Consider the following 107,194-nt stretch of genomic DNA (forward strand, 5'->3'; position numbering starts at 1 on the left):
ACCCCCAATTCCAACCCTTGATGCTGAGTGCCAATTAAGCAGCTAGGGAAGAATGCTGGTATGAGCTTTTAAACATAACCCGTTAACTGCTGCCAATCAAATGGTGAATAAGATACTCTTTAGGGTTCATATGTTTGTAAATCTGACTGTGATGAAGTCCGTGCTTCACCAGTCATTAACTTCACCGCACGTCACTGGTACTGTGTAGTGGTTAGTTCAGATGAACATATAAAGAAAAAACGTATTGAAGTGATTGATTGATTTCGTACTCTAGTTGTATAAAAAAGAGAAAAACACTGGACAGTGCCCGAGGTTTGAACCCCGTCGGAAAGGAGAGCTGCATCGTTGTACTTAGTCAAGTGCGAAGTAACCACTGAGCTAGACCAGTGTCAGAGTTGCATGTCATTATTTTCCTTTTTGTAGACAACTCTAGCAGTGTCTCCAAAATGTGTTTTTGAATAGTAATTGGGGACATGGAATGCAGAGTACGTCAACTCAAGTTCTTTACAAAGTAGACCAGATAATACAATATATTTTGGGACATGATATAGTCGTAGTTGCGTCACAACACTAACATGACATAATTTCCGCTATGTAACGCAAAGCATTCTGGGAATTATCAACACAGGATATCCAGGAAGCAGAAGCATCGGTTGTTTTAATATTCGAAAAACTTACCATTACACAACTAAATAGCGAGGAGTTGCTGTGTCATCAATTGTCATAGTTGATGTCGCGACTGCAAATGTTAACAAAGGAATACGTGTTTTAATCGTTTTCCTAAATGGAGGAGAAACAACATTTTTACAAAGGTAAGTTGTGAATTACTCTAAGTAAATGTTGTGTGGTTGCAGCAAGTTACTCAACTGTTGTTACACAACGTTTGTTATTTAACCAAATTAGTTAACTAATATATTAGGGTTTCATATTTGTTTAAGACTGTTTAGCAGAGGAGAAACGGGCTTCAGCTCTATTCCAGCTTGACACTACGTTAACAACGTATGCCTTGTACGTAACGAATGCGTCACAAACGTTTACGTCATTTCCGTAAACAATTGATATTTCTTTGGTACATTTCTTGATATATTAGTATGGCACAATCTGGAACAGTCTCTATGAGTTTGACAGTAACGTAATTTAACCCTTTTTCACGCATATTTCCCCATTCAGTACTCTATATTTTTTATGGTAATAAACTTTGGTCCTCGCGGCTTGCCGTGACTGACTGATGTGACCAATCCCAACAGTCGTTTGAGCTGGAATCTAACCAATCATGAAAGCCACCAAGAAATATAAACGAATCAGAATCACCGTAAGGCGGGTCTTGCCTGATTTTTGGCCAGCCCTCGGCGGCCGAGACTGTTATTGCTACGACCCGTGAGCGTGTCGACTTGATTCTTTATGAAAACAAATAAATAAATAAAACAACTTGAATCTTTAGGCGGTAAGGTGTAATCTAATTTGTGACTGGATCGAGATGGAAGGAGATAGTTGCGGGATATCATCAAGTACTACTAAATTGCCAAGAGAAGGAAAATATTTGGATGGATATTTGGAGATGTATATAAAAAAAGATGGTAATATTTTACAAATTCTGCAAACTGTAGCGGATGTACGACATCACAGACATGGCTATGCAATTATTAAATGATATAAGTTTAAAGCATTATCAGATAGAAAACAAGACTGAGGTAAATTACTCAGAATATGTAAAAATATATACCAATGTATACAAATCTATACATAATAAAGTAGGAGCTTCAGCAGTTATGCCACAAAAAAACATAGTATTGAATAGAATAATTAATGCCAAATTACCTGTTTTTACAGGGTAATTATTGGCAATTTACATTAACATGACAGTTAATTGGACATAAGAAAATAAAGCAAGTAAAGTTGTGTGCTCGGTCGGCTGCAGGTCATACAATCAGCATAACAAATATAGCTTCAGAAATAAGACAGGATTTAATATATGAAATAGTTCCGAAAATCTTTAGAATTAATAAAACTGTGTGGTAAATGTGTGTTAAAGGCCTACTGAAATGAATTTTTTAAAATTTAAACGGGATAGCAGATCCATTCTATGTGTCATACTTGATCATTTCGCGATATTGCCATATTTTTGCTGAAAGGATTTAGTAGAGAACATTGACGATAAAGTTCGGAACTTTTGGTCGCTGATAAAAAAAGCCTTGCCTGTACCGGAAGTAGCGTGACGTCACAAGTTGAAAGGCTCCTCACATTTCCCCATTGTTTACACCAGCAGCTAGAGCGATTCGGACTGAGAAAGCGACAATTACCCCATTAATTTGAGCGAGGATGAAAGATTCGTGGATGAGGAACGTGAGAGTGAAGGACTAGAGTGCAGTGCAGGACGGATCTTTTTTCGCTCTGACCGTAACTTAGGTACAAGCTGGCTCATTGGATTCCACACTCTCTCCTTTTTCTATTGTGGATCACGGATTTGTATTTTAAACCACCTCGGATACTGTATCCTCTTGAAAATGAGAGTCGAGAACGCGAAATCGAAATCGACATTCACAGTGACTTATATCTCCACGACAATACATCGGCGAAGCTCTTTAGCTACGGAGCTAACGTGATAGCATCGGGCTTAAATGCAGATAGAAAGAGAAGAAATAAACCCCTGACTGGAAGGATAGACAGAAAATCAACAATACTATTAAACCATGGACCTGTAAATACACGATTAATGCTTTCCAGCTTGGCGAAGCTTAACAATGCTGTTGCTAACGACGCCATTGAAGCTAACTTTGCAACAGGACCTCACTGAGCTATGATAAAAACACTAGCGCTCCACCTACGCCAGCCAGCCCTCATCTGCTCATTAACACCCGTGCTCACCTGCGTTCCAGCGATCGACGGAAGGACGAAGGACTTCACCCGATCATCCGTGCGGTCGGCGGTTAGCGTCGGATAGCGCGTCTGCTAGCCAAGTCAAAGTCCTCCTGGTTGTGTTGCTACAGCCAGCCGCTAATACACCGATTCCACCTACAACTTTCTTCTTTGCAGTCTTAATTGTTCATTAAACAAATTGCAAAAGATTCACCAACACAGATGTCCAGAATACTGTGGAATTTTGCGATGAAAACAGAGCTTTTTGTATTGGATACAATGGTGTCCGAATACTTCCGTTTAACTATTGACGTCACGCGCATACGTCATCATACATAGACGTTTTCAACCGGAAGTTTTGCGGGAAATTTAAAATTGCACTTTATAAGTTAACCCGGCCGTATTGGCATGTGTTGCAATGTTAAGATTTCATCATTGATATATAAACTATCAGACTGCGTGGTCGGTAGTAGTGGCTTTCAGTAGGCCTTTAAAGTCAATAAAAAATGGTAGGGTAGTTGGAATAAAGAAAGAAAAGATAAGCAGTATTACAAAGTCCAGAGGAATGTAGGAGGAGGCTATACAACTAGGAAAGAGGAAGATATCATAACTAGAATTAGATTATGACATAAATAGCTCATTGAAATTAGTTGGGAAACATAACACAGGGCTGTGTGATTATTGTAATTAAATAGAAAATGTAGAGCATGTGGGAATCTTTGGGCACCTCCCGATTTGATTACGGTTACAATTCAGGAGCTAGGATTCGATTAAAAATCAATTAGATTCAAGATTCAAGATTGTTTATTGTCATATGCACAGTTAAACAGACAGTTTGCTGTACAATGAAAATCTTACTTTGCTAGTCACCCTTCAACAAGTCACATTGTACTTAGCTAAAATTAAAATTAAAATGTTTATGCACAGCATTCAACAGTATAAATATGAAGGTGACATTGGGTCACAGCAGCAGTTAAGTGTCTTTAGTTATCAAATTATTGGTGCATATTTAATTTGTTTATTGATGCAGTTTTATATTTATTTTCATTTCACTAAATAAGCATTCATCACTTGCAACTTTTAAAAACAGTGCATTTGTAATAAGAAACATTTGAATTCATTCCCATTGCATTTGTGTGAAAAACATAAGTGCCCTAAAATAAAGGAGTTGGTTGGATCACTTGGTGAGCTGGTTTGTTGCAGTCAGACAAATTTACAACTGTCTGCATTTTTTATTTACAGTAAATAAATAAGCGATTGTTGACGTTTACTAATAAATTTTACATGTGCTTATGTCCGAATTGCAATGCGTCTAAAAATCTTATTTCCTCCACCTATAATTAATACACTGTAGGAAATAAAATAGAAATAAGGAAATAATGAAAAATAAGTCAGTGAAAGACGCGGGAGGTGAGGACATCTGTCTAAAGGTATAAATCCACATTAAAGTACCAGTAGAGTGGAAAACAAGTTGAATTTATATGCTTAAATATAATTGTGTTTCATTGTATCTTTAAAACCATATCCAATTGTATCTACAATCCACAAAGTATGTGAAAATTCAGACCAAACATCACAAAATGCCACAAATTCCGTCAGCCATTTATAATATTCCGCTCCGAACGTCTTCGATAATTTCCCTAGATCGACGTCACTGGAGTAACACTTCTACTCTCTGACAATTTTATCAGATATAGTGAAAATACACACAAATATAGAGAGATGTGGTGTCTATTATTCACAATACCTATATAAGACATAAGCAAATATGTTTTTCTTTTTTTTATGCATTCTAAGTCGTAAATGAATATATACATAAATTGCCAGTCAACGGGGGCTCTCGAGTGCGCCCACAAAACCCTCTAAATGACCATCCAAAACCCGCCAACAATTCTCTATACACATATAGTGACCTGAATATTAACCAAACATTAGCGATGTTGTTATTATAAACGCTAACACAGACAAACTATTTATAACGACAGAATGATAACACGCAGCTAAGAACCCTTTTGTAGGGACGGGCGATACCACACTTTTAGGATTTGATACGATACCGATACTTTTTCTTGCATTTTCATCGATACCGATACCATTAATTTCTTATTGGCAATTTTTGTCAGTCAAAAATATTATTACTATTGTTATTATTTAAGACAAATCACAAGACAAATACAGACCATTTATACCACATGTATTATGGTCAATATATAATAAAAGTAAAATTAAAATAAATAACATAAATATGAAAAATAAATTAAATATAAACAAAAATATACACATTTTCACTTTTCTTATTTCTCAAAAAAAAAGTCTTGGCAGAAAAAGCTTAAAAAAACAATTATTCATAACAATGTTATGTTTCAAACCTCTTTGTGGAAGTAAACTTATAACACTTCTCTGAAGCAAAGTCAATAATTTCCTTATCACAATAAAGTAGGATTTCCTTGTCCTATAAACCTGCATACGAAAGACAGTTCCCTGAGAAAATGAACTTGGAAAAATTATCTACAAAAATGTCTGACACCATCACACCTTTAGTGTACTCGAGATATGTCGTCACACGTCACACTTTACTGAAGTCTCAGATTGCTGTTCAGGAAAAGTAACAACGCTGTCGGCTGGCTGTGTTTGTGTTGCACGTTGACGACGCTCATTCGCTGTCTCCTGTGACGTGACTGGGCCAGCTCTATACTCTGCCAGGTACAGGGGTGTCCCAGCACATAGTAAGTTAAGTAAGTAATCAAAAACATCTGAAAGTGATGCTTGCACCCCCCACACGCCCTTTTTTGGTTTATATCGATACTTTTTTCAGAAAAGTGATGCCAAATGAGTAGCGTGTGAGTATCGATATATCGATACCACAGGATCGATACGCACATCCCTACCCTTCTGCTGGTGTACTGTGAGATGGCCGCGATGTCCTGCTGCTCCCGCATCATCGCGACTCGGCAAAGTTGTTCTGGATTATAGATCATACCTCCCATAAGGATAATAGGAGCATTTAGCCATAAATGCAGAAGTTGTTCATCTGTGACATTCAGTTAATACACATAGATGGAGACAAACACACGCAACCGAAGACAGTGTTTGCAGAGAGACTTTTTCTTGTTAACCTTTCGTGTGCATTATTAATTCGTCATATACTGTAAATGGAAAGATATGGACATCTTATCAGTCCTCATCGCAGTAAGAGCAGACATTGTACAGTAAGGTATCGTTTTATTATGTTTGTAGTTTGTAGTTGCCCCCACCCCCCCATTGTTTATCACCCCCCATTGTTTACCTGTATCTCACCTTTTTTGTAAGGGGCGCCGGAAGTTGGCAGACCCATCAGCGATCCTGTTCTGTCTCCCTGTAATGTTTGTCTGACCTTTAATGGGTTTGTGCTGAAAATTTTAATTTCCCCTCGGGGATTAATAAAGTATTTCTGATTCTGATTCCGTATTCCTTGTTTGGCACTTAGCAATACTGCTAGATGATGCTTAGTGTTTCACTAAATCTGGATCTGTTTAGCAGAGCTTCTAAAACGTGTAGCTCATCCTCCTTATATTTAGGATTGACATCATGAGTTTCTGGATCAAAATTCTTCCCAAAGTAATCGTTGTTGGCTCTCACAAAGTCTGCATGATTTGCATTGTTGTTTGTGATGAAGGGATATGCGGTTCCTACCTCTACATCACGCAATGACATGTCTGGCTAGCTCATTATCTTTCAAAATGGCTCAGGAATCTCTGTGAGATCAATACTATTTTGATAATATCTGTTTACTCGCAAACTTTGTAAGTCTTTCAGTGTCATAAATAGCTTAAATAAAGAGGCGACTTGTTTTTCTACTTTACTGATACTTTAAAACAGGCCAAATCAATGTTAAAAAAGGCCCCCAAAAAATGTGAACGCATCATGACACGAAAGTTTCCCTCTGGTCATTTCCTGAAACTTGCCAGCCCTGAATTAATTAACTAATTAATTAATTAGTTGTGCTGGTAGCACAACTAGACACAGGTTAACCACTACACACTTAAATATGAGTAATTGAATGAGCAGTTGCACGTAACTTTGAATTTATGTTAGGTTCTTTGCATTTACAGGCGAACTAGCTTATGAAATACTAGATAGATGGATAGAGATGCAAACACAGAGGTTTATACGGTTACATGTGAGGATGAAGAGACCACAACAAGCTTGCACATGCAAAATAATGGCATATGTAGGACTAGAGAATGAACCAACAGCCCTGACAACAATGACTCAAGTATATGTGTTGCTTATTATTTCCTCCATCATTGATTCCTATTTTCAAGTAATGCTTTTTTGTTTATGCTACACAGGACTGTGTGTCTGACAGGCTGGTCAGCAACACCGGGGCCCCGCAGGGCACAGTCCTCTCCCCCTTCCTCTTCACCATCTACACCACCGATTTCCATTATCACTCAGAGTCCTGCCACCTTCAGAAGTTTTCTGATGACTTTGCGATAGTGGGGTGTGTTGAGGATGGTGATGATGAGGAGTACAGGGCACTGGTGGAGGACTTTGTCACATGGTGTGGAAAGAACCACCTCCAGCTTAATGTGACGAAGACCAAGGAGCTGGTTGTGGACCTGGGAAGGAGGAGGAGTACTCCGGCGACCCCTGTTTCCATCAGGGGGGTCGATGTGGACATGGTTGAGGATTATAAATACCTCGGTGTACACATGGACAACAAGCTGAATGGGTCAAAACACGCTGAGGCAATCTACAAGAAGGGACAGAGCCGCCTCTACTTCCTCAGGAGGCTAGGATCCTTCAACGTCTCCACAAAGATGTTGAAGATGTTCTACGAGTCGGTGGTGGCGGGCGCCTTCTTGTACGCCGTGGCCTGCTGGGGCAGCGGGCTGAGAGCGAGGGACGCAAACAGACTGGACAAGTTGGTAGAGAAGGCCAGTAACGTGGTGGGAGTGGAGCTAGACTCTCTGGCGGTGGTGTCAGAGAGGAGAAGTCTAGCAAAACTCCTAGCCATTATGGACAACACCTCCCACCCACTACACTCGGACCTTGCAGAGAGAATGAGTACGTTCAGTGGAAGGCTCAGACTCCCAAAATGCAACACGGAACGACACAGGAGGTCCTTCATACCGACAGCCATCAGACTGCATAATGCATATGTTCCTTCTTGACTGCACTTAAATGTAGAGTATATGTACAATATATTTATTTTATATATATATTATATTATATTATTTATTTATTTATATTTATTATTGTCTATTGTGAGCGAACTGTGGTGCTGAATTTCCCCCAGGGATCAATAAAGTACTTTCTATTCTATTCTATTCTATTCTATTCTATTCTATTCTATTCTATTCTCAAAATCATACTTGTCTTTTTTTTAATGATTTTTTAAAGCATGATTTTTTTTGTGTTCAACAATAATATAAATAAAATAAAACATCATTATTGCTCTTATTCTTATCAAACAACACTACATCTGCAGCTGCCATGAGAGCAGAATCATCAGATGGAGCAGCAGACCTGTCAGGAAGATGATGGTGACACAATGGACAACATGACCTGCTTGCAGGAGGAGAATAGAAAGTGAAAGGAAGAGCTGATAAGCAGATCACTGAAACATGTGGCTTGAAGACTGAAGACTTAGCATAGGCTGATGGGAAATTGGACATAAAAGAAAGTGTTGTCCTACTAGCTGTCACACTGAAAAGTTCTGCATTTAACAGGTGGTGCAGCCAACTCAATACAAAGGATGTGGAGAAACAAGGCAGCTATCTCACGTCATGATGCACGTCGAGCAAGTTGTTGGGTGTTTCCACTCCAACTACACTTTTTGTGTACTTGGTGTGGTCTATTTAAAGGCGAGGACATGACTTCACTAGATACGATTGTGGTGTATCCTGTGCTTTGACTATTGTGCCAGAGTCCTGTTTTGAAGCCATTATTAGAATGTACACGTCAATCAAATGTCATTAACTTGTAAATGGGTATACAGTACTAAGTTGTTTTCTCTTCATATTTCTAAAGATTGTTTCAGAAGTGAAGTGGTTTTTTTTCCATATATGAAAATGAAAAATAAAAAATACAAAATGACTTGTAAAGGTGCTATATAATGAAGTGTACAAAAGGTTGTAAAACCTTGCGAGATGAAATGAAGCACTAAATGCACCATCTCTAGAGGACCGGACTGAAATCCTGCAGGGTATGGAATGAGTAATAAGGCACATACAAAGTATCAATCAATCAAAGTTTATTAAATCATGAGTGTCTCAAAGGGCTGCACAAGCCACAATGACATCCTCGGCTCAGATCCCACATCAGGGCAAGAAAAAACTCAACCCAATGGGATACAATGAGAAAACTTAGAGGGGACCGCAAATGTGGTCCCCTACACACACCCCCTAATAGTGTGAGAATCCAGTCCATAGCGGGGCCAAACAACTGTAGACATCGGCAGACAAGTAGAAATCAACAGATACATTTTTATTTCCTGGCCGATAAAGGGACCAATTATTAGTAGTCAAAGAGGCACATATCCGATATTTGGAGCCGATATTCATTAGCATTAAAAGTTAACTAATCATGACTAGTATCGACAGTAATTAGCTTGACAAGGCTTTACGTTTTTGTTTTTTTTAATACTGGTTGTTAGGGCCATGAATGCAGGGCCAGTATTACAGATACCAATACTTCTTATTTGTATCACTTTACATATTTATGATCAAAATTTAATACAACAATATGAAACATGTAACAATATCAATATAACACAATTATTTGTTATTGTTTGGGCAAAATAAAGTCAGCAGTACAAAACAACTACACAAAAGCAAAAAGACAAATCCTTTGACAATAATAAATAATGAATAATTTTATTTACAATATATTTGAAGAGTGTGCACAGAAACTCAAACCCTACTCAGATGTTTGTGAAAATAAACATACAGAAAAATTATGATCTCGACGCGCTGGTATTAATTCGGTACCAACAATGCTCTGGTATCTTTAATATCTATTAATAATGCCATTCATATAATTCACTGTTGACTCAGTAATGAATGGAACAGAACTTCAGATTCCCACAAATTCCTCATATATATATATATATATATATTTTAAAGTTAAGGCTACCATGCAGCCATAGATCAAACTAATTGGTTTAATCAGAGATACAATTAACTTAAATTATGTTTTCTGTCAGAGACAACAGCTGGTTTGTCCACAGTATATTCCTACTATACGTTTTTATCAAATGCACAATAATGACTGAATTGTGTAAAAAAAAAAAAGAAGAAAAAAAGATTAATATAACGAAATGAAAAACACTGGACGGCGCCCGTGGCCTGATCTTTGTTCAGAGTCAGACAGCGTTGATGCAGGAAGTAACCACTGAGCTAAACCAGTGTAACAAACACGCCTTCAACTGGTTCTTATAACTACGCACTTGCATGACGTCAGAGGTCTCAAAAATAACAGTAAATAAAAGTATATTTATTGCAATAGTTAACATACGCTCTTCAGTAGATGAATATACAAACAAAATAAATATTAATTTGTATTATTTTTACTTCATCGATGCAGAAACACTTTTTGATAGTGTCTGTATTACTGTACATTCCCCAAATGTTTGGCCCTGCTTCCTGTACAAATGGATGTCCTGATCTTGCTGGCTGCAAAACAAGTTTCCATAAGGTAATAAAGTCGCTAAACCGAAGCTAACCTCACCCTACTTGGTATCAAATCATCAAGAGCTTTAGTGCAGTATCCTATTGCCCTTGTCTGACAAGTAAAGGTGGACATTGATGTAGGTCATATATCAACCGGTAGGAGTCACTGCTGAATCACCTTTATGTAAAGGCTTTAATGTCTTGTGGCTCACGAGGAATTTTGTGCTCTCTTTGTTCAATGGAAGAAACAAAGAAATAAGCAACAAACATTTGCCATCCAAATATTAAAAAAAAAAAAAACCTTTCTGAATAAAAAAAAAACACTGAACATCGCTCGTGGTTTGATTCCGGAGAGAGAAGCAGCCGTACCTCTTCCAGATTGCAGCCCTATTCGAAGTAACCACTGAACTATACCAATGCACCTTTTCAGAGCATATGCACTTTTATAGACAAATCCTACTAATGTTTTTAAGTACAGTTTGAAATATGCTATACAATAAGAAACAGGAAATGGAGATGATTTTGAAACAACCCTAAATACTTCAGAACAGAGTAGTGTTACTGTGTTTATAATACTGTGTATTGATTAGTTCAGGTTGTGTTTGTTATGGTTTAAACCAGGGGTCACCAACGCGGTGCCCGCGGGCACCAGGTAGCCCGTAAGGACCAGATGAGTAGCCCGCCGGCCTGTTCTAAAAATAGCTCAAATAGCAGCACTTACCCGTGAGCTGCCTCTATTTTGTAAATTGTATTTATTTACTAGCAAGCTGGTCTCGCTTTGCCCGACATTTTTAATTCTAAGAGAGACAAAACTCAAATTGAATTTGAAAATCCAAGAAAATATTTTAAAGACTTGGTCTTCACTTGTTTAAATAAATTCATTATTTTTTTTACTTTGCTTCCTATAACTTTCAGAAAGACAATTTTAGAGAGAAAAAAAACCATCAAAATTATTTTAGGCTTTTTAAACACATATACCTTTTTACCTTTTGAATTCCTTCCTCTTCTTTCCTGACAATTTAAATCAATGTTCAAGTAAATTTATTTTTTTATTGTAAAGAATAATAAATAAATTTTAATTTAATTCTTCATTTTAGCTTCTGTTTTTTCGACGAAGAATATTTGTGAAATATTTCTTCAAACTTATTATGATTAAAATTCAAAAAAATTATTCTGGCAAATCTAGAAAATCTGTAGAATCAAATTTAAATCTTATTTCAAGGTCTTTTGAATTTCTTTTAAAATTTTTGTTCTAGAAAATCTAGAAAAAATAATGATTTGTCTGTTAGAAATTTAGCTTGGTCCAATTTGTTATATATTCTAACAAAGTGTAGATTGGATTTTAACCTATTTAAAACATGTCATCAAAATTCTAAAATTAATCTTAATCAGGAAAAATTACTAATGATGTTCCATAAATTATTTTTTTAAGTTTTTCTCTTCTTTTTTTCGGTTGAATTTTGAATTTTAAAGAGTCGAAATTGAAGATAAACTATGTTTCAAAATTTAATTGTCATTTTTTTCGTGTTTTCTCCTCTTTTAAACCGTTCAATTAAGTGTAAATATCATTAATTATTAATAATAACATAGAGTTAAAGGTAAATTGAGCAAATTGGCTATTTCTATAAAATAGCCAATTTAAATAAATTAATTTAAATAAATTATTTATTTAAGTGTGTATCAAACTGGTAGCCCTTCGCATTAATAAGTACCCAAGAAGTAGCTCTTGGTTTCAAAAAGGTTGGTGACCCCTGGTTTAAACGTATTTTGAACATGCATACAGATACAATATGATACATCATATAATCTACATATGTTCATTTATCTTTACATCATGTTCGAAAAGGAGTAGGAAGAAGCACATATGGATTTTAAAAGTAAAAACGTTTGCCATCCAATCATTGAAGTGGACATTGTCGATCCCAGGAGAGATAGCAAATTAGCAAACTCAAACAAATGTTCCAAACTGAGAACACTGAACTAAACCGATGCATACAATCATGGGAATATTCTCTCTCTTACAGACAACTATGTGCTGTTAACGATTTTTTTTTAATAGTAAATGAGAAACAGGGAATGTTTTATACGTAGACTTAAGTAATTGATAACGTAGACCAGATATTCCAATTTATTTTGGGACATGTAGTCATATTTTTTATTTTATTTTATAAACCTTTATTTATAAATTGCAACATTTACAAATAGTTTAGAAATAATAATCAAAATAAGTACAAAAACAGTACAAAACAGCGCCAGGGGGTTGTAAACTCAAAGTAACTAAAGTAGAATGCAAATTTTTTTTTCATACAGTGTAAATCCAAATAGCACATCTTTAAAACAAAGCACAAATGTGTCATGAATATTGTCCAGGATGAAATGATAGATGCCCTGCCATAGTGATCAAGTGCTTTCACAAGTCCAAAAAACAGGTGGTAAGCAGTCTCTGGATGCATGTTACATAAGGTGCAGGTAACATCAGTGTCCTAGCTCGGTTGGTAGAGTGGCCGTGCCAGCAACTTGAGGGTTCCAGGTTCGATCCCCGCTTCCGCCATCCTAGTCACTGCCGTTGTGTCCTTGGGCAAGACACTTTACCCACCATCCTTGCCGAATCCCAAGGTTTAATTCGAACCTTGGAGATGTACCATAATTTTAGCTTTATCAAGCTATTACCATTGCAGTACAAAGTCTTGATTGTTTTGCGGAAACATTTTCCGAAGCCAAATTTGTCAAGTGTCTTGAAGATAAATTAATGTTCGATCGAGTCAAAAGCTTTGTAGAAGTCCAAGAAAAGAAGGAAGCCTTCATCATTAATGACCTCTGGGTAATCCAGTATGTCAAGTACAAGCCTGATATTATTCGATATGTGCCTCCCTCTCATAATCCTGACAGGTGTCTCATCAATTATGTCATTCAGAACCAATTTTAAACGTTTAGCAAAAATAATAGCTACAATCTTATAGTCATTGTTTAGAAGGCTAATTGGACGCCAATTATCAATGATTAGTACATCTTTGTTTGGTTTGGGTATAAGGGTAATGAGGCCTTGTGTTAAAGTTGGAGGAAGGGCACCTGTATCAATACTTTCACAAAGCACTTCTAGTAAGAAGGGAGCTAGCTCTTCTGAAAATATTTTATAGAATTCAGATGTAATACCATCCACTCCAGGAGATTTGTTATTTTTTTAAACTATTAATGGATTCCACTACTTCCTTGAGACAGATTGGACGGTCACAGAATACTTGGTCAGCTGTACTGATTGATTTAGTTTCAGTTAAGGCATCCATAAACGAAACAGCATCACTTTCACAGTATTGACTATTGTATAATTTTTTGTAAAATTGAGAACAATAATTTGCAATCTGTTTTGCATCATTGCAAACCAAATCGTTTATTTTCAGTTGATCAATAGTGTTGTTTTGAGCCTGTGATTTTTCTAAACATAAGAAATATGCAGAATTTTGTTCACCTTCCTCCAACCATTGTTTTGTAGATCTTACAAAGGCTCCTTTAATTGATTAACATGGACCCCGACTTAAACAGGTTGAAAAACGTATTTGGGTGTTAACATTTAGTGGTCAATTGTACGGAATATGTATTGTATTGTGCAATCTACTAATAAAAGTCTCAATCAATCAATCCTTCTGCTTTCGATGCATACATTTTGTCTAATTTATTTTGGCTTTCTAAGAGACTTTCTTTTTCTACTGCTGACATACAGTATTATCTGGACATATAGAAGATAATGCAGTAATGATGGAAATCACATTTTCTTCCTCCGGACGCTTATTCTTAGCTAGATTACTGCAATATTTTCTAATAAATTTACCTACCTCATATTTAAGGAGTTCTCAATTATTACAATAATTGTTTTGGGTTTTGGCTTTATTCCAAAAAAATTGTATTAGATCTTTAATCCTCATTTTAACTGCTTCATGACATAACACCAAACTATTGAGTTTCCAGTATGAGCTCTTTGAACGATTGTGAGAGGGATGTAGAGAGATGTGAATCTGTATAGCCTTATGATCAGTCAAAGGAGTGGAGAGAATTTTAACGGTAACATTGTTTTGCAGTGAGTTAGACATTAACCACATGTCTATTCTAGATGTTCTTGAGTCTGACTTATTAGACCAGGTGAAGGATGTCTTATCAGGATTTTGTCATGTCTGTTGATCATGTTTTTGTTTGGCCATGTGCTGTTTATTTTTTGGACTCTTTTTAGTTCCTGGTTGTGCACTTCCTTGTTTGTTTGTTACCTTGCCAACCCATTAGTTTTCACCTGTCATGTCACGCACCTGTTTCACATTTTGAGTCACGCACCTGTTTTCACTGATCATGTCACTATTTAAATATGTCTGTTTCTGCTGTTCGTCCTGGCGACATCACACTTTTTCATCACTCTGCTTCATGTCATGTTCACAGTTCCTTGCCAAGTAAGTTTTGTTTATTAATGCCACAATTAGTGTTTTTGTTTCATTGTTCATAGTTTCTACCTTTTTGTGCAAGTTTTATTTTCATAGCCAAGTTTTTGTACTTCCGCCTTGTGCGCGCTTTTTGTTTATTCCTTTTTTTTTTAGTGTTAAAATTAAATGATGTACCCACCATCACGCGACGTATGGTCCAAATCATTTGCACCACGGGAGAACAAATCACGCCAAAGTCCCAGTTTTGACAGATTTTTATATCTCCAGGCGTCAATTAAATCAAGCCTTTGCATTAGTAACTTCAGATTTGAGCTGACACTATTTTGAGAGCCTGGTGGCCATCTATCAAGTGAATTGTCAATGACAGTATTGAAGTCACCTCCTACAAGTATATAAGCATTTGGAAATTTGGCAAGCCAGTGTAGAATTGTATTTTCCACCTCATTAAATAAAATAGTATTGTCAGGCACCGAGTTATATCCATAAATGTTAGCAACTATAAAGTTAGTTTTCTGAATCTCAAAAACCTGACAAATATAATGGCCGTTTTTATCATAGTCACTATGATGCAATAAGACTCCTGTAATATTGTTTTTGAGTGTGCCAACTCCACCAGAGCGCTGTGATGCATGAGAGCAATAAGTTAAGTTAAAGTACCAATGATTGTCACACACACACACACACTAGGTGTGGCGAAATTATTCTCTGCATTTGACCCATCACCCTCGATCAATCACCCCCTGGAGGTGAGGGGAGCAGTGGGCCACAGCGGTGGCTGCGCCCGGAAATCATTTTTGGCGATTTAACCCCCAATTCCAACCCTTGATGCTGAGTGCCAAGCAGGGAGGTAATGGGTCCCATTTTAATAGTCTTTGGTATGACTCGGCCGGGGTTTGTACTCACAACCTACCAATCTCAGGGCGGGCACTCTAACCACTAGGCCACTGAGTATATGTCATTACCCCACTGAGATCTCCAAAACTTTACATCATCATTCATACTGTGTATCTCCTGTAAAAAATATAAATCTGTTTTACATTGTTTAACAAATAAAAATAAAGCTTTGCGCTTCAAGTTCTGCCTTAACCCCCTGGCGTTGAGAGAAACTATAGATAAAGACAAGGTTAAACAAAAATGAATTAGAATTAGAAAATGCTTTGAGTTAGAAACAAAGCAACTAGACGCTGCGTGAACAACATCATATTAATATTCAGAAAAGGGCAAAAAACTGGCTCGTGCGTAAGTTGTAACTCCAACCATCCATCCATCCACCTCTTTTGACAAAATAAAGACAAGATTAAGTTAATGTCTGAAAGGTGTATCTTCAGACTGGAAGAGGGATTTCTTTTTTCCCGATAAATGCCCGACCGCCTATAAAGTAGGCAATTTTCCCTGCCTTGCGAGCTTCATCCACCAGTGGTCATAACTTCATTCTTGCTTCTCTGTCGACTTTACAGAGATCCTCGGCGAAGCGCAGCCCGTTGCCTCGCAGGTAAGAGGAATTCTTTGCAGCGGCCCAGACTGCAGCTCTGTGCACCCGGGAGGAAAACTGCAGTAAAACACACCTGTTACCTTTCGATTTCTTCACTCCAACGCGGTGCACGGTGTCGATAACCTTCGGGAGCTGTTCAGCATCAGACGGCAGCAGAGCCTAGCAAACTCGGATAACCTCTTCACGTACATCTCTGTCCTCCACACGCTCGGCCACACCATGCAGTCTCAGGTTCCATTGTCTTGAATATCTCTCCATCTCAGTGATGTGTTCTTCAAGTACATTGATTAGCTTCTTGTCCCCCTCCACAGCCAGTTCCAGCCCAGAAACTCTCCCCATAATCTCGCTTACTTGTTTGCAAACTTGTTCCACTTTAGCATTTCCGCTGGCAATTTGAATGGCATTGGCCTGGATCAACTTCCTCAGCTCGTCTGAGCGGGCGTTCAACTCGTCTGAGCGGGCGTTCAACGCAGATAGCGTAGCAACAATGTCGCTATTGCCCATTTCATCTTTACCTTTCTTGGTGGGAGGCTTCTCCGATGTTACTGGCAGGGAAGGAAAAATCTTCTTCATTCATGAGATGCATTTTCATGCTGTCCCCACTGATGAAATAGTCATGGCAGTTCTCAAATAGCAGGTTTGAAGCTGTGGTTGTAGCGTTATCCGCCATTTTCCTCGCCACACCTTTCCTTTTCAAGCCAGAAGACGTCGACACAGTTCAAAGGAGCAGCTGTCAAAGGAAATGAAACACAAAAATGAACTAAATACTATAGGGAAACTATTAAGTCTCTTTTCAATCATACACAAGCCGTTTTCGCAGGATTATATTCTTTTTTTAGATGCTGCTCCCGCAAGTAAGACCGTTCACGGCGCCATCTTGGATCTTCCCCCCCATGTAGTCGTAGTTGTTCTGTGTGAAACTCACCAACGTGACCTAATTTCCTTTATGTGACGCAAAGCAATGTGGGAACTATCAAACACCAGGAATAAGAAGAAAGCATCACTGTTGTTTTAAACATACCATTACACAACACAATGGCGAGGAGGAGCTGTGTCATCAATTGTCATAGCCATTGTTGCGACCACAAATGTAAGCAAATCAACAAAGGAAGAAGTATTTTTTGAATCCGTTTACAACATGGATGAGAAACAACATTTTCACAGGGGTATGTTTAAGTTATGAATTCCTCTCAGTAAATAGTGTGTGGTTCCACTTGCTTGGTGGAACAGATACAGTACTAGTTTTGGCTTGCAGCAAGTTCTACAACATTGGCTACTTTAATGTTATGATTAGATGTTATCACATGTGTGACCGCTAGGGGGCAGTACTGGTTAGTAGTCAATTTACCATGCCATATAACGTGGTAAAGCAAGACTGCATTGAGTCACATGCATAGACATCTTATAAGTAGACGCAGCATCGACCGCTACTGCCTACTGGCGCTGACGAGACGCAGGGCCGCCATCTTGGAGCGGTGATCCGCTCCACTCAGTGCAATTCATTTGGCAGGAGCAATGAACTGTCAGCGCATTTAATTAATCTTACCTCACTGAATACCACTGATTTTCACACGTTTTTTTGTAATACGTGTAGCTATGATAAAGGACACATGTTTTGGCGTGTTTTATTATTCGTAGTTTGCTTAAAGGCCTACTGAAACCCACTACTACCGACCACGCAGTCTGATAGTTTATATATCAATGATGAAATCTTAACATTGCAACACATGCCAATACGGCCGGGTTAACTTATAAAGTGCAATTTTAAATTTCCCGCTAAACTTCCGGTTGAAAACTCCTTTGGATATGATGTATGCGCGTGACGTAGCCAGTAGAACAGAGGTATGGCTCCCCCATTGAGGCCAATACAAAAAGCTCTGTTTTTATATTTCATAATTCCACAGTATTCTGGACATCTGTGTTGGTGAATCTTTTGCAATTTGTTTAATGAACAATGGAGATTGCAAAGAAGAAAGTTGTAGGTGGGATCGGTGTATTAGCGGCTGGCTGTAGCAACACAACAAAGAGGACTTACTTGGATAGCAGACGCGCTAGCCGATGCTAGCCGCCAACCGATGCTAGCCACCAACCGCATCTGTGATCGGGTGAAGTCCTTCGTCGTGCCGTCGATCGCTGGAATGCAGGTGAGCACGGGTGTTGATGAGCAGATGAGGGCTGGCTGGCGTAGGTGGAGCGCTAATGTTTTTATCATAGCTCTGTGAGGTCCGGTTGCTAAGTTAGCTTCAGCGTCGTTAGCAACAGCATTGTTAAGCTTTGCCAGGCTGAGAATTATTAACCGTGTAGTTACATGTACATGGTTTAATAGTATTGTTGATCTTCTGTCTATCCTTCCAGTCAGGGATTTATTTAGTTTGTTTCTATCTGCATTTGAGCCAGATGCTATCACGTTAGCTCAGTAGCTAAAGAGCTTCGCCGATCTATTGTCGTGGAGATAAAAGTCACTGTGAATGTCCATTTCGCGTTCTTGACTCTCATTTTCAAGAGGATATAGTATCCGAGGTGGTTTGAAATACAAATCCGTGATCCACAATAGAAAAAGGAGAGAGTGTGGAATCCAATGAGCCAGCTTGTACCTAAGTTACGGTCAGAGCAAAAAAAGATATGTCTTTCACTGCATTCTAGTCCGTCACTCTAACGTTCCTCATCCACAAATCTTTCATCCTCGCTCAAATTAATGGGGTAATCGTCGCTTTCTCGGTCCGAATCGCTCTAGCTGCGTTGAAAACAATAGGAAAATATGAGGAGGTGAACAACTGACTACGTCACGCTACTTCCGGTAGGGGCAAGGCTTTTTTTTTATCAGAGACCAAAAGTTGCGAACTTTATCGTCGTTGTTCTATACTAAATCCTTTCAGCAAAAATTTGGCAATATCGCAAAATGATCAAGTATGACACATAGAATGGATCTGCTATCCCCGTTTAAATAAAAAAAATTCATTTCAGTAGGCCTTTAACAGTAATAGAATATTCTTATATGCTATAAGTGACCAGACGTCCGAGATCAAAACTGGGAATATAATCCCAGAAAGGGGGAAAAAACGGTCAGCTATTTTTAAGTTCAAGAAACAATATGATTAGGTTATATATACATGCGTATATCCTACATAAACAATGTATGTACATTAGATATCTATATATATTAGGGACCTATAGACCAGGGGTGGGCAATTCATTTTTACCGGGGGCCGCATTAGCAACCAGAGCACTGCTGGAGGGCCACACCGACAATATTTCAATTAAATTTTGCTCAAATTATTTTTGATATACCGTAAGATAAATAATAATAATAATAATATTTTCATTTAACCTAACGTATCTTTATACAAAAGCAGATGGCGTTTGATGGTTTTATTTTTAACACTTCTTACACAACAATTCCTGATGTATAATAGAATGCAAAAATTTCAATTTCTGTCACTTTATCCTGCATCCTCTTTGTTGTGAACGTAGCACAGCTGTAAGGTGATTGGCGAAGAAAGAGGAAGCGTTGCTGTTGCGGAAATGAGGAGTGAGGATAGACGTGCGTGTGGAAAGAACGAGATAAGTTGAGCTGTGTTAGTATAGGTTGCTCAATAAAAGTTTAAAAAGAGCATCAGACTTGGTGTGCACTTCTTCTGGACGCTACAATTGGTGTCAAAAGTGGGATGAAATTCCTCCCAGTTCGCCTTGCCATCAAACCTGGGAGTCTTCATTGAGGGTGGAATTCCCCCATGCCAAGCAGCGTGCGCTGCACCTGTAGACGCTGCCTCTCTCCTTCCTCCCTCTCTCTCTCTCTTTGCGGCGAGCTCCGCACATCCGGGATTCACACAGACATCTGCAGTCGCTGCCGGCACCTTAAGTCCCCACTCAATGTCCTTTCCCTCCCGTTACATCTTGACAAAGTCGCCAGGAAACATCGTGGCACATACCTCCCGATGACGTAGCAGGCTGAGCGCACAAGCAGCGCAGTATGCTCACACAAGTAGCGGCAGTATGCGCAAAGTTTTACTTCTGACACCAATTGTAGCGTCCAGGAGGAGTGCACACCAAGTCTGACGCTCTTTTTAAACTTTTATTGAGCAACCTATACTAACACAGCTCAACTTATCTCGTTCCTTTCACACGCACGTCTATCCTCACTCCTCATTTCCGCAACTCAAGAACACAACATCAACTTCAGCAGGTTGTTACACGATATTCTTTAAACACAGCAACATGTGTACCACAAATTAAGCACACGGTTCTACCTTTAATTTCTGTAAAGAAATATTTGGCAGTCAATGTCTTGTTGGAAACACGGCATTCGTCATCAACTTTTCTCTTTTTAGCGTCTCATCACTTGTCGCTGTGCACCTTCACTCACAGGTTACACCCAGACATACGCCCATAAATAACACTTTTCAAAATAAAAGCAGCACAGTTGTATTGCACGCACGACATAGATGTTTTTTTAAATTTATTTTGTAATTTGTGATTGCCGCTGTTCACATTCACTCACGATCGCACACGAGCATACGTCCACACGGAAGTAATACAAATAACGCTTTTCAAAACAAAAGCAGCACCATTGTATTGCACACTCGAGATAGATACTTTTTAAAATGTATTTTGTAATTCATGATTGGCCTCACGCGGGCCGGACAGGGACGCCCAAGTCTGCTATAGACTGTATCTCTGTTGCTGCAACAGCAGAGAGTTTATTCTGTCTTGACACTTTGTATTGATATTTTGTATTACATTCTTCCCTTAAATGATAATATTTACAGTGGTTGTTTTATATGTATTTTTTATGTATGTCGCTTTGGATAAAAGTGTCTGCCAAATACTTAAACATAAACATATATAAACACCTGAAAGTCTTTAAATCAGCTAAAACCATCTGTTTCACTGGATTCAGAATAAAACCAAATTCTGTCTTACACAACAATGTTAGTATTTGAATATTGTTACTTGAAGACTTATTCCTGGTTACAATTATACTGTTAAGAAAGTATTGTCTTATACTTTGCCTAAAATGAGAATGCATCATAATCAGTGGCGGCTGGTGAATTTTGTTTTAGGTGGGGCTGAAAGTTTGTAAACCAAACCCCTGTAGGAGTGTCATCCTCCCCCAGAAGATTTCTTTGTGATTTTCACATACAAATGAAGCATTCTGGTGCATTCTGACAAAATAATAAAGACAAAATAGAACATTTCATAGGTTTGCAGAGAACTATATACAATATGCACACTGAAGGCATGATGCCACCATAGGTTTGCAGAGAACTATATACAATATAGAATAGAATAGAATAGAAAGTACTTTATTGATCCCTGGGGGAAATTCAGCAGCACAGTTCGCTCACAATAGACAATAATAATAAAAAAATATATAATATATTATATATAAAAATAATATAAATATATTCTACATATATTCTACATTTAAGTGCAGTCAAGGAACATGTGCATTATACAGTCTGATGGCTGTCGGTATGAAGGACCCTTTGTGTCGTTCCTTGTTGCATTTAGGGAGTCAGAGCCTTCCACTGAACGTGCTCATTCTCTCCGCAAGGTCCGAGTGTAGTGGGTGGCAGGTGTTGTCCATAATGGCTAGGAGTTTTGCTAGACTTCTCCTCTCTGACACCACCGCCAGAGAGTCTAGCTCCACTCCCACCACGTTACTGGCCTTCTCAACCAACTTGTCCAGTCTGTTTGCGTCCCTCGCTCTCAGCCCGCTGCCCCAGCAGGCCACGGCGTACAAGAAGGAGCCCGCCACCACCGACTCGTAGAACATCTTCAACATTTTTGTACAGACGTTGAAGGATCCTAGCCTCCTGAGGAAGTAGAGTTGGCTCTGTCCCTTCTTGTAGAGTGCCTCAGCGTGTTTTGACCCATTCAGCTTGTTGTCCATGTGTACACCGAGGTATTTATAATCCTCAACCATGTCCACATCGACCCCCCTGATAGAAACAGGGGTCGCCGGAGTACTCCTCCTCCTTCCCAGGTCCACAACCAGCTCCTTGGTCTTCGTCACATTGAGCTGGAGGTGGTTCTTTCCACACCATGTGACAAAGTCCTCCACCAGTGCCCTGTATTCCTCATCATCACCTTCCTCAATACACCTCACTATCGCAGAGTCATCAGAAAACTTCTGAAGGTGGCAGGACAATGAGTGATAGTGGAAATCGGTGGTGTAGATGGTGAAGAGGAAGGGGGAGAGGACTGTGCCCTGCGGGGCCCCGGTGTTGCTGACCAGCCTGTCAGACACACAGTCCTGCAGTCGCACGTACTGTGGTCTGTCAGTCAGGTAATCAACAACCCAGGACACCAAGGGGGCCTCCACCTGCATCGTCTCCAACTTCACACCCAGTAGTCCAGGCCGTATGGTATCGAAAGCACTGGAGAAGTCAAAAAACATGACCCTCATATTGCTCGCAGGCTTGTCTAGGTGGGTGTGGGCTCGGTTCAGCAGGTCGATGACTGCGTCCTCCACTCCCAGTCGGGGCTGGTAGGCGAATTGGAGTGGGTCCAGGTGGGGCTTGACTTTAGGGTGGAGTTGTTCCAGGACCAACCTCTCCATGGTCTTCATGATATGGGAGGTTAGAGCCACCGGCCTGTAGTCCTTCAACGTGCTGGGTCGCGTGCACTTGGGGATGGGGACCACGCATGAGGTTTTCCACAGTGTAGGGACTTTCTGCAGCCTAAGGCTCATGTTGAAGATGTGCTGCAGCACACCACACAGCTGTGGGGCGCAGGCTTTGAGCACCCTGGGGCTCACACCGTCAGGACCCGCGGCCTTGCCTGTTTGTAGCTTATTTAGCTGTGCATTCACCTGTTCTGACAGACAGACACACTGGGGGGGGGGGGTTCCGGTTGTTGGGGGCCGGGGGGGGGGGGGGGGGGGGGGGTCATCAAGCTGAGGGTGAGGTGCTAAGTGGGGGGAGGTAGTCATTGGAGTTGGGGGGCTGTGAGGAGGGGAGGGGGGATGGATTGGTTCGCTGAAGTGGTCAGGGGGCCGGCTGGCATGTCTTGGGGGGGCAGGAGCTTGTCAGAGCCACTGTGTCAAACCTGTTAACTGGTTTAGTTAATTGACCCTCTCTTTGTCTCCGTCCACCCCCCTACCCCCCGACGGTTTGAGGCCGGGGATGGTCTGCATACCTCTCCAAACCGCCTTCATGTTGTTGTCCTTCAGCTTCCCTTCCAGCTTCCTCCTGTAGTTCTCCTTGGCCTCCCTGAGTTTGGTCTTCAGCAGCCCCTGAACTCTTTTCGCCTCCTCCCTGTTACCAGCATTGAATATGCATACTGAAGGCATGATGCCACCATAGGTTTGCAGATAACTATATACAATATGCACACTGAAGGCATGATGCCACCATAGGTCTGCAAACTCTCTGCAGTCCTATGTGTACACATGGCCCTGCTTTGCCGCGAAGTCTATCTTAAGATCTAAGTCTATAATAACCAAGGAGTTTAATAAAGAGAGTAACAATAACATGTACATGAATTTCAAAGTTCTCATTTTGTCTTACCTGAGTAGAATTCAAGCTTCTCACTGAGCTCTTCATTAATGAGGTTCTTGTCCCTCAAATCCCCCAAAAGACCCTTGACTGTGGTCTTTGCCCTCTTTTCTCTGGACATGGCATTCTTCTTCTCTTGCTCCAGACTTTCCACTCTTGCCAAATGTTTGTTGAATTTGGAGCGGTAGGAGAAGCGGGAAAGGCATAGCTATGATCCTAATAGAAAGAGGGACCAACATGGTTTGAGTAAGGATTCACTAGACATGGTCCTAGTAGAAAGAAAGAGGGAGGAAAATGATTTGAGTAATGTTTCACTTCACAAACATCACTTTGACACCACTAGTTTATGGCCCACATCCACATTTTTTCTTATAGTCATCATCTGTCAAAGCCAGTTATTTGTGAGTATGTTTAATATGAGTGGCAACAAAGCAAGTGACATTTTAATATGTCCCGGAACATTATGATATGATGTTTAAAGTAGAAATACTCACATCATTAAGCTGAGGTTGTGGGTGTGAGGTTGCAATTTCTGGGGAATCCTTAGAGACCAAGGACAGGCTTTCTTCAGCTCTTCTGGATGTAGACGTAGCCCTGCCCTTTACCAACTGAAATGAATAAACATTCTGCATAATAAATAATACAATATATTAAAGGATACATTTGTTTGATAATAGACTATTTACATGTATGAATGCTAATAGCCTTATGATGATACACCTACTTTTTGAAGGTGAAGCGGGACGCTGAAGAGCGATGGAATAACACCATCACATAGTCGGACAATCTGACCCGTCCTTTCAAAATCAGTCTGCTTAAAATGTTGACTACAGACACTTGAATAATCACTTGCAGTGAATCCTTCTCTCCTCAAAGCCACTTCCCACTTCTTCCTCACATCTAGGTCTTTGGGAAACCTTCAAAAGTGTCAGATGTAATCTAGGTCAGTGTTTATGGAATATGATTTATCAAGTCTCAGTTCACATAGCCTAGTAGTTCAACAGTAATCCCAAAAATTACCCCATTCCAGGTGTCAGGTAAGTGTGGCAGAGCCTTTTCCTATTTATCACATATTTTGTCCCACACATTTCACGAAGGTGGGCTACACAAAATTGGGTTGGAAAGCTAGACTAAAATTAGACTTGTATAATACTGTATAGCCACTGTCCATCTGATTGTCTAGTTAGCTAACATATATATACACATACACCCCCCCCCGCCCCTCCGCCCCTACACAATCTGGACAGTGGTCCTAACTTTTACCCCTGTTGGCTTTTACAATCTTTATCTTCATCATTTATTTCAACTTTATGTTATGCAAGTATGACATTTTTAAATGTAATTAATTTCATTGACAAGCAATTATATTATGGTCATACTCTTGTTTGCTATCGGCTACGATTTCAGTACTATTAAAGAGCTTTGCTTCGTCTCAACTCTGTGGTAATATTATTTTCACAAAATTCAACCAATAGTACGTTAATGTGTGCAAGGTGGCACAGGGGTTAGTGCATGTGCCTCACAATACGAAGGACCTGAGTAGTCCTGGGTTCAATCCCAGCATGTTCTCCCCGTGACTGTGTGGGTTCCCTCCCACAGCCAAAAACATGCACCTGGGGATAGGTTTAGTTTAGTTTAGTTTATTAAGGATCCCCATTAGTCTACACCGCAGTGGAGACTATTCTTTCTGGGGTCCAGGCAAAAAACATCACACAACCACAAAACAAAAGATTACAATGCAGTACAACATGATCAAATAATAAAATGTTGTAATACAAAGGTTGATTGGCAACACTAAATTGGCCCTAGTGGGTGAATGTGAGTGTGAATGTTGTCTGTCTATCTGTGTTGGCCCTGTGATGAGATGGTGACTTGTCCAGGGTTTACCCCGCCTTCCATCCGAATGCAGCTGAGATAGGCTCCAGCACCCCCCGCGACCCCAAAAGGGACAAGCGGTAGAAAATGGATGGATAGTGTGTTAATGTTAAATCTTACCTGTGAAAAGTAATCCCCCGATTCATATTTTCAACAGTCCGCTCATTTGAGCAGAAAAACGCAGAACACCAGCCCAGCATCTTTGTTTTCTACCTGTCAACTGTCAGTTTAGGCTGCTCGCGGCTCCTCGTCACCACTTCAAGATGGCGGCCGAATTTCTCGCGTCACAGCAGCCAATGCTGCGTCTACTTATAAGATGTCTATGGTTGAGAACGCGGGATTAAAACTAAGTTACTTGCTATCAACACGTTAAATTGACTACTAAGCAGTACTGCCCCCTAGCAGTCACATATGTAATAACATCTTATCATAACACTTAATAAAATAAATAACTAATATATCGGGGTTCTGTATTATTGTTTCTTTCCTTCAAGCATCTTTGGAGATATATGTTGTTTTACAAATTTGAAGATACTGGAAGAATGTCTCTTTCATAGAATGTGATTTATATTTGTATTTGAAGATAAATGTGTCTATGGGTGTTCTCATTCATCCAGGTTACTGTTATTCTCATGGCATTCAACTGATAGAAGGGGCTCTCATCCAAGTAGTTTTCATCAGTTCATGCTCATAAACTTAGATTGAACAGATCTAGTCTGAGGTTTTGGTGTCAATGTCCTAACTATCTATCCTCTAACATAAGGGGGAGCGTATGCACAGGAAAGAAAATGTTTCGTTCTTCTGTGCTGTAAAAAAGAATGTATTCATCAGCAAATGTTAACCACTGAATCAAATCATTCATACACTATATAAAATCTAATCGTTCTGTTTTTTAATATATATTGTTTTTTAATCGCATCGGCACTAAATCGTCTATCAAAAAGTGATTCACAACCCTAATACCTATAACTATTTACTTTAAATGAAGGAATTCAACATACACTATTTTGTACTGTGTAATCGGAAATTACATGTAACTAAATTAATTAGTTAGTTAACTATTATTAGGAAATGCAGTAAGTATATATTAACAGCCAGGGCAAGAAATCATAAGATTATTGTATTGTCCTTTGAACACAAAATTTGACACTCACAGAAAAAAATAAGTTAATTGAAATAGCCAAAGTAATGTGCTGAGGTGCATAATTTAAAATAAAGTATATTGGTGAAGCAAACTGCGGGAGTCCCTTAAAGTAGTTGGCCAAGTATTCCTAAAGTCAAGAGAACGTTTTTCTCACTGATATGTCGCAAAATCACAAAATCATTCCATGATCTTGAAAGTTTTGAAGTAGAACATATCAGGAACAGTATTGGCATTACTGGTCCCATATTTACTTGGTATGGAATCGATATCACACGTTTCAGTATCGCCCACCAGCCTCCCATAGACCCCAGAACATAATGCTGTAGTTATTTTTTAGCATTTGCAACAGCAGAAATTACAAAAACAAATCAACAGAATTAATGTTTATAAAATTGAATGATTTATTTCATTGTCAATGTGAGTATTACACAGTAGTCATTTAAAATGCTCTGCACAAAGTGTCAACTGTGTGAATCACTCCACAAATAGACATGGAGACGTACAGGTCCTGAGCCGAAATCAAGACTGGCTTCAACCTGCAACAAAAAAATAATCATATTTAATAATCACCACATTGTTTTCAGTTACAAACATTTGCACACAAAAAAAACTTGCATCTCTAACGTCCAATATACAGTAGGCGTTTCCTGCATCGTGCTTACTTATGCAAAACTGATGAACAGTCAGTTAAAAGCTAAATGTCCTCCAATAAGCACACAAGTGGTAGGCTATAGGCTACAGAGCGAGCAGTTACACAACAGCTAAGCACACAATAGCACACAAGCTACACATGCATAATAAGTGTCTTTAAATGAAAAATATTGCAGTCTAAATTAACACGCCATTTGTCAATATAAACATGTGTCAAATAATTGTGTCATATTACTGTACGTACAGATACAAAGTCTCCAATGCATAGGCGTATTTAAAAAGTGTCCAATAACAAATGTGCCAGCGCTGAGTCATGAGCTTAACTCAATAAATTATTGTGGCCACTAGGTGTCGCCAAAAAACAATTACAACTCCACTTCAAATTAAATAACGAGGGCATATGGATGGATGGATATGTCAATTCCAGAGGGTTAATAATAAATAGGTTTGTGTTTTTCCTACCTATTATTTCAGATGATGAAGCCTTTTCTAACATTCCTTACTACAAAATAATAAAATCCTGTATGATTCATGCTCATATTGTATCCAATCTATATCGGTTTGGCCATTGCTCAAGGCTCCATTATTGAAAGTGAAAAAATTGTATCGAGACACGCCTAATACACAAGGAAGTTGAAAGAAAGGGTTTTTACCTTCCACACAAGGGTAATTGTAGGTTGCCTCAGCTTGGTCATCTAAAGAACAAAGTATAAAAAGTAGTTTTTATACTTAAGAAAATAACATGTAAATGTAAAACAGCCAAAGAGTAGTGGCAATGTGTTGTGTTCATGGTCTGGGCAGAAGCGTGTGAAAATGATTTACTTGTCTGGTAATAGTCGTAGATCTTGACCACAGCTGGTTTCAGGCCCTGCACTGAGATGTCTTGTACTAACTCCAAGCTGTGGTAAATCGGTTTGTCCTTCGGTAGCTGTTTACGGGATGGAATGTTAGAATTGTTAAAATAAATAAATGAATGTGAATTTTTAGTACTATCATCAGTCGTTCCCCTCACCTCATCCAGATACACGAGCACCTGGTTTTCCTTCTCCTCAATTCGATCAACCAGCACGCCACCTTTGAGCTGTAAGAAGATGATAGCGTTTATTAAATGACACGAAAACTAAGTCGCTATTCTGCTGTGCTAATAACTCACTTCCTCCAAAGACTGTGGCTGAGCTTTAAATCCAGACAGCAGATTGATTTCCAGGATCACCATGTTGGTGCTGCTCTCTTTCCCGCTGTATCTAACATAGAATCATAGAAAAACATCCAAAATGGGAAAAGATTCCTACACATTTCCAAATGGAATACTGTACTTCCATCAGTACACTTCAGTTGGTTTACTGTGTACTTAGTTTCTCATATATATACATACATACATACATACATACATACATACATACATACATACATACACACACACACACATACACATACATATACACAGTTTGTCAGCCCCGACAACCACCACGCGCGCGCGCTGCCACCAGTCACAACATCAGCCACCCCCCTGCACCAGACCCAGCAGCCACGGGCGCCCACACCACAAACAAACGGCAGCAGAAACAGCAGCCACAACACCCCCAGACAGCCAGCACCACCCAATCAGATCAAAGCGATAAAAAAAAAAACCGCGACCGGCAACCACACGCCAACAGCATCACAGAGACCAGCCAGCGCCAGCCCGCCAGCAAGCCCAAACGCCAACACGCAAACAAGAGACACCAACACCCCTCCCCCCACCAAAAGACCCCACCACCCCAACCCAAACCCGCACAAACACACCACCGCCCAAACAACCGAGACACAGTATCCAGACCAGACACGGGCGCCGCGCCGCCACCACATCAAGTCGCCAACAGAGACCCCACAGCGCAAGGTCGGGCCACACGGGCACGGACCCCACCCAACAGGAAGCGAGACCCGCGCGACGCCACACACAAATAAATAATAAGATTAAACAAAAATAATAATAATATACAATATATTTCTAAGTATTGTACAATCAAGAAGTGTAAAAAAAAAAAAAAAAAATTATAGGTTGGGGCGAGGATCCCAAAGTCTGTGATAATGTTGTGTCAAATTTATAATTAAAAAGTGGAGAAGAAGAAGAAGCAAGTAAACAAACAATGAAAGTAATGGATTCGGGACAGCATTACACTCTCAACATTTGTACCCTCACCTCAGGAACTAAGTACACCAGGGGCACAAACTCTTACACTAAAATGGCCCCCAGGTATATTGAGTTCAAGACCCCTAAAGTACAGTGTCCACAGTACAGTAAACTTATTGAAGTGTACTGATAGAAGTATTCCATTTGAGAGACAACCTTTGTATCAACACAACCAACACGTTTTATTATCTTGTTTGAACATTTGGTTGCTCAGCTACTTGGCTTCAGCCCTAATATAGATTATTACTGCACTTTCTGGACTTTAAACCGCTACTTTTTCCCAAGCTTTGAACCCTGCAGCTTAAACAAAGGTGCAGCTAATATATGGATTTTTCTTTGCCAACGGATAATTATGGAATGGTTTAAACAAATAAATCAAACAATGTACTAAAATGATCCACAAACTCAAAGTGTGTACAAAGTACAAGAAAGGACAATCCTGATAAACACCTTGAACCTTATTAAAACAGGGGACAATCTTATTCATCTCATAAAGGATGAATAAATACATCAATTACTTTTACTTCTCTGTGTTTACTTTTCTTTTCCTTTTTACTGCCATGTTACAGGCACCGCTTCGAAGCAATAAGGGTAAATACACTTTTACAACATTTTCCTTTGTAAATACTTAATTTCACAAGGTACCGAATTATATCTACGGCTTATAGTTCGGTGCGGCTATGGAAAAAAAATTATTATTCTAAAAATTTGGCAGGTGTTTTACGGAAATTACAGTACATATTACACACATTTGCTGTTATATCACATACAACATAAAGACTAGATGTTTTTTTCAGATATTTTACGGTATTTTACAGACACCCTTGTTTAAAAGACATTGAGTTAAGGATTTCTTACAGGGATTTTAGATTCAGGGTGAGTTTGTGTCTGTCAGATAGGCTCCTGCAGTTAGCTTCTGTCTTCACACTGACGCTGAGAGTTGTGACATCGGTGGGTGTCGGGATGTTGTAAAACAGAGAAATCTGGAAGACACAAAAAGGTTAATACAAATCTCCACCATTATTTTTGACAAAAAAAAAAGGGGGGTTGTCGACAACTTTTACCTATCTACCAAAATACTTTGTAATATAAACTAATAGATTACTCACTTCATCTAATTGTCAGTACCTTATTATTCATCCACCTATATAATATTGATGTTAAATTGGCATTATTAAGCAGGTTGTCTGATCCAGAAGAGTTGTATTTCATATATTCTCTATGCCTGTGTTTTGCAAGCTTTTTTTAGCCAGGGCATATGTTTTACATTCTGGATGTGGATGGATCGGGTCGTTATAGACTGAAAGATGCATGTACGATGGACCTCCTCGCTAGCATGGGAATACTTCGTGGGCTACATCGAGCGGCCTTTGTAGCAGCGGAGTCAAGTGCTAGCGGTGACCGCCAATGGAGACGACATAGGCGGTGCGAGCGGAAGCAGAAGCGGGGATGCCGAGCTGGGCTAACAACAAAGAGAAAAGCTAACCAAAGAAACGTGGAGTCTCCGGGTAAGAAGCCATTTAAACTAGAACTAGCCGGCGTCAAGCTGGATAATCCCTGCACACATAGCAATTCTCTTAGAATAAAACACAACTCACATAATGTTTTTTCTTTTGTGACCGTGTCAGAGGCAGACATACATTGTACCGAGGTAGCTAACTATGATGCATTCAGTTTATCGCAACATCAAGCAAACAATCTGAATATCCCCGTCGTATCAATTCCTAGATATGGTCGAAACTATTTCAAGTGCAATACGCATAATAAACGCAACATTATTAATATTGCTACTTCGGATATTTTCAACAAACAATCCTCAAAACAGCCGGCTACCTATAATATGGGCTTTTTAAACATAAGATCATTATCTTCCAAAACGTTATTACTTAATGAAGTCATTAGAGACAACAAACTTGACGTTGTTGGTCTCGCCGAGACCTGGCTCAAACCAGACGATTTTTTTGCGCTAAATGAAGCATCTCCTCCTGGCTATACCAATACACATGTTGCCAGACCTCTTAAAAGGGGAGGGGGTGTCGCACTAATATACAATGAAAACTATAATCTTACACCTAACCTAAATAATAAATATAACTCGTTTGAGGTGCTCACTTTGAGGTTTGTCACACCGCTGCCTCTCCACCTGGCTGTTATCTACCGCCCCCCTGGGCCCTATTCGGACTTCATCAGTGAATTCTCAGAGTTTGTTGCCGATCTAGTGACGCACGCCGACAATATAATCATAATGGGGGACTTTAATATCCATATGAATACCCCATCGGACCCTCCATGCGTGGCGCTCCAGACTATAATTGATAGCTGTGGTCTTACACAAATAATAAATGAACCCACGCATCGCAACGGTAATACGATAGATCTAGTGCTTGTCAGGGGTGTCACCACCTCTAAAGTTACGATACTCCCGTACACTAAAGTAATGTCCGACCATTACTTTATAAAATTCGAAGTTCTGACTCATTGTCAACAAACTAATAATAATAATAATAACTACTATAGCAGCCGCAACATTAATGCTGCCACAACGACGACTCTTACTGACCTACTGCCTTCGGTAATGGCACCATTCCCAAATTATGTGGGCTCTATTGATAACCTCACTAACAACTTTAATGACGCCCTGCGCGACACCATTGATATTGTAGCACCGCTAAAGCTAAAAAGGGCCCCTAAAAGGCGTATCCCATGGTTTACAGAAGAAACTAAAGCCCAGAAATTATCATGTAGAAAGCTGGAACGCAAATGGCGTGCGACTAAACTTGAGGTTTTCCATCAAGCATGGTGTGATAGTTTAATAACTTATAAACGCATGCTTACCTCAGCTAAAGCTAAATATTACTCAAATCTCATCCACCTCAACAAAAATTATCCTAAATTTCTGTTTAGTACGGTAGCATCGCTAACCCAACAAGGGACTTCTCCCAGTAGCTCCACCCACTCAGCAGATGACTTTATGAATTTCTTTAATAAGAAAATTGAAGTCATTAGAAAAGAGATTAAAGACAATGCATCTCAGCTACAACTGGGTTCTATTAACACAAATGCGACTGTATATACGACGGACACTGCCCTCCAAAATAGTTTCTCTCTCTTTGATGAAATAACATTGGAGGAATTGTCAAAATGTGTAAATGGGACAAAAAAAACAACATGTTTACTTGACCCAATTCCTGGGAAACTTATCAAGGAGCTTTTTGTATTATTAGGTCCATCAGTATTAAATATTATAAATTTATCACTTTCTTCTGGCACTGTTCCCCTAGCATTCAAAAAAGCGGTTATTCATCCTCTACTCAAAAGACCTAACCTCGATCCTGATCTCCTGGTAAACTACCGGCCGGTGTCCCACCTTCCGTTTATCTCGAAAATCCTCGAAAAAATTGTAGCACAGCAGCTAAATGAACACTTAGCGTCTAACAATCTCTGTGAACCTTTTCAATCCGGTTTCAGGGCAAATCACTCTACGGAGACAGCCCTCGCAAAAATGACTAATGATCTATTGCTAACGATGGATTCTGATGCTTCATCTATGTTGCTGCTTCTTGATCTTAGCGCCGCTTTCGATACTGTTGATCATAATATTTTATTAGAGCGCATCAAAACGCGTATTGGGATGACAGACTTAGCCTTGTCTTGGTTTAACTCTTATCTTACTGACAGGATGCAGTGTGTCTCCCATAACAATGTGACCTCGGACTATGTTAAGGTAACGTGCGGAGTTCCCCAGGGTTCGGTTCTTGGCCCTGCACTCTTTAGTATTTACATGCTGCCGCTAGGTGACATCATACGCAAATACGGTGTTAGCTTTCACTGTTATGCGGATGACACCCAACTCTACATGCCCCTAAAGCTGACCAACACGCCGGATTGTAGTCAGCTGGAGGCGTGTCTTAATGAAATTAAACAATGGATGTCCGCTAACTTTTTGCAACTCAACGCTAAGAAAACGGAAATGCTGATTATCGGTCCTGCTCAACACCGACATCTATTTAAAAATACCACCTTAACATTTGACAACCAAACATTAAACAAGGCGACTCTGTAAAGAATCTGGGTATTATCTTCGACCCAACTCTCTCGTTTGATTCGCACATTAAAAGTGTTACTAAAACGGCCTTCTTTCATCTCCGTAATATCGCTAAAATCCGTCCCATTTTGTCCACAAGCGATGCTGAGATCATTATCCATGCGTTCGTTACATCTCGTCTCGATTACTGTAACGTTTTATTTTCGGGCCTCCCTATGTCTAGCATTAAAAGATTACAGATGGTACAAAATGCGGCTGCTAGACTTTTGACAAAAACAAGAAAGTTTGATCATATTACGCCTATACTGGCTCACTTGCACTGGCTTCCTGTGCACCTAAGATGCGACTTTAAGGTTTTACTACTTACGTATAAAATACTACACGGTCAAGCTCCTGCCTATCTTGCCGATTGTATTGTACCATATGTCCCGGCAAGAAATCTGCGTTCAAAGAACTCCGGCTTATTAGTGATTCCCAGAGCCCAAAAAAAGTCTGCGGGCTATAGAGCGTTTTCTATTCGGGCTCCAATACTATGGAATGCCCTCCCGGTAAAAGTTAGAGATGCTACCTCAGTAGAAGCATTTAAGTCTCATCTTAAAACTCATTTGTATACTCTAGCCTTTAAATAGACTCCCTGTTTAGACCAGTTGATCTGCCGTTTCTTTTCTTTTCTTTTGTACTCTGCTCCAAACCCGGGGTGGACCGCTAGCCTGTTCATCAGATGGGGACATCTCTACGCTGCTGACCCGTCTCCACTCGGGATGGTTCCTGCTTGCCCCACTATGGACTGGACTCTCGCTGATGTGTTAGACTTTCACAATATTATGTCAGACCCACTCGACATCCATTGCTTTCGGTCTCCCCTAGAGGGGGGGGGGGGGGGGGGGTTACCCACATATGCGGTCCTCTCCAAGGTTTCTCATAGTCATTCACATTGACGTCCCACTGGGGTGAGTTTTCCTTGCCCGTATGTGGGCTCTGTACCGAGGATGTCGTTGTGGCTTGTACAGCCCTTTGAGACACTTGTGATTTAGGGCTATATAAATAAACATTGATTGATTGATTGAAAAACTCACACACCACCAAACAAACAGTTATGAATGGCAACAGGTGGATACACAGGTTACTTAAAAACCTTTTGCCATCTGGTGGAAGAGCATGTAATTGGTCTGCCTGTCACTTTACGCCATAGGCATGGATGTATGAACAAATATACTATTTTTGTACTCAATAAATATTCATTTAATTTCAGTTTAGTAAAAAAAAAAAGTGCTACACAACAGTGGTTGGGAATCAGTGCTCTAGTTTATAAATCTCATAAAAACAATCTAATGTAGGTCAATATTAGGAGTGTCCAGATAAAACTTTTTTACTTCAAATTCGATACCGATATTGGAGTGTGGATTACTGGCCGATACCCATACAATATTAGAAAAAATCCCACATACTTTTAATATTTTATAGTAATTAAACAATGGTAGCTCTGAAAATCACCATGATTAAGTTAATCTCATGACGCAGTAAGTTAATTGATGAAAACATGTTTGTTACTGGATACTTTCTAATACACTTCTGCCTTGGATACTTTGTATCTGTAAGTAATATGCAACTGTAATTATTTAATACTTTCCTATATTGAGAAATGTGCTGTTTTAGACTGTAATATAGTTCAATCAAGGACACCCTTTATGTATGTCTAGCTTGTATGCTACTGTGTGCTTAGCTGGTGTGTAGTTGCTAGCTCCTAGTAGCCTATAGCCTACCATGTTTACCTATTGTAAATGACTTCACCAAAATACAAGAAAATACCAAACTTATGTGTTTATTGGAGGACATTTAGATGTTCACTGATCGTTCACAAGTAAACTCGCTGTAGGGAAACTTGTATCGAAGCGCCTGTATTAGAGATTTTAGATGCAAGCCAAGATGAGCCGATACTTGTTTGTTGCTGGTTTCAGATCAATATCCAATATCAATATTGGATTTGGACACACCTCGTCAATGTCGCTAAGCTATTAGAACAACCACAGGGCCAATTTGGTGTTGCCAATCAACCTATTCCCAGGTGCATGTCTTCATTTATTAATAATATTATGCAGACCTTTAGACTGAAAACTAATTGATAACAATGTTAATCCAAAATGAGCATTACTCTTTCAAAAAGTAAAAGTAGAGTTTGTTATTAAGTTGTAACATTTGAGTAGATTGTGACTATCGCTTGCTAGCTATAGCTGACTAATTAGCCCTGTAACTAACACTGCTACATTTACAGAAATGTGTATCATTGTGTTTTATCCCTGTTTGCAATAAACTTGAAACACTGATTGTTGGTTTTCGCTGATACTAAAATACATCACTCAGCAGAAATTATATATATTTCTAACATCCAAGAGTAGATCAAAAAGTTCAAGTGTTGACTGACCTGCACGGCAACGCACGCAGATCCCGTCACCATCACATTGTACTTTCCTGTGACCTCCTTCAGCAGCTGCTCCTGGTAGAGCAGTTTGTTATTCTGGTTGATATCAAATGTCATCTGACCGCTGGGAGACGTCACTGTCACTTTGCTTGAACCACCTGGACTGAACACCAGAGTGGAGTAAAGAGAGAGAGCCTGGAGGGCCACCACTGTGTCCTGCAACACAAACATACAGTGCCCATGTTTTAATACACAATATAAATATAAAATACAATCAACTATGAATACTGTATATGCATATTATGTTTGTGCCTACATTTGTAATTTAATTTAATTAATTTTCCATTTAAATTGAAAAAATGTGTAAAAGCAAAAAGCAAATTTTTTTTATAAATAACATTGTAAATATATACAGATATACATATATATACACACACACACAAATATGCAGACATACATACATATATACTGTACATATCTACATATACATATACACATACATATATATATATATATATATATATATATATATATATATATATATATATATATATATATATATATATATATATATATGTATATATATGTATATATATAATTCCCGCTTCCACCAACCGAGTCACTGCTGTTGTGCCCTTGGGCAAGACACTCTACCCACCTGCTCCCAGTGCTAACCACACTGATTTAAATGTAGCTTAAAGATGTAGATAATGGGTTTCCCTATGTAAAGCAAACAGTAATTCACTTCACAATTTACTTCAGGGACACATTATACTATCATCTCAAATTGAATGCATATATAATGTTTAACCTCAACACTTGACTGGACTTGTCTGACCCTTTATGTCCCAGCATATGTACTGTGAGATGAATTGTCTGCACTATGTTGTTTATATGTGTACCTGGGTAGAAGCAAAACCTCCATATGGGTTCTGCTGCTTTGTCAGCCATCTGACGATTGCAGAGGCGTAACCCAGGTCTTCAACGGAAAGATTTTCATGAAGTTTGGCCAGCAGCACGTAGGAGCTGATCTCCACAGACAGAGAGGCTGAGGTCTCTGATGATGTTTGAGACCAGTAAATGAGACCACCTAAAAAACACATTAAAGTACATCATTGTTTTCATCGTTTCATTTCTGCAATTCACCAGAGCAAAGACACCACATTATTATTTTAACATTCATACATACACACATGCATCCCTGACATGCATTAGCTTAAGCAAGAACTCAGCATAGTAGCATTTGAATAGAAAATAATACAATAGAACGTATTTGTCATTACATGTACAACAAAACTGAAGGTGCACTCTCCCAAAGGGATGTAAAACATTATGAACGTTTGTTATATTATTTGTTTTTACTGCTTTGAATTATTTTTTTAAAATGGTATATGAACTAAAAAGTGGTTGGTTGGCACTATCTATCTACAAGGGAGAAAAGCGTGAGAGAAACAAAACGCAATGTTGTGTAACTGTATGCCTATAATTGTTTCTTGAGGTGTACAACTATGTAAAACACATTTAATAACAGTGAGAGGCTTAATATAGGGTTTTAGGATAAAAACTAGGCATTTTTAAGGCTTATTATGGGTGTGTCAACAAGTCGCGTTATTCTGCAGTTGTGATCTTTCAATGTATCGTCTGCAAATAGAGTGATCATATGTATGTCTCTGCCCTTGATATACATATAATTCACTTTTTCTCCCTTAGCTTTGGTTACTGAGATATAATATACTCCATAGTGTTGTGCATACACCTGATGATTGATACAATGGTGACATATGATGACAGAGATATACGACTGCTATTTACCTTGGTAAACTGTTAATTTCATAATACATTTGATGTGACAAGTTGAAAACAGGTAAATACAATTAAAGCTTGACTTCTTGACAGACGGACTAAAGATGAAGATGACTCACCTTCTTGTATCTTATTTTGGTCTAAGTGCTCCAGAAGCTGAGCACGGGTCTCCTGATCATTAGCCAAGGTAAAGACGTAGGCCATCAGAGCTGTCGTGTAAGTGTTGTCCAGGCCATTGATGGCCTCCTTGAGGCAAGACAGACTCTTGGTCACCACGGGATCCTACAAAAAACAAATTGATCATGTTAATAATAACAATGAAGAAACAATGTGTAAACATGCACCAATGTCTCTTTAAGATACAGTGCAACATGTTTATGTTGACACCCCTCAAAGTGACTGACAACCGAAATTAAAACTAGTCTTTGCTTGCAATTTACCCCAGAGACATAAGGAGAATCGGCCATAAAAAATGTTCTAACCGCCGGCTGTTTTGTTGCCATATTTTTCTTTATATGTGCATATTTTTTGTTTGGATTCCTTATTTTTCATTTCATATTCCCGTCTGCTGTGGTAATTTCATTGTGTGTCTTGTCATGATCCATCATGACTGTTTTAGACTTTTATGTTATTTTTTCTGTATTGAGTGTTTCTTCCTATTGAGTGCTCTTATTTTGGTTCTTCTTCCTGTTTGGTCTGTCATTCTGTGAAACGGAAGTGTTTTATCTTCACCTGTTCTTAGTTTACATTTAAGTAGCTTGCCTGTCCCCGATTACCAATCAGTAGGGTTTGTCTGCCAGTGTTGCCTTTCTTGCTCTTTGTTTTTGATACTCTGCTTGGCACATAATAAAAAGACATTCTGCTCCCACACTGCCTGCCTTCTCTGCATCCTGTCATCATGCCATAACATGACTATGCGCATGGTTGAATAGACCATGCGCAAAGGTAACATCTTTACTACAATGACAATAAAGCTTTTGTACACAAGTAAATCTGTTTTTCTTTCAGTGGCTAACAATCCCCCAAAATTAAAAAGGTGCATGTTGTTGGTCGCTGCGATAAAATTCAGGTTAATACTGGCAGTGTTTTTATTTTGAAGATTCCTTTTCATGTTCACTGAACCAGAAGTCACTGTGTGAATGTTTTAATGCTGTGTAACTAGACAGTAGTTATGCTGTTGTTGTCGTTTCACGTTGCCTAGCGATAATGATCACGTTAATAATACTACAACATATGTCGACAAATGTGATATTGAAAATATTGCACTATCGCTGGTCATGCCCACTTCCTTGTCTTGTCTTTTTATGGCTGTAATGCACACATCTAGTGGAAGTGCCCTGAATGGCTGGATCTTCGCTCCTGTGGTATTTACATCACATTTGGCGGACGCTTGTATTTGATTGCAAATTGAACGCATGACACAACTTCCTGCACTTTACTGATTAATGTGCACCACGTGGGAATTTGGTACGCCTCTGTACCAGACCTAAAGTTCTGTACCAAAATTCTAAACATTATTAATTTTTAAAGTACATTTATGGTACTAAGCATAAAACGGTGACAAGTTGAGTTATTTTCAAATAAGGAATACATTTACCTTAAACAATGTTACATTTGTAACATCACACATCTTTGAATTCAATTAATGTAATACAAGTGTTCCGTGTGTTCCACTTGGTCTGTGATATATATCGCACATCATTTGACTTTAATCACAAATGGCTTTTTTATTTTTTTTGCTTTTTTTTTACACCATGGAAAACGACTTCCAGACGGCTTCGAAGCGATTCTGGACCACCATCCGCCGCCTCAGGAAGGGGAAGCAGTGCACTGTCAACACCGTGTATGGTGAGGATAGTGTTCTGCTGACCTCGACTGCGGATGTTGTGGATCGGTGGAGGGAATACTTCGAAGACCTCCTTAATCCCACTAACACGTCTTCCTATGAGGAAGCAGTTCCTGGGGAATCTGTGGTGGGCTCTCCTATTTCTGGGGCTGAGGTTGCTGAAGTAGTTAAAAAGCTCCTCGGTGGCACGGCCCCGGGGGTGGATGAGATCCGCCCGGAGTTCCTTAAGGCTCTGGATGCTGTGGAGCTGTCTTGGTTGACAAGACTCTGCAATATCGCGTGGACATCGGGGGTGGTACCTTTGGATTGGCAGACCGGGGTGGTGGTTCCTCTCTTAAGAAGGGGAACCGGAGGGTGTGTTCCAACTATCGTGAGATCACACTCCTCAGTCTTCCCGGTAAGGTCTATTCAGGTGTACTGGAGAGGAGGCTACGCCGGATAGTCGAACCTCGGATTCAGGTGGAACAGTGCGGTTTTCGTCCTGGTCGTGGAACTGTGAACCAGCTCTATACTCTCGGCAGGGTCCTTGAGGGTGCATGGGAGTTTGCCCAGCCAGTCTACATGTGCTTTGTGGACTTGGAGAAGGCATTCGACCGTGTCCCTCGGAAAGTCCTGTGGGGAGTGCTCAGAGAGTATGGGGTATCGGACTGTCTGACTGTGGCGGTCCGCTCCCTGTATGATCAGTGTCAGAGCTTGGTCCGCATTGCCGGCAGTAAGTTGGACACGTTTCCAGTAAAGGTTGGACTCCGCCAGGGCTGCCCTTTGTCACCGATTCTGTTAATAACTTTTGTGGACAGAATTTCTAGGCGCAGTCAGAGCGTTGAGGGGATCCGGTTTGGTGACTGCAGGATTAGGTCTCTGCTTTTTGCAGATGATGTGGTCCTGATGGCTTCATCTGGCCAGGATCTTCAGCTCTCACTGGATCGGTTTGCAGCCAAGTGTGAAGCGACTGGGATGAGAATCAGCACCTCCAAGTCCGAGTCCATGGTTCTCGCCCGGAAAAGGGTGAAGTGCCATCTCCGGGTTGGGGAGGAGACCCTGCCCCAAGTGGAGGAGTTGAAGTACCTCGGAGTCTTGTTCACGAGTGAGGGAAGAGTGGATCGTGAGATCGACAGGCGGATCGGTGCGGCGTCTTCAGTAATGCGGACGCTGTATCGATCCGTTGTGGTGAAGAAGGAGCTGAGCCGGAAGGCAAAGCTCTCAATTTACCGGTCGATCTACGTTCCCGTCCTCACCTATGGTCATGAGCTTTGGGTTATGACCGAAAGGACAAGATCACGGGTACAAGCGGCCGAAATGAGTTTCCTCCGCCGGGTGGCGGGGCTCTCCCTTAGAGATAGGGCGAGAAGCTCTGCCATCCGGGAGGAGCTCAAAGTAAAGACGTTGTTCTTCCACATCGAGAGGAGCCAGATGAGGTGGTTCGGGCATCTGGTTAGGATGCCACCCGAACGGCTCCCGAGGGAGGTGTTTAGGGCACGGTAGGAGGCCACGGGGAAGACCCAGGACACGTTGGTAAGACTATGTCTCCCGGCTGGCCTGGGAACGCCTTGGGATCCCCCGGGAAGAGCTGGACAAAGTAGCTGGGGAGAGGGAAGTCTGGGCTTCCCTGCTTAGGCTGCTGCCCCCGCGACCCAACCTCGGCTAAGCGGAAGAAGATGGATGGATGGATGGATGAATAGATGGCTTTTTACAGGTTAAATAATTTTGGCATGAAATGTAGAGTGATGATGTGAATGGTGTAATAATGATGTGTTTGAGCAGGAGTCTACTTACATCTACAGGCATACCCTTCTCCAAAAAGGCAGCTGTGATGTAAGCACTGAGGGTCACTTCATCCGAAACACCGCCCTGTAGGGGAAACATCACGTTTAGTTCTCGTGTCACAGCCAACCTCCCGACGTCACACAGAATGACACCACATTACCTTCATTCTGTTATGAAAAAGTCTCCCTGACTGTTGGAAACAACCATTGTCTTTTTGTTTGTCTTTCAGCCATTCCTCGGAATCTTCCACAGTAGCAGGGTCAATGTAAATAAACGATGTTGCTTTGGCAAAGACTCTCATCACGAAAGCAGTCAACCTGAGACAAATATGAGTGAAAACATACAGTTAACTTGGGGGTGTCCCACTTTTGACAATATATAGACATTGGAGCCTTGCGTATTGGCCGATATTGATCCAATACAATATCAGCACAAATTATACACACTTTTATTATTTTGTAGCGTGGACTGTTATATAAAGCTTGATCAAGTGAAATTATAGTAGCAACAGAGAAAAATGAAAGGTATAAAAATACAAACCTATTTATTATTAACCGTCAGAAATGTACTTATGCTGTCTTTCAGTTGAAATGGAGTAATAATTGTTTTGTGGCCACACTAATTATCTCAAAAGAGCTGTTTGCAACCTTTACGGTGCAGGTGTCAAACTCAAGCCTGGATAAATAATGCCTCCAAAAATTACTTTATCTTTCAATCCATCTCCATTTTGACAGAAAAAATATGTGCACTGAATATGTTAATATTATCTAATAATGCAACAAATGTTACATTATGATACATTCCAAAAAATGTTTGTTAAAATAAAAAGAAATGATTACATCTCTGCTTGACTTATGATTTTGAAGCAAGTTATACATCAAATTGTACTTGACAATCGATTTTACAGTAAAAAAAACAAACAAACAAAAAAAAAACTGGCATCTCAGTCGCCATTATTTTACCGTAAAAAAAACCCCAATGGTGCCTTTTTTCTACACATTAATACACAAAAAAAACCATGGATATTACGGTAAAAAACAAATTGACAGCAAAGTTGCCAGAATTTTACCCTTAAAAAAACAGCGGTGCCGTATTTTGTTTTGTTCACTGTAAGTCTCATCAGAAAGCCCAACGCAGTCCTTTTAAGGTAAGTTAAAGTTAAAGTACCAATGATTGTCACACACACACACTAGGTGTGGTGAAATTTGTCCTCTGCATTTGACCCATCCCCTTGTTCACCCCCTGGGAGGTGAGGGGAGCAGTGAGCAGCAGCGGTGGCCGCGCTCGGGAATAATGTTTGGTGATTTAACCCCAAATTCCAACCCTTGATGCTGAGTGCCAAGCAGGGAGGTATTGGGTCCCATGTTTATAGTCTTTGGTATGACTCGGCCGGGGTTTGAACTCACGACCTACCGATCTCAGTGCGAACACTCTAACCACAAGGCTACTGATTTTTGTTAGCAAATTTTTTAATCCAGTTGTTGGCTTAGCTGACTTTCAATTGTAAGTCTAGCAAGGCTATTGAGCCTATTGGCTTGTTGTGAATCTGAGATAGTTTTTAACTAGTTTCAGTTTACTAAACGCCCTTTCTCCACCTGCAAAGGTCACAGTTAATGTTATGATATTAAAGTCAGTGTAAAGCTATCCCAAATTCTCAATAGTTTGTTTCACTTTGTTGTCATCAGCTATTGTAGTGTTTTTTTATTTTATGATGCTATGAAATGAACAACAAATCATTCAAAGATTTGTTGTTCGTTTTTTGTATTTAGGCTATTCAAATGTCCTACTAATAACACATTTTACAAGGCCACATTGAGCACATCATCATAACGTAACTGACCTTCATCAGACGCTCATAATTAGTAATTAGTAACCACATTTCATAATAATATCCAAAAATTAACATTCTCAATAAATGACAGAAGACTAAGCACACATATGATTGGGGAGTCATATTGTAGGAGTTGTCCGTCCGACTTTTTTGTGGCCATAAACGCATCACTGGCAGTGGCTAAGTGCCATGAGTGCGAGCGGCATATGACAGATGACAAAGAGTTGTTTCAAGCCTGGTTTGTACGGCAGAAAATGACCAGTTTTGCTCGATCTAAGTTTGTTGACTAATGTTTGTGGTGTGGTTATGGCCAAATATAAACAGTTTTGTAAAGTGATCTTTGGAATTCCCGTCTTCCTTAAAGCGTTTTGACAGACAGAATAATTGAACAGTGTTGACGGGCAATGTTTTATCTGTTAGGGCCGCTTGTTGTCACCTGTCACTCACAGTTGCATTGCAAAATCCTACAGAACATATTGTTATGAGTTCATTTTGTTTAGAGTTTAGATTTGATTTGATTTTGTGTGCTCCATATTCTTTGTTATGCGCGGAGGACGCGTGAGCAGTGCACAATTGCGCAAGCACCTTTTAGAAAAAAAGTTTTTAATGTCTGTTGCTCCTACTTCTGGCTTCCTTCCCAACTATTTTCTGATGTCCGGACTCATGCTTTTTGGGGGGCATCCTGACCCTGCTGGAGTTCGCTCGCACTCACTTAATTGCCATGACGAAAAAGTAACTGCGTTGTGGACCAACATTTTTTTTAGGAAGGGGCAAAGGAGGTTATTGAAAGTATTAAATTACAATATTGTATGACTTGAGGCTTTGTTTTAATTTGGATTCATACGAATGAATATATATTAGTTCAGCGTATGCATAATCATTTTGTCATGGACTCTACAGGGGACTATGTGTCTGTGGGCCCAAAAATTGTCATCACGTTCCCCCCCATACAACAGCCCTGTATACTACACATTTGTATTCACTTTCTTACCAAGTGTTCTCCTCTCCTGTTCCAAAAGTGCTGTATCCTCCACTGTCATGCTTGTAGTTAAGTTCCCTCTGGTAACCTGTTCAACAATAATTCATATACAACATGCTTTATTGGCCCAAATTTCATGTTTGGCAGCACAGTTGAGATCAATATGCACAAAAACAGAAGAACATCTACAGTACACAACTCTTATTTACCGAATTATCTGGAAACATACTTCATCAGATATTGTCTCCAAACATAAACACAAATAAGTGAAACATTAAAAAAGCATACAATCAAAGTTAATGGCTTGGGAATTCCACTTAAAAGCAGATGCTTTTAAAGTAGTCAAATTACCAGTTGGGATAGGCATTTACTTGATTCATGTCAGGAAAAATGTACGCTTAGGCGTTGTTTTTTAGATATAATTTTGTAACTCCTTTTCTCAATGGTCTGAATTTTTCAATGATTTCGGAGAATTGTGGTAAGAAAGAAACTGGCCTGTAATTTGGCAATTGATCGGTTTGAAATGATAAATTACTTAGGTATGAGATATACTTTTGTTTAAAATGTATTTTATTTCTTCCACTCACAAGTGAGTTCGGAACATTAAATTGAAATTCCTGTCTGTGTTATCCCGCAGATTATAAAATATTGAAGGCTTGGGAATGTTTTCTTCCAGGATTGGTCCTACATGCCCAAAATTGTTGTTAAAATCCATAACTATTTCATTTTTATTGTCCTTTCTGTCTTTAAAGTGTTGAAGGTATTCTGGGTTCTTATTAACACTGCTCCTTGTACCGTGTCTCGGTTGGTAAAGCGGCTGTGCCAGCAACTTGGATGTTCCAGGTTCATTCTCCGCTTCTACCACCCTAGTCACTGCCGTTGTGTCCTTGGGCAAGACACTTCACCCACCTGCTTCCAGTGCCACCCACACTGGTTTAAATGTAGATAATGGGTTTCACTATGTAAAGTGCTTTGAGTCTCTAGAGAAAAGTTCTATATGAATATAATTCACTTCACTTTTCTTAATAATACATGTACTGTTTTAGATGCCTAACGTTACTTTAATGGTATTTTTATTCTTTTGAAGTTTATTATCAATAACCTGCCTCCTGAATTAATGTTTCTATTGTATTGTTCCTTTTTTTACCTCAACAATCAATTTCACAGAATCAACAAAATTCTGAAATGAATAATCATAACATGGAAAATCATCAATAATAATTATGCTTCTGTCTATTTGCCAGAAAACAATATTAAGTAAGTACCAATGATTGTCACACACACACTCGATGTGGCGAAATTATTCTCTGCATTTGACCAATCACACTTGCAGTCTGAGGAAGTTATCAGGTCTCTTACCTCTCTTACCCTTACAATTTTAACATGAAGTGGATTTATTTTCTTTAAGAACTAGTACAGTGACAAAAAAAAATGAGCCAAATTAGTTCTAAATTATTTCTACAAGCTAAAAATACATGCATTTTCTTCATTTATTCATATGAAAGAGGATTTGTGAACTTGAGAAATAATGTCAGCACAGAACCATAGGTTGATAAAGAAGGTTGTTCACAGTGACTTACCACTAGTCAGGAACTTGAGAGTCTTTTCTTTGATGGCTGGTGTCAGCTGCTGTGTCTGTTGAAGATACTGGAGGATGTAAACATTAGGAGCTAAGAGCGCCATGTTTTGCTCGCCGCATCCATGCGGCATCCTCAACAGTCCTTCGAGATTCTTCAAGGCCCGGCCCAAGATGTCACCTGCATACAGATATTAACTTGCTTTTATGTCAAGACTCAAAAGTTGAACAGCTTATTATAATAAGTAGGGATTTGACTGATCAATTGGTCACCGAGTATCTGCCGAGTTCCGTGAAAAAGGATGCCTTTCAAAGCCGATCAAAAACACAGATCTCACCTGACTGATACTTTATTTTTGGTCCCCGGACTGACAGAGGTGGCTAGCAGCTAACTGTGTAAAATAAACAACTACATTCTTTAAAAGTTACATTATCACTGGAAGACAGGAGGACGAGGCTAAGCATGTTACGCACAGAGTAGAATACCCCATGCTAATCTCTGAAGTAGCTACTTAACTAGCATGAACAATACAAGAAAAAGGTGCCTTTAAGAAATGTAGATGAAACCACGTTACAGCCGAAAGTAAGGAACTATTAAAGGGAAATTAACAAGTAGATTAATAAGAGTCTAAGGAGAGGATAATATAACGTTCCTCTGTTGCTGTGTGATTGCCAGGTGTACATGTAAGGGGAGGGCAGATCGATTCATATATTGGTAATGTCGATACCAAGGGCAGTATCAGTATATGATCAATACTAGAGTGATTACACAGATATTTTTAGTTTTATAAAATCTAAATCCATCCATCCATTTTCTACCGCTTATCCCTTTCGGGGTCTCAGGGGGTGCTGGAGCCTATCTCAGCTGAATAATAATAATAAATAATTCTGGACACAGAAAGATTTTGAGGGCAAGGATTTAAAAGAGAAGTTGTTAAGCGCATTTAATAATATAAATAGCAAAGCCATGTTGAATATCTTACATAGTGACGTCATGTGCCTGCGTGCACTGAAATGGTATGTTGTGAGCATGCGCAGAATAAACGGTGCAGTGAGTTCCTGGACCAAAAGAAGTAATGGTGTTTTGTTTATTTCCTCCCGTGAATATAAAGTGCTAGCTAACCACATTGGTGACTGTTATAACGATAGACTGCTGCAGAAATGAGTAGTGCTACAGGTTATGGGCCCAGTCATTCAGGCCAAAGATGGTTTAGACTTTTATTCGACGGTGACGAGAAAAAGTATGAACTCTGGGAAACGAGGTTCCTCGCACACATGGAGTTACGTGGTCTCGGAGGAGTTATCCTGGAATACCCGCACATAGATGAGGAAGACGAAGAAGCTCTCGCGGAAGATGAGGCAAAGAACGGTGAGGCATATGTGGAGCTAGTGCAGTGTCTAGACCAGGGGTCACCAAAAAAAAAAAAAAAAAAAATTTTTTTATTTTTTTTATTTTTTTAAAATTAAATCTACATAGAAAAAACACAAGATACACTTTCAATCAGTGCATCAACCCAAACAACCTCCCCCATGCACACTCATCCACACCCACTCACACAAAAGGGGTTATTTCTTTCTGCTACCAATATTCTGGTTCCCACAACATAGACAACACATCTGCAAGGGACACAGTCCCTGAAGCACACATGATTGTATAGGCTTCTGGTCCACTAACATTTTCATTAATTACTATTTTTTATGTAATTATTTTTATATTGTTTTACTTTCTTTTTTATCCAAGAAAATGTTTTTTATTTATTTATCTTATTTTATTTTATTTAAAAAAAAACGGCCTTATCTTCAACAGACCAGGTTGTCAATGAAATTAGATTTGTTTAAAGGGTTTTTTAAACCAGGCCCAGTCCAGATAATTGCCAAGTCGGACTCAGCAACACACACCTTCATTCATGTACACAGAAAAAAATTAGGGAACACAACAGATTGCATATAATTTATAAACAAAATTACATTTTCAAAATAAGCATGTATGTACAGTCCAGATTATGTCCAGGTCACTCAAATTAGGGAACACAACAACAGATATCATATAATCTATAAACATAATTATACATTCAAAATAAGCCTTTGAGGACTTCTCATCTTTTTTTTTAATGTTTTTTGGCATCATTATCGTTTTCAACCATGTAACTTTCTAAAGTTAGAAAATACTGAATACATGTTTTAAAGAAAGTAATACTAAGTGAATATCTGTTGTTGGCCTTAAAAATAAACATTTTACCGAGTACTATAATTAAATTGACTAAATCATGATTGTCAATGAACTCTCTTAAAATAGCAGAAACCACATTAAGCTTCATAAACAAACCAATCCTTAAACACATTTTTTCAACTTCCACCCAAAACAAAGACACAATATGACAATACCAAAACCAATGCAGGGTGGATTCAGGCTCCTGACAACAAAATCGGCAATCATCTGACTCTGTCATATTCCATAATTTTAACATTTTTCCTGTGGGTAAGAAGTTATAAATAATTTTAATTTGAAAATAACGATTTTGCACATCGATAGTGGTTTTATAGATTAGTTTGAATATGGCATCCCATGGCAACGGGCAGTCAAAAAAGTCCTCCCATTTTCCATTTGTGTTGTATGAGGCAGCCTTCAAAGATTTCTTTATTAAATAGAAATTATATATTTTTCTATTTATTTTAGTTCTTTTTTGCCAACTAGAATTTCTTATTAGAGGTTTACAAACTAATAATTTAGTAGTTCCATAATTAATAATTTGTTTCCATCTTTTCCCAATTACTCCAGTTAGTTGATAAAATGAAAAGCTTGAGCAAGCATCACCATATATAGCTCTAAATTCATCATACTTCATAATTTTACCATTCTCATTGATAATATCATTGACAAAAATTATTCCTCTTTCAAACATATTTTTTCAAAAGAAAGGCTTTCCATCTATTACAATATTAGAGTTAATCCATATTAACTGCTGCAAAATATTGTCTCTTTTTTCTGGCACATAAAATTGAAAACACCACTATGAGTGGATTGTTTCCTTTATGAACCCCGCCATGTTTCCCAGCAGACTCTCTGGGAGGGGATCACTTGTAAAAAAGGATACAATTTCTTTTCATACAGTACATGTTTTTTGTCCAACAGGACATTTGTGTACCACTCAATGTTTAAATACATCTTTGGAACAATTGATGCTTTTAAAGACAGACACATAGCTTCAAGGTTGAGAAGTTTCAGGCCCCCATATTCATACTCTTTGTACAAAACCTTTCTTTTAATCTTTTCTGGTTTGCCGTTCCAGACAAAATCGAAGACCCTCCGCTCATAAATCTTAAAAAAGTTTTGTGATGGAGCTGGTAATGACAAAAACAAATAAATAAATTGAGGAATAATTAACGAGTTGGCAATAGACATTTTACCATACAAGGTTAGGGATTTCCCTTTCCATAATTGCATAATTTTGTCCAGCTTTCTTAGTCGATTATCATAATTTACTGAACCTAGATCTTCCAGATTTTCTGGGACAACAACACCAAGTATGTTAACTGGTCCATCTGTCCACAAAACAGGCACTTTGCATTCCATTCGAAAGGACGTTCCCTTTAGATTTCCGATCCTTAACATTTTACATTTATCATAATTAAGCTTAAGGCCAGATTGCTGTGAAAATATGTCCAAAAGATTAAGAAGGTTCCGCAAACAATGAGGAAAAATCTTATCTTTGTGAATCAGCATTTTCTGACATGAACTTCATCAAGAACAAACACAGAACACGCCTCACTGATGCACATCTGCAATACTCACTCAGAGTTGCAGTGTCAAGTTACACACCAGAGTACAACACACTAGTTAACAGCATGAAATGCCAGGCTTCCCACTAACTGACAAAGAAACAAATAACAGATTTGGTGTCCAGTTCAAAGTGTGACATGATTTAAAAATTTGAGAGATTACTTTTGTATTTTACATGAGTTATTATTTGTACAAACATGGTGCAAAGTAATTCATGATTTGTTAAAAAATGTTAGTGGCTAGCTAGTTAAAATGGGATATTGTGATTTCACAAGACTGTCTTAGAAGTGATCATTTGAAAATGTTCAATTTGAAAAATGTGCACTTAGAGAAAATATAAAAATAAAGTGTTGCATATTGATATTTATCTTTCTATATATATTTATTGTGAGAAATCATTAAGATGATCAGTGTTTCCACAAAGATAAATATCATTAATTATTAATAATAACAGAGTTAAAGGTAAATTGAGCAAATTGGCTACTTCTGGCAATTTATTTAAGTGTGTATCTAACTGGTAGCCCTTCGCATTAATCAGTACCCAAGAAGTAGCCCTTGGTTTCAAAAAGGTTGGTGACCCCTGGTGATGGATGAGCAGCACTGGAGATTCTTCGCGAGCATTACGCGGGAAAAGACAAACCTCGTGTTGTGAGTTTGTATTGTGAACTTTCCTCGCTCCATAAGGCTAGTAGTGAAACGGTCATGGACTATATTATTAGAGCAGAGACTATTTTCACGTCATTAAGAAGAGCAGACGAACAGATAAGTGATGGGCTTCAGATAGCCATGGTAGTAAAGGGGCTACCTGACTCATATAAGCCATTCGTCGTGCACATTACCCAAACAAATGACACTGTAATGTTTGGCGAGTTTAAAACGAAACTGCGAAGTTATGAGAGTACAGAAAAATATGGGAAGAACGACGTGAATGCAGAAGAAGACAATGTGATGAAGGCTAGCGGGGCAGCAAGATTACATGGAAGAGGAAGAGGAAAGAAAATGGATCTAGCTGATGTCGAGTGTTACACATGTGGGAAAAAGGGACACATGGCCAGGACATGCCCTGACGAATCCCAGGCGAGAAGAGAGTATCGGAAATGGGATACACCACATCGGGGAAGGGGACACGGTCGAGGACGAGGCCGTGACCATATAAAGAAAGCTGATGAGGAGGCAGAACCTACATTTTTCTGTTTCTTCAAATTGAGTGACTGTCCTCCACAAATAGGAAACAAGAAGGGTCTCATGGTCGACTGTGGCGCCACGACCCACCTGATCAACGACGCCACAAAGTTCAAGACAGTCGACAAGAGCTTCAGGCCTGAGGACCACATGATTGAGCTTGCCGATGGAACCAAGGTGAGCGGGATGGCGAAGATGAGGGGAGACGCCGAAGTCTACTTGCTGGACAGCGAGGGACGACGAGTCAAAACAAGGCTCAAACAAGCACTTTATATCCCATCGTTTCCACAAAACATTTTTTCAGTGAAATCAGCGACAGCCAACGGAGCGGAGCTACGCTTCAAGGACGGTGATAACTGGCTGGCCCACAAGGATGGTACCAAGTTCAAAATGGATGTGTATGGTAGGCTGTATTACCTTATCACAGTAGAAGATCATGTTGATGAAGTGTACGGGTGTCATGACATTCAAACATGGCATAAGATACTTGGTCATTGTAATTTTGATGATATTGCAAGATTAGAAAAGGTAGTTGAAGGGATGTCGATTAAAGGGAAACATGACAAGTCCAATCAAAACTGTGAAATATGTACACAGGGAAAGTTTACCCAAAGTAGAAACAGACAGGCAGACGCTAAAGCTACAGCTGTACTAGAACTAGTACACACAGACTTATGCGGTCCTAAAGAGCCAGCAGATAAAGATGGATACAGATATGCAATAGCATTTACTGATGATTACAGCGGGATGATTTTTCCTTACTTTATCAAAGCGAAGAGTGACATATCAAAAGCTACAGAGAAATTCATAGCAGATGTAGCTCCATATGGAAAGATAAAGTGCATAAGGTCTGATAACGGTACAGAGTTTACCGGGCAGGAGTTCCAGTCTTTACTGAGGAGTAACGGGGTAAGGCACGAGACGAGTGCACCCTACTCACCTCATCAGAATGGAACCGCCGAAAGAGGTTGGAGAACCTTATTTGAAATGGCACGATGCATGCTATTGGAGAGTAACCTCCCAAAGCAATTATGGACATATGCTGTACAGACAGCAGCTCAAATCCGCAACAGGTGTTACAGTAAGCGTCTAGAGCAGACACCTTATTGTGTTTTCACAGGAAAAACACCTAACTTATCTAACATGGAGGTATTTGGTTCCGAATGCTACGTGTATAAGCAGGATAAAAAGAAGCTGGATTCTAGATGCGAAAAAGGGGTATTTGTAGGCTATGACAAGTATAGCCCAGCATATAATGTGTATTATCCTGACACTGGAAAAGTCCTAAAACATAGGCTGGTAAAATTCATCACCAAAAGTAGTGCAGATAGCCAGACTCAGACATATTGTGATATGGGGAGTGAGATTGAGAATTATGAAGATGCACGGCCAAAGGTAGTCAAGCAGGGTCAGGGACAGCCTAATGAGAGTAAAGAGTCTAGTGTTGAGGAGACTGCTGAGGCAAAGCTACCCCCGACAGGTAGTACTCAGAGAGAACAGGGAGAAAGGAGGTATCCTATAAGAGAGAAAAAGGCTCCAGAATACTTAAAAGAGTACCAGTGTAAAGCTGAGTGTAATATTGACGATTTTGATATTTCTACAGAGTGGCATATGATGTACCTAAAACATTTACAGAAGCTATGGACTCTAAGAAGTCAAAAATGTGGGTTGACGCAATGAAAGAGGAGATGAACTCTTTGACAGAGAATGAAACTTTCACTCTGACCTCACTGCCAAGAGGCAAACAAGCAGTGGGAGGTCGCTGGGTATATACAGTGAAAGAGAGCCCAGATGGATTACAGACTTGTAAAGCAAGATACGTCGCAAAGGGTTATGGTCAAGTGGAAGGGATTGACTATAAAGAGACTTTTTCACCGACAGCCAACATGACGTCTGTCCGAGCATTGATGCAGGTGGCTGTACAGGAGGACCTTGCCCTGCACCAAATGGATGTAAAGACTGCTTACCTACATGCTCCAATGGACTGTGAGGTATATATGGAACAACCGGAAGGTTTTGAGGTCAAGTCAAAAACAGGAGAACACTTAGTGTGTAAACTCAATAAGTCATTGTATAGTTTAAAACAGTCCGGGCGTAACTGGAACATGTTACTGCATGATCATCTTACAGAGAATGGTTTTGTCCAAAATGATGCTGATCATTGTGTCTACAGCAGAGAATCTGAGAATGAGAAAGTGATTCTGTTGGTATGGGTGGATGACCTAATCATAGCGGCGAGTAGCAACACCTTACTCAGTGATGTAAAGGAAATGTTGAAGAGAAGGTTTAAGATGAAATATATGGGTCCACTTAAACACTTTCTGGGTATTGATTTCAAACAGAGTGAAGGAGAGATCAAAATGACTCAAAAGAAACACATAGAGAAGATGTTAGCAAAATTTGGAATGTCAGACTGCAAGCCAAGATCCACCCCATGTGAGCAAAAGTTAAACTTTGACAATGAGGGTGAAGTTATCGATTCAACTGGATATAGAGAAATAGTAGGTAGTTTGATCTACATTATGACATGTACTAGACCTGACTTGAGCTGGGTTGTTAGTAAACTATCACAACACCTAGCAGAACCAACGCAGCAGCATTGGGCTACAGCAAAGCACTTACTAAGGTACTTAAAGGGTACTATAGATCAAGAACTACACTTCCAGAAATGTGAGAAAAGCCTTCAGCTTGAGGGATATAGTGATGCTGATTGGGCAGCTGATAAAAATGATAGGAGGAGCACAACTGGATACTGTTTCAGCTTGACTGAAAATGGTCCAGTTATATCGTGGAAGAGCAGAAAACAGCCAACGGTGGCACTCTCCACCTGTGAAGCTGAGTATATGGCACTAGCAGCCACTACTCAAGAGAGTATGTACCTTCTGCAACTACTTAAAGGAATAGATAGTAGTCACCAGCATCTACCAGTCAAGATATATGAGGACAACCAAGGGGCAATAGCTTTATCTAAGAACCCAGTATGCAGACAGACGAGCAAACACAGATATAAAGTACCACTTTATACGGTCTGCACAAACAGAAGGGAACATTTCTATAGAATACTGCCCTACTGCAAACATGGTAGCTGATGTTTTTACCAAGCCAGTGACAAAGGCAACATTTGAGAAGTTCAAGGGGTATTTTTTTGGAGAGTGATGTGAATTGGCAGATGTAAATAAGTTTGAAGTTTTAACACTGCCAGTATGCCAAAATGTTTTATTTTGGAGTTATGTATTATTGGTTTTTGTTTTACCATTATAGAGAGCTATAAACATGTCTTTGAGTGGGAGTGTTAAGCGCATTTAATAATATAAATAGTAAAGCTATGTTGAATATCTTACGCAGTGACGTCATGTGCCTGCGAGCATGCGCAGAATAAACGGTGCAGTGAGTTCCTGGACCAAAAGAAGTAATGGTGGTTTGTTTATTTCCTCCCGTGAATATAAAGTGCTAGCTAACCACATTGGTGACTGTTATAACGATAGACTGCTGCAGAAATGAGTAGTGCTACAGAAGTCGACAGTAAGTTTTGCATTTGTTTTGTTGTTGTGTATTATGGACGTTATTTGGCTCAACAATTGGCAGCATACATCTTTGATGGGAACACTCCTAACAATTAGGCCTGTAAACTTACACGTTGGAAATGGATCACTTAAGTGAATGACAGTAAATTGGCTATTGTAAATTCCATCCATCCATCCATCCATTTCTACTGCTTGTCCCTTTCGGGGTCGTGGGGGATGCTGGAGCTTATCTCTGTGGCACATGGGCGGAAAGCAGGGTAAACCGTGGAGAAGTCGCCACCTCATCGCAGATAGACAGACAACATTCACACTTACATTCACACACTAGGGCCAATTTAGTGTTGCCAATCAGCCTATCCCAGGTGCATGTCTTTGGAAGTGGGAGGAAGCTGGAGTACTAGGAGGGAACCCACGCAGTCACGGGGAGAACATGCAAACTCCACACAGAAAGATCCAGGATCGAACCCAGGACCTTCGTAGTGTGAGGCACACGCACTAACCCCTTTTTTACCATGCTGCCCTATTGTAAATTCAATGTTCCTAAAATAAATGTGTTAAAATTGAATGTTAGCGAGGTCAAACTACGGTAATTCAGTTGGCCATCAACATTCGTGTATTACATCACATGCGCAGACTTATGCCAGTCAACGTTCATGTTTAATGTTGTACTGATTGAAGTACTGTACTATTAAAAAATAAACCAAAGTCAAATAACACATTTTGAAGGATAGTCATTCAACAAATACGTATCAAATGTGTTCATTTACCTAGGACAGATACTGAGCCATGGGCTGATCCTTCAATCACGTTGCTGGGGAGTTGTATCTCTTCTTCTTCCTTCAGAGTTTCTCCTGTTGTATAGACAGATGGATAATTCAGTTGAGAGATCAACTTCAGATCGCAAAACTAATCAGTTAGTTCATTGAACATACTAAGTCTCAACTACTCAAAATTCTGCAATGTTTTAACTCAATTACCCAAACATTTTTAACTCAAGACCCAGATTAGATACAAAGAAAACCAAGTTTAGATGACCTGTTAGATGACCTGACCTAAAAAAATTAACTTGTAACATTTGACTCTCTTAAACATTTAGAAACTAACCCAAGACCTATTTTGTTATGACCAAAATTTAAGATCATCATATATCATTTTATAGCATTAATGATGATCGTCATCAGTTATAAACCTAAAGTTACCTTTGGGGCACAGCAACCAATTGTAGGTCTTTGTCATCTCAGAGCCTTCAGCCTAAGAAGGAAGGACATAACAAACACTTTTGGTTACCAATAGTTTATGATCTAACGCTTTGTGAGAAAAACCCTTTTTTAAAGTACTGACCTTCACAATGAGCGTTCGTGTGACGACATCGACACGACCTCTTTCTGGCACGTTCGCAATCTCATTGTTACAAAGGGCTCGGGACGGCACAGCCTCAGCGGTCACGGTCACATTGACAACTCCTGATGAGGAAAAACCATTAAGTATGAAAACTGGCACACTCGTAACTCAAATCCCTTTCATTTTTAAGACAGCTGAGCTCTTCTGGATTGTATAGTCAGAGATGCTCACCTAAGGTTGAGGGAGCCATAGTCCACCTGACAGTCTTGCGCTCGTTGCCACACAGACAGGAACTGTATGGCTCACCACGAAGTGTGGTGAGGGTATAATCTAAGGAGGGAGCCGGAGTCACGCTGACCTATAACGTAAAAACAAATAAATCAAAAATTAAACACGTAACTGGAAAAAAACTGAAATAAGAACCTCTATTGTCAAAATAACTTTAATTAAAAACGGAGCTGTAGCGCAATTGCCTCCTTCCTCAGAGCTATTTCTGCACAACTGCCAGTTTGCACGATCCTTTCTGGACGTACTAATAATGACGCAAAACAGTGACAGCAGAACAGTTTTATTCTTGATGAATCACACTGCTTGCGTTAAATAGTTATATTTGCATTTTCTCATCTTAGTATTTGGCCATTCTAATGATCAGCATATATTCTGCATATTCATGAAGACGGACACCCTAAATAGATTGTGCTCCTTGTTTTGCTCACATTTTTTTTGGCTTGCATTTAAAACACTTCCTTGTGGTCTACATAACATATAATGGTGGTTATTTTGTCAAAATCTTGCATAGATTATGTTTTACAGACTTTCTTCAAGCTGCTTTCTGACTGTCTCTTCAGAATGGGTGGGTGGTCTTATTTATGTGGCATCACTTCGACTGTGTCTTCTCCATGCCAGCCATGTTGTAGTTTTTAGCGCTTTCATATCGAGTCTACTGACATATATAAGTTCGAACTATACTCTGCTGTGTATTACAAATGGCAGTGCGAGCCAGTCTGCCCCACAACAAGAGGATAGAAGAATAATAGAAGCCTCATATAAAGGTGTCATACAAAACAAAAGCAAAGCCAAAGCAGTGGAAATAATGCTCAAGTAGAGTTACTGCCTTAGTTAAGATCTATGGGGGACTTTGGAGGATCCATTGTATAATAATAAATACAGAAATGAAGTTTGATGGAATTTTGGAACAAAGCTGATTGTTTTAGTTTCACTCAGAGGGTCTGATTTTCAACACTAATAACACTGGAGTAGATTGAAGTTTGTCATTACCATGATGCATGTAGACAGGAAGTTGAAGATGGTTGCTTTCAGCTCAAAATATTCCCCCCGTATGATGGAGTAGGGAAGAGTGAGCTCTAGGAAGAAAGGCTGGAAGACTGTTAACTTTTGACGAGGAGCCAATCCAAAACCCTGAGAGGACAGGCAGAAAGCCTCAGTCTCCCATGTGGTGATGGTGTCCGGGGCAGTTATGGCCACATCCTGCATGCCAGAGTTTCTGAAACCACAAAAAAAGGTGGTCAGTTATTTAGCGAGGAGTTAAGCCCCAAAAATACTCAGGTGGAACGTACACAGAACAGAGTCCGCAAATGGTGGTTTCGCTGGAATGCGTTCACATAAAAAAACGTACAAGCAGAGCAAACGAACCAAAAACGACAAGTGTGAATGCAACCTAAACAAGCAGCTTTTCGGAAAAATGTGTCACAACTTGCAATGTTTTGCGGCTTTTTTTTCATTAACATTGAATCTTGCAATTTTCTACATTTGCTGTAAATGTTTTAAGTGTAACCTCAAAATTACATGGTACATGGTTTCAACAAAAAAATTACAAAGATTGTATTGAGTTTTTTTTTAATTTTATACCTCACATATGTAAAAGTGGAGACTAAATGGCAGTAAAAGCACATACTCAGAGCTTATTGTCAGATTACAGTTATACTGTAATTAAATATAACTAATAACAGTAATAGTTTATTTTAATGACTGAAATAAACACCAACAAAGACTTCCTGTTGTCCACAAATTGCAGACATGCTCCAAGTGTATTCTTACGCTTTATAGGTTTTTGTCTCATTTAAACATTCATTTATGTTCCAGCACATTTACCCCTGCATGCTATGAAAATTTGTAAACTGTTGAGAGCGATCTATAGCTGTTTTTGGTGTTTAAAAAACTGAACGATGGTGAGAGATTATCATTACACTTCAATATCTCTGTCATGAAAGCATTGCAAATGCGAATCTGCTCTTAATTGTCTCACTCTGGAAAACTAAAGGTCAAATAAAAGCATAAATACATGTGAAACAGGAAGAGAGGATGCCAATGTGTTGCTAAACATTCATATACAACATTATGCAGAAGGTCTAAGGTACGCAGGAGGACGATAATTGTGCCGTTTGAGCAATAAAAGTTGATATATTGTTACATGTTGCTGTTCCTGATTTGTCTGCACAACAAAGAAACATAGATGTTGATTAGACAGTTGATGTACAGGTTTGAGCACCGCTCAGAAAAAGTTAATCTATTGGCAAAAATGATACTGACTTGCCAAAATATGCTGGGAAGTTGTGGGCATTGGACAATGTTACGAGGCCGCACATAATTCGCAGGGATTTGTTGAATTTGCTCGATCGGCATAAGAATTTACGGTAAATAAGGACATCTTCATCACTTGTGACGAAGGCTCACCCGACTTCCACAAGGCTCCACAACATAGTCTCTGGGAAGTAGCTGCGGATTGTCTGAATTGGGCCGTCACTGGGCAATCCTCCTCCCATTTGAGCACGTTCGGATGCCATAGGTGGAAGAGCTGATATTCCATCCAATCAATAAAGAAAAGCTGTGTTAGAAAATATTCATCTTTAAATCACTTGATAGAAAAATTAGACCTTACCATCGTAGTAGATTTCTCTTCTTTTAAACTCCTGGCAAATGGCCAAATTTGTTACCATCTTCAGTCTATTATTCTGTATTGGCAAAAAAAATAAATACAGAAATTAGGTCAAATTTTCAAAGGTGGGTAGAATAAAAATGTGCTGTGAGATAATTACCCGGAAAACGGTAAAAGGATCATTCCTGTTATCCACAGGGAACGGCAAAATAGATCTTCTTGGTCTGACGTGTAAGCATTTCACTGGATCTTGAACTTCGTTTGGAACATATGAGGATTTTATGATGTACAACAATGTAAATATCTGGAAAAAAAGATAAAGTATATGTTTCAAGAAAACCTGATGTGCCAAGGTCTGGTTAATATTTTGACAAAAACAGAACATGCTGCATTTAAGAAAGGTGCTCAGAGCTAAAAGGGAGATACTGTAGATGAATAAACTAGGGGTGAAGGTGTTGCTGGCCAAATGGTCCTTAATTGCCATAATAATAACAATAACTTTAAATATCAGTAGCAATATTGAATGACAAGCGTTTCAAAGTCATAACTTATTATACACCATACATTGGTAATTTATATACAATTATACACTTAATTCCTTTTCAAATGTATATTTCTTTACATACACAGTTTTAAGTGGCATGTTACACAAGTTCCCTGTAGTAATTAAATAATGAAGTCAAGTTAAAATGAGCTTGCGATGCAGTTCTGATAAAACTGCCTCAGTTGTACATTAGCAAGCTGCTGTAGGGGAATACATTTACGTTTGTACAACGATCTCGTATAGAGTAGAGGGTTAGTTGTCACGCGGGTTGGTTGTCACACTTACCATATATCTTTACACCAGAGGGTGCTGCCTCTTAAATTGTGGTATGGAGAATTACGGAATTGGTAACAGTTAAACTTGAAGTATGAGGACTTTTTGTGTTTTTTCACGTCAGCTCCTTAATGTTTGTATTCTATAAAATGTATAGAATAAAATACAATTTATGTATTGTGTAAAACTGTTACCATTAAAAAGTGTAACGGGAAAGCTATTTTAGATTGTTCTTAGCTGGCTTAGTACTTTGACACGGTTGATAGCCTTGATTCTAGCAAGTAATAAAATTTTGGTTGACTGTCACAATCTCTTTGTGATTTGTTGTCACATATACTTGGGTATATTCATTAATACATATCACATATGCAGTAGCCTGGCCTGTTCATGTTTCTTGCTGATTTTGTGTTACAATGTATTAAGTGATGTACAAACCCCGTTTCCATATGAGTTGGGAAATTGTGTTAAATGTAAATATAAACAGAATACAATGATTTGCAAATCATTTTCAAACCCATATTCAGTTGAATATGCTACAAAGACAACATATTTGATGTTCAAACTGATAAACATTTTTATTTTTGCAAATAATCATTAACTTTAGAATTTGATGCCAGCAACACGTGAGAAAGAAGTTGGGAAAAGTGGCAATAAATACTGATAAAGTTGAGGAATGCTCATCAAACACTTATTTGGAACATCCCACAGGTGAACAGGCAAATTGGGAACAGGTGGGTGCCATGATTGGGTATAAAAGTAGATTCCATGAAATGCTCAGTCATTCACAAACAAGGATGGGGCGAGGGTCACCACTTTGTCAACAAATGCGTGAGCAAATTGTTGAACAGTTTAAGAAAAACCTTTCTCAACCAGTTATTGCAAGGAATTTAGGGATTTCACCATCTACGGTCCGTAATATCATCAAAGGGTTCAGAGAATCTGGAGAAATCACTGGACGTAAGCAGCTAAGCCCGTGACCTTCGATCCCTCAGGCTGTACTGCATCAACAAGCGACATCAGTGTGTAAAGGATATCACCACATGGGCTCAGGAACACTTCAGAAACCCACTGTCAGTAACTACAGTTGGTCGCTACATCTGTAAGTGCAAGTTAATACTCTACTATGCAAGGCAAAAACTGTTTATCAACAACACCCAGAAACGCCGTCGGCTTCGCTGGGCCTGACATCATCTAAGATGGACTGATACAAAGTGGAAAAGTGTTCTGTGGTCTGACGAGTCCACATTTCAAATTGTTTTTGGAAACTGTGGACGTTGTGTCCTCCGGACCAAAGAGGAAAAGAACCATCCGGATTGTTATAGGCGCAAAGTTGAAAAGCCAGCATCTGTGATGGTATGGGGGTGTATTAGTGCCCAAGACATGGGTAACTTACACATCTGTGAAGGCGCCATTAATGCTGAAAGGTACATACATGTTTTGGAGCAACATATTTTGCCATCCAAGCAACGTTACCATGGACGCCCCTGCTTATTTCAGCAAGACAATGCCAAGCCACATGTTACATCAACGTGGCTTCATAGTAAAAGAGTGCAGGTACTAGACTGGCCTGCCTGTAGTCCAGACCTGTCTCCCATTGAAAATGTGTGGCGCATTATGAAGCCTAAAACACCACAACGGAGACCCTCGGACTGTTGAACAACTTAAGCTGTACATCAATCAAGAATGGGAAATAATTCCACCTGAGAAGCTTAAAAAATGTGTCTCCTCAGTTCCCAAACGTTTACTGAGTGTTGTTAAAAGGAAAGGCCATGTAACACAGTGGTGAACATGCCCTTTCCCAACTACTTTGGCACGTGTTGCAGCCATGAAATTTTAAGTTAATTATTATTTGCAAAAAATATATAAAGTTTATGAGTTTGAACATCAAATATCTTGTCTTTGTAGTGCATTCAATTGAATATGGGTTGAAAAAGATTTGCAAATCATTGTATTCCGTTTATATTTACATCTAACACAATTTCCCAACTCATATTGAACCGGGTTTGTATTTATTAAATTGTCAATGCACATAAACTTTTGCTCTTTTCTTGCCTCCAGAAAGAAATTATCAAATTAAAATAACATTACGACAGCAAACTAACTTTTTCATTTCTGATACAATATCGATATTGAAGACTTGAGTATTGGTCGATACCGATGTTGATTCGATACGATATCAACACAAATCATACATACTTTTATTATTTTGTTGTGTGGAATGTTAAAATGTTGGATCAAGTGAAATTACTCAAACAGAGAACAATGGCAAGTGGTAAAAACACTAAATTTGTTTATTATTACCTGTCTGGAATAAACCATGCTGTCTTGATTTCTTGGTGACAGCCAGCGGCCACAATAATTGAATAAGTTAAACTCATGATAAAGCACAATACAGTTTGTTACTGGATATTTTCTAATATGCTTCCACAATGGAAACTTCGTATCTGTAAGTAAAATGTTACTATTATTGTTAAATACTTGTTTACATTGACAAATGTGTCTACACTGCAATGCAATATTGTTCAATAAAGAACACATTTTATTACGTATGTGTAGCTTGTGTAGTATTGTGTGCTTAGCTGTTGTGTAGCTGCTCGCTCCAAGTAGCCTATGGCTTACCATGTTACCTTTTGTAAATTACTTCACAAAAATACAGTAGAGTACCTACTTTGTGTGCTTATTTGAGGACATTAAGTGGTATATGGGCTTGTATAAAGCCTCAGGGAGTTGAACGCCCCTGCCTTACATAGTTCCGGGTTACCCTTGGGCAAGGTGTAGCACCCAAATGACCCCCCCCCCCCCCAACCCCCCCTCCCCCCGCTCATCAGGGTTACGATACCCCCTATGAACCAAACTAGAAGATGCGTTACCCGGCCCGGAGGAAGCCCGGGGCCCTCCTCTGGAGCTAGGCCCGGAGGCAGGGCTTGTCAGTGAGTGCCTGGTGGCCGGGCTAGCCCGAAGAAGCTATGTGGACACAACATCTTCTCCGCCACGTGGACCCACCACCCGCGGTCGGAACCAGTGGGGTCGGGTGCGCTGCCAATTGGATGGCAGTGAAAGCGGAGGCTCCAGACGGATCAATTCGGGGAAGCATGGGCTGACTTTTGGGACGTGGCGCATCTCTATGCTGGCGGGGAAGGAGCCTGAGCTAGTGCGGGAGGTGGAGCGCTACCGGTTGGATCTGGTGGGGCTTACCTCTACGCTTAGCAAGGGCTCTGAAACCACACTCCTGGACAAGGAATGGATCTTGTTCACTTCTGGAGTTGTTCAGGGTGTGAGGGCTCAGGAGGGTGTGGGGATACTCACGAGTCCCCGGCTGAGTGCCTGTACGTTGGAGTTCACCCCAGTGGACAAGAGGGTCGCCTCCCTTCGCCTTAGGGTTGGAGGGGGAAAAACTCTGACTGTTATTTGTGCGTACGCACCAAACAAGAGTTCAAAGTATTCGGCCTTCTTGGATACCTTGCATGGGGTCCTGAATAGGGCGCCGGCAGGGGATTCCATAGTCTTGCTGGGGAACTTCAACACGCACATGGGCAATGACAGTGATACCTGGACTGGCGTGATTGGGAGGAACGGTCTCCCTGATCTGGAACTGAGTGGTGGATTGTTATTGGACTTCTGTGCTAGTCATGAACTTGCGATAACAAACACCATGTTCAAACATAAGGGTGCTCATAGGTGTACCTGGTACTAGAGCACCCAAGGCCAAAGATCAATGATCGATTTTGTAATCGTATCAGCTGATCTGAGGCCGAATGTTTTGGCCACTCGGGTGAAGAGAGGGGCTGAACTGTCAACTGATCACCATCTGGTAGTGAGTTGGGTCAGATGGCGGGGGAACCTCTGGACAAACCTGGCAAACCCAAACGTGTAGTGCGGGTGAACTGGGAACGTTTGGAGGAGTCCTCTGTCCGGAGGGAATTCAACTCCCGCCTTCGGCGGGACTTCTCTGCCATCTCTGTTGAGGTTCGGGGACATTGAACAGGAATTGGCAATGTTCAAAGCCTCTATTGCTAAAGCTGCAACTGCGACCAGAAGGTCTTAGGTGCCTCAAGGGCCGATAACCCTTGAACACCCTGGTGGACAGCAGTGGTCAGGGAAGCCGTCCGACTGAAGAAGGAGTCCTATATGGTATGTTATACCAGGGGAGAGGCAGTTGCAAGGTACCGACAGGCCCGAAGGGCAGCGGCCATGGCTGTGGACGAGGCTAAGCAGAAGGTGTGGGAGCAGTTCAGGGAATCCATGGAGAAGGATCGGGTGGCACCAAAGCTGTTCTGGAAGACCATACGGCACCTCAGGAGGGGGAAGCAGGGAACCATCCAAGCTGTGTACAGCAAGGATAGGTCTCTGCTGACTTCAAATGAGGAAGTCGTTGGGCATTGGAAAGAGCACTTTGAGGAACTCCTGGACCCAACTATATCAGACATACCCTCTCTGACAGGACTGGAGCCTGAGAATGATGGGGGATGGTGTCGATCTCTCGGAGTGAAGTCATTGAGGTAGTTAGACAACTCCACAGTGGCAAAGCTCCGGGGGAAGGCTCTGGGTGTTGAGCGGCTGTCTTGGTTGATACACCTTTTCGACATTGCGTGGAGGTCTGCGACAGTGCCGAGGGAGTGGCAGACTGGGGTGGTGGTTCCCCTATTCAAAAAGGGGGACCAGAGGGTGTGTGCTAATTACTGGGGTATCACACTACTCAGCTTCTCTTGGAAAGTTTACGCCAAGGTACTGGAAAGGAGGGTCCGGCCGATAGTCGAACCTCAGATTCAAGAGGAGCAATGTGGATTCCGTCATGGTCGGGGAACAACTGACCAGCTCTTTACTCTTGCGGGAATCCTGGAGAAGGCCTGCGAGTATGCCTATCCAGTATACATGTGCTTTGTGGATTTGAAGAAGGCATATGACTGGGTCCCCCGGGAGATCCTGTGGGAGGTGCTGAGGGAGTACGGGGTGAGGGGGACCCTTCTGAGGGCCATCCAATCTCTGTACAACCAAAGCAAGAGTTGTGTCCCGGTGCTTGGATGTAGGTCGGATCCCTTTCCTGTGGGGGTTGGTTCTCCGCCAAGGCTGCGCTCTGTCACCTATCCTGTTTGTAATTTTCATGGACAGGATTTCTAGACGGAGTCGTGACCATGGCGGCGAGGGTATACGTCTTGGGGGGCTCAGGGTTGCGTCACTGCTGTTTGCAGATGATGTGGTTCTGATGGCACCATTGGTTCGTGACCTTCAGCTCTCACTGGATCAGTTCGCAGCCGAGTGTTCGGCGGCTGGAATGAGGATCAGCATCTCCAAATCTGAGGCCATGGTTCTCAGCAAGAAACCGATGGTTTGTACAGTCCAGGTAGAGAACGAGACTCTGTCCCAGGTGGAGAAGTTTAAGTATCTTGGGGTCTTGTTCACGAGTGAGGGAAAGATGGAGAAGGAAATCAGCCGGAGAATCGGAGCAGCTGGGGCAGTATTGCAGTCTGTCTGCCGCACTGTTGTGTTGAAACAAGAGCTGAGCCAGAAGGCAAAGCTCTCGGTCTACCGAGCTATCTACATTCTTACTCTCACCTATGGTCATGAAGTGTGGGTCATGACCGAAAGAATAAGATTGCTGATACAAGCGGCCAAAATGAGTTTCCTCAGAAGGGTTGCTAGCATCTCCCTTAGGTATAGAGTGAGAAGTTCAGTCACCCGAGAGAGACTCAGAGTAGAGCCGCTGCTCCTTCGCTTGGAAAGGAGCCAGTTTAGGTGGTTCGGGCATCTCGTGCGGATGCCTCACGAGGGCCTCCCTAGGGTCTCTGCTGGAGCTGTTGTCCCCGCGACCCGATTCCGGATAAGCGGTTGAAGATGGATGGATGGAAGTGTCAGAGTGTCCTCTATAGTTTATTACCTCTTTCAATACTTAAAGCTTTAATTTAATGCAGGAATGATTATTGAAATATTTTTTGATGATGATAAATTCACACTGAAGTAAAACGTGTAACAACCAGAGCTGTTCTTCCCCCACGTTGTCTCGTTAATGTGGGTTTTTACTGATTTGTTTTCCGTGTGCTGCGGAAGATACATGTACTTACCTTATCTGCATCTAAGGTCTTTCCGGGCTCTTTAATGAGGACACTCTGGTCAACAGCGCTCACCCCACAAAGAGAGTTTGGCTCGGCTTTCACTTGCAAGGTGGTTTCTTCTCCTGGGACAGCTGAAGATGGACGAAACTCCACCGAGACCTGGCAAACAACGATGCACACGTTTTACAATATGGATATCAGAAGTACTCTGTGAGCATAGGACCTAAACATGAATGAACTTACTTTGTCACTGAAGCATTTCTCAGTAGTGAACTCAGCACTGTGAGCAATCACAGTAGCACTAGGAAGCACAGCATATGCAACAATCTGGACAGCTGGTGCCATCGCTGGAGAAATGTGCAACTGGAACGTCGTCTCACCCTCAGTCACTGGAACATCAAAACTGATTAGGATCATCCGAAGGCTTATCTAGACTCACAATTCATGCCAGTCATTGCCCACCTGATTTTTCGTTTACAACAATCCGTTGAGCTCCTTGAAAGACAATCGTTTCTCTGGATAAGACCTGGATTGAGAGGACGATTGCTCTGTAAGTGTGCCTTACAACATACTATTATTTGGGAGGATACAGTTAGTAAAGTGACCATTTGTAAAATTCTAACAACAAATTAGTAGGTGACATGAGCGTATATGAGCGTACTGCACGGGATCAAACCCAAACCCTCTGCCACAAAAGTCAGAATGGTTTACCATTATACCAACAAGGATTAACATACTAATGATTAAATGCTGATATTGTATTCTCTTATTGGGGACAAGTGTAGAAGTGCTGAGAATAAGTTTGAAGTAAATGTTATATAAAATGCCTTGTCATTCATTAATGACACTGATATTTACACACTATTTTGATCCTCATGGTAATAGAAAGGTGTGCCCCTTTTCAGCTCAATACAGGACGCATACTTCTGTTTCTTGTTTGCTTTGCTGGTATCTGACCAATATCCAATCTCAATATCCAATTACTATTTTGTAATTGTTTCGGTTAACTTTTGATCCTTTATTTTTTTTAATTCCATCCATCCATCCATTTTCTACCGCTTATTCCCTTCGGGGTCGCGGGGGCGCTGGAGCCTATCTCAGCTACAATCGGGTGGAAGGCGGGGTACACCCTGGACAAGTCGCCACCTCATCACAGGGCCAACACAGATAGACAACATTCACACTCACATTCACATTTTTAAATTCCATTTATGTATTTTTTATGACTGAATACATCTATTTTTTTACAACAAACTATTAACTTTACAACTTTTCAACATATGTTTATCCATTTTAACTGGCAAAAAAATAGTACAATGGTACAAGTTAAACATGGAAAGTGGACAAACTATCAGTACGTGCTGGAAATTGGAGGAGGAGTAAGAATAAATAAGCTCTGCTTCTTTCTCTTCCTTTCGGACATGTTAAACTGTGAACGCATAAACATGTGATGTACTGCATGTAACTTTGTAATTAAAACATCACTATCACACACACAGCTGTGTTTTCTTCATACGGTAAATTATTACTTATAACTTGCGAGTTAAATTGTATTTTAAATTGCTGAATACGTATGTATTTGCTGGAAAGTCAATAACATAGCACATTTGCTACAATCATTCATATTCACACCAAGTATCCAATAAATATTTAACCTGCAAGTTTACGCCGATGTTGACTCACCAGATAAATGATATCTGCGGTGCCCTGAGACTCTCCAGCTACAGCATATCTGATGGTGATGTCCTCATCTGAGTGACAAGGAATGGTCTCCTTCATCTCCTTCACCTGCAGGTAGCTGGCTGTCTTCGTATGAGGATTAGGTTCTTGAACCAGGGACACCGTGTGCTCTCCAATTTCATAGTAAGAGGTTCCATAATCATTGTAAAGGTTTGGTGTACTGCTAACCTAAATGAGATAAAATTGAACATACATGCACTCATTAATGCTAAGACAGATATAAGCTTCGTAACACAAACCTGTATGCGTGTTAAATCTTAATTTAAACGCTAAAGATGTAGTAAAGCATGTTTTGAAGACCAGAAAGTAGCTTTTCACGTTCAATCAGTCTTCAATCAGTCTTTGCCAACATGTATTATTGTAATGCATATAAACTACTCACAAAAAGTCACAACTATTTAGGAGGAAATGCACTTCAATCTTTGCAGGTGAACTGAATATGAATTTACCAGAACTTTTAAATGTCCATCTCTTCAGTGTTTTAGTACTTTTTGCAAACCTTACTGTTCTCTAATAAGGAGCTGAATAGCACAATTAGGTTTTTTGTTCACTTTTCCAGACTTTGTATCTCTGTTACACAAAAAGAATAAAAAAATAATGCTTAACATTGTCTGTAGCATGTTCAAGAACAGACAGGAATCTCACAGACTTCCAACTAAAAACTGACTATGCCATGCTTTTATTTTGAAGGTAACTTTGCACTTAACAGAAAATCACTGTATGTACATTTTAATACTGTGTAAGTACTGTAGACAGTAGTTATGTTGCTGTGCAAGTGTACAGTATGTCAGTAAACCTCACCCCCTGATGCCTTAATGCACTTAAATCAAGTTGATAGCTCAGGTTTTTAGCTCGACGCCAAGCATTCTTGCACTCTCATTCGGTGGACCAAGGCTGGGGCTCTGGGTAGGACGCATTGGCTGGACCAGGTGGGTTACCCTAAAATATCCTCAACTGTGCAGTGCAAGTCGGGATCTGAAAATAGCCATAGCATGGTATAGTGCATGTCCAGCTTACGTCAGGTCACCTTGCACTGATTAACCAAATAATTGGCAGTATTATCCTTTGCATTTGTCGTTTCATGTTCATTTTTCAACTTAAAAAATGGGCTGGAGAAAAAGCCACCAAAATAACCTCAGGGGTTCATGCTTTCAGTGATGTCGAAAATGTGGTCATATTCCTTTTTTTTTTCTTTCATGTGTACTATTTATGGTTTGAAAGCTTGCTAATGTGCTTTTATGTTGAAGGTCGGCTCACAATTCTGTTCTTACTTACATATATACTTATGTCGCCGTAAAGGTAAGTAGTGTTTATTGAGAACGTTGCGAAACCATCCCTGTCTGTTCTGAGAGTCTTCTGGAGAGACGGCTTCCACCCCTGACCCTCCAGCAGGTACAAAACCATGCCGGCAATTGGAGTATTGTTGTAGTGGACTGCTTGAACCTGTTGGAAGAGCAAAGATCTGTCAGTTCACAATCATTCCACAGCCCCATCATGCGTGTTGCACTTACTTTTCCTTCCACATTTGATCCTTTCTCATAAATTTTAGGTGTATCCACAAATGACAGCTTTCCAATCACTTGGGAAATTTGAGTCGTTTTGGACTGTTTTTGTTCAATATCTGTACAAGAACAGAACATACATTTATTGTTGATGAGTCGTATGTACTTTATATCATTCAAATTGCATTTCAAAATATATAAAGATAAAAACTTGCCTGTCCCCATTTCTTTCACCTCAGCATTGACTTCCAGTACATTTTGAAATGAACCTAGGGAACTTTTTGTAAAATCGGACATCTTCACAGTGAAGGTGGCACAGCCTTTGTTGTTTGTCTGAAGAGTACAATGATATCATTTGCTATTTATAACCTCACCAGGGACGTGCAGTCAAGTAGAATATATATATATGATTGCATGAAATTGTATTCTGGGTGGAACTGAAATACTATTGCTTACTCTACCTGCTCTGTGTCCTCGTAGCATGGTGGTGGTATCTCAAAGTTATTATATCGGCCCTCAAAAGGAGAACCAAAATAGGTATACACCGGTCGACACACCTTAAGTGTGGCAGTACCTGCCACAGGCTGTCCATATGTGTACCTATCGATGTAAACAAAGAAAAAACATGTGTATTGTGTTGTCAGAGCAAAAACAATTACGCACCAAATGATGATTTAATGATTTCATACTACAGTAGATCCTCCATTATTCTGGGTTTGGCATTTGCTCCCTCACATATTAAGCGATTAAAAATGTTTTAATGGTAAATTACATACAAAAGTGGTCAGATTGCACTATCTGCAGGGGGAAAAAAAGAGTGCTGCAGCCAGGAATCCAACTGAGGATGTTGCCTCACAAGTCAGAATTCTCTCAACAGGAAGATGCTTTGACAGGACCTGATGATGCGTGACTGCATGGTTAATACCACAATAAATACACTTCAATAAAGATATTGACGCCTTGAGTATTGACAGATATCGATATTGATATGATTCGATATCAGCACAAATCATACTTGTTTTGTTTTGTACAAGTGGGGAATGTTAAAATAATAAGTGATAAGTAATAAGTGAATAAGTGAAATTAGTCACACAGAGAACAATGGCAGTTAATAAAAACATAACATATTTACTGTATTATCAAGAGTCTGGAATGGACTGTCTTTAACTCTAAGTTAAAGTGGAGAGGTAATATGTTATGGCGACACCTAGTGGCCACAACAATTCATTAAGCTAAGCTCATGACGCAGTAAGTTGAATGATGCAAACTCATTTGTTCCTGATACATTTATTCCCTTGGATACTTTGTATCTGTAAATAATATGCAACTACAATTAATTTATATTCATAATGACAAATGTCGGCCTTAGACTGCCATATTATACAATTAAAGACATGTATTTTGCATGTCCAACTCTTGTGCTATTGTGGGCTTAGCTGTTGTGTAGCTGTGATAGCTCCTGGGAACCATGCTTATCTTTTTGTAAATTACTTTCCTAACATGAAGGAAAAGACCAACCTGCATGCTTTTAGCAATTAACTGGCTGTCCAGCTTTGCACAAGTAAACACAATCCGATATCAATGTCAGAAAAGGACACCCCTACTTTATATATGCATTCTGATATTTTACCTTTAAAAAAAAAATACATGCACATGTGTTACGGCCAAGTATGCAAATAGATGATGTCATCATCTCCAGATGATGAGAAAATTCTGGCCAAAGACATAATTAAGGATGCTTGGCTTAGAGCAGGGGTGTCAAAGTCAAATGGACGGAGGGCCAAATAAAAAATTTAGCTACAAGCCGAGGGCCGGACTGTTCGAATGTTCATTGAAAAATTTTTAAATGACGCATATAGTCTAGTGAACCTAATTGAACCTACTGAAAACCTAACAAATATATTCCAATATGATCAGATAAATAAAGCAATATTTTCTTATGGCTCTGTCAGTAATCTTTAATTTTCAACAGACACAAAAGACAAATTTCCTTTATATAAAAATCCCCATAACATGAACATTAAATGAAAGAAACCGGTATTCAAGGCACCATCAGTAGCCTATATTTTCTATTTTAGCAAAAGTGGGCTAAATTTACTTCAAAGAAAAAAACAATAATAGCAATTTTCTATCATCCACTCAACTGAAATATTTTTAAAATATAATTAAATTGAAATACAATAAAATAAAGTGCAAAAATCTATAAATCAAAAACAACACTTTGTTTAAGGAGAAGTAACATGCAGTGAAAACAAATATTAAACTTTAACTTTTAAACTTGAATTGAGTAAAAACTCTAAATATGTGATTGCACAGTAATGTTCACATTAAACCCCCCTCCTCCCTCCGTGGGAGGGAGGCGAGTTGGGTGCCCGAAACCCCCCGCTGGTTTCGGCCCGCCCCTTGGCGCGCGTGGCACGGCGGGCTCCGCGACCCGACGGCTGGCCCTCGTGGCTTGACGGCGGGCGCGTCCCGACGGGCCGCGCGTAGGGGTCAAACGCAGAAGTCTCAGGGCCTCGTGGTGAGGGGGTGGCCTGCGGGTTTCGGCCCGCTTGACCCCCCCGCTCCGCTTGGCGCGCGCGGCACATGACGGGTTCCGCCACCGACGCTCGGGCTGCAGCCCGACGGTGGTGCGGGCCCGGCGGTGACGCGCGGTTTGGGGAAACAAAGCAGAAGTCTCAGGGCCTCGGGGCCGGGTTTCGGCCCGCCCCCTTGGCGCGCGTGGCACGGCGGGCTCCGCGACTGACGGCCGGGCTGCAGCCCTTCGGCCGGCAGGCGCGTCCCGGCGGGCCGCTCGCCCCCTTTCGGAACCTTGGACCGGCATCCGCTTGGTGCGTGTAAAAGATCTGCGGTCTAAAAAAAAAAAATAAAAAAAAAAAAAAAAAAGATCTGCGGTCTGCGGGCCGGTTCTAATAATAAATCAAGATCATCCCAAGGGCCGTAAAAAACCTTCTCGCGGGCCGGATATGGCCCGCGGGCCTTGACTCTGACATATGTGGCTTAGAGTATAAAAAATAGGCATTTTTAGCGGTATGTCTGTCATTCACCTTTCACCATTTGCTTGAGGTCTAAGAATGTAAACCCTGTGATAAAGAAGATCTGCTGTATACATTAAAACCTCAAATATTTGTACTTACTGTGCACACACGTCAAAGATGATGTTATCCTCTACGACTGTCACTTCATCCGGTCCTTCTATTGTTACATCAAACTTTGGCAAAACTAGAGACAAATCATGGTAAAAATTATTATGTATTCATTTCTAAGAATCCCAATGCAAAAAAGGTTTAAAGGACAAAATATTACCATATTTCTCCACTTTAAAGCTCTGGAATATTATCGATTCCTCCACCTCCACCATGATTTGGTACTCTCCTTCCTGCGCCTCCGAGTTCAGGGAGTGAGAGAGCTGCAAAATTTTACTGCTGGATGTTTCGTTCAGCCACTGTCCAATGAGGTTCCTGTTTGGATCCTTGTTACATAAAAGGAAATAAAAAGATAGAGTTACCCCATATTTATGCATACAATCCACCCTGAAAGTAAAGTGCAACCTACTAATAAAAGTCTCAATCAAAGTATTTGTGATTTAAAGAATATTTAGAAAACAAACAAACATTGAAATCGCATAAAAGTTACAATATATATGATGTAACATGACAATAGTACTAAATTAAAGTTAAAAAGGTTAAATACACCTTTTTAATTAGGCTTTTTACTGATCATGTTCAATTCTTAGGATCTTAATTTGTAATCTGCATTTTTCTATTTCATTTATTGCTACTATTACTACTATTATTCTCTCAATGTTATGTTTTTAATGTATTATTCTTATTTTATTTTAGATATTTTAAAATATGTTTTATACTATTTTTGAGATGGCGTTAATTTGAGTATTTCCCCAAAGTGGACGTCTCAAAGGTAGTGTTTTCCCTTAGTCCTTAGTGCCAGGCCATATTTTTAATAGTGCTATGTGTGCGTGTGTGCATGTGTGAAATTAGAAATGAGTGTGTTGTTTTAACATTTTAATTAGAGGTGGGTAGATTGATTCAAATATTGATAATATTTATACCAGTATCAGATCAATACTAGCAGGATGATATAGATATTTTTTAAGTGGCTTCCATGTTTAGTCACACAAATATCGATGGGATTTACATTGTTGATTTGGTTATATCGGTAATACATTTTTTGTGCTGATTACAAAATCAGGGAATAAGTTACTGCACATAGTAAGGCTTTGGGGGCAAAAAGACAAAATAATATTTGCGTTTGTTTACTGCTCAAACATTTATATGTAATAAAATGAAATAATCTTACCTCAATCGTAATGGTTTTGTACTGCAAACAAAGAAGGGAAAGATTAGTTTAGATTTGCTGCCTTTGTGAATAAGAAGAAAGATAAAGAAAAAGAAGAAAGATAAATGAGAAAATAATTATGTTAACACATCATCATCATCTGAAAATGAGACAAAGTGAAATTAAATATTACAGCAGATTGAAGTAAACAAGAAGATCTGAAATTGTAACAACAAATTGCCGTTATTGAGCTGAACAGCGCACACATGTACAGTATGTGAATTGCAACCAAATCCAGCAATATACTTCAATCTGTTACCATTCTTAAGGTATTATCCATTTAATAATCAACTGTACAATGTTTCTGTTTTTGGAACTCATATATGTATTATTTATTACATAAATACATAAATACAGTATGTATATATATTATATATTTATATTTATATAATAAAGTAAACTAAAGTGTGTGATAAATAAAAAGTAAATCGTTAAGCACGTTCAAAAGTAAAATAAAACATGAACAAGGTGATGGAAAATACTAGTTTAACAACATATCAACGAACTTAATTTGACATACATGTCATGTTATGTCTACCACATATTACATGGTACAAAGTACATTCAATATTAACTGCGGTGAATACCATACCGCATATTAAAACAATTATTTATTTCACTCATTTGGCACTCACTATTACTTTATTGCTATGGTGACTCTGCATGACCTAACACCTTCAAGAAGGGTCACTTCATCACATGACTTGTATATTTTGCTCTTAACCTGAGTGGTCAGTATTTACAGTCGCATAGTTTGTAAGTAACATTAAAATAAAGACACATCAGAATAAACACTCACCATCTGGAAGGCAGGTCTGAACTTGGTGTCCAGGGATACAACTCGGAATTGCACTGAGAGGGGAGGGGCACAAGTGACATATTGTTGAATATTCTATCCAATAAGACAAAATATTGTTTTTAATCACTTTATAAGACATTAACAGCGTGTAATGAAGATAGTAAGACAGATGACTTTTGGGCAGCTGTTCAACTCATTACAGGCTTACTATATTTGCAGTAGGATGCTGTGCCTGATTAATTTGATATCTTAAAGCAGCCATATAGAACAATCGAACTAAAACATGAGTTCTTACTCGCTAGCATTAGCTCATAGCTAGAGATTTAACGTAACTGGATTTAGGCATAACGGGGACGGCGTGGTGAAGTTGGGAGAGTGGCCGTGCCAGCAATCTGAGGGTTACTGGTTCAATCCCCACCTTCTACCATCTTAGTCACGTCCGTTGTGTCCTTGAGCAAGACACTTCACCCTTGCTCTTGATGGTCCTGGTTAGCGCCGTGCACGGCAGCTCCTGCCATCAGTGTGTGAATGTGTGTGTGTGAATGGGTGAATGTGGAAATAGTGTCAAAGCGCTTTGAGTTCCTTAAAAAAAAGGTAAAAAAGCACTATACAAGTACAACCCGTTTACCATAACTTTGTTTTTCCAACCATGGGAAGGAAGAAAGTGAGCGTAAAAGACAATGCTGAAAAGAAGTGGATATTTATTAAATTAAAGAAAGAAATAATTAAAAAACCTGACAAAACGTGTAGCTGACTTGGAAAATCATAGCACTGCTAGTCTGCACCATACTGAAGCAGTTGTTTGTAGTACATTCCATTGTAAGCTCTATTGTACCAAACGCTCTAAACACAGAAATGTTCCAAACCACAAAAATATTTTGTGCTTAATAATAAAAAAAATTGACATACTTTCCTTCTGACATTGATGGCAAGAAAAGATAGTATACTATTGTGTTAAAAATAGATGAATAGATTGTTATTATAATGAAACCAAAGGTGTGCACACACAAAATCCATTTGTAATTGTTAGAATGTTATTGGTCAAGGTTATTGCTGCAATAATCTATACATTACGCATTCCTTTTAGAAAAAATGTATATCTCAAGTCAAAACGGACTTAACTGGGACAAAATGGATAATGAGGTTACCTGTTTGTCCTGGGAGGTAGATGGGTTTATCTGTTTGCACGAAGGTCATCGGTTCATAGACCTTGATCAAGACTTTACTGACCTCTCGTGAGTAGAATTTTGCACCTTTTACCTCCACGACAAGTTCCCTTATCTCTTCATTGCTGTTTGGAAGCGGAACCTGGTTGCAGAAACGTATATATTCACCATATAGAAAAAAAAAAATAAAAATATTGGAAGAAAAATTCAACCGACCTTAAAACTGATGCACTTATGGAAGTCTTCGCCGGATGCCTCATTGAAGAGGATAATATTTGCTTCTTTAGAGTTTAAAGAGACAGTCATAGTCAGAAGGTCATTGACTTGCAGAAGACTGGCACAGAAATTGGTGTCAGCTCCAGCTTCTAGAATTGTCGGGATTCCAACCAGGTAGTGTCTATGTTTGCAGAACCACATTGAATAAGAAATTGAATCACAATTTATTTGGAAACAATGTGTTAGCAGGGTGTAAAAAGTGAAGTAAAACTCACGGTTTTGCTTCTGTGTGACCAACACACATCCAGCTGAAGACCACACACCATGTCCACGTCAGCGACAGAGTTCTCAAGGTCCCCATGGTTAACCTGGAGGATGCTCAATGTCTGCTTGGGCTATATAGTCGCTGATACGAAGTTCCACCCCTGTCACACACCCAAGTATTTGGAAAATTTGGGGAATAATCTTCTTTTGATGGGACTTGTTTCACAAGAAAAACCTGTACTTGTCCAATGTGGTTGTTTTTGTAGTCATTGTTATAATTCAGTTGCATTGAATGGGGTCTCAAATCTGAGTTGACCGGACAATACAGAGTGGACCGGTCTGCATTCTGTGTCTGTAAGCTAAAGGTAATAAACTGGAAAAGTTCTTAATTTTTATGTCAGAAATGTCTTACAAAGCATTATTTCCACAACACACTGATTGTCCATCTGTTTTTACTTATTTAGCACAAACAAAAGTTTGCTGAATAGTCCCGTACATTTCAATTTAGACCTCATGTAAAATATTTTTCTTGCACACCATGTGAAAATGACATTTTTAAAAAAGCCTGTAAAGAAGGGCAAAATCTTAGAGTTTCTCTGGGAAAACAGGAGGGATGACAAGTTTTGCGACAGACAGGTTCTCAATTAAGATTCAAGTTGAGTTCGATTTCAGAGCTTTTACTTTAAAGCACTATGAAACAAAATATATAGCAATAAAGAATGTCAACAAAATAATTTATATGTAAAAATGTACATGGCAATATTGGAATATGACAAACAATCAACTAAGATGTCCATAATTCCACTTAAACAGCTGATAAATTAAAAGCATAAAATATTTACAGGCAAACATTTTCTAACAAAAGATTAAAACATTTTTTCCGAGGTGTGTGGGACTCAACTAGTTAACACGCCTAATTACCAAAAAAGCACGCAAACATGCACACAGACCCAGAATTCTAGTGCTTGACCCATCTCCTTTTAATATAGCGTAACTTTGTGTTTGGTCAGTAAAAACTGCAGGGGACCTTTTTGAAAAAGTGCAGGGGACATGTCATTTGGGCCGCGCTTCAGAGACCTCTTCTCTAGTGGCAGCAACAACAGGAGCTGTGTTTCCACCAGTTTTTTGCAAAATAAAAGTTATTTATTCTAAGAATTTCAACAAAGTGCTTTGTAGGTGTTTTAATTAGACAGTGTGTTGTGTCATGAGCCGTAATTCTCGTAAATGTTTATATAGTGCTATTCTTTAGAGACTTAATGTGCCATGTAAATGCAAAAAAGTTTTTCCACCATGTTTTTGCGACACACTTCTATATCGACACGTCTAAAAAAAACACCTCATGAGAGCATTAAAATGTTTTAGCGATATTTAAGAGTTTTTTATTTTTTTAAATATGGGTATTTCCAATACCAGTTTTTTATTGCAATATTTAGATTTTGCGCATTTGTAGAGGTAATAAAAACACACCTAGTGTCTGTGTAAAGATCATTCTGACTGACTTTCATCCTTGGAAATGTTATTAGTTGACATAGAAAGGATTTTAAAATGCTTTTAAATTTGATAGAAATTATAGTTTTTCAAATTAAAATGTTGACTTAAAATTAAAATATTGTGGGGGGGTTTCATGTTTTTTTGGTGTTTTAAACTGATGAAAGCATCAAGGAAAATCATAAAAATGGAAATGTACATGATTATATTATGTATATTATCAATATAGTTTGTGCTGAATGAGTAAGAATTTCGGAATTGCACATTTAGAACAGATGTAAGGTGCAGCGAGTTGTGGAAATAATTTGAAAACTAAGAATGCCTGAAATGAAGACAAAACTGGTTCAGTCGATGACCTTTCCAAAGAGGTCAGATCCTTCCTCAGATAGTCATGTGTTACCAAAACTTTCAGGGAAACCCCTTGTTCTTCACGTCTTACCAGTAAAACGCTTGGCCCCCAGTGGTATGGGAACAGTGAAAAACTAAATTGGCATAAAAGGGTAGAATAAAATAACTTAAATTTGGAAGTAATAACATTACATTACATGTGATCTAAAATGTTATAATTTTCTATCAAAAGCGTAAATGTGCTCTCGCGACTTTTGCGATTGTGCAGTTATTTTAAAGCTAATTGGTAATTATGGGTTTATATTTATTAGGACTGTAAGAGCTTGCTAGAGCTTTTATTTTCTTTCATTTCACTTTGTTGTCTGTGAAGCACTTTGAGTCTGCCTTGTGTATGAAAAGCGCTATACAAATAAAGTTGCCTTGCCTTGCCTTGCCTTCGTCTCCTTGTTGTGTGCGCAGTTGTGCACTGCACTCTCCAAAAGCCGTAGATGTTATTGTCACATATGCATGTACAGTAGATGGCAGTATTGTCCTGTTTAAGAGTGTCACAACATTGCTGTTTACGGCAGACGAACTGCTTTACGGTAGACGAAAACGTGACTGCTGTTGTTGTGTGTTGTTACCGCGCTGGGAGGACGCTAATGAAACTGCCTAACAATAAACCCACATAAGAAACCAAGAACTCGCCCTCGATTATTCTACAGTTATAACGTGATTGGGCAGGCACGCTGTTTATATTGTGGGAACGCGGACATGAAAACAGGCTGTCCTCACTCAGGTCCGCATGGAGCTGGAGGGGGCGTGGCCTCCAGCTCCGCCTGAATTTCGGGAGAAAATTTGTCCCGGGAGGTTTTCGGGAGAGGCGCTGAATTTCGGGAGTCTCCCGGAAAATCCGGGAGGGTTGGCAAGTATGCACCTGTCTCATGCATCAGGCGTAACTATTCTAACATTGTCCACTAGTGCGTGTTGATGTCACCACGCAGCCAGCGTATATCTAAATATCACATCACTCTTCTTTTGTTTTGTTTTTTAAAGACAACCTGTCTATCAAATGGACACTAACACAGGTTCTTATACAACTTAAGTTATTCTTGTAAACTTAAAATTACTGCCTTGAAATCACAAGTGTGGACACTCAAAAATATCAACATCATATTTCACATTGCATACACTTGTTGATACAGAACATATGATAGACATTCATAAACACAACCTGGCTAAACAAGATATTGAAAGGATATATTTTCTTTGCATGTATCCGTAAACTCTAAATAGTCCATTCATAGTCACGCAGATAGGCTGGAGGATGCCTGTGCTGCCTGACTGGATATCTAGGCGGTGTAGGTGCTGGTTCTGAGTGATCATTGCCATCATCAGGATCAGGATCCACGTCGTAGTCGAGTGGTGGCAGTCGGTCTTGCTGCGCCATGGGATGGATCTTCTTGAAGAACAAACTGTCCCTAGTGATGGTATGGTCATTCCGTTTAGCTGTCACCATGGAGCCTTTCACGTTAGTGACTGTGAGTGGTTCCTTGCTGTACGGTGTTGTGAACTTGTTCTGTTTCATTTGACGACAAAGCACAATGTCACCTGGCTTGATGTAAGCTGGTGCTGCATGTCGTTGCTCATCAGAACGGTACATCATTTTGGCTTTTTCCTCAGTAGCTGCTGAGCAGGCTGATGGTATCTTTGTATTCATGTGTCGTTGGAACATCAACTCTGCCGGAGATCTTCCTGTCGTGCAGTGTGGTGTAGCTCGGTACTCACGTAAGAAGATGTTTATTTGTTGCTTCAATGGGATGCCTTGCATCGGAGCGATACGAATCACCTTCCCAATCGTACGCATGAATCTTTCTGCTGTCGCATTTGCTTGTGGCCAAAGTGGTGTTATTTTTCTGTGATGGAATCCCATGTATTGAGCAAACTGGGAAAGCTGGGAACCATTAAATGGAGGTCCATTGTCTGTCTTCACAACACGTGGTATCCCAAACATTGAGAAGATGTTGTCCATGCGGGGTATCACCACACTGGAGGAAATTGCATGTAGAATGTCCACTACTGGATACCATCAGGTATTCTCCGGATGGGAGAGGTCCATAGAAATCTGCACTTACTGAATGCCATGCAAAACTCCGGTAGCTTGGACATTTTGAGTGGCTCAGTCCTGGTGACTGGAGTGTTAGCCTGACAGGCTAAACCGGTTTTGATGATTGTCTCTGCTTGTTGATCAATGCCTGGAAACCACACTTTTTCTCTGAGCAGGACCTTTGTCTTGGCAATGCCTTGACGGCCTTGGTGAGCAAGTTCCAGGACATGACATTGTAGAGATGATGGAATTACAATCCTACAGCCTCTGAGTATGAGGTCCTCGCTTGCTGACAGTGTGAGTTCATTTCTGACATGTCTGTACTGCTGAAGTATAACAGCATGCGGTACTTTGTCAGTGATTGTGTGCCATGAATTGTTCTTAATATGTGCACCGACCTGTTGCAGAATGTCATCTTTCAGTGTCTCTGCTTTGATGTGGTCCAGCACCATTGCCTTGGGCGTAGCCAACTGCGATATGAAGTTGACATATTCCTCTGCAATCTTGGAAGCTCTCGTGCTTCCGAAAGTCTGAGCTGTAAGCGGATGTCGAGACATGTAATCAGCAGGATTGTCAGCTCCCTTCCTGTAGACAATCTTAAAGTCGTAGGGTTGAAGTGAAGTCCCCATTGCTTTATCCGGGCAGGTGGCTTGGACTTTGGGTTGTTCCATACCAGCTCCAACGGTTTTTGGTCAGTCACAAGGGTAAACTGATTACCGTAGAGGTATAGGTGGAAATGCTCACAGCTCCAGATGATCGCTAGGGCCTGGCGTCCACAACAAGTTCAGTGTCCTTTTTCGGATCAAAGTAGGACATGGTAGTGTCGCTGGTGAGGCGCTCCTTGAGTGCTTGTAGCGCAGCTGAATGCTCAGAACCCCAAGTCCAAGGTGCTACTTTCTTGGTGAGCTCTCTGAGCGGTGCAGTGATGGTAGAGAAGTATTTGCTGAACCTGGAGCAGAAGTTTGCCATGCCGAGAAGGCTTCTGATCTCGGCAGGGTCTTTGGGCTCTGATGCTCAATGTATGGCTGCCACTTTGCGAGGGTCAGCTGAGATGCCGTCAGCTGAGAAGATGAAGCCAAATCATTCCAGTCTTTGCTTGTTAAATTCGCACTTGTTGCGATTCAGATTGAGTCTGCAAAAGACTGCCCGCAAAGCATCGTCATGGGCTTTCTGGGATGAACTGTACACAATTATGTCATCACTTAAATTCTTGACACCAGGGATGCCGTGCAATACCTGACAGATGGTGTTCTGGAAGACTTCAGCAGCCGACGATATGCCGAAGCTCAGTCTTTTGTACCGTCTCAGGCCTAGGTGAGTTGTAAAGGTGATGATGTAACGGCTATCCGGGTGTAGCTCCAGCTGATGGTAGCCTTTGTTGAGGTCCAATTTTAAAAAGATATGTGCATCGTTTAGCTCATGGATCACGTCGTCCATCGTGGGCGTGAGGTGACGTTCACGTTGTATTGCCACATTTGCTTGTCGAATGTCAACACAGATCCTTACTTGATCCGGGTCTTTAAGCTTTGGTGGGGTAACTATTGGAGAGACCCAAGGTGTTGGTCCTTGATTATGTCGTCCTCTTCCAGCTTTCGTAATTCCTTTTCGACCTTCTGTCGGATATGGAATGGCACCCTTCTGTGTGGTTGACACGTTGGCTGTACATCTGGATTAATGTGTAGCTTCACACTGAAATCCTTGAGCTTGCCTATCCCAGTGAACAGCATACTTGCCAACCTTGAGACCTCCGAATTCGGGAGATGGGGGGGTGGGGGTGGGGGCGTGGGGCGGGGGCGTGGTTAAGAGGGGAGGAGTATATTTAAATATATATATATATATATATATATATATATATATATATATATATATATATATATATATATATATATATATATATATAAGAAATACTTGACTTTTGGTGAATGTGAATATATATATATATATATATATATATATATATATATATATATATATATATATATATATATATATATATATATATATATACAAGTATTTGTTATATATATATATATATATATATATATATATATATATAAGAAATACTTGTATATATATATATATATATATATATATATATATATATATATATATATATATATTCACATTCACCAAAAGTCAAGTATTTCTTATATATATATACATATATATATATATATATATATATATATATATATATATATATATATATATATATATATATATATATGTATATATATATAAGAAATACTTGACTTTCAGTGAATTCTAGCTATATATATATATATATATATATATATATATATATATATATATATATATATATATATGTATTTATTATATATATAAATAAATGAATTACTTGAATTTCAGTGTTCATACATTTACACATATACACACACATAACACTCATCTACTCATTGTTGTACCGTATTTTCCGCACCATAAGCCGCCCCGTGTTGTAAGCCGCACCTTCAATGAATGGCATATTTCAAAACTTTGTTTACTTATTAGCCGCCCCGTGTTATTAGCCGCACCTACGCTACGCTAAAGGGAATGTCAAAAAAACAGTCAGATAGGTCAGTCAAACTTTAATAATATATTACAAACCAGCGTTCTAACAACTCTGTTCACTCCCAAAATGTAATGTGCAAATGTGCAATCACAAAAATAGTAACACTCAAAATAGTGCAGAGCAATAGCAACATCAATAACTCAACGTTGCTCATACGTTAGTGTCACACAACACACAAAATAAACATTTAAAGCTCACTTTCTGAAGTTATTACTCATCCACAAATCCCTCGAATTATTCTTCTTCGGTGTGCTTCACTTGTTTTTTGACACCATCTGTGATGTGGACGCGCATGCAGTCATAGATCAACAGGGACGGAGCTGCGTGAAAAAAGTCACCCGGTCTCTTCGCACATTTTTTCTTCATCCATCCATCCCTTCGAGTTAGCTTTTATGATGACGCCGGCTGGAAAGTTCTCTTTTGGCAAGGTCTTCCTTTTGAATATCACCGTGGGTGGAAGTTTCTGGCCGTTAGCATGGCAAGCTAGAAACCACAGTGAAGGACGACTTCTCATTCCCTGTGGTGCGAATATTCACCGTATGTGTTCCCGTTGTATCCACAGTGCAGTTCACATGAATATCAAAAGTCAGTGGAACCTTGTACGCGTGTCTCTTAGTAGGAGACATTTTGTGGTCTTTACAGAAACACACAAATGAAATGAAACGTAATATCCGCACGCTTCTTCTTCTATGGGGGCGGGTGCTCACCTTGGCGGTGCTTACAGTAGAAGAAGAAGCGCTTCCTCTTCTATGGGGGCGGTTGCTTTCCGTAGAAGAAGCGCTTCCTCTTTTACGGGGAAAAAAGATGGCGACTGTTTACCGTAGTTGCGAGACCTAAACTTTATGAAAATAAATATTAATATTAATCCATATATAAGGCGCACCGGGTTATTAGCCGCACTGTCAGCTTTTGAGAAAAATTGTGGTTTTTAGGTGCGGCTCATGGTGCGGAAAATACGGTACTTGAAAGTGCAATGCTTTGCAGCCAGAAGCACAGCCTTTGAAGGAGCATAGGTGTGGGCAGCATCTGTGAAATTTATTTTGCAGGAAAGGAGTGAGTTAAGGGTTGACTTGTCCATCCTCGTTCTATTCTCTGTCACTATTTTTCTAACCATGCTGAACACCCTCTCTGATGATGCATTGCTGTGTGGCATGCACAAAAGTGCTTTCATCAAATGCACGAGAGTCTGGAATCTTCCATCTCTCACTAGCATGGCCCAAAACCGGTCAATCTTTGCTTCCTGAGGAAGATCTTCACTGCCAAGCACTTGGTACTCCACTACTTCTTCCCGGAGGCTATCCAGGTCCAATCGCAGCTGCGGCAGACTTTTTCCTAGCTCTATAACTGCAAATGAAAATGAGCAAATTAAGCACAAGTGAGCTGGGGATATAATTATTTCTCTAGTCTTATCCTCTATAACTTCTGAAGTTGATTTTTAAACAACTACCACCATCAATTAAAAAAGGGGATGCACCTGAGTTTGGGGAAAATTGATGCCGTGACTCTGGGTCCAACACGGTCAGGTTTTGGAGGATGATGTTGTCGAGGGGGAATGTAGTCATCATCTTTGTGGTCACAGCTACAAAAAAGTCTCTCACTGCCCTGTGACACATGATCAGATCAAAAATTACAGCCATTGTATGATGGGATATCAGTTAGTTAGCTCTTAGAAGGTAAGCTGATTTGGATAACACAATAATCATGTTTACTTGATCATCATTGGGACAGAGGAGGAAAGTTCATCCATGTTGTCCTCCAAGAGGCTTTGTGCAGCTGCTCCAAGAAAGAGTTCGTTGTCTGGCAACTGTAGGCTGGCATCCTTGAACTTTATGTCCTTCAGTGGGACATCAGCAATAAAGCTGGCAGGGAGAAATCTTCCCATTATTCTTCTCACCAGGCTGGTCATCTCCCGGTGCAGCCGATGAACCTTCACTCCTTCAGCCTAGAAACACATTGATTATCAGTTATAAAAAAAATTATGATAACACCATTATTTATTATCATAATTATTTAAGTTAATCTTTTGATAGGCTGGCTAACCTGAAACATAACATTGAACTTTGCCGGTGGTTTCAGAGCCTGGGAGAGGAAGAGGAAGAAGAACTTTGTCTTCTTGCTGGTTAAATGTTCAGCCAGTGTATCTTCACCTAGCCAGGCTTCTCCACATCCTCATGACTGGCAAAATATGCCTGCAGTGCATCCCACTGGATGAGCACCCGGTTTATGCAAGTCAGCAGGCTGAGCCACCTGGTTGCACAGTATCGGAGTATCTTCAGAGTTTCTGAGTCTGTGAACTCCACAAACTCTCTGAAGATTTCGCAACGTTTGGCATTGAAGTTGAGAAAGGTTAAAAAAAAAAAATAGGAAAGAAATTGTTAAATAATGAAAAGCAAGGGAACCAATATGACATCCATCTGTCAAAATGTGGCACAGAGGCTCTCTTTTAACTTATGTGCAAGTGTAACATGCAGCATATCAATATGCTTACCTGATGTCAAAGTGAGCATATATACTGCTGAGGATGTCTTCAATAGGCTGGTGTAGAGCCCTAATGCCACATCCTGTGGCCAGCTGGACCAGATGACAGATGCACCCCATGTCAATTAGGGATGGCTGCATGTCTTTGATTCTGCTGACAACAGAATTGTGCTTCCCCTTCATGACATTGGCATTGTCACTATTACATGCCACAACGTTTCTCCAGTCAATTTTTCTGTCACTAGGAATAAACAAAGTACAACATTACTTATTAGTGGTCTGTCTCCTAGCATATTGTAATGTATTTACATTTACACATTAGCGACTTTACATTTACCTTAGCACTGTGTTCAGTGACTCAAAGAGGTTCTGTGCTGTGCCAATGTTGCACACTGGCATGTGCAGAAACTTCGTCACCACCTCCTGAGTTTTTGGATCGCAAACCCTGGCCAATATTACAAACTCCTTTAAAAAAAATATATATATATATATACATATATATATATAAATATATCTAGAAAGCAATTTTCACAGCAGCCACAAAGTTACTTTACAAGAGAAGTGTAAATACAAAATACATACTTTATCCGTGTTTCTGCTTGTGCTTTCATCACACATCAGACCAAAGGGTTGGTTTTGGCAAAGTTCGATCACTTCCTTGTCCAATTCCGGGGCAATGGCACCTATCAAATACACAGTAATGAAAACACAGTTGCTCTACTAACTGCACTGTGCTTGCTGCTTACTTATTAAAAAAAAACAACAACACTTACCTTTCACTATTTGAGTGGCCTTTGTTCTGCCATTTGCGTACTGCGAGTGAGCTCTGAATCCGGGAACATATCCTTCACGGATTTGTTGTAGACATCCGCAAATGAGAACGGGATGTTGCTTCCAGCTGTCAGCATAGCCATCTTTGTCTCGGCATATGTTACACCATCGGGTCTCCATTTAGCGAGGTAGCCCATAATACTGGGCTGGGACCGGTGCTGCATTGCCGACGCTTTGTGCTTCGCTGTCCATTCATGACTGAGTATATCCGTTCGGCCACCATGTTCAATGGAGAAGTCTGTTCTACAAAATTTACAGGCAACATACCCCTTCCCCTTCGAACTGCCCTGGATAAACTGAAATTCTTGTTTCCATTCGTTTTGTAACTTACAAGCGTATTTCTTCATCTTACTTGTCGTCGGCGTCGCCATTGCTGTATCTTCCTCGTCCGCATGGAGCTGGATGGGGGCGTGGGCTCCAGCTCCGGCTGGAAATCGGGAGAAAATCGGGAGAAAATTTGTCCCGGGAGGTTTTCGGGAGAGGCGCTGAAATTCGGGAGTCTCCTGGGAAAATCGGGAGGGTTGGCAAGTATGGTGAACAGTTCTGGGTAACTGTCAATCAGGTGATCTGACACCCTCCTGATGGTGGGGTCCACAGCTTTTACAATATGGATTAATTCAAGCTTGCTAGCTGTGTCATAGCTCAAAAGAGAGTGTCCACTGCACTTCAGCACATAAAAGGTTGATTGCATCTTTCTGCCCTTTACTTTCACACAGCACTCAAAAACACCAATAATAGGCAAAGCATGTTTGGACCCATATGAAAAAATTTTCATTTTGGCACTCATTTCTGGCTGTGGCTTGAGCATATTGTATATGTTTTCACTAATAATGTTAACTGCTGCTCCAGAGACAATCAACACTTCAACTTGCACATCATTGAGCAGTATGTGTGTTCTGGGGTGTTTGGGGCAGGCTTCACCATTTACTGAAAATACATACTGATCATCACTGCTTGATGAATCCCTGCATGTACCACAGTCTGATGCAGTCACTCGATTTACACGTCTAGTGTTTTCCTGTTGTCCAAATGTGGTGTCTTTATTGTGATCATGACGTATATTTCTGTCTTGAGCTGATTTTCTTTGATTTGAGCGGCATACCTTTGCAAAATGGTTTGGTTTTCCACTTGCATTGGAGTCCTTGCCTTTTGCTGGACAGTCTCCTCTGTGAGGATATCTCCCCCCACAGTTTCTGCATTCAGTGTCTTTGTTATAATTTTTATTTCCCCTCTGATCACTCACTTGTGGTTTATACTTGTGTTCAAGCGTGTTAACAGCAGCGGATGCACCTTGTTCTATGTCCAAACTTTTTCCACTGATATAGATTTTTGTTTTACCTTTAGGCCTCCCGGGGACCATAAAGGGTCTCAGTTATTAAAATGTAAAAAATAAGTCAAATTATTATGTTTTAAATTTATTTAACGCTTACAGTCTCTATATCAACTTCAGGTTGATATAAAGTAATAAAAAAAAGGTTTTGTGTATTTTCTGTCAAAGACAACCTTGTTTTTTAAAGTAAAACTGAAATATGCGGTATTTAGCAATTAGGGCCCTAAAAGATAAATAATACAGGACACTATTGATTTTAATTCTTTAATAGTTTTGAGTAATCACAGTGAAGTTAAATAAAATCCCACTAAATATATTTGGGAACCAAAAGGTCCCCCACTCATAAAGTGATACATTTTTATTAGTTTTTGTTTTACTTTCAACACTTAAGTTACAAGATCAACGTCAGATATATCTGTCGATTTTACATTTGAACTATTATTTTGTTTGTTTTATGCTCTTTTGACAAATAAAATATTGATATATTTATATGGCAACAACACAATGTATGCAATATTTTCCACATAAAACATTTTAAAGTGAAATATTTTAAATAATTGGAGCCTTGAATAGGTCAATAATTCAATATAACATAGAATTTGTTTTATTCTTTTTTTGAGCAATGGCAAAAAAATAAAAATAAAGATAGACACAAGAAAAAAACAGCCTGCATGACAGCTTTGTGTCAACATTGCAACATTTTCTAGTTAGATTTCACCTCATTCCACTTTTTTTAATCCATCCATCCATTTTCTACCGCTTGTCCCTTTTGGGGTCGCGGGGGTGCTGGAGCCTATCTCAGCTTCAATCGGGCGGAAGGCGGTGTACACACAAGTCGACACCTCATCACAGGGACAATTTTTTTAATGTTTTTTTTTATTTTTGCAATAGCATTTCCAGAATGTGTAAACAATTAGCTGCGGGCCGCACTTTGGACATCACTGTTCTATGCCCTCTGCTTGCTGTTCTGATATTTCTAACGTTCTCCCAAAATTCAGCAGCGCTTCCAGCGTCATTTCAGGGTCTCTGAGCGCCCTTCTGCGGATTCTCGAGGAAATGCAGCTCTGAATGAGCTGTGCTTTTATCTCACTGTCCATATCGATAAATTCACAGTCTTTGGATAGCAATTCAGGATGCCACCCGAACGCCTCCCTAGGGTGGTGTTTAGTGTACGTCCGACCGGTAGGAGGCCACGGGGAAGACCCAGGACTCGTTGGGAAGACTATGTCTCTTGGCTGGCCTGGGAACGCCTCGGGATCCCCCGGGAAGAGCTGGACAAAGTGGCTGGAGAGAGGGAAGTCTGGGCTTCCCTGCTTAGGCTGCTGCCCCCGTGACCCGACCTCAGATAAGCGGAAGAAGATGGATGGATGGATAGCATGCGTAACCTCTTGTGATATGTGTCCAGATTTTCTCCCGGTTGTTGTGTGGCTTTCCTAAACTTGTACACAAGATATTGAGGGTTTTTCTTAGGGGTGAAATATCCATCAAGTTTTGTTTTTGTTGTTACAAAATCATCATCTTCGCCCGCAAGCGTGTCATATATGTCATGCACACGTTCCCCAGCTAAGTGCAAAGCCCTTTTTTTTCTCTATCATTCACAATGTTCATTCCAACTAGAAAGTTGTCAAATCGTTGGATCCACTTACTCCATCTTGTCGCGACTGAAGTTGGATCCATCTCCGTGTCAAACGGCAGAATAGCGGCATGGCTTGCTGTGGCAGAGTTCAGCATTTTTGTTTTTACGTTGCTAGTTTCTTAGCATCCACTGTATGTTGCTAACTGGTTAGCTTTATAACTCACGTAGCGAGTTGTGAATGTTCAGCATCGGAACTTCCTCCTTTCCTTTTGAACAGTCTTCACGCGAATATCCATTTGAGTCCTCGTCGCCACTGTAATGTTTGTAGGTGTACTTTGTTGCTGGTTCAATATTGAGACGGTTAGATGGATTCGGATGCTTTAATCATCAACATCGCTTGCATGCACCTGTCTCATGCATCAGGCGTAACTGTTCTAACATTGTCCAGTAGTGCGTGTTGACGTCACCACGCAGCCAGCGTATATCTAAATATCACACCATACTAAGTAGTATGTGCTATGTAGTCTATGCTATGTAGACTTAAAATTCTGAAGCGTTTTTTTTTATTGGTGACATTTTTACTGGGGCACTGCAGATCAATACTGGGGTACGTGCCCCAGTGAAATATGTCTGGCGACGCGGCTGCGACCCATTAGTGACATCAGTCCAAAGATCAGCAAAAAAAATAAACAAGTATCAGATTATATTGCCTTGTATCTAAGCTAAAAAAGAAAGCCAGTTAACAGGTAAATATCCTCAGCACACAAAGTTGGTGTTTTTTTTAACAACTTTATAGGAAACAATTATGCTAAATTATCTAAGCTATGTGGTTGATCTAATAGCTTAGCATACATTGACTAGGGGTCTGATAATGATATTGGATATAGATCTGATACCAGCAAAAAAATGAAAAAATTATCGGATTATATTGGCTTGCATCTAAAATATTTAATATATGGAAGGTGTTCTGATACAAGTTTCCTGCAGCACGTTTACTTATGCAAAACTAAACAGTCAAAAGCTAAATGTCCTCCTATAAGCGCACAAAGTTGGTCATTTTCAAAAGGTTAAACATGGTAGGTAATAGGCTACAGAGCAAGCAGTTACACAACAGCTAAGCACACAATAGCACACAAGCTACACATGGGTAATAAGTGTCTTTAATGTAAAAATATTGCAGTTTAAAACACGTCATTTGTCAATACAAACAAGTATCAAATAATTGTAGTGTCGAATTACTGTGCGTACAGATACAAAGTCTCCAATGCATAAACCTATTAAAAAGTGTCCAGTAACAAATGTGCCTGCACCATTCAACTTTCTGAGTCATGAGCTTAACTCAATTAATTATTGGTGGCCACTAGGTGTCCCCCAAAAAAACTATTCCAACTCCACTTCAAATTAAATAAAGACGGCATATGTCCATTCCTGGTGGTTAATAACAAATAGATTAGTGTTTTTCTTACCTATTATTTTTCTCTTGAGTAATTTTAGTTGATCAAGCCTTTTCTAACATTCCACACTACAAAATCATAAAAGCATTTATGATTCGTGCTCATATCATATCGGATCAGTATTGGCAATGGGCCATTGCTCAAAGCTCCATTGTTGAAAGTTCAGTGACGATGTAATTGCATTTGATTGGGCTCGAAAGGTTGGTGACCACTGTATTAGAGAATACTGACTCATTCAGAAGAATATATCAAACAATAGTGACTTTCCTTCTTACTTGAATCATATTAAAAACAAACAAAAACACTGGACATCACCCGTGGTTTGATCCCAGGTAGGGGTTGAGAAGCAGCGAATTCTGAGAGAATTGTTACTAGTCGAAGTAACCACTGAGCTAAACCAGTGCAATACCAGCAAGGAGAAATTGCTTTCTTATAGAAAATCTTTGTAAAATGCTATAAGCACAGTGGGAAATATATACTATAAGAAACAGGAAACTGAGATTATTTTGAAACAACCCTAAATAATAATAAATAACTGTAATATATTGGGGTTCTGTATTATTTTATGACTGTTTAGCAGAGGAGAAACGAGTACCGGTGTGGATTTACATCAGCTATATTTCCAGTTTGAAATTGACTGGGTACGCGACAGCCAGGGTAGACTGTGAAAATATTCATGCGCTGGAACACGAACTGGGCGTTATCAGAACAGAGCTGATAATGTTCCTACCGGCCCACAGGCCAAAGAGAAAGAGCATAGGCATTTGAGGGAAGCCCTCAAAATCCACAAAAACAATCTGGTGTATGCTATCCAGTGTAATGATGAATGCACTGATTCATATATTGGGGAAACCAAACAACCACTAAGCCGACGAATTTGCATTGAGCCTTTATATTTAAAACAACACGATAGCCAGGCCTGCCGGCGAAATAATTACCCCGGATTTCAATGCGATACGTAACGGCAGCTGAACGGCAGCTGAACGGCAACACCGCGGACCGCCTCCGTGCTGCGCCATCCCTCAATACCCACAGGCGGGTGTCTGTGGCGGCACTGAAGTGACCTGACTTGTGAAAAAGATGAAAGTTTGTCCTGCAAAATGACTATATTTGTGTTTGTAGCCAACAAAACAACCTAGCTGTGTCATATTAAGAACAAACCAAAACACTGGACATCACCTGTGGTTTGATCTCAGGTAGGGATTGAGAAGCAGTGAATTCTGAGAGAATTGTTACTAGTCAAAGTAAGCACTGAGCTAAACCAGTGCAAAGCCAGCAAGAAGAAATAGCTTTCTGATAGAAAATCTTTGTAAAACTATTCAAGCACAGTGGGAAATATTATAATACAATAAGAAACAGGAAATGATTTTGAAAGCTTAACTCAATTAAATATTGTGGCCACTAGGTGTCCCCCAAAAAACTATTCCAACTACACTTCAAATTAAATAAAGATGGCATATGTCAATTCCAGATGGTTAATAACAAATAGGTTAGTGTTTTTCCTACCTATTATTTTTCTCTTGAGTAATTTCAGTTGATCAAGCCTTTTCTAACATTCCACACTACAAAATCATAAAAGCATTTATGATCTGTGCTCATATCATATCGGATCAGTATTGGCATAGGACCATTGCTCAAGGCTCCATTGTTGAAAGTTCAGTAATGATGTAATTGCATTTTATTGGGCTCGAAAGATTGGTGACCACTGTATTAGAGTATACTGACTAATTCAGAAGAATATATAAAACAATAGTCACTTTCTTTTCTTACCTGAATCATATTAAAAACAAACCAAAATACTGGACATCACCCGTGGTTTGATCCCAGGTAGGGATTGAGAAGCAGAGAATCCTGAGAGAATTAATACTAGTCGAAGTAACCACTGAGCTAAACCAGTGCAATGCCAGCTTGGAGAAATTGCTTTCTTATAGAAAATCTTTGTAAATTTCTTTAAGCAAAGTGGGAAATTGTATATACAATAAGAAACAGGAAATGGAGATGATTTTGAAACAACCCTAAATACTTCAGAACAGAGTAGTGTTACTGTGTTTATAATACTGTGTATTGATTAGTTCAGGCTGTGTTTGTTATGGTTTACGTTTATTTTGAACATGTATACAGATACAATATGATACATCATATAATCTACATATTTTGCATTTCTCTTTACAACATGTTCGAAAAGAAGTAGGAAAAAGCGAAGATGAGTATTAAAAGTAAAAACGTTTGCCATCCAAGTATTGAAGTGATGGATTAATCTGATTTGTTTTATCATATATAACAACATAAAAAGACAGGACAGTGCCCCAGGTTCCATCCCAGTAGAGATGGCGAATTAGCAAATTCAAACAGGTGTGCCAAACTGTGAAGTAACCACTGAACTAGACCAGTGAAAACAAACACAGGAATATTCTCTTTCTTATAGACAACTATGTACTGTTAACAAAATGCTTTTTGAAATAGAAAATGAGAAACAGGAAGTGGATCATATGTCGACTTAAGTAATTGAAAACTTAGACCCGATATTACAATTTATTTTGGGACATGTAGTCGTAGTTGTTCTGTGTGAAACTCACCAATGTGACCTAAAGTCCTGTATGTAACGTAAAGCATTGTGCTAACAATCAACACCCGGTATCCAGGAAGCAGAAGAAAGCATCACAGTTGCTTCAATGAATATCCGTAAAACATACCATTACACAACAAAATGGCGAGGAGGAGCTGTGTTATCAATTGTCATAGCCGTTGTTGCGGCCGAAAATGTAAGCAAATCAACAAAGGAAGAAGTATTTTTTATAATCTGGTGTATCCAGTGTAATGATGAATGCACTAATTCATATATTGGGGAAACAAAACAACCACTAAGCCGACGCATGGCACAGCATAGACGGCAAACTCTTCAGGCCAAGACTCAGTCTACCTGCACCTCAGGGAGAAACAGCACTCCTTTGAAAACAAAAATGTACAGATTGTGGACAGGGAGGACGGATGGTATGAAAGAGGAGTGAGGGAAGCCATCCATGTCAAGGTTGAAAAACCATCCCTGAACAGAGGAGGTGTTCTGCGACACCACCTGTCTCCCACATACAACACTGTCCTTTCTACCATTCCTAAAATACTCTGCAATTTATCCTCCAACAAATAACAGGAGTTAGAAACATTCTTGTCACAGACGTCCAAATTCTTAGAGGTGTATCTTCAACACTTTGCCATGGCACTAGATGCAAAAGACCAAGGGGGAAGGTAAAGATAAAATGGGAAGAGGGAGTATTCGCATTGAACCTTTATCTTTAAAACAACGCGAGAGCCAGGCCTGCCCACGAAATAATTACCACGAATTTCCATGCGATACGTAACGGCTGCTGAACGGCAACACCGCGGACAGTCTTCGTATTTTGCCGTGCCTCAATACCCACAGGCGGGCGTCACAGTCTTAATAGTACAGTAAGTAAAAGTATGTTTAATTTAATTGTTAACATTCACTGTTCAATAGATACTATTACAAACAGAATAAGTATCAGTTTGTATTAATTTTGCTGAGTCATTGTATGTAGAAACACTTTTTGATAGTGTCTGTAATACTGCAGTAGACTCCAGCACCCCACGTGACCCCGAAAGGGACAAGCGGTAGAAAATGGAAGGATGGATGGATGTAATACTGCATAAGCTATATATCCATTGCAACCCTTTTATAGAGGGTCAAATAGGACAGAACTAAATAAATAAATATTTAAATAATTACTTGAATGTGTCATTAATTAATTAAAATTGGAATTAAAAACATACAAGTGTTATTGAATGTGTCGTTATTTTATTTATTTTAATATTGTATTTTATTATTGAATCATTTATTTTAATTATTGTTTTCATTATTTAATATTTCAAATATTTGTTTCATTCTTTCATTAGTTGTTTCATTATCTAGTTAATTATTCCATACTTCAATTAATGATTTAATGATTGTATCAATTATTATCTACTTGAAAATGTAACACTGTATTGTTACTTAATATAATTTGTTCATGTGTGAAACAAAATGCTGCAGTATATCTACCATACCAAAGGGAACACATCATTTCCATCAATTTACACTATAAAAAACGTTTTGCAAGCAAAATGACTAAGTATTTCTTTTTTTTTTTTTTACACATATGTATAGTTAGAATGTAGTTAACACTGACTGTTGTATCGTTCGACATGTTCGACTGCGACGCAAAATCAGAGGTGTCCCAAATGCGGCCTGGCAGCCATTTGTAGCCCACAGCTTGTTTTCTAACAGCTCCCAGGATCCAGCCATCCATTTTCTACTGCTTGTCCCTTTCAAGGTCACAGGAGGTGCTGGAGCCTATCCCAGCTGCACTCGGCCGGAAGGCTGGGTACACCGTGGACAAGTCGCCACCTCATCGCAGGGCATGAGGCATCCCGTGATGATGCAGCAGGTGTCATTTAAGGCTGTGTCCACCAGTTTAGTGTGACGTGATCGGCTTGCTGTGGAGAAACACAGGGCCATGGCAGGTGCACAGAATTTTGGTGGATTTGCACCCCACTTGCAGTGCACTAATTTGCGCAGGATTTATGTATATATATATATATATATATATATATATATATATATATATGTTAGTTGTTTCCTTAAATACATTTTAACCTAATTAAAACGATCTATACACTGCAGTAGTGTGTTTAACACAAAATAAAATGAATACATGTAAATAAAATGTAAGTGTCCACCACATCCTTTAGTTTTCTGTATGTGTCCCTTGACAGAAAAAAGTTTGGACACCTCTGCTATAAATTGTCTGTACATGTGCATCCAATTATCAATTATATTGATTCAAAGGTTTGTATCAGCATCGGCTTGATATGAGCTTCATAAGGTTGATATTTCTTACATCGCTTCTTTCACAAAAATCTCTTTTTGTTGATGTTTTAATGTTCATATTTTACATTGTTTATATTTTTTCATTTACTATGTCTATGTGTATTGTGATATTGCGTCTTTCCCCAAATATTTGGCCCTGACTGTAATTACTTGGAAACAATTTGACGCACTATCTTGTTGTATTGTTCTGACAAGTAAAAGTAAAATATTGATGTAGTTTATATAATAACCAGTAGGAGTCACTGCTGAAACACTTATGTGTTATGGCTTTAATGTCTTGTTTATCTTGTTTTATAGCACATTTAATCATCAATTAATTAATGATAACCAAACCAACTTTGACAATGACTGATCACATAGCAGTCTGTGTATTAATAAGAAGTTCGGGTATGGATGATTTAGTAAAATAAACCAGTTTCAGAAATAATTTTAGAAGACTGCATATGTCTTAGCTGGTACAGCATATGTTGAAGTGAGCCTATAACACCCAACATTCACTTCAATGTAAACAAAATAGAGATACTGTACTGGTATCCCACGCTGTGTATTTAGTACCAAATCAAAAAAAGTAGGATACAATATCATATAGGACCATGTCTATGGGTCGATACAGCATAGTGAAAAACGAATATGTACATGAGTTTGTTGCTAGGCGATCTTACCATTGAACCATACAAGAAGAGATGCCTCAGAGGTAAATTGTTGTTGTATAGACAACTTCAGTGATGATGTAATTGCATTTTTTTGTGCTCGAAATATTGGTGAACATTGTATTAGAGTATACTGACTAATTCAGATGAATATATAAAACAATAGTGACTTTCCTTTCCTGGCTGTATTATATTAAAAACAAACAAATCACTGGACATCACCCGTGGTTTGATCCCAGGTAGGGATTGAGAAGCAGTGAATTCGAAGTGAATTGTTACTAGGCGAAGTAACCACTGAGCTAAACCAGTGCAACACCTATTGGGAGAAATTGCTTTCTTATAGAAAGTCTTAGTAATGTTCTTTAAACTTACTTTGTACTGAACAGGAAGTCACGGTGTGCACTTTTTAACACTCTGTAACCAGACAATTATGCTGCTGTCTGCATAAGTGTATGTGTGTAGGGACCCTCTTGAAAAGGAGATGCTACATCTCAAGGGGCTATCCTAATTAAACTGGATGGAAATAAATAAGCACTTTAACCCAATTGTTACTAGTAGTCAGTGTGTTATACACACTTGGGGTGTCCTGATCAAGTATTGACATCAGTACAAGATCAGCAAAAAAAACAAGTATCAGATTATATTGGCTTCTATCTAAGCTAAAAAAGACAGCCAGTTAACATGTAAATATCCTCCGCACACAAGGTTGGTTTTTTTTTTAACAACTTTATAGGAAACAATGTTGCTAAGTTATCAAAGCTATGTGGTTGTTCTAATAGCTTAGCATACATTGTCCTGATCTGATATTGATATTGGATATCGATCTGATACCAGCAAAAAAAAAGATTATCAGATTATATAGGCTTACTTATGCAAAACTAAACAGTCAGTCAAAAGCTAAATGTGCCCCAATAAGCACACGGGGTTGGTCATTTTCAAAAGGTAAACGTGGTAGGCTATAGACTACAGAGCAAGCAGTTACACAACAGCTAAGCACACAATAGCACACAAGCTACACATAGGTAATAAGTGTCATTATTGGAAAAATATTGCAGTCTTAAACAGGTCATTTGTCAATATAAACAAGTATCAAATAATTGTAGGGTCATACTACTGTACTTACAGATACAACGTCTCCAATGCATAAACCTGTTAAAACGTGTCCTGTAACAAATGTGTCCGCAACATTCAACTTACAGAGTGATGAGCTTAACTCAATTAATTATTGTGGCCGCTAGGTGTCCCCCAAAAAACTACTCCCAACTCCACTTCAAATTAAATAAAGATGGCATATGTCAATTCCAGATGGTTAATAACAAATAGGTTAGTGTTTTTCCTGCCTATTATTTTTCTCTTGAGTAATTTCAGTTGATCAAGCCATTTCTAACATTCCACACTACAAAATCATAAAAGCATTTATGATTTGTGCTCATATCGGATCAGTATTGGCATAAGGCCATGACTCAAGGCTCCATTGTTGAAAGCTCAGTGACCATGTAAATGTATTTGATTGGGCTCGAAAGATTGGTGACCACTGAATTAGAGTATACTGACTAATTCAGAAGAATATATCAAACAATAGTGACTTTCCTTCTTACTTGTGTCATATTAAAATCAAACAAAAGCACTGGACATCACCTGTGGTTTGAACCCATGGAGGGTTTGAGAAGCAGCAAATTCTGAGAGAATTGATACTATTCGAAGTAACCACTGAGCTAAACCAGTGAAATAGCGGAAAGGATAAATTGCTTTCTTATAGAAAATCTTTGTAAAATTATTTAAGCACAGTGGGAAATATTGTAGATGATAAGAAACAGGAAATGGAGATGATTTTCAAACAACCCTAAATACTTCAGAACGGAGTAGTGTTACTGTGTTTATTATACTGTGTACTGATTAGTTCAGGTTGTGTTTGTTATGGTTTATGTTTATTTTGAACATGTGTACAGATATAATATGATACATCATATAATCTACATATTTTGCATTTGTAACCAACAAAACAACAACATAGCTGTATCATATTAAAAACCAAACAAATTCACTGGACATTAACCAGGGTTTGATACCTGGTTGGGATTGAGAAACAGCAAATTCTGAGAGAATTGATACTTTCCGAAGAAACCACTGAGCTAAACCAGTGCAATACCAGCTTGGAGAAATTGCTTTCTTATAGAAAATCTTTGTAAATTTCTTTAAGCACAGTGGGACATTTTATATACAATAAAAAACAGGAAATGGAGATGATTTTGAAACAACCCTAAATACTTCAGAACGGAGTAGTGTTACTGTGTTTATAATACTGTGTAATGATGAGTTTAGGTTGTGTTTGTTATGGTTTACATTTATTTTGAACATACAGATACAATATGATACATCATCCAATCTACATATTTTGCATTTGTAGCCAACAAAACAACAACTTAGCTGTATCATATTAAAAACAAACAAAAACACTGGACATCACCCATGGTTTGAGCCCAGGTGGGGATTGAGAAGCAGCAAATTCTGAGAGAATTGATGCTCGTCGAAGTAACAACTGAGCTAAACCAGTGAAAATAAACACAAGAATATTAGAGAATATTATAGTATACTGACTAATTCAGAAGAATATATCAAACAATAGTGACTTTCCTTCTTGTATCATATTAAAAACCAACAAAAACACTGGACATCACCCGTGGTTTGATCCCAGGTAGGGATTGAGAAGCAGCGAATTCTGAGAGAATTGACACTAGTGAAAGTAACCACTGAGCTAAACCAGTGCAATACCTTCAAGGAGAAATTGCTTCCTTATAGAAGATCTTTGTAAAATTATTCAAGTACAGTGGGAAATGTATATACAATAAGAAACAGGAAATTGAGAAGCTTTTGAAACAACCCTAAATACTTCAGAACAGAGTATTGTTACTTTGTTTATAATACTTTGTATTGATTAGTTCAGGTTGTGTTTGTTATGGTTTACGTTTATTTTGAACATATATGCAGATACAATATGATACAAAACATCTCCATTAAAAAAAGTATTGTATTGGGGACTAGGCAAGGGTTATCTTGTGTCCCAAAGTTGGATCTGAGGCTAGGTATTTCAACAGTTCAACAGGTCAGAGGTGCCAAGCTCCTTGGAGTGATGTTGGACTACACTCTATCCTTGTCAAATCATATCAGTGATATAGTTACAAAGATGGGAAGGGCTGTTGGTATCTCCAGGAAATGTGCTGCTTTTGTTGACCTCTTCTTTGTCAGATTGTCAAGAGTTTAGTCTCGTGTCATCTGGACTGTTGTTCTGCAGTCTGGGCGTTTGCTGCAAGTGGTGAGATCAGTAAACTCCAGATTGTCCAGAATAGGGCAGTACGGCTGGTTGCTCACTAAGAATTAATGTTAACCAAATGCATGCTTCTCTTTCCTGGCTAACAGTGCAGAACAGGTTGTCAGCTAATACTCTAATATTGTTCAAATCAGTAACCAGAAGTAAAACTCCTGCTTTTCTCATGGCCCAAATAGTTTACAGTAGCACTATGCATAATCTTAATACCAGGGTGTCTAGTGAGGGTCATTTTGTACTCCCTCGTCCGAGGAATAATGCATTGCGGAAATCTTTTATTTATAGATCTGTATTGCCCTGGAATAACCTGCCTCGAATTCTCACCGGCATTGAAAGTAAACAGGTTTTTAAAAGGAAACTAATATTTTATATGAGTCTGTGAATTAGTTTGCTTGTTGATGATTTTTGTTTGGTTTTGTATTGTGTAGTTTTATTTATATGTTAACTAATATTCTGAGACTGTAAATTGTTTGCTTGTTGATGATTTTTATTTGTTTCTGTATTGTGTAATTATAATTATATGCTTTTACTTGTAATTGTATTGCGTTTGTGGACCCCAGGAAGACTAGTGGGTTGTTGTGGCAACCAACTAATGGGGATCCTTAATAAAAATCTAATCAAAATCAAACCTACCACATAGCGAAGGACATACACTATTTGATTTCCTATTATGCAGCTAATTTTTATTTGACAGTTATTGAAATATCTTGTGTGACATCATGCACAAAAGTGCACTTTATTTGTTTTAAAATATTGTGGTGGCGTTCTGTACAAAAAGTGCACTTTAATTTACCTGTAGTGTTGTTTTGATATGTCATCTTAGTGACATCATGCACAAAAGTGCACAAATAGCTTGTTTTAAAATGTCTCTGACAATCTTGCACTTTCTGTTTTGAAATTACATGAATGTTTGTGCCACTGCTTAATAACTGCTTAATAAATACAGTTTCGGTAAATTGACTTAGTTGTGATTTCCCTCTCTGCATGAAAGTTAAAAATTAGCATATATTATGCAGTATGAACAAGAATGTTTTAATGTAGACACATAGAATCATCATCCTTGTGTGATTATATGCAGTGTTGGGACTAACGTGTTACTTTGTAACGCGTTACTGTAACGCCGTTAGTTTCGGCGGTAACTAGTAATCTAACGCGTTATTTTTTTATATTCAGTAACTCAGTTACCGTTACTACATGATGCGTTATTGCGTTATTTTACGTTATTTTTTACATAGTATTGGCTAGAAACAGAAGATCTGAGTGTGTTTTATTGAAGCGCTGCAGTGTCGTCCTTCTGTGTCACAAGGAAAAGAAGAGGCGTGCTTTCTGTGGGTGAGGGCGGGGGTGGGGTTGGGGGGACCCCCAGACCGTAGTCGAGGGGAGACGTTCCTCCAGGGCTTATGTACTTCGGGGGTAACACCCTTCACTTTACCCGGCAGTGGGTCTTTACAGCTCTGGACTCGAGGGTGAATGACGAGGCCGGCGGTTTGTTGCAACTTTGTGACTTTATTGGTGTCTTGCACGGAGCCATCCACCAAGTTAGGAGCACCTGCACGCACTCACTGTAGCCGACAACACTGATAGAGCCATTGCAGCTTATTTGCAGGCTATTTCTACAGTGGAGTAACCCGCTTTCAGGCAGCTAATTAGCATGACACCAACGTGAAACAGCAAATGGCACAGAAAACATGTTCCAAGTACCTGGACAATGAGTACATAAACATGGAAAGCGAGCTAAAGAAAACACTCTAAACTCTGCCTCTGCTCATCATTCATCACTGAAGGTACACACGCTGTCAATTCTCTTATATACTCTTTCATTTTAGACTTCTAGAGTGTTTGATTATCACATCACTCTAAATGTATAGACTATAAAGTTCACAAACATAAAGAGGGATCCTAGTGGCCCAGGCCAATCTTTCCTTTTCTCTAAACTAAAACTGGGGAAATGCGTAGAGTGTTCTGGGCTTCAGTACAGTGTTGATTTCATGAAGACATGATTTTATTTCCGAATTCCTTGAGAGAAAAAAAATCCCTGGTTAGGCTTTGTGTATGTCATGTGTGCCTTCCTTAGGTGAAGCCAGGTTTACAGCTATATTGTTATTATGCTGTTTGTTACTTATGTATGTTATGTTTCAGCTATTTAAAATAGTTTTGTCAATTTGTTCTGGCCTGAAATAAATTGGCCCTTTGAAACATATCTTTGTCTTTGTGTGTTGTATGTAGACCACATTGCTTAGCAGAGTTCAGTGATGCAAATGCATGTCAAGTTGATCAATAGATTGTATTATTCTGCAGTGCAATAACAGTACTGAAATGAAGGCTAAAAGGGCATTAATGGGAGCCTTAAAAGAAAAAAAAGAAGTAACTAAATAGTTACTTTTCGCAGTAACGCATTACTTTTTGGTGTAAGTAACTGAGTTAGTAACAGAGTTACTTTTGAAATAAAGTAACTAGTAACTGTAACTAGTTACTGGTTTTCTGTAATCAACCCAACACTGCAAGCTACACATACAGTAGGTAATAAGTGTCTTTAATGGAAAAATATTGCAGTCTAAAACACGTCATTCGTCAATATAAACAAGTATCAAATAATTGTGTTGTCATATTACTGTACTTACAGATACAAAGTCTCCAATGCATAAACTTATTAAAAAGTGTCCAGTAACATATGTGCCCGCATCATTCAACTTCCTGAGTCATGAGCATAACTCATTTAAATATTGTGGCCACTAGGTGTCCCCCAAAACACTATTCCAACTACACTTCAAATTAAATAAAGATGGCATATGTCAATTCCAGATGGTTAATAACAAATAGGTTAGTGTTTTTCCTACCTATTATTTTTTCTTGAGTAATTTCAGTTGATCAAGCCATTTCTAATATTCCACACTACAAAATCATAAAAGCATTTATGATTTGTGCTCATATCATATCGGATCAGTATTGGCATTGGGCCATTGCTCAAGGCTCCATTGTTGAAAGTTCAGTGATGATGTATTTGCATTTTATTGGGCTCGAAAGATTGGTGACCACTGTATTAGAGTATACTGACTCATTCAGAAGAATATATAAAACAATAGTCACTTTCCTTCTTACTTGAATCATATTAAAAACAAACCAAAACACTGGACATCACCCGTGGTTTGATCCCAAGTAGGGATTGAGAAGCAGCGAATTCTGAGAGAATTAATACTAGTCGAAGTAACCACTGAGCTAAACCAGTGCAATGCCAGCTTGGAGAAATTGCTTTCTTATAGAAAATCTTTGTAAATTTCTTTAAGCAAAGTGGGAAATTGTATATACAATAAGAAACAGGAAATGGAGATGATTTTGAAACAACCCTAAATACTTCAGAACAGAGTAGTGTTACTGTGTTTATAATACTGTGTATTGATTAGTTCAGGTTGTGTTTGTTATGGTTTACGTTTATTTTGAACATGTATACAAATACAATAAGATACATCATATAATCTACATATTTTCATTTCTCTTTACAACATGTTTAAAAAGGAGTAGGAAGAAGCGAAGATGGGTATTAAAAGTAAAAACGCTTGCCATCCAAGTATTGAAGTGATGGATTAATCTTATTTATTTTATCATATATAATAACATAAAAAGACAGGACAGTGCCCCAGGTTCAATCTCAGTAGAGATGGCAAATTAGCTAATTCAAACAGGTGTGCCAAACTGTGAAGTAACCACTGAACTAGACCAGTGAAAACAAACACAGGAATATTCTCTTTCTTATAGACAACTATGTACTGTTAACGAAATGCTTTTTGAAATAGTAAATGAGAAACAGGAAATGGATCATACATCGACTTAAGTAATTGAAAACTTAGACCAGATATTACAATTTATTTTGGGACATGTAGTCGTAGTTGTTACACATGATAAATGGGTTATACTTGAAGCTTTTCTACCTTCAAGGTACTCAAAGCACTTTGACAGTATTTCCACATTCATCCATTCACACACTGATGGCGGGAGCTGCCATGCAAGGCGCTAACCAGCAGCCATCAGAGCCAAAGGGTGAAGTGTCTTGCCCAAGGACACAACAGACATGTCTAGGAAGGTAGAAGGTGGGAATTGAACCCCAGTAACCAGCAACACTCCGATTGCTGGCACAGCCACTCTATCAACTTCGCCACGCGTTCTTCTGTGTGAAACTCACCAATGTGACCTAATGTCCTCTATGTAACGTAAAGCATTGTGCTAACAATCAACACCCGGTATCCAGGAAGCAGAAGAAAGCATCACAGTTGTTTCAATGAATATCAATAAAACATACCATTACACAACAAAATGGTGAGGAGGATGCTGTCATCAATTGTCATAGCGGTTGTTGCGGCCGAAAATGTAAGCAAATCAACAAAGGAAGAAGTATTTTTTATAATCTGGTGTATCCAGTGTAATGATGAATGCACTGATTCATTTATTGGGGAAACAAAACAACCACTAAGCCGACGCATGGCACAGCATAGACGGCAAACTCTTCAGGCCAAGACTCAGTCTACCTGCACCTCAGGAAGGTGCAGGTAGACTCCTTTGAAAACAAAAATGTACAGATTGTGGACAGGGAGGACGGATGGTATGAAAGAGGAGTGAGGGAAGTCATCCATGTCAAGGTTGAAAAACCATCCCTGAACAGAGGAGGTGTTCTGCGACACCACCTGTCTCCCACATACAACACTGTCCTTTCTACCATTCCTAAAATACTCTGCAATTTATCCTCCAACAAATAACAGGAGTTAAACACATTCTTGTCACAGACGTCCGAATTCTTAGAGGTGTATCTTCAACACTTTGCCATGGCACTAGATGCAAAAGACCAAGGGGGAAGGTAAAGATAAAATGGGAAGAGGGAGTATTCGCATTGAGCCTTTATCTTTTAAACAACGCGAGAGCCAGGCCTGCCCGCGAAATAATTACCACAAATTTCCATGCGATACGTAACGGCTGCTGAACGGTGACGGATGCAGATATCTACATATATCCACATGTATCCATAATTAAGAGTTACTTCTTTTATATGACTATAGTCATATTTTAAATAACTAATGTTCCATCTTGTACTCTTTTCCTTATTTCGATCGTCTCATGACAAAGTGCTTGCACTGTGGACGGCCTTGAAGTAGGAGGCAGAGAAGAGGAGTCCTCCCTGCTTCCCTTCTCGGGCCGACTTGAGATAACGGACACAATGGGCATCTGTGCGGGCGTGAGGGCGGGGGTAGAGATTGAAGAACAGAATGTTTTCGTGATGTGTTTCAGACCGATCTGGACCGGGCTGGGGAACGCTTGTGTACTGGATTGGTCTCACGTTTGTCCTCTAAGCTTGGAGAATAAACCACAAAATACCAACTACTGCCTGTTGATTGAATATAAACATCAGCTTATTGCCATAAAAAGAATCTGGGAGAGACTAGCAATTTGAATTCCCCATTGGAGGAATGCTGGTTGACGCAACAACGGCAACAGCGCAGACAGTCTCTGCATTTCGCCGTCCCTCAATACCCACAGGCGGGCGTCACAGTCTTAATAGTACAGTAAGTAAAAGTATGTTTAATTTAATTGTTAACGTACACTGTTCAATAGATACTATTACAAACAGAATAAGTATCAGTTTGTATTAATTCTGCTGAGTCATTGTATGTAGAAACACTTTTTGATAGTGTCTGTAATACTGAAGTAGACTCCAGCACCCCACGTGACCCCGGAAGGGACAAGCGGTAGAAAATGGAAGGATGGATGGATGTAATACTGCATAAGCTATCTATCCATTGCAACCCTTTTATAGAGGGTCAAATAGGACAGAACTAAATAAATAAATATTTAAATAATTACTTGAATGTGTCATTAATTAATTAAAATTGGAATTAAAAACATACAAGTGTTATTGAATGTGTCGTTAATTTACTTATTTTAATATTGTATTTATTATTGAATCATTTATTGTAATTATTGTTTTCATTATTTAATATTTCAAAGATTTGTTTCATTATTTCATTAGTTGTTTCATTATCTAGTTAATTATTCCATATTTCAATTAATGATTTAATGATTGTATTAACTATTATCTACTTGAAAATGTAACACTGTAATGTTACTTAATATAATTTGTTCATGTCTGAAACAAAATGCTACAGTATATCTACCATACCAAAGGGAACACATCATTTCCATCAATTTACACTATAAAAAACGTTTTGCAAGCAAAATGACTAACTTTACTAAGTATTTCATGATTTTTTTTACACATATGTATAGTTAGAATGTGGTTAACACTAACTGTTGTATCGTTCGACATGTTCGACTGCGACGCAAAATCAGCTGTGTCCCAAATGCGGCCTGGCAGCCATTTGTAGCCCACAGCTTGTTTTCTAACAACTCCCAGGATCCAGCCATCCATTTTCTACTGCTTGTCCCTTTCAAGGTCGCAGGAGGTGCTGGAGCCTATCCCAGCTGCACTCGGCCGGAAGGCTGGGTACACTGTGGACAAGTCGCCACCTCATCGCAGGGCATGAGGCATCCCGTAATGATGCAGCAGGTGTCATTTAAGGATGTGTCGACCAGTTTAGTATGACATGATCGGCTTGCTGTGGAGAAACAAAGGGCCATGGCAGTTGCACAGAATGTTGGTGGATCTGCACCCCACTTGCAGTGCACTAGTTTGTGCAGGATTTTTGTATATATATATATATATATGTGTATATATATATATATATATATATATATATATATATATATATATATATATATATATATATATATATATATATATATATATATATATATATATATATATATATATATATATATATATATATATATATATATATATATATATATATATATATATATATATATATATATATATAGTGTGTTTAACACAAAATAAAATGAATACATGTAAATAAAATGTAAGTGTCCACCACATCCTTTAGTTTTCTGTATGTGTCCCTTGACAGAAAAAAGTTTGGACACCTCTGCTATAAATTGTCTGTACATGTGCATCAAATTATCAATTATATTGATTCAAAGGTTTGTATCAGCATCGGCTTGATATGAGCTTAATGAGGTTGATATTTCTTACATCGCTTCACACAAATCTGTTTTTGTTGATGTTTTAATGTTCATATTTTACATTGTTTATATTTTTTTATTTACTATGTCTATGTGTATTGTGATATTGTTTACAAACTCAGGAAATAAGTCCTTAATGTACACAAGAGGGTTTACAGCCCTCCTGCGTCTTTCCCCAAATATTTGGCCCTGACTGTAATTACTTGGAAACAATTTGACGCATTATCTTGTTGTATTGTTCTGACAAGTAAAAGTAAAATATTGATGTAGTTTATATAATAACCAGTAGGAGTCACTGCTGAATCACTTATGTGTTATGGCTTTAATGTCTTGTTTATCTTGTTTTATAGCGCATTTAATCATCAATTAATTAATGATAACCAAAACAACTTTGACAATGACTGATCACATAGCAGTCTGTGTATTAAGAAGAAGTTCAGGTATGGATGATTTAGTAAAATAAAACCAGTTTCAGAAATAATTTTAGAAGACTGCATATGTCTTAGCTGGTACAGCATATGTTGAAATGAGGCTATAACACCCAACATTCACTTCAATGTAAACAAAATAGAGATACTGTACTGGTATCCAACGCTGTGTATTTAGTACCAAATCAAAAAAAGTAGGATACAATATCATATAGGACCATGTCCATGGGTCAATACAGCATAGTGAAAAACTAATACGTACATGAGTTTGTTGCTAGGCGATCTTACCATTGAACCATACAAGAAGAGACGCCTCCGAGGTAAGTTGTTGTTGTATAGACAACTTCAGTGATGATGTAATTGCATTTTTTTGGGCTCGAAATGTTGGTGAACATTGTATTAGAGTATACTGACTAATTCAGATGAATATTTAAAACAATAGTGACTTTCCTTCCTGGCTGTATCATGTTGAAAACCAACAAAAACACTGGACATCACCCATGGTTTGATCCCAGGTAGGGATTGAGAAGCAGCAAATTCAAAGTGAATTGTTACTAGGCGAAGTAACCACTGAGCTAAACCAGTGCAACACCTATTGGGAGAAATTGCTTTCTTATAGAAAGTCCTAGTAATGTTCTTTAAACATACTTTGTACTGAACAGGAAGTCACGGTGTGCACTTTTTAACACTCTGTAACCAGACTATTATGCTGCTGTCTGCAATAGTCAGGGGTGGGCAATTAATTTTTACCGGGGGCCGCATTAGCAACCCGAGCACTGCTGGAGGGCCACACCGACAATATTTCAATTAGAAAATTTTGCTCAAAATATCTTTCATTTTCATTTAACCTAACTTATCTTTATACAAAAGCAGATGGCTTTTGATGGTTTTATTTTTAACACTTTCTTACACAACACTTCCTGATGTATAATACAATGCAAACATTTCAATTTCTGTCACTTTATCCTGCATCCTCTTTGTTGTGAACGTAGCA

The 107,194-nt window shown here is 39.3% G+C and overlaps 1 protein-coding gene and 1 pseudogene across 1 annotated transcript; both read right to left on the reverse strand.

Moving 5' to 3' along the window:
* Positions 1–17,086: 17,086 nt before the first annotated feature.
* LOC133663014 (THAP domain-containing protein 6-like) lies at positions 17,087–26,001 on the reverse strand (annotated as a pseudogene).
* A 1,355-nt stretch (positions 26,002–27,356) lies between these two features.
* LOC133663015 (alpha-2-macroglobulin-like) lies at positions 27,357–80,259 on the reverse strand. Its single transcript, XM_062067199.1, has 37 exons — positions 79,987–80,259; positions 78,813–79,060; positions 75,403–75,583; positions 75,169–75,328; positions 74,021–74,073; positions 73,183–73,203; positions 72,172–72,337; positions 72,003–72,087; positions 69,327–69,465; positions 69,081–69,198; positions 68,875–68,984; positions 68,639–68,806; positions 67,307–67,531; positions 66,086–66,149; positions 65,867–66,012; positions 65,633–65,782; positions 58,917–59,060; positions 58,760–58,832; positions 58,555–58,675; positions 57,139–57,364; positions 56,092–56,218; positions 55,861–55,982; positions 55,719–55,770; positions 55,287–55,370; positions 46,037–46,213; positions 44,469–44,544; positions 41,807–41,963; positions 41,656–41,730; positions 38,156–38,318; positions 37,136–37,323; positions 36,237–36,449; positions 30,628–30,752; positions 28,750–28,840; positions 28,609–28,677; positions 28,419–28,524; positions 28,250–28,291; positions 27,357–27,481 (listed from the first exon to the last, which is right to left on the reverse strand). Exons 1-37 carry the CDS (start codon positions 80,257–80,259, stop codon positions 27,477–27,479), a joined length of 4,743 nt encoding a protein of 1,580 aa, XP_061923183.1. The 3' UTR covers positions 27,357–27,476.
* Between the last annotated feature and the right edge of the window lie 26,935 nt (positions 80,260–107,194).

Source organism: Entelurus aequoreus, linkage group LG13, assembly GCF_033978785.1.
Source record: "Entelurus aequoreus isolate RoL-2023_Sb linkage group LG13, RoL_Eaeq_v1.1, whole genome shotgun sequence".
NCBI classification, from domain to species: Eukaryota; Metazoa; Chordata; class Actinopteri; order Syngnathiformes; family Syngnathidae; genus Entelurus; species Entelurus aequoreus.

Coding starts and splice junctions, on each gene's coding strand:
- LOC133663015 (XM_062067199.1), bottom strand. CDS start 80,259: ATGGAACAACCCAAAGTCCAAGCCACCTGCCCGGATAAAGCAATGGGG. Junction 79,061..79,986: donor AAGATGACATTCTGCAACAG/GTCGGTGCACAT, acceptor CAAATGAAACAG/AACAAGTTCACAACACCGTA. Junction 37,324..38,155: donor CCAAAATAAGATACAAGAAG/GTGAGTCATCTT, acceptor TGTGTTTTTTAG/GTGGTCTCATTTACTGGTCT.